General features: G+C 46.5%; 1 protein-coding gene and 1 pseudogene across 1 annotated transcript; one reads left to right on the forward strand and one right to left on the reverse strand.

Moving 5' to 3' along the window:
- Positions 1-12408: 12408 nt before the first annotated feature.
- LOC137349002 (oocyte zinc finger protein XlCOF7.1-like) lies at positions 12409-120330 on the reverse strand (annotated as a pseudogene).
- Positions 63132-106641, forward strand: LOC137348420 (zinc finger protein 271-like). Its single transcript, XM_068013731.1, has 6 exons — positions 63132-63275; positions 68121-69064; positions 92236-92437; positions 96995-97151; positions 97341-97485; positions 98876-106641. Exons 1-6 carry the CDS (start codon positions 63132-63134, stop codon positions 99591-99593), a joined length of 2310 nt encoding a protein of 769 aa, XP_067869832.1. The 3' UTR covers positions 99594-106641.
- Positions 120331-137381: the final 17051 nt, after the last annotated feature.

The following is a 137381-nucleotide window of genomic DNA, read 5'->3' on the forward strand; positions in this document are numbered from 1 at the left end:
TACACAGGAACTAGCACTGCGGGGCAGGTATACACAGGAACTAGCACTGCGGGGCAGGGATATACAGGAACTAGCACTGCGAGGCAGGTAAACACAGGAACTAGCACTGCGAGGCAGGTAAACACAGGAACTAGCACTGCGGGGCAGGTAAACACAGGAACTAGCACTGCGGGGCAGGTATATACAGGAACTAGCACTGCGGGGCAGGTATACACAGGAACTAGCACTGCGGGGCAGGTATACACAGGAACTAGCACTGCGGGGCAGGTATACACAGGAACTAGCACTGCGGGGCAGGTATACACAGGAACTAGCACTGCGGGGCAGGTATACACAGGAACTAGCACTGCGGGGCAGGTATACACAGGAACTAGCACTGCGGGGCAGGTATACACAGGAACTAGCACTGCGGGGCAGGTATACACAGGAACTAGCACTGCGGGGCAGGTATACACAGGAACTAGCACTGCGGGGCAGGGATACACAGGAACTAGCACTGCGGGGCAGGTATACACAGGAACTAGCACTGCAGGGCAGGGATACCCAGGAACTAGCACTGCGGGGCAGGTATACACAGGAACTAGCACTGCGGGGCAGGTGAACACAGGAACTAGCACTGCGGGGCAGGTATATACAGGAACTAGCACTGCGGGGCAGGGATATACAGGAACTAGCACTGCGAGGCAGGTAAACACAGGAACTAGCACTGCGAGGCAGGTAAACACAGGAACTAGCACTGCGGGGCAGGTAAACACAGGAACTAGCACTGCGGGGCAGGTATATACAGGAACTAGCACTGCGGGGCAGGGATATACAGGAACTAGTACTGCGGGGCAGGTGAACACAGGAACTAGCACTGCGGGGCAGGTATATACAGGAACTAGCACTGCGGGGCAGGGATATACAGGAACTAGCACTGCGGGGCAGGGATATACAGGAACTAGCACTGCGGGGCAGGGATATACAGGAACTAGCACTGCGGGGCAGGGATATACAGGAACTAGCACTGCGAGGCAGGTAAACACAGGAACTAGCACTGCGGGGCAGGTATATACAGGAACTAGCACTGCGGGGCAGGGATATACAGGAACTAGCACTGCGGGGCAGGGATATACAGGAACTAGCACTGCGGGGCAGGGATATACAGGAACTAGCACTGCGGGGCAGGGATATACAGGAACTAGCACTGCAGGGCAGGTATACCCAGGAACTAGCTCTGTGGGGCAGATTTTACACGGGAACTAGCACTGCAGGGCAGGAGAGAGGGAGAGGGGGTGACAAAACACTGATTCAGCAGATGCTGAAATCTGATCTTTGGAATGACATCTCAATGTGGAATTTTTCTTTCCAATCTATAAATATCTCATTATGTGTTTGATGCTGATTCAGCAGATGTAAACCTGAAGTTGAGTGAATAAATTTCACCTTGAATCCCTGATGAAGCAGGGACAAAGCTTCCCAAATTCTATCAGGTCATCTCTCAGCCTTCTCTTTCTCGAGAAAAGAACCTCAGCCTGCTCAGGCTTTCCTGGTTATTATAACCTCTCCGTTCTAGAAAAGTGATGAGTGAACTTTTACTTTCCTGTTCATTGCGAGAACTCTGACAGCAGTAGAAAAAATTCCTAATATCTGAGGGAATTCAGTTTGGTCTATTTTCATCTATTAATTCATTCTCTGGATGTGACCATTGTCCTAACCACTGGATCACAACTACTCAGTCTCAGTCTATTTCAATGTTGCTCAGTGACAATTTCAATCATCATCCGCTTTGCAGCATACGGGCACTGAGTCACTAAATAGTCTCCACTGAAGAAAATACAGAAAGGTGCCATCTCCTCTTGTATCTTTTTGTCCTGATATTCTCATCCATAATATTTGAATATGAAACTACAAATAGTAGGAATGCAGGCTGAGATGGTCAAAATGTGATCACCCCCTCAGGGGACTGAAAGACACAGAGACACATACAGCAAAACACAAAGACACATAAACCGAGAGCAATGGAGGGCTAAAGAGAGACAGACTGACAGAAAGAAAGAGTCACCCACTTGGCTCATTTCTGTTTCATTTGTGGCCGCAAGTTTCATGAATGCTTGCAGCTAAATGGAAATGAGAAACCCCTGTAGTGGTTGGAAGGTGAAGAATTTCTTCCACACAACTGACGACTTGCTCGGCAAAGACCCGATTAAATTTAGAAATAATCAGGTCTGTAATCAGTAGGACTCGAGTGTCAGGATTGCTTTCACAAAGTTTGTTATAATTCCTTAATAATATTTGTTTTAGGCAGTGAGCTGAATTTAAATGCAATGTGCAGCAACCATTTTAACTCACTTTACTGGGTTTCTGATTGTGGATTTTTCTCTATCTTTCTCTCTGAATGAGAGAAACGGGAGAAAGAAAGAAAGGAAAGAATGAGGGAAACAGTGGGAGAGACAACAATACAGAGGGACAGGGGCATGAAGAAACACAGGATCTGGGGGTCTCCAGTGTGTTATCACTGCCCAGCTCCCAGCTTCTGGAGTAAATCGCCTCAGTCACATCCTTTCAGGAAGTCCAAATCCTGGGATGGTGATTTTAAAAGGTCTCCTGAATGAGAGGGTACAGAGGAAAAATGCAGCTATGAGGAAAGATCGGATAGGCTGGGGTTGTTCTCCTTGGAAAAGAGAAGGCTGAGGGGAGATCTGATTGAAATGTACAAAATTTTGAGGGGCCTGGATAGAGAGGAGGTGAAGGGTCTATTCACCTTAGCAGAGAGGTCAGTGACGAGGAGGCATAGATTTAAAGTGATTGGTAGAAAAATCAGAGAGGAAAAACCTTTTCACCCAGAGGGTGGTGGGGGTCTGGAACTCACTGCCTGAAAGGATAGTTGAGGCAGAGACCCTCAACTCATTCAAAAGGATATTCACCTTAACTGCCGCAATCTACAGGGCTACGTGCCAAATGGGATGAGAAAGGGTGGATCGTTTTTCGGCCAGCACACACACGATAGCCCAAGTGGCTTCTTTCTGTGCCTTAAACCTCCTATGATTTCGATGAATCAGCAGCTTCTTCCCACTGTAACACTGAATGTACAAAACACCAATCCTGGGCTGAGTGGGTACAGGGGCAGTGAACAGGAGAGCGATGGGTAACCACCAGTGTTTGTGTTTTTACATGAGGCATAAACAGATGGTGAGACACAGAGAAACAAAGGGAGAGAAACAGATTGAAATGACAGGTTAAACACAAAGGGAGAGAGACAGGCTCTTGGGAGTCTCCAGTGTTTAGTGACTGCCCAGTTCCCAGCCTGTGTAGGGAAGCCTCCACTTCTCACACCCTTCCCAAAGGTCCAATTTGTAATGATAAATCCTGGGACAATGACAAGGAATTAGCATCTTAATGGCAGTTTTAAAGAGAGTTTAGCAGCTTCTGAACTGACTGGGGCCTGGTCATGTCACTGTCCTCCTGTTGATTAGCTGAAAGATGCAGCAAATGTTCTCAACAATGACCTTGTAGAGATAAGATCACAGATCAAAAAGCAGCTCCCTGGATTGTCTCTGGTCAAAGCAGCCATGGTACCTGGATTAACATGACAATGGAAAAGATCTCAGCACCGAATAACCCCTTTCGCAATTCAAATCTGTTCCCTCTTTATAGCAGGGGAAGTGTAAATGGTGTTGCTGAGATTGTCCATGTCAGTGAATGACAGAGAAAAGGACTCCTGGGATCTTCCTATGTCTTTTATTTCAAAGTCTTTGTTTTGTTTTGATCAATGTTTCATTTCTCTCTGCAGGAGATTTTTTAGAAGCTGCAGAGAGAGTGGGCGTTTGTTTTGGCAACAGGAATCCTGGGATAAGAGCTTCCTCCAGAGGGGAATAATAAGATATCTGTCTCTCTGTGTCACTCATTCTTAACTACAGAATTTTGTTTAGGGATTTTGAGATAATTTTACACACGGTGGAGGGGGAAGGGGTCCCTCAGAAAGACAAAGGTTGAGAACCGTTGCTCCAGAGCACCCAATGTAACCTGTATATTTCACCCTCTCCATCTCTTCCTACAACTTTATCTCTGCACCTGCCTGGCTGTTCTTATCTCAGCATCTCTCTGTCTTTCTTTATATCTCTGTATCTCTATCTCTTGACATCCTTTATATCTTTGCCTATCTATATTTATACATGTTCTTAATCTTTCATAGATTTAAAGTGATTGGTAGAAAAATTAGAGGGGAGATGATGAAAAGCTTTTTCACCCAGAGGGTGATGATGGTCCGGAACTCACTACCTGAAAGGGTAGTTGAGGCAGAGACCCTCAACTCATTCAAATAGAGTCGATATACACTTCAACTATCTTAATCTGCAGGGCTACGGACCAAACGCTGGAAAATAGGATTAGAACAGGTAGATCATTTCTCAGCTGGCCCACGGGCCATTCCTCATCCTCACCATCACTGGAGAAAGGAAATTTCCCGTTCTCTTCTTCTTACAGAGCGGCCTTTTGAAAAAGATCCCACTGTCAGTTTCACAGTCGACAGCTGCTGCCATCAGGAATAGCAGTTTCCCAACAGACTCGGCGTTTTCCAGCGGGTTGTGACTTTGTTTTTAAAGCCCGCCAGAAGTGGGAGAGACACAGAGAAGGAGGAACACTGAGCAGGGAGTGGGGAACACTGGAGACATGGGGTGGAAAGAGAGGGTGGGTGGAACAGGAGACAGGGAGACAGAGAGAGGGGGAGAGAGAGAGATGTCACACACACAACACACACAGAGCGGGGAGAGAGATCAAGGTCTCTCCTGACAGATGGAAATCTATCCAAAATACTCTGCAACGCTACATCAAGTTTGCGGACAGAGATTGACTACTTATGCAAGCAAAAACAATGCCAGGTATGTCACTAAATCAGTTTTCAATATGGTGACGAGAAAGGAAGTCAATAAATTAGTCTTCTTATTTAAAACTTCTTCACAAAAATACACATTTTGTTGTTTTTATTAGTAAGATAAATTTTTAGTGCCTTTATTAGAATTATCTTTTGAAATTTGCTGATTGGTCCACCCAGGCCGATCAAAAATCGTAATGCGGCCCTCCACCAAAAAAGGTTGGATGACCCTGTTTTACAACAATACACAATGAGAGAGATTCGAGAGTCCTTTCAGTCCTCAGATAATTTAACTGTCAGCTGTGACTTGGAGTTGATGAAGTTTCTAAGGCTGCGGAAAATTGTGATATATCCTGAGATTTTCAGAAGGAAAACGACAGGAATATTAATCTGAGTCAACTTCAGGAAACATTGTTCTGATCACAGTTCCAACTCAAGATCAGTGACCACAGCAGTCATGTGACCAATGTTTTTTTTTTATTTCCAAAATATACTTTATTCGTAAAAATCTGTAAAAATTACATTGCCAGTTTCCAAACAGCACAAAAAAATACAAACATTGCAAAAGAGATCAGTTTCTTTCAATAATGTCATGAGTTTCTTCCCAACCCTTCCGTTTCACAATTGTCATGTCAATTACAGTTTTACATTTACAGCAATTGAGAATATTAACGATACAGTTCGAGGGGTTTCCCATGGTTCCAGCCCCTCAGTCCAGCTTGGTGGGGGAACCTTACACTGTGGTCTTTCCCCAATGAGCCTTTGCTGCGGCTGCCCCAAGCTTTAGTGCGTCCCTCAGCACGTAGTCCTGGACCTTGGAATGTGCCAGTCTGCAACATTCGGTGGTGGACAACTCTTTGCGCTGGAAGACCAGCAAGTTTCGGGCAGACCAAAGGGCGTCTTTCACCGAATTGATAGTCCTCCAGCAGCAGTTGATGTTTGTCTCGGTGTGCGTCCCTGGGAACAGCCCGCAGAGCACAGACTCCTGTGTTACAGAGCTGCTTGGGATGAACCTTGACAAAAACCACTGCATCTCTTTCCACACCTGCTTTGCAAAGGCACATTCCAGGAGGAGGTGGGCGACCGTCTCTTCCCCACCACAGCCAACGCGGGGGCACTGTGCGGAGGGGGCGAGACTTCGGGTGTGCATGAAGGATCTGACGGGGAGGGCCCTTCTCACCACCAGCCAAGCTACGTCTTGGTGCTTGTTTGAAAGTTCTGGTGATGAGGCATTCCGCCAAATGACTTTGACGGTCTGCTCGGGGAACCATCCGACAGGATCCACCGTTTCCTTTTCCCGTAGGGCCTTGAGGACATTCCGTGCAGACCACTGCCTGATGGACCGGTGGTCAAAGGTGTTTTTCCGCAGAAACTGCTCCACGAAGGATAGGTGGTACGGCGCCGCCCAACTGCATGGTGCGTTCCGCGGCAATGTGACCAGGCCCATCCTTCGCAACACCGGGGACAGATAGAACCTCAGCACGTAGTGACACTTGGAGTTTGCGTACTGGGGATCTACACATAGCTTGATGCAGCCGCACACGAAGGTGGTCATCAGGATGAGGGCCACGTTGGGTACATTTTTCCCGCCCATGTCCAGAGATTTGAACATCGTGTCCCTCCGGACCCGGTCCATTTTAGATCCCCAGACGAAGCGGAAAATGGCTCGGGTGACTGCCACGGCGCAGGAGTGGGGTATGGGCCAGACCTGCGCCACGTAGAGCAACAACGTGAGCGCCTCGCACCTGATGACCAGGTTCTTACCCACAATGGAGAGAGATCGCTGCCCCCACATGCCCAACTTTTGTCGTACCTTGGCTACTCGCTCCTCCCATGTTTTGGTGCACGCCCCGGCACTTCCGAACCATATCCCCAGCACCTTCAGGTAATCTGACCTGACGGTGAAGGGGACAAAGGATCGGTCAGCCCAGTTCCCAAAGAACATGGCCTCGCTCTTGCCGTGGTTAACTTTGGCTCCCGAGGCCAGTTCGAACTGGTCGCAGATGCTCATCAGTCTGCGCACGGACAGCGGATCCGAGCAGAAGACGGCGACGTCATCCATGTACAGGGAGGTTTTGACCTGAGTGCCTCCGCTGCCTGGGATTGTCACCCCTCTTATGCTCGCATCCTTCCTAATAGACTCAGCAAAGGGTTCAATACAGCAAACAAACAAGACCGGGGACAGAGGACAGCCCTGTCTGACTCCAGATTTGATCGGGAAACTTTCAGATTCCCACCCGTTGATTGACACTGCGCTACTGATGTTTGTGTAGAGCAGTTGGATCCAATTGCAGATTCCCTCCCCAAACCCCATTTTGGAAAGCACGTCCATCATGTCTCCAATGTTGCCTTTTCTTCACCCTCTATCCCCAGTTCAAGTTGGATCTTTCCCCCTCCCTCCAATTTCACACTGACACTCCTTCCACCTCACTTCAATCTCACACTGACACTCCTTCCCCCTCCCTCCAATTTCATACTGACACTCCTTCCCCCTCCCTCCAATTTCATACTGACACTCCTTCCCCCTCCCTCCAATTTCATACTGACACTCCTTCCTCCTGCAGATGTTGGACATGGAGACCTGAGTGGGCTGGGAAGCTTCATAAACACCCGGGGTAGGCCTGAGGCCCCAGGTTTACCCCGCGGTGACAGACCCGGGGGAGCGGGGTCACTGGCCGCCATCCTGTACAAGTCTTGGTGAGGGACAATGATGGATTCAGTAAACAGAGATTACAGCGATTGGGAAAGATTGAACAGGGTGGAGCTTTTATATTCCGAAAACAGAAGACTTGTGACATGATAGAGCTCTTTAAAATTAGCAATGGGTTGGACAGAGTAGATGTGGAGAGAATGTTTCCACTTGAGTGACTCCAAATCCAGGGGCCATGAATACAGTTACTGATAAATCCAATAAGGAAACAAGGAGAGATTTCTTTACTCAGAGTGGGTAGAATGTGGGAGTGGTTGAGGCAAATAAGTTGGGATGCTTTCAAAAGGAAACTAGATGAAAACATGAGAGTAAAGGAAATAGAAAGGTCTGCTAAAAGTCTGTGGTGGGGAGAGAGTGATGTAGTGGTAATGTCAATGGACCAGCAATTCTGAAACCCACGTTAATACTCTGTGGACATGGGTTCAAATCCCAGCATGGTAGCTGGTGAAATTTAAATTCAGTTAGTTAATAAATTCAATGAATTAATTTTTTAAAAATTTGGAATTCTGTTAATGAAAATTATTGTTGTTAAAAACCCATCTGGTGTCCTTTAGGGACGGAAATATGCCATCCTTACCTGGTCTGGTTCACATGTGATACCAGACCCACAACACGATTTTCTCTTAACTGCCCTCTGAATTCAGATATCAAGGGATGGGCAACAAATTAAATCCTTGCCAGCAACGCCAACATCCGATGAAAAAACGAATAAATATATAAAGAAAGGCTGAAATGAGGTAAATGGAATGGGAGCAGGCAAAAGAAGTGTATTAGCACTAGCAAAGACTAGTTGGACTGAATGGACTGATTGTGTAGTGTGTATTCTATGACATTCTATGTCATCTCCTTTTACAGGGTATTAGAAGGGGAGGATTTGCAGATAAACTCAAATAAAGCATCTCGTCAAGATCTGACAGAGTCACTTGATTCATCAGGACCTGAACATCATCGGCATTTGAATGTGGAAGGAGGTATGTTTGTTCTATCTGTAAGAAAAGATTTCAAACAAGAGCACTGAAAAGCACCGAGACACACACACATCCGAGTGACAGTGTTCCCATGCACTGACTGTGGAAAGAGCTTTAACCATTTACACAGCCTGAAAAACATCGCACCATTCACAGCAGGCAGAACCGTACACGTGTTGTGTGTGTGGCTGAGGCTTCAACTGATTCACACTGATAAGAGACCTTTTAAATACTCTGACTGTGATAGATGGTTTGAGGTTCACTAATGTCCTTTAGGGAAGAAAATCTGCTGTCCTTACCTGGTCTGGCCTACATGTGACTCCACACCCACAGCAATGTGGTTGACTCTTACATGCCCTCTGAAATGGCCAAACAAGCCACTGCGTTGTATCTAACCGCTACAAAGTCAATAAAAAATGAAACCGGACGGACCACCCGGCATCAACCTGGGCACCGGAATCGACAACGGCAAACCCAGCCCTGTCGACCCTGCAAAGTCCTCCTTACTAACATCTGGGGGCTTGTGCCAAAGTTGGGAGAGCTGTCTCACAGACTAGTCAAACAACAGCCTGACAGTCATACTTATGGAATCATACCTGACAATATCCCAGACACTGCAATCACCATCCCCGGGTATGACCTGTCCCACCAGCAGGACAGACCCAGCAGAGTTGGTGGCACAGTGGTATACAGTAGGGAGGGAGTTGCCCTGGGAGTCCTCAACATCAATTCTGGACCCCATGAAGTCTCATGCCATCAGGTCAAAGATGCACAAGGAAACCTCCTGCTGATTACCACCTACTGCCCTCCCTCAGCTGATGAGTCAGTACTCCTCCATGTTGAACAGCACTTGGAGGAAGCACTGAGGGTGGCAAGGGCACTGAATGTACTCTGGGTGGGGGACTTCAACGTCCATCACCAAGAGTGGCTCGGTAGCACCACTACTGACCGAGCTGGCTGAGTCCTAAAGGACTTGGCTGCTAGACTGGGTATACGGCAGGTGGTGAGGGAACCAACAAGAGAGAAAAACATACTTGACCTTGTCCTCACCAATCTGCCTTCCGCAGATGCATCTGTCCATGACAGTATTGGTCGGAGTGACCACCGCACAGTTCTTGTGGAGACGAAGTCCCGCCTTCACATTGAGGATACCCTCCATCGTGTTGTGTGGCACTACCACTGTGCTAAATGGGATAGATTTCAAACAGATCTAGCAATGCAAAACTGGGCATCCATGAGGCGCTGTGGGCCATCAGCAGCAGCAGAATTGTACTCACCCACAATCTGTAACCTCATAGCCTGGCATATCTACCACTCACCATTACCATCAAGCCAGGAGACCAACCCTGGTTCAATGAAGAGTGCAGGAGGGCATGCCAGGAGCAGCACCAGGCATACCTCAAAATGAGGTGTAAACCTGGTGAAGTTAAACACAGGGCTATCTGCGTGCCAAACTGCATAAGCAGCATGTGATAGACAGAGCTAAGCAATCCCATAGCCAACGGATCAGAACTAAGCTCTGCAGTCCTGCCACATCCAGCCGTGAATGGTGGTGGACAATTAAACAACTAACTGGAGGAGGTGGCTCCACAAATATCCTCATCCTCAATGATGGGGGAGCCCAGCACATCAGTGCGAAAGATAAGGCTGAAGAATTTGCAACAATCGTCAGCCAGATGTGCCAAGTTGATGATCCATCTCTGCCTCCTCCTGAAGTCCTCAGCATCACAGATGCTAGACTTCAGCCAATTCAATTCACTCTGCGTGATATCAAGAAACGACTGAAGGCACTGGATACTGCAAAGGCTATGGGCCCTAACAATATTCCGGAAATACTACTGAAGACCTGTGATCCAGAACTTGCCGTGCCCCGAGCCAAGCTGTTCCAGTACAGCTATAACACTGGCATCTACCCTGCAATGTGGAAAATTGCCCAGGTATGTCCTGTACACAAAAACCTGGCCAATTACCACCCTCTCAACCTGCTCTCAATCATCAATAAAGTTATGGAAGGTGTCATCAACAGTGCCATCAAGTGGCACTTGCTTAGCAATAACCTGCTCAGTGACACTCAGTTTGGGTTCGGCCAGGGTCACTCAGCTCCTGACCTTATTAAAGCCTTGGGTCAAACATGGACAAAAGAGCTGAACTGGTGTCTGCTTGAAGCATTCTCCAGTCAGATACAGCATGGGCTAAATACAGAGTAAAGCTCCCTCTACACTGTTGCATCAAACACTCCCACAGCAAATACACCATGATTAGATACAAACGTAGGACTGGAAGGTTCTTATTCTGGGTTTGATAACGTTCCCAGTTTTATATTGGGGTCTGGGACTACACTCAGTGTATGTGAAGCCTGCATTGCCCCAGGGTTTATTAACCCACTCCCTCCAGCCTCCTCTATCCTGTTCCACTCCATTTCTCACACTTTTACTCTCACCCCCTTCCCCATCTCCCAGAAGCACTATAGGGTTCCCCTTGTTCTCACCTTCCACCCTACCAGCATCCACATTCAACACATCATCCTCCATCGTTTCCATCACCTCCAGTGTGATGCCACCACCAGACACATCCCTTCTATTTCAGCATTCTGGTGGGACCAGTCCCTCCACAATACCCTGGTCCAAACCTCTATCACATCCAGCACAAAGGATAGAGAGACAAGGGAAGAGAGAAAGATATTAATATGGGAAAAGATAAACAGACTGAGATAGCAAGGGACAGCGAGTACAAATCTAACAGTGAAGCAGCTGATAAGGCTAGAGGTTACAAAAATAAAGGACAAAACAAAAGGCTTGGAATCGGAATGCAAATAGAATTTGAAACAAATCAGATGAACTGCAAATGGAAAAAATAAGCATGACCTGTTAGTCATTAGAGAAATGGCTGCAGGAAATACGCTGCAGGTTCTTCTTTACCTGGAGACCAAATGTCTGTTGTATAATTGTACCAGCAATTAACAAGCTCCTGTGAACTCCTCCACCTGTTTTTAAATGCAGACTTTGACCGAGTTATTTTATATGGGTTGATTTTAAATTAGTTAATGCCTGCTTTAAAACAGTAGACTCAGGACAGTCACACAAACATGTTAAATCTTCATAGAATAATTACTGTCATTTTCAGACTGGAAACTTAAACCTGCTGTTTCACTTTCAGTCAGGAACAGATCACAGTTTTACACCTATCTCTGATTTGACAGCACGTTTCCAGCATTCACTTTTGTTCTTCCTAACTCTAAACACAGTTGTAAAGGAGCCTTCTGTTCCCTGCCTGAGAGCTCTGAAGAGAGCGGCCAGGACACATTTATTACACTCCTCAGGATTAACCCACACGGGGACTTGGCTGTCAGTGAAAAGAGACGAGAAAGACCAAAGTGCCATTTGTCCCTTTCAGCGTACCCCTGAAGGACTGTGCCCAGGCTGAAGTTCTGTTCCTGCCATACAATCATAGAGTCATAGAGAGATACAGCACTGAAACAGGCCCTTCAGCCCACCGAGTCTGTACCGACTATCAACCACCCATTTATATTAATCCTCCATTAATCCCATACCACAACCCCACCTTCCCTCAATTCTCCGACCACCTACCTATACTAGGGGCAATTTACAATGGCCAATTTACCCACCAACCTGCAAGTCTTTGGCTGTGGGAGGAAACCGGAGCATCCGGCGGAAACCCACGCAGTCACAGGGAGAACTTGCAAACTCCGCACAGGCAGTACCCGGAACCGAACCCGGGTTGCTGGAGCTGTCAGGCTGCGGTGCTAACTACTGCACCACTGTGCCGCCCTTTATAACATCCTCCCCCAGACTGTCCTTTCTGAGCTCCAGCCGGGTGATACTAAACACTCAGGTGGGAAAGACAAAAATTTACAATAATGTGTTCAAAACAAAGCTGATTTATTTCAAATCTATCCAGAATATTAAATTTCAGCCCAGGTAGAGGTATCAGGAGAAACAAACCCCAACTGTCAGAACAGAAACATAGAAAACCAGTGGCATAGGAGGCCATTTGGCCCATCGTTTCTGTGCTGGCCAAAAAAAGAACTATCCAGACTATTTCCACTTTCCAGCTCTTGCTCCATAGCCCTGTAGGTTTTATTTGTTCGTGGGCTGTGGACATCACTGGCTAGTCCAGCATTTATTGCCCATCCCTTATTCCCTTTAGAAGGTGGTTGTGAGCCACCTTCTTGAACCGCTGCAGTCCTTGGGGTGTAGGTAAACCCACAGTGCTGTTAGGAAGGGAGTTCCAGGATTTTGACCCAGAGACACTGAAGGAACGGCAATATAGTACCAACTCAGGATGGTGTGTGGCTTGGAGGAAACTTGCAGGTGATCTGCTGCCCTTGTTCTTCTAGGTGATGGAGGTCACGAGTTTTGAAGATGTTGTTGAAGGAGCCTTGGTGAGTTGCTGCAATGCATCTTGTATATGGTACACATTGCTGCTACTGAGAGTCAGTGGTGGAGGGAGTGAATGTTGAAGGTGGTGGTTAGGGTATGAATCAAGTGGCCTGCTTGGTCCTTGGGGGGGGGGGGGGGGGGGGTGCAGTGGGGGGCAGTGGCGTAGTAATGAAGTAATTACTAGCACTGGACTAGTAATATAGAGATCCAGGCCAGTGCTCTGGGGACTGGGTTTGTACCCCACCACAGCAGATGGTGAAATTTGAATTCAATTCATAAATCTGCAATTAAAAAGCTAGTCTTATGGTGACCATGAAATAATTGTCAATTGTTGTAAAAACCCACCTGGCTCACTAATGTCCTTTAGAGAAGGAAATCTGCCATCCTTACCTGGTTTGGCCTACAGTGAATTTGTTGACTCTGAAATGGCCTAGCAAGCCAGTCAGTTCAAGGGCAATTAGGGATAATAAAAAAAAGAATGGTGTTGAGCTTAAGTGTTGTTGGAGCTGCACTAAAGGCCAGCTACCCGACCTGAATCCAATGGGACCTGAAGACGTGTCGGGTTCGGTCGGGTTGCACTTCCGGGTCTGGCATTCAGGTTTGGGCCGGGCCAGGTCAGACACGCTCTATCACAGGGTAAGTGGCTCCAACGTTAATTTAATTTTTGGACGAGAAAGGTGGTTTTGTTACAGTTATTTTAAGCAGATCAGCAACAAAGTGAAAAACGGGTTGGGTCGGGCGTGGGAAAAATGAAAGGACTGGCCAGGTCGGATGTGGTTCTGTCTGGCTCAGGTCCGGTTTTTTCTTTTTGCAGACCCGAGCAGGTCTTTAAGCTGCACCCAACCGGGCAAGTAGAGAGTATTCCATCACAGTCCTGACCTGTGCCTTGTAGATGGTGAACAGGCTTTGGGGAGTCAGGACATACCTGGGCAATTTTCCACATTGCCAGTCGATGCCAGTGTTGTAGCTGTACTGGAACAGCTTGGCTAGGGGTGCAGCTAGTTCTGGAGCACAGGTTTGCTTTATCAACCATATGACCCATTGCCGTTATCACCTGCAAACTTCTTAATCATGGCCCCTAGATTTAAGTCTAAATCAGATTATATAACCATAAAAGTAAGTGGCCTAGTGCTGAGCCCTGTGGAAACCCAACCGGAAAAAGGCTTCCAGTCAGGATTCAATTCTAGCTGTAATTAATAGCAGCAACAGCAGAATCCAAACCCTGCAGTCACTTGTGAACTCGCTGGTGTCTCAGCAGATTGGATGATCGATTAAATCCCTCTCCACAAATAGAGCAGGTGAACGGCCTCTCCCCAGTGTGAATGCGCTGGTGAATCAGCAGGAGGGATGAATTAGTGAATCCCTTCTCACACACAGAGCAGGTAAATGGCCTCTCCCCAGTGTGAACCCGCTGGTGTGTCAGCAGGTGAGATGACTGAGTGAATTCCTTCCCACAAACAGAGCAGGCGAATGGCTTCTCCCGTGTGAATGCGCTGGTGTCTCAAAAGGTTGGATGCTTCAGTGAATCCCTTCTCACACACGGTGCAGGTGAACGGCCTCTCTCCAGAGTGAACTCGCTGGTGTGTCAGCAGGTGGGAGGACCGAATGAATCCCTTCCCACACTTGGAGCAAGTGAATGGCCTCTCCCCAGTGTGAATGCACTGGTGTTTCAGCAGGAGGGATGAATTAATGAATACCTTCTCACACACAGAGCAAGTGAACAGGCTCTCCCCCGTGTGAACCCGCTGGTGTGTCAGAAGGTGAGATGACTGAGTGAATTCCTTCCCACAAATGGAGCAGGTGAATGGCTTCTCCCCAGTGTGAACTCGCTGGTGTCTCAAAAGGTTGGATGCTACAGTGAATCCCTTCTCACACTCGGAGCAGGTGAACGGCCTCTCCCCAGTGTGAACTCGCTGGTGTGTCAGCAGGTGGGAGGACCGAATGAATCCCTTCCCACACACAGAGCAGGTGAACAGCCTCTCCCCAGTGTGAACTCGCTGGTGTGTCAGCAGATTGGATACTTGCTTAAATCCCTTTCCACAGCCAGAGCAGGTGAACGGCCTCTCCCCAGTGTGACTACGGCGATGGGTTTCCAGCTGGGATGGGCAACTGAATCCCTTCCCACAGTCCCCACATTTCCATGGTTTCTCCGTGGTGCGAGTGTCCTTGTGTCTCTCCAGGTTGGATAATCAGCTGAAGCCACAGTGACACATGTACGGTTTCTCACTGCTGTGAATGGTGCGAATTTTTTTCAGGCTGTGGAAATAGTTAAAAGTCTTTCCACAGTAGTGCACTGGAACACTCTCACTCGGATGGCCCTCGATGCTTTTCCAGTCACACTAATGTTTGAAATCTTCTCCCACAGACAGAACAGAGAAACATTTCCCCTTCCTAATTCAAAGGCCGATGATATTCAGATCCTGACGTGATCTTTGGTTTGAGTTTGTTTTTGCAAATCCTCCCCTTCTAATACCCTGTAAAAGGAGTTTACAAAAGCCATCACTGTCAGTACAGGACAGAAATTCACAATAGACAATTCTGGTTTCTGTGGAACATTTTTTCTTCTCCTGTTCCCCGAGAACTGTAAATCCCCGTCCCACACACTCTCCCTCCTCCGAAATCCAAATCCATCACACCATACCGGGGAGGTGGTGGTGTCGTGGTTTTGTCACTGGACTAGCAACCCAGAGACCCAGGGTATTGCTCTGGGGACATGGGTTCGAATCGCGCCACAGCAGAAGATGGAATTTGAATTCAATTTATAAATCTGGAATTAAAAAGCTAGTCTAATGATGGCCATGAAACAATTGTCGTAAAAACCCATCTGGTTCATTAAGTCCCTTTAGGGAAGGAAAATTGCCGTCCCAACCTGGTCTGGCCTACATGACTCCAGACTCAGATACCTTCAAATAGAAACAGAGGAGCAAGAGTAGGCCATTCAGCCCATTGAAAGGCGGGGCAGGCTCAATACGATCATGGCTGATCATCCACTTCAATGTCTTTTTCCCCAACACTATCCTCATATCCCCTTTTATAATTTTTATTAGAAATCTGTCAATCTCTGCTTTAAACATAATGACTGAGGTTCCACAGCCCTCCGGGGTAGAGAATTCCAAAGATTCACAATCCTCTGAATAAAGAAATTCCTCCTCATCTCTGTCCTAAGTGGCTTTCCCCTAATTTTGAAATTGTGCCCTCTGGTTCTAGAGTCCCCAACCAGGGGAAACATCTCTGCTGCATCTACCCTGTCTACCCCTTTAAGTATTTTGTAGGTTTCAATGAGATCACCTCTCATTCTTCAAAACTCCAGAGAATACAGGCCCAGTTTCCCCCAATCTCCCTTCATAGGACAGTCCTGCCATCCTGGGAACAAGTCTGGTGAACCTTTGTTGCACTCACTTCAAGGCAATAATATCCTTCCCAAGGCAAGGGGACCAAAACTGCACACAGTACTCCAAGTGCGGTCTAACCAATGTTCTACACAAAATGGCCTAGCCAGCCCACTTAGTTGCATCAAGCTGCTACAAAGTCAATAAGGAATGAAACCTGATGGACCACCCAGCATAGACTTCGGCACCAGAAATGACAACGGCAAACCCAGCCCTGTCGACTCTGCAATGTCCTCTTTCCGAATACCTGGGGGCTTGTGCAAAAGTTGGGACAGCCATCTCACAGACTAGTCAAGCAGCAGCCTGACAGTCATACTCACCAAAACATACCCTACAGACAATGTTCCAGTGACAACCATCACCATCCCTGATGTGGCGGCACAGTGGTATACAGTCGGGAGTTGCCCTTGAGAAGGTGGTGGTGAGCTGCCTTCTTGAACCGCTGCAGTGCGTGTCAGGTAGGTGCACCCACAGTGCTGTTAGGAAGAGTGTTCCAGGATTTTGACCCAGTGACAGTGGAAGAACGGCGATATACTTCCAAGTCAGGATGGTGTGTGGCTTGGACGGGAACTTGCAGATGGTGGTGTTCCCATGCAAATGCTGCCCTTGTCCTTCTAGTTGGTAAAGGTCGTGGGTTTGGAAGGTGCTGTCTAAGGAGCCTTGGTGAGCTGCTGCAGTGCATGTAGATGGTAGACACGGCTGCCACGTGTACCCCGATGGTGGAGGGAGTGGATGTTTGTGGATGGGGTGCCAATTAAGTGGGCTGCATTGTCCTGGATGGTGCCGAGCTTCTCAAGTGTTGTTGGAAATGTACCGATCCAGGCAAGTGGAGAGTATTCCATCACACTCCTAACTTGTGCCTTGTAGATGGTGGCAGGCTTTGGGGAGTCAGGAGGCGAGTTGCTTACCGCAGTATTCCTAACCTCTGACGTGCTCTTGTAGCTACGCTATTTATTTGGCTATTCCAGTTCAGTTTTTGGTCAATGGTAAGCCCCAGGATGTTGATAGTGAGGGATTCAACATCGTAATGCCATTAAGTGTCATGGGGAGATGGTTAGATTCTCTCTTGTTGGAGATGGTCATTGCCTGGCACTTGAGTGGCGCGCATGTTACTTGCCACTCAGAAGCCCAAGCCTGGATATTGTCCAGGTCTTGCTGCATTTCTACACGGGTGGCTTCAATATCTGGGGAGTTGCGAATGGTGCTGAGCATTGTATAATCATCAGCGAACATCCCCACTTCTGACCTTATGATTGAAGGAAGGTCATTGAAGCAGCTGAAGGAGGTTGGGCCGAGGACACTACCTGAGGAACTCCTGCAGTGATGTCCTGGAGCTCAGATGATTGACCTCCAACAACCATAACCATCTTCCTTTGTGCTAACTATGACTCCAACCAGTAGAGAATTTTCCACGATTCCCACTGACTTCAATTTTGTTTGGGCCCCTTGATGCCATACTTGGTCCAAAGGGGCTTTGACGTCAAGGGCAGTCACTTGCACCTCACCTCGAGCTCAACTCTTTTTTTTTTAAAGAGATACAGCACTGAAACAGGCCCTTCGGCCCACCGAGTCTGTGCCGACCATCAACCATCCATTTATACTAATCCTACACTAATGCCATATTCCTACCACATCCCCACCTGTCCCTATATTTCCCTACCACCTACCTATACTAGGGGCAATTGCTAATGGCCAATTTACCTATCAACCTGCAAGTCTTTGGCTTGTGGGAGGAAACCCATGCAGACAAAGGGAGAACTTGCAAACCCCACACAGGCAGTACCCAGAATTGAACCCGGGTCGCTGGAGCTGAGAGGCTGCGGTGCTAACCACTGCGCCACTGTGCCGCCCACTGTGCCATCTTTTGTGTATGTTCGAACCAAGACTGGAATGAGGTCAGGAGCTGAGTGGCCCTGACTGAACCCAAACTGAGCGTCACTAAGCAGGTTATTACTAAGCATGAGCCGCTTGATAGCCCTGTCGACGACACCTTTCATCACTTTACCAATGATTGAAAGTAGACTGATGGTGTGGTAATTAGCCGGGTTCGACTTGTCCTGCCTTTTGTGTACAGGACATAATTGGGCAATTTTCCACATTGCTGGGTAGATGCCAGTGCTGGAGCTGTACTGGAACAGCTTGGTTAGGGGCGCGGCAAGTTCTGCAGCACAGGTCTTCAGTACTATGGCTGGAATGATGTCAGGGTCCATAGTCTTTGCAGTATCCAGTGGCTTCAGTCGTTTCTTGATATCACGCAGAGTGAATAGAATTGGCTGAAGACTGGTATCTGTGATGCATGGGATTTCAGGAGGAGGCCGAGATGGATCATCCACTCAGCACTCCTGGCTGAAGATTGTTGCAAAAGCTTCAGCCTTATCTTTTGCACTGATGTTTCAAAGGTTTCTAAAACCACACCATTGAGGAAAATCCCGTTGAGTGGGTCACCAAACAACTGTCACAATGTGAAGATGTTACCTCGCACACACAGACCATCTGCACCTGCGCAAAACAGTCCCGGCAACAGTGAACTGGCTCTGGGAAAATTGCTTATGGGCAAACAGTGTCCCATCAATGATTTTCTCTCCTGGTCACTGGGACCTTAAAGCCCTGCCCACTCTGCTCGTCGCTCTACCAAGGGACGGCTGTTTACCAGGGCCTGCTCCTGGAAAAGAGCCCCGGGTGTTTCTGCAGCCTTATTTTTCCTCTGCGCCCGCTGACTCACCCATTGGAGAAGTGTCTCCAGCACTTGCACAGCTCTGATCAAAGTGGCACTGCAGATGCTCCAGATACACACCAGCACCGCGCCTGCGCACTGGGCTCCTGCAGTGTGAATAAGCTCCAACAGTAAATGCACATCTAATAGTTCCACCTTATCCACCCTGCTTGCTACATCCTCAAAGAATTTCAATAAATTTGTCAAACATGGTTTCCCTTTCATAAAACCATGTTGACTCTGCCTGATTGCATTATGATTTTCTAAATGCCCTGCTACTACTTCCTTAATGATGGATTCTAGCAGTTTCCCAATGGCAGATGTTACGTGAACTGGCCTATAGTTTCTTGCTTTCTGTCACCCCCTTTCTTGAATTGAGGTGTTATATTTGCTGTTTTCCAATCTGCTGGGACCTTTCCGGAATCTAGGGAATTTTGGAAGATTAAAACCAATGCATCCACGATCTCTGCAGCCACTTCTTTTACGACCCAAGGACGCAGGCCATCAGGTCCAGGGGACATCTCAGCCTTTCGTCCCATTCCTGATACTTATTACACTAGTGATTGTTTTAAGTTTCTCCCTCGCTTTTGCCTCTTGATTTTCTGCTATTCTTGGGATGCTTTGTGTCTTCTAGTGTGAAGACAGGTACAAAATACTTGTTCAAAGTCTCTGCCATTTTGTTTCCTATTAATTCCCCAGTCTCATCCTTTAAGGGACCAACATTACTTTAGCCACTCTCTTCCTTTCATATTTCTAAAAGCTTTAATGTCTGTGTTTATATTTCTTGCCAGTTTACTCTCATTCTAATTTCACCCTTTTTTTGTAGTCATCTTTTGCTGGTTTCTAAAACTTTCCCAATCTTCTGGCCTAACACAAATCTTTGCAGTATTGTACGCCTTTTCTTTCAATTGATACCATCCTTAACTTCCTTAGTTAGCCACAGATGGTGCATCCTTCACATCGAATCTTTCTTTCTCAATGGAATATATCTTGTTGAGAGTTATAAACTATCTCCTTAAATGTCTGCCACAGCTTCTCTACTCTCTCAGCTTTTAACTTATTTTCCCAATCCACTTTAGCCAACTCTGTCTTCATACTCTTGTAATTGCCTTTATTTAAGATTAAGGCACTACTTTCAGACGCAAACTTCTCACTCTCAAACTGAATGTGAAATTCTATCATGTTAAGTTCATTCTTGCCTACAGGATCTTTTATTATGAGATCATTTATTGATCCTGTCTCATTACACATTACCAGGTCTAAAACAGCCTGCTCCCAGGTTGGTTCCAGAACATATTGTCCCAAGAAACTGCACCCAATACACTCTATGATCTCATCCTCCAGGCTACCTTTGCCAATTGGATTAGTCCAATTGATATGATTAAAATCGTTGACAATTACTGCAGTACCTTCCCTACAAGCCTCATTATTCCTTGATTAATATTTTGACCGACAGTGTAGCTACTGTTATGGGGCCTATAAGCATAACTATGCAGCAAGACCTGGACAACATCTCGGCTTGGGCGAAGTGGCAAGTAACATTCGTGCCACACAAGCACTAGGCAATTACCATCTCAAACGAGAGAGAATCTAATCACCTCCCCTTGATGTTCAATGGCATTACCATCACTGAATCCCCCACTATCAACATCCTGGGGGTCACCATGACCAGAAACTGAACTGGACCAGCAACATAAATGCTGTGGCTACAAGAACAGGTCAGAAGCTGGGAATTCTGTGGTGAGTATCTCACCTCCTGTCTACCATCTACAAGGCACAAGTCAGGTGCGTGATGGAATACTCTCCACTTGCCTGGATGGGTGCAGCTCCAACACTACTCAAGAAAATCAACACCATCCAGAACAATACAGCCCACTTGACTGACATTCCAACCATCACCTTCAATATTCACTCTCTCCATCACCAACACACAGCGGCAGCTGAGAGTGCACTGCAGCAACTCACCAACATGCCTTCAACAGCTCCTTTGAAATCCGCGACCTCTGCCAGCTAGAAGGACCAGAGCAGCAGATGCATGGGAACACCACCACCTGCAAGTTGCTCCAAGCCACACACCATCCTGACATTCCAACCATCACCTTCAATCTTCACTCTCTCCATCACCAACATTGGAATTACATCACCATTGCTTCATTGTTGCTGGGTCAAAGCCTTGGAACTCTGTTCCAAACAGCACTGTGGGTGTACCTGCACCCCAAGGACTGCAGCAGTTCAAAGCGGCGGCTCACCACCACCTTTTCAGTGGCAATTAGGGAGGGGGATGTCAAGGAATATAGAGGATTGGATAAGGAAAAAAAAAGGCTTATGGCAGATTCAGAACACTGAAAACAGCAGAGGCCCTCGAGGAGTATAGAAAATGTATGGGGGGTACTTAAAAAAGTAATGAGAGCGAAGAGTGGGGTTTGAGAAAACACTGGCAGGCAAGATAAAGGAAAATCCCAAGGTGTTTTATAAGTATATTAAGAGCAACAGGAAAACCAGGGAAAGAGTAGGGCCCATTAGGGATCAAAGTGGCAATCCGAATGTGGAGCCGGAGGACATAAGTGAGGTTTCAAATGATTAGTTTTCATCAGTGTTCACTATGGAGAAGGACGATGTAGGTGTAGAGATCAGGGAGGGGACACAAATTTTCAAATCCTCTCTGGCCACAGAAGTACCAGAGGACTGGAGGACAGCAAATGTGGTACCATTATTTAAGAAGGGTAGCAGGGATAAACCAGGTCATTACAGGCCAGTGAATCTAACATCAGTGGTAGGGAAACTATTGGAAAAAATACTGAGGGACAGGATTAATCTCCACTTGGAGAGGCAGGGATAGTCAGCATGGCTTTGTTAGGGGGAGATCATGTCTAACAAACTTGATTGAATTTTTCGAGCTGACGAGATGTGTAGATGAGGGAAAAGCAGTTGATGTCATCTACATGGACTTCAGTAATGCTTTTGATAAGGTCCCATATGGGAGATTGGTTAAGAAGGTAAGATCCTGTGGGATCCAGGGCTATTTGGCAAATAGGATCCAAAATTGGCTTAGTGGCAGGAGGCAGAGTGTGATGGCCAAGGGTTGTTTTTGTGAGTGGAAGCCCGTGACCAGTGGTGTACTGCAGAGATCAGTGCTGGGACCCTTGCGGTTTGTAGCATGCTTTAATGATTAAGACGTGAAGATAGGAAATATGACCAGTAAAAGTTTGCCGATAACATGAAAATTGGTGGTATCGTAAATAGTGAGGAGGAAAGGCTCGGAGTACAGGGGGATATAGAGGGGCTGCTAAGATGGGCGAACAGTGGCAAATGGAGAAGTTTGAGGTGATGCATTTTGGGAGGACTAACAACGCAAGGGAATATAAAATGGATGGTAGGACCCTAGGAAGTACAGAGGAACCTTGGTGTACTTGTCCATAGATCACTGAAGGCAGCAGCACAGGTAGATAAGGTGGTTAGGAAGGCATATGGGATACTTGCCTTTATTGGCCGAGGAATAGAATATGAGAGCAGGGAGGTTATGATGGAGCTGTATAAAATGCTAGTTAGGCCACAGCTGGAGTACTGTGTACAGTTCTGGGCACCACACTATAGGAAGGGTGTAATTGCACTGGAGAGGGTGCAGAGGAGATTCACCAGGATGTTGCCTGGGCTGGAGCATTTCAGCTATGAAGAAACACTGGATAGGCTAGGATTGTTTTCCTTACAGCAGAGAAGGCGGAGGGGGGACCTGATTGAGGTATACCAAATTATGAGGGGCATTGATCGGATAGATAGGAAGAAACATTTTCCCTCAGTGGAGGGGTCAATAACTAGGGGGCATAGATTTAAGGTAAGGGGCAGGAGGTTTGAGGGGATTTGAGGAAAAAAAATTTCACCCAGAGGGTGGTTGGAATCTGGAACACACTGCCTGAAGGGGTGGTAGAGACAGAAACCCTCAACATTTAAGGAGAATTCAGATGAGCACTTGAAACGCCATAGCATACAAGGCTACGGGCCAAGTGTTGGAAAATGGGATTAGGATAGCTGCTTGATGGCTGGCACAGACACGATGGGCCGAAGTGCCTGTTTCTGTGCTGCATCACTATGACTCTAAATGCTGGCTTAGCCAGTAACGCTCACATCCCACGAATGAATAAAAATAAACTATTCCTGTGACTTATTTCCTTTGCTACTTCTTATCTCCACCCAAACTCATTCTACATCTTAATGAAAGCAAAGTACTGTAGATGCTGGAAATCTGAAATAAAAATAAAAAGTGCTGGATATACTCAGCAGATCTGGCAGCATCTGTGAAAGGTCAGCCCGCATCTGCCTCAGGTCTGATGATAGGACACTGACCTGAAACGTTAACTGCTTCTCTCTCTACAGATGCTGCCAGATTTTGAGTATTTCCAGCACTTTTTGTTTTGAGTCCACATCTTGGTCTTCCGCACCAAGATCATTCTCACAGAATCACAGAATAGTACAGCGCAGAAGAGGCCCTTCAGCCCATCGAGTCTGCACCGATGCATTAAGGATATCTGAAGCGTCGACTGTGCCAAGTGCTCATCCAGGTACTTTTTAAAGGATGTGAGGCAACCTGCCTCTACTACCCTCCCAGGCAGTGCATTCCAGACCGTCACCACCCTCTGGGTAAAAAAGTTCCTCCTCAAATCCCCCTTAAACTCCTGCCCCTCACCTTAAACTTGTGTCCCCTCGTAACTGACCCTTCAACTAAGGGGAACAGCTGCTCCCTATCCACCCTGTCCATGCCCCTCAATCTGGTACACCTCGATCAGGTCACCCCTCAGTCTTCTCTGCTCCAGCGAAAACAACCCAAGCCTATCCAACCTCTCTTCATAGCTTAAATGTTCCATCCCAGGCACCATCCTGGTGAATCGCCTCTGCACCCCTCCAGTGCAATCACATCCTTCCTATAATGTGGCGACCAGAATTGCACACAGTACTCCAGCTGTGGCCTTACCAAAGTTCTATACAACTCCAACATGACCTCCCTGCTTTTGTAATCTATGCCTCGATTGATAAAGGCAAGTGTCCCTTTGTTCCTCAGAACTTCCCAGTGTCAGGCCATTCATTGAATACTTTCGTGTCACATTACTCCTTCCAAAGTGTATCACCTCACACTTTTCAGGGTTAAATTCCATCTGCCACTTTTCTGCCCATTTGACCATCCCATCTATATCTTCCTGTAACCCAAGACACTCAACCTCACTGTTAACCACTTGGCCAATCTTTGTGTCATCCGCGAACTTACTGATCCTACCCCCCACATAGTCATCTATGTCGTTTATATAAATGACAAACAATAGGGGACCCATCACAGATCCCTGTGGTATGCCACTGGACACTGGCTTCCAGTCACTAAAACAACCATCTGTCATCACTCGCTGTCTCCTACAGCTCAGCCAATTTTAAATCCACCTCATCAAGTTACCCTGTATCCCATGTGCATTTGCTTTCTTGATAAGTCTCCCATGTGGGACCTTGTCAAAGGCTTTGCTGAAATCCATGTAAACTACATCAACTGCACTACCCTCATCTACACACCTGGTCACATGCTCAAAAATTTCAATCAAATTTGTTAGACATGACCTCCCTCTGACAAAGGCATGCTGACTATTCCTAATCAAATTTTGCATCTCCAAGTGGAGATAGATTCTCTCCTTCAGAATTTTCTCCAATAGTTTCCCTACCACTGACGTGAGACTCTCTGGTCGATAGTTCCCTGTCTTATCTCTCCAACCTTTCTTAAATAGTGGGACCACATTAGCTGTTCTCCAGTCCTCTGGCACCTCCCCCGTGGCCAGAGAGGAATTAAAAATTAAGGTCAGAGCCCCTGCAATCTCCACCCTCGCCTCCCACAGCATCCTGGGACACAAATCGCCCAGACCTGGAGATTTGTCCACTTTTAAGCCTGCCAAAACCTCCAATACCTTGTCACTCCCTATGACAACTTGCTCAAGAACCTCTCAGTTTCTCTCTCTCTCTCAGTTCCATATCTACATCCTCATTCTCTTGGGTGAAGACAGATGTGAAGTATTCATTCAACACCCTACCAATGTCCTCTGGCTCCACCCACAGATTTCCCCCTTGGTCCCTAATGGGTCCTACTCTTTCCCTGGTTATCCTCTTCCCTTTGATATACTTATAGAATATCTTGGGATTTTCCCTACTTTTACCAGCCAGAGCTTTCTCATATCCCCTCTTTGCTCTCCTAATTGCTTTCTTAAGCTCCATCCTACGCTTTCTGTACTCCACTAATGCTTCCGTTGATTTGCTCTCCGTGTATTTGCTAAAAGCCTCTCTTTTCCTTCTCATCGTACCCTGAATGTTTCTGGTCATCCATGGTTCTCTGGGCTTGTTGCTCCTACCTGTTACCCTAGAAGGAACATGTTGGGCCTGGACCCTTCCCATTTCCTTTTTGAATGCCCCCTACTGCTCTTTTGTAGATTTTCCGACAAGTAATTCTTTCCAGTCTACCTTGGCCAGATCCTGCCTTATTTTACTAAAATTCGCTCTCCCCCAATCCAAAACTTTTTTTTGCAACTTGTCTATTTCTTTCTCCATAACAAGCTTAAATTGTACCATGCTCCCCCACCAACACATCAACCATCTGTCTGGCTTCATTCCCCAGAATTAGGTCCAGCACTGCACCCTCCCTTGTTGGATCCTCTACATATTGAGCTAAAAATTTCTCCTGTATACATTTTAAGAACTCCACTCCATCTAAATCCTTAACACGATGACTATCCCAATTAATGTTGGGAAAGTTGAAATCACCTAATATAATTACCCTATTATTTTTACACACCTCTGCGAATTGCGCACATATTTGTTCCTCAATTTCCCACTGACTATCTGGGGGTCTATAATAAACACCTAGCAATGTGGCTGTCCCTTTTTTATTCCAAAACTCTACCCATAAAGCTGCATTTGATGCCCCCTCCAAGTTTTAATCTCTCCTTACTGCAGTAACTGACTCCTTAACTAATATTGCAATGCCCCTTCCTCTTTTACCCCCTCCTCTGTCCCGCCCGAAGATTCTATATCCCGGCATATTGACCTGCCAATCCTGCCCCTCCCTCAACCATGTCTCCGTGATGGCTACTATATCACAATTCCACGTGTCAATCCTTGCCCTTAACTCATTCATTTTACCTGTAATACTCCTGGCATTAAAGTAGAGGCCATCCATCCTGGTCTTACTCCCTTGAAACTTACTTCCATTGTATTCCCTCTGACTTGTTTGCTTTCCTGTGTTTAGCTGTGTCCCTATTCTGCCAGGAGTCTGCGTCCCCTCCCCCTGCCAAATTAGTTTAAACTCCTCCTAACAGCACTAGCAAACCCGCCAGCAAGGATGTTAGTCCCCCTCTGGTTCAGATGTAGACCGTCCCGCTTGTACAGGTCCCACCTTCCCCAGAAACAGTCTCAGTGGTCCAGGAATCTAAAACCCTCCCTCCTACACCAACTCTTAAGCCATGCATTCATCTGTGCTATTCTCCTATTTCTATACTCACTAGCACGTGGCACTGGGAGTAATCCAGAGATTACAACCGGAGAGGTCCTGTTTTTTCGTCTGCTGCCGAACTCCCTGAATTCTTGATGCAAGACCTCATTCCTCTTTCTACCTATGTCATTGGTACCAACATGTACCATGAACTCTGCCTGATCACCCTCCCCCTTCAGCATGTCCTGCAACCGTTCAGTGACATCCCGGACCCTGGCACCAGCGAGGCAACACACCATCCTGGAGTCACACTGCCGGCCACAGTAGTGCCTATCTGTTCCCCTGACTATAGAATACCCTATTATATTGCTCTTCTTCTCTTTCCCCCTTCCTGTGCAGACAGGAAGCTTGTGGTGCCAGAAGCTTGGCTCTGTCCGTACTCCCTGGAGGAACCAGCCTCATCAGCCTCCAAAATGGAATACTGATTTGCAAGCGGGACTCCAGGGGACTCCTGAACTACCTGCCTGATTCTCTTGGACTGCCTGGTGGTCACCCATTCCCTTCCTTCTTCAAGTCCCTTCAGCTATGGCGTGACCACCTCTCTCCGTGCTATCCACGATGCTCTCAGACTCGCGGATGCTCCACAGTGATTCCAGCTGCCGTTCCAGCTCTGAAACCCGAGCTACCAGGAGCCACAGCTGGACACACTTCCTGCACATATGTTGGTCCCGGGGACCGGAAATGTTCCTGGATTCCCACATGCAGCAAGAGGAGCAAACCACGGCTTTAAGCTCTCCTGCCATGACTAAACCCTTTAAATTTGAAACTTTAGAAGACTATTATAACTTTTTAAAAATCAACTAAGTCTTGCTAAAACAATGACTTACAATTCAATCCAGCTTGAAAAATACCCACCAGGACTTACTCACTAGTCAGCTGTGCTCTGTGGAAACTCTCGGCTCCCCTCCTGCTCTTTGAGGACAGGTAGGAAATGAAAGGAGCTCCTCACTCCCTCCTCACCGAACTCCTTCAGTCACAAAACTCCCACTTTAGCACTCTAACGCAACCCAAAAGGGCACTGTACTGATCTCATCCTTCATTAACAGAGCTACCCCACCTCCTTTTCCTTTCTTCCTATCCATTGGAAGTGTCAAATACCCTTGAATATTTAGTTCTTAGCCTTGGTCACCTTGTAACCACGTCTCTGAAATGGCTATCATAGCACAAATAGAAATAAATGGGTATGATATCAATTCATCCATCTTGTTATGAATGCTGCGTGCCTTCATATAAAGTGCCTTTTATTTTGTCTTTTTACCATTTTTTCCTAGTCTGACTGTATTTGCTGGTGCACCCTTACTCTCTATCCCTGTCACACTCTGGTTCTCTTTGCCTGTACTGCTACCCTGCAATATTGTCTTGTCCTTTCTCGTTAACGTTCCAGATTTCCACTCACCTGAACCATTCTCCCCAGTATTTAGTTTAAAGCCCACTCTACAGCCCGAGCAATACGATTCACAGGACACTGATCCCAGCACAGTTCAGGTGAAGCCTGGCCCAATGTAATAGTCCCTCTTTCCTCAGTACTGGTGCCAGTGCCCCATGAATTGAAACCCATTTCTCCCACACCAATCTTTGAGCCAAGCATTCAACTCTGATCTTATTTACCCTAAGCCAATTTGCTCATGGCTCAGGTAATCGAGATTATCTTTGTGGTTTAGCTTTTTAATTTAGCCCCTAGCTGTTCATACCCCCTCAGCAGAACCTCTTTCTTAGTCTTACCTATGTCGTTGGTACCCAAGAGCAACTGGACCCTTCCCCTCCCACTCCGAGTTCCTCTCCAGCCCCGAATGCTGGCCTTAACCCTGCCACCGGGCAGTCATAGAAACATAGAAAATAGGAGCAGGAGTAGGCCATTCGGCCCTTCAAGCCTGCTCCGCCATTCAAGAAATATCACGGCTGATCATCCAACTCAGTAACCTGTTCCCACTTTCCCCCCATATCCTTTGATCCCTTTCGCCCCAAGAGCTATATCTGATTCCTTCTTGAAAACATACAATGTTTTGGCCTCAGCTGCTTTCTGTGGTAGCGAATTCCACAGGTTCACCACTCTCTGGGTGAAGTAATTTCTCCTCATCTCAGTCCTGAAAGGTTTACCCTGTATCCTTAGACTGTGACCCCTGGTTCTGGATTCCCCCACCATCGGGAACATCCTTCCTACATCTACATTCCTGTCAATACAGCCTTTGGGGCTCATACTCTCAGCTGCAGAGAACAGTATCCATTTCCCTAACTATGCTGTTTCTACTACAACTACATTCCCTTTTGCTTCCCCCATTTGAATGGTCCCCTGCAGCACGGTGCTGTGGTCAGTTTGCTTTCCCTGCTCTCGGCCACACAAGCTGCAAGAACCTTGAACCAGCTGGACAAGTGCAAGGGCTGAGGCTCTTCAATTTCTACTTTCTGGGTCCCCATACCTGCCTCACTCACAGTCACACCCTCTTGTCCCTGACCAAATCAGAAGTACCAGGACTGCCTCCTGGAACAAAGTGTCCAAGTGACCGTCCACCTACCTGAGGCATCACAGTGTCTCAATCTCGGATTCTAGCTCATCAACTCAGCCGAAGTTCCTCGAGCTGCAGACATTTACTGCAGATGTGGTTGCAGTGGATCACACTGGTATCCACCAGCTCCCACATGCTACAGCTGCAACATATCACCTGCCCTGCCATCTTTACTGTGTTTTATTGAACTGATATATTTATTTTAACTCGTTAACATACATATTTAATAAAAATACTTTTATCTCCCCAGTATCAGTTCAAACTGTTAACCCAGTTTAGAAATGGAAAAAAACCTTAAAATTCACCAACCAATCACCTACCTGGTCTCTAATTAATGCCTCTGGCTTCAGCACTCCGGTCTCACCGTCTCCCTCTCTTGGATCACTGCTTGTTCCGTAAAAGACCAGAACAGCACCTCCTCCTTCACTGCACCAAATTCCCACACTTAAATTTCTGAATTCAACTCTCTGTCGTGCAGACCTGCGTGCTGCTTACTTTGTGTGTCAGCAAAACCTCCTGTATTTATACTAACTAAAATTCCAGAGACCAGAGTCTGGTCCTGCTGACCAGGGAACCAGTTCTAACTAGCTACCCAAGTAACCAACTGTGCTGCTGACACCAGTAGGCAGCTTGTTTACCATTGAGTAAGACTGAAAGGAACTACAATTTAATGCTAAAGTCAAGTTGAATGCTAAATGGAAACTTGACTGAATTTTAGAAAAAGGTCAACCCCTAAAATTCCCACACTTACCAAATTCCCGAATTAAACACTCTGTCACTGAGCACTCAGTCGTGGTTCTGTTACATTGATCCAGAAGCCGTGAGTTTGAATCCTGCCATGGCAGTTTGAGAATTGAAAGTCAAAATCTGGAATTAAAAATCTGGTTGTCAGTAGAAGTGACCATGAAGCTGCTGGATTGTCCAAGAACATTCATTTACATAGCACCTTTCCCGACCGCAGAATTCCAAAGTGCTTTTCAGCCAATTATACACCTTGAAAATGTGTATTCACTCTTGTAATGTAGGATAATGTGGGCAGCCCAAGCTGCACACAGCAAGATCCCACAAACAGCAAAGAGAGCCCGCTTTTTCACAATTAGTGTAATATTGTTTCATTAATATCACTCGAGAGATGGAAACCTGCTGTCCTTACCCGGTCTGGGCCTGTACATCTGTCTGAAGTCTTACATTAACATGGTTGACTATTAACTGCCCCTGAAGTGGCCGAACGAGCCACTCAGTAGTATGAAACTGGTTCAAGGAGGCAGCCACCCACCACCAGCAACTTCTCAAGGGGTGACGAGGGACAGGGTAATAAATACCAGCTTTACCAGCGATGCCCACATCCCAAGAATGAATTAGTAAAAACTTGCAGCCAGTCCTTTCCTCAAAGGGACTGGTGGAAAATCTGAAGCCCACCCACTGGAGACACCAAAACCCATCCAAGCTCAGTAATTATCAACCAGGTTTTCTCGCACCCATTGCCTCCGCCTCAAACGCTGTGACATTAAAATCCCCGTGTTTCAGTGTTTTTGGTGGCCCCAGTCAGAGTGGTGTCCTCCCCAGGAGAGAAGCCAGCCCTGGCCCTGCCGGCTGCCACCTCCCACTCGAGCCCCAGGCTCTCTCCGCGGCCTTGCTCCTGACCGCTCACCTGCTGCTGCTCAGCTCGAGCTCGATGGTCCACCTGTGCTGGCACGCTCCGTTACCAAGCCCCGCCCCCGCAGCCATGGCAACGCCGGAGATCGTGAACCGTTTCCCGTTCAAACGTCTGGAAGCAGAAAAAAATCCTCCGCGCGACTCCAACAGTCCCCCGTTCGCGCACCGGCTGCGCTCGGGGCTTGAACGTCAGACGTCCGCGGTGATTTGCAAATCCCTCCCCATCGTCGCCGTCTTTGTTCGGGGCAAGTCTGCTCCACAGAAAGAAATACGCTACGTCCTTAAAGACGTATTTTGTGAGAAAAAGTCTTTATCCTTTCCCAGTTGAAGTGAACGTCATTTGTCGTTCTTCGTGGACAAATATTATGCGGGTATATTTTATTTTACTGTTGGCTTACTTGTACCCTTTTGTCACCCCTAACAAAGATGGCCGAAATCTCTGAACCTTCCCCTGAGGAAAGGAATCTGCCCTGTTCACAGAGGAACCCGGTGCGCAGGCGCGGTGCTGGACTGCATCTGGAGCATGCGCAGTGTCAGTTTGGGTGAGTGGGCGGGAAGCCTTCTGAAATGCCTGGTGTATTTATTTATTTATTTAGAGATACAGCACTGAAACAGGCCCTTCGGCCTACCGAGTCTGTGCCGACCATTAACCACCCATTTATACTAATCCTACATTCCTACCTCATCCGTCCCTATATTCCCCTACCTATACTAGGGGCAATTTATAATGGCCAATTTACCTATCAACCTGCAAGTCTTTTGGCTGTGGGAGGAAACCGGAGCACCCGGAGGAAACCCACACAGACACAGGGAGAACTTGCAAACTCCACACAGGCAGTACCCAGAATTGAACCCGGGTCCCTGGAGCTGTGAGGCTGCGCTGCTAACCACTGCGCCACTGTGTAGGCCACAAGCCCCGAATAAGAACCTCCAGTCCCACGTTTCCAGTTTCGGGCTTTTACCGGGAACAGGTCCCTCTTAAAAACCATCTTTTTGAGCGGGTGGCAGAGCGCATGTGCGGCCATCTTGGTGATGACACAGACTGGGCAGGGCTTCAGGGTCCCAGTGACCAGGAGAGAAAATCATTGATTTGATTCTCTAAGTCTTTGCTCGAGTCGCTCTAAACAGGCTCCAGAAGCTGGCCGAGCGCGTCTACCCTGAGGCACAGTGTGGCTTTCGTGCAGAGAGATCGACATGCTGTTCTCCCTTCGTCAGATACAGGAGAAATGCCGTGAACAACAGATGCCCCTCTACATTGCTTTCATTGATCTCACCAAAGCCTTTGACCTCGTCAGCAGACGCGGTCTCTTCAGACTACTAGAAAAGATTGGATGCCCACCAAAGCTACTAAGTATCATCACCTCATTCCATGACAATATGAAAGGCACAATTCAACATGGTGGCTCCTCATCAGAGCCCTTTCCTATCCTGAGTGGCGTGAAACAGGGCTGTGTTCTCGCACCCACACATTTTGGGATTTTCTTCTCCCTGCTGCTTTCACATGCGTTCAAGTCCTCTGAAGAAGGAATTTTCCTCCACACAAGATCAGGGGGCAGGTTGTTCAACCTTGCCTGTCTAAGAGCAAAGTCCAAAGTACGGAAAGTCCTCATCAGGGAACTCCTCTTTGCTGACGATGCTGCTTTAACATCTCACACTGAAGAGTGCCTGCAGAGTCTCATCGATAGGTTTGCGGCTGCCTGCAATGAATTTGGCCTAACCATCAGCCTCAAGAAAACGAACATCATGGGGCAGGACGTCAGAAATGCTACATCCATTGGCGACCACACTCTGGAAGTGGTTCAAGAGTTCACCTACCTAGGCTCAACTATCACCAGTAACCTGTCTCTAGATGCAGAAATCAACAAGCGCATGGGAAAGGCTTCCACTGCTATGTCCAGACTGGCCAAGAGAGTGTGGGAAAATGGCGCACTGACACGGAACACAAATGTCCGAGTGTATCAAGCCTGTGTCCTCAGTACCTTGCTCTATGGCAGGGAGGCCTGGACAACGTATGTCAGCCAAGAGCGGCGTCTCAATTCATTCCATCTTCGCTGCCTCCGGAGAATACTTGGCATCAGGTAGCAGGACCGTATCTCCAATACAGAAGTCCTCGAGGCGGCCAACATCCCCAGCTTATACACACTACTGAGTCAACGGCGCTTGAGATGGCAGGATCCCCAAAGACACATTGTACAGCGAGCTCACCACTGGTATCAGACCCACCGACCGTCCATGTCTCCGCTTTAAAGACGTCTGCAAACGTGACATGAAATCCTGTGACGTTGATCACAAGTGGTGGGAGTCAGTTGCCAGCCTTCGCCAGAGCTGGCGGGCAGCCATAAAGGCGGGGCTAAAGTGTGGCGAGTCGAAGAGACTTAGTAGTTGGCAGGAAAAAAGACAGAGGCACAAGGGGAGAGCCAACTGTGCAACAGCCCCGACAAACAAATTTTTCTGCAGCACCTGTGGAAGAGCCTGTCACTCTAGAATTGGCCTTTATAGCCACTCCAGGCGCTGCTCCACACACCTCTGACCACCTCCAGGCGCTTACCCATTGTCTCTCGAGATAAGGAGGCCAAAGATTGATTTGATTCTCACTCGACACACAGGGGCTGGAGAACTGAACCCAGTCAGAATAGAGGGAGGGAGAAAACTGACAGTGGAGGAAATAAATGGTGCAGATGGGTTTGGATTTCAGCCCAGGGAGGAGGGAGAGTGTGTGGGACGGGGATTTACAGTTTTGGGGGAACAAGAGAGGAAAAAATGTTCCATAGAGACTGGAATTGTCTGTTCAGAATTTCTATCCTGTACCAACAGTGACAACTCTTGCAAACTCTTTTATAGGGTACTAGAAGGGAATAGCTGCAATTAAGAAACTCAAAACAAATATCACGTCAGGGTAACTTGATAAGGTGGATTCAAAATTGGCTTAGCTGTAGGAGACAGAGTGATGATGGACGGTTGTTTTAGTGACTGGAAGCCAGTGTCCAGTGGCGTACCACAGGAATCTGTCCTGGGTCCCCTATTGTTTGTCATTTATATAAACGACATAGATGACTATGTGAGGGGTAGGATCAGTAAGTTCGCGGATGACACAAAGTTTGGCCGAGTGGTTGACAGTGAGGTGGAGTTTCTTAGGTTACAGGAAGATATAGACGGGATGGTTAAATGGGCAGAAAAGTGGCAGATGGAATTTAACGCTGAAAAGTGTAAGGTGATGCACTTTGGAAGGAGTAATGTGACACGGATGTATTCAGTGAATGGCCTGACACTGGGAAGTTCCAAGGAACAAAGTGACCTTGGCGTGTTTTCCATAAATCTCTGAAGGCAGAAGGACAGGTTAATAGGGTGGTGAAAAAGGCATATGGGACACTTGCCTTTATCAATCGAGGCATAGATTACAAAAGCAGGGAGGTCATGTTGGAGTTGTATAGAACTTTGGTAAGGCCACAGCTGGAGTACTGTGTGCAATTCTGGTCGCCACATTATAGGAAGGATGTGATTGCATTGGAGGGGGTGCAGAGGCGATTCACCGGGATGGTGCCTGGGATGGAACATTTAAGCTATGAAGAGAGGATGGATAGGCTTGCGTTGTTTTCGCTGGAGCAGAGAAGACTGAGGGGTGACCTGATCGAGGTGTACAAGATTATGAGGGGCATGGACAGGGTGGATAGGGATCAGCTGTTCCTCTTAGTTGAAGGGTCAGTTACGAGGGGTCACAAGTTTAAGGTGAGTGGCGGGAGGTTTAAGGGGGATTTGAGGAAGAATTTTTTTACCCAGAGGGTGGTGACAGTCTGGAATGCCCTACCTGGGAGGGTGGTAGAGGCAGGTTGCCTCACATCCTTTAAAAAGTACCTGGATGAGCACTTGGCACGTCATAACATTCAAGGCTATGGGCCAAGTGCTGGCAAATGGGATTTGGTAGACAGGTCAGGTGTCTTTAATGCATCGGTGCAGACTCGATGGGCTGAAGGGCCTCTTCTGCACTGTATTATTCTGTGATTCTGTGATCTGACAGAGTCACTCAATTCATTATGAGAAAGGGAGGATTTGAGATAATGATTTTATTCCCACTCTGCACACAGGGGGTTTCTCACCAGCTACCCTGAACGTGCTGTGAAGTGCTGGGGTTACTGTTTACATCCCACAGAATTGTAACAGAAATGATCTGAAAGTGTTGAACTCCATGTTGAGTCCGGAAGACTGAAGTGCCAAATTGAAAGGTGAGCTGCTATTCTTCGAGCTTCTATTGAGCTTCATTAGAATAGTGTAGGAGGCCAAAGACAGAGAGGTTAGAGTGGGAGTGGAGCAGAGAACTAAGATGACAGGTGACTTGAAGCTCAGAGTCATGCTTGTGAACTGAATGGAGGTATTCCATAAAGCGGTCACCTAATCTGCATTTGGTCTCCCCAGTGTATAGGAGACCACATCGTGGGCAGTGAATACAGTATATTACATTGAAAATAGTGCAAGTAAATTGCTGTTACACCTTGAGGGAGTATTTGGAGCCTTGGACAGTGAGAAGGCAGGAGTTAAAAGGCAAGTGTTAAATCTCCTGTGCTTGCTTGGGAAGGGAACAACAGACCTGAGGATTGGGAGCAGTTTAGAATTCAGCAAAGTCGGACCAAGGGATTGATTAAGAAGGGGAAAATAGAGTACGAGAGCAAGCTTGCAGGGAACATAAAAACTGACTGTAAAAGTTTCTATAGGTATGTGAAGAGAAAACGATTAGTGAAGATAAATGTAGGTCCCTTACAGTCAGAAACAGGAGAATTTATTATGGGGAACAAAGAAATGGCTGACCAACTAAATGCATAATTTGGTTCTGTCTTCACAAATATCATACCAGAAATGTTAGGGAACAAAGGGTTTAGTGAAAGAGAAGAACTGAAGGAAATCAGTATTAGTAGAGAAATGGTGTTGGGGAAATTGATCGGATTGAAGGCCGATAAATCCCCAGGGCCTGATAATCTACACCCCAGAGTACTTAAGGAAGTGGCCCTAGAAATAGTGGATTCATTAGTAGTCATCTTCTAAGATTCTATAGACTCTGGAACAGTTCCTACAGATTGGAGGGTAGCTAATGTAACCCCACTATTTAAAAAGGGAGGCAGAGAGAAATCAGGGAATTATAGACCAGTCAGGCCTGACGTCGGGAGTGGGGAAAATTCTAGAGTCCATTATCAAAGATTTTATATTAGAGCACTTGGAGAACAGTGGTAGAATCGGACAGTCAGCATGGATTTACGAAAGGGAAATCATGCTTGACAAATCTACTGGAATTTTTCGAGGGTTTAACGAGTAGAGTTGATGAGGGGGAGCCAGTGGATGTGGTTTATTTGAACTTTCAGAAGGCTTTCAACAAAGTCCCACGTAAGAGATTAGCATGTAAAATTGATGCGCGGGGGATTGGGGGGTAGTGTATTGCGATGGATAGAAAATTGTTTGGCAGATAGGAAACAAAGAGTCGGGATAAATGGGTCTTCTTCCGAATGGTGGCAGTGACGAGTGGTGTACCGCAGGGATCAGTGCTAGGACCCCAGCTATTCACAATATATATTAATGATTTAGATGATGGAACTAAATGTAATATCTCCAAATTTGTAGATGACACAAAACTGGGTGGGAGGGTGAGTTGTGAGAAGGATGCAGAGAGACTTCAGGGTGATTTGGACAAGTTGAGTGAGTGGGCAAATGCATGGCAGATGCAGCATAATGTGGATAAATGTGAGGTTATCCACTTTGGTAGCAAAAACAGGAAGGCAGATTATTATCTGAACGGCTATAAACTGAGAGAGGGGAATATGCAACGAGACCTGGGTGTTCTGGTACACCAGTCGCTGAAGGTAAGCATGCAGGTGCAACAGGCGGTAAAAAAGGCAAATGGTATATTGACCTTCGTAGTGAGAAGATTTGAGTACAGGAGCAGGGATGTCTTGCTGCAATTATACAGGTCCTTGGTGAGGCCACACCTGGAATACTGTGTGCAGTTTTGGTCTCCTTATCTGAGGAAGGATGTTCTTGCTATAGAGGGAATGCAGCGATGGTTTCCCATGACTGATTCCTGGGATGGTGGGACTGACGTATGAGGAGAGATTGCGTCGGTTAGGATTATATTCGCTGGAGTTCAGAAGAATGGGGTGGGGGATCTTATAGAAACCTATAAAATTCTAACAGGCCTTGACAGGGTAGATGCAGGAAGGATGTTCCCGATGGTGGGGGAGTCCAGAACCAGGGGTCATAGTCTAAGGATACGGGGTAAACCTTTCAGGACTGAGATGATGAGAAATTTCTTCATCCAGAGAGTGGTGAAGCTGTGGAATTCGCTACCACAGAAAGAAGTTGAGGCCAAAACATTGTATATTTTCAAGGAGTTAGATATAGCTCTTGGGGCGAAAGGGATCAAAGGATATGGGGCGAAAGTGGGAACAGGTTACTGAGTTGGATGAGCAGCCATGATCATAATGAATGGCGGAGCAGGCTCGAAAGGCCGAATGGCCTACTCCTGCTCCTATTTTCTATGTTTCTGTGAAGTGGGTGTTGGATGTGATGGAGGTTTGGACCGGGGTGTCGTGGAGGGAACAGTCCGGCCAGAACGCTGAAAGGGGAGGGGAAGATGTGTTTGGTGGTGGCATCACACTGGAGGTGGGGGAAATGATGAAGGATGATGTGTTGACTGTGGAGGCTGGTGGGATAAGAGGTGAGCATAAGGGCAATCCTATAGTGGGTCTGGGACACGGAGAAGGGGTGAGAACAAAAGTGCGGGAAATTGAACACAAAGGAGGAAGCTGGGGTAGTGGGTTAATAAACCCTGGAGCATCGTGGGCTTCACACACAGAGTGTAGCCCTAGCCCCAGTATAGAACAGGGAACATTATCCGATTTACAAACACCTGGTGTAGGCCTCAAGTCCAGAATAAGAAGCTACCAGTCCCGCGTTTACACCAAGTGGTGTGACAGCTGTAGGATTTCTCCCTGTGACAGGTCAGGGTTAACAGCCGCCATCTTTTTGGAGGCAATGTGCAGCAGGGCGCCTGTCAGGCCATCCTGGGACAGGAAGCAGCAGGAGAGAATGTTGTGACTTTCTATCCTGGACTGACAGTGATAGCTTTTATAAGCTCCTTTTACAGGGGATTAGAAGGGGAGGATTTAAAGTCGGGAAATACAAACCAAGCAGCAAATCAAGATCTGACAGTCACACAATTCGTCAGGATCTGAATATCAGATGTTTGTTCTTTCTGTGGAAAGAGATTTCAAACATCAGCGTGACTGGAAAAGCACCGAGACACACACACCCGAGTGAGAGTGTTCCAGTGCGCTGACTGTGGAAAGAACTTTAACCAGTTACACAGCCTGATAAGAACATCACATCACATCATTCACAACAGGGAGAAGCTGTAAACCTGTTCTGTGTGTGGACAACACTTCAAGTGAGCATCCAACCTGGAGAGACACAAGGACACCCGCACCGCGGAGAAACCGTGCAAATGTGGGAACTGTGGGAAAGGATTCAATTCCCCATCCCAGCTGGAAATTCATTGGCACAGTCACATTGGGGAGAAGCTGGTCGCCTCCTCCGTGTGTGGGAAGGGATTCACTCGGTCTTCCGATCTTCCGAGACACCAACTTGTTCACTCCAAACCGAGACCTTTTAAATGTTCTGACTGTGAGAAGAAATTTAAAAGTAAAAAGGATCTACTGACACACCAGCGAGTTCACACTGGGGAGAGACCGTTTACCTGCTGTGTGTGTGAGAAGGGATTCACTCGGTCATCCTCTCTGCTGAAATACCAGCGAGTTCACACTGGGGAGAGACCGTTTACCTGCTGTGTGTGTGAGAAGCGATTCACTCGGTCATCCTCTCTGCTGAAATACCAGCGAGTTCACACTGGGGAGAGACCGTTTACCTGCTCCCTGTCTGGGAAAGGATTCACTCAGTCATCTGATCTGCTGACACACCAGCGGGTTCACACTGATGAGAGACCTTTTAAATGTTCTGACTGTGAGAAGAGCTTTAAAAGCAGAAATGAGCTGCTGAGACACCAACGCATTCACACTGGGGAGAGGCTGTTCACCTTTTCTAACTCTGAGAAGAGACTAACCAGATCATCCACCCTGCTGAGACACCAGCGGGTTCTCACTGGGGAGAGACCATTTACCTGCTCCATGTGTGGGAAGGAGATTCACTCTGTCATCAAACCTGGTGACTCACCAGCGAGTTCACAAGTGACTGCGGGGGTTGGATTCTGCTGTTATTGCTGCTGTTAATCACATCCAGGGCTGAACTATGTTCATTTTGACCGTTGGTGTTTGTTTTTGCTGATGTTAATAATCCCTAAAAACTGTGCTGGAGTTTAATATTCTCGATAAATGTCAAATAAATCAGCTTTATTTCCAACACACAGTGTGTGGAGTATTTGTTTCCAGGAAAAGAGGAGACTAATTGAAATGCTGTTGACTGTTCTATTTTTGGGCCTTTTCTCCTCTGTTAAAGAAAGACTTGTATTTTTGTAGCTGCTTTCATGACATTAGGACGTCTCAAAACACTTTACAGCCAATGAAGTTTAGAAGGAGCTTTACCCCAAATGGCCAAGTCCAGCTCCTATTTCTTATGTTCTCTGTATCTGACCCGTGCTGCACCTGCCTGGGGAGTGTTTGATGGGGACATTGTAGAGGGAGCTTTACTCTGTATCTAACCCTTTTGTGGGGGGAAGCTTTATGCTGTATCTAACCTGTTTTTTTCAAGGAGGCCTTTATTCCTCAGGCCCCCTCTATGCATTTGAAATCAGTAACTCTATTAAAAACATAAATAAAACTGAGCTCAAAATAGCATTGTCTGCATTTAATGATGCACTCCAGCCCCTGTGGTGCCCACTGGTCAAGCGAATTGGCAGAGACTGTTACGAACAGGTTTTGAAAACAGATTTCTCTACATTTTCAACAACCTGCCCATCAGATTGTGATTTAAATTTTTCCCTTTTTAAAAAAAATGAATCCCAATGGTGTATTTCTCCACTCCCTCAGTTTGTGAACCCTGATTTTTAAAGGACTGCAACAACACTGTTAAAGTTTAAAAAAGTAGGTTTTATTAACACACACTCTTAAACTCAGGAGTGAGTTAACATCGGAAAGCACACTCACAAACATACAACGAAAGGTAAAGGCATCAAAAGGGCAAGGATGTTTACCAAGTAGAAAAATAGCTTAATTACGAAGTGATGCGGTACCAGTTGAAACCAGAGTCCGTTTTTTTTTCAACCAAAGCTGGAATTAACTGACTGTAAATGCCGAGTGGAGTCGGAGTCGTAGGAAATCTCTTCTCTTTAACTTTCTTATGAACGTTTGGGGATCAGCTGAGGCAGCTTAGTTTCTGATTTCACCCATTCCGATGAGGGAGAAACTGGCAGAGAGCTGGGACAGATTTCTTGCTGCTTTTTAGACTGTGGCGTTTTCTTTTTCTTGCAGGCCCCGGAGCTAGCGAGGTGCACGGCTTCAAGGTAGCTGTTTCTTGTACAAGCTGTTCTCTTTAAACAGAAACTGTTTCAAAGTTAGACAGGCTAAAAAGGGTGGCTTCCAGGTCATGTGACCGACCTCTTCAAGTAGCTGTCCCATCTCCTGTTGGCCTTACTTCATGTTAGAGTTGGTGAAGTGATCTCACCCTCCATTGTAAACAAGTTGAACGCAGAAGTAAATCAACTTAACATGCTGTGTATAATAACAGCTGACAATAATACCCAAGTGTACAAAAATACTGTAATTTACAGTTGGTTTTCATCCATTTGTGACAAGACACCATGCTCCCTTTCCAGGGACACCCAGGCAAGAACATAACCTTGGAAGAACAGTAGGCAATCAGGGTGGATGGACCTCCGACAGCCCGCTGCCTGGACCTCTGAGTCGCTACTTTGTCCAGGCCCAGGAGCAGACCAACAAGGAGATCCTCCTCCTGGTCCGCCCTTCTCCACACTGGGTGCCTGGAGATCAGGAGCATGGGGCTCAAGTGCAACCAAAACTTGAGGAGCAGGCCTTTAAATACTCAAAGGGGGATGCAGCCTTGCAAACTCCACGTAAACATGGAAAACGGAATCGTTCAGGCCACAGAAATTACAGGCGGCCCGGGAGTTCATGAAACTACTTAAAAGCCCATTGCACAGGACTGCCCTATTCAGCACTCTCTACCCCAGGCCCACGATGTAAAGGGGGAGGACTCCTGCATAGAACAGAGAGAGATAGGACAGATTGGGGGTGTGTGTGTGTGTGCAAGAGGGACTCAAAGAGACAGAGAGATAAAGAGAGGGAGGACAGACCGGTGGTGGGGGGGGGGGGGGTGGAGAGACAGAGAGAGAAAGGGGACAGAAAGAGAAAGGGGGATCAGAGAGAGGGAGGACACTGAAAGTGAGGACGACAGAGACAGAAATGTAACAACAGAGAGTAGTGAATAACATGGGGAGGAGGGAACAGAGAGAGGGAGAAAAGGAGGGAGAGAGAGCGTGATCAAAATCAATCCTGTCAGATGATACTCCGCATCACTACATCAAGTGTTGAGGCAAACATCGACTACTTGTGCAAGCAAAAACAATGCCAGGTATTTCACTAAATCACTGTCGAACATAGTGATGAGAAAGTAAGTCAATAAATTAATCTTCTCATTTAAAGGTTCTTCACAAAAATGCACATTTTTGGTTGTTTTGATTAATAGTAAGAATTTTTTAATGCCTTTATCTTTCCACAAGTGTCTCACCAACCTCTATGTAATTAATATTCAAGTTTTAAACCTATGAGAACACCTGTCACAGTCTGTTTATTTGACAAATAAAGCATCAAGGTGTTAAAAATTGAAGAACAAAAATGCTTGCTGTGGTCAGGTGGGAGTTAAACAGTGGGAACCACTCACACCCCTCACCACGTGGCCATAACACAGTGTAGACATGCCCAGTGATGCCAGTTCCTGGGTATCCCTGTCCTGTAGCTCCAGGTCCCGAGTATCCCTGTCCAGCAGTGCAAATTCCTGTGTATACCTGCCCTGGAGTGCTACTCCCTATGTATATCCACTCCAGAGTGCTAGTCTCTGTATATACTTGCCTCGCAGTGCTAGTTCCTGGGTATACCTGCCCTGCAGTGCTAGTCCCTGGGTATACCCGCCCTGCAGTGCTAGTCCCTGGGTATACCCGCCCTGCAGTGCTAGTCCCTGGGTATACCTGTCCAGCTTTGTCAGAGCTGAAATATGTTGAATTTGTCCGTGAATCTCTCATCCTGGAAATGTGATTTTGGGAATGTGCGGTTGAGACGATGAGAAACCCAGTTTCCAAACAAAACTCTCCCCATTCACAGGATTAGAATGGCATTTCCCAGAGGTGGAGGGCGGCCGGTTTCCATCCAAATGGATCCTAACGAGAGGGATGTGATTCCGAAGATTCGGGGAAGGAAATTCGGAATCTCCTTCAGGAGATAAGTGACTTTGTAATGGATGATTTTCCTTGGAACAGTGAAATGTTTGTTTGTGAGTGAGTGCAGAGGATTCAGTATTTCACCTTCTTCCTCAACACTTTCCCTGACCTGAGGGCAAGTGATTAGATGTTTATGTAGTGTAGCTGATATCAGCTTCACCTGACACTTGGGAGACATTTCTCTCAGTGTGTAACAGCATGTTGTTGGTTTATTAACAGTGATGAAAACAACTACCCTTTATCTGATGAATAAACTGCTTTGTAAAATACACTTCCTTGACCAGGAATTGGACCCAGGCCACAGTAGTAAGAGCACCAAATCCTAACCGCGAGACCACCAAGGAACAGTGATCGTGGATTTTTCCAGCCATGGTAGATATAATTGAAGGTATCAGTTTTAATTTAGAAACATCGAAACATAGTGAAATAGGAGCAGGAGTAGGCTATCTGGCCCTTTGAGCCTGCACTGCCATTCAATACGATCATGGCTGATCATCCAAACTTAGTACCCTGTTCCCACTTTCTCCCCATATCCCTTTAGCCCTAAGAACTATATCTAACTCTTGAATATATTTAATGATTTGGCCTCAGCTGCTTTCTGTGGTAGAGAATTTCACAGGTTCACCACTCTTTGGGTGAAGAAATCCCTCCTCATCTCAGTCCTAAAAGGCTTATCCCTTATCCTTTGACTGTGACCACCTGGTCCTAAGAAAGAACAAAGAAGATTACAGCACAGGAACAGGCCCTTCGGCCCTCCAAGCCTGCGCCGATCCAGATCCTCTATCTAAACATGTCGCCTATTTTCTAAGGGTCTGTATCTCTTTGCTTCCTGCCCATTCATGTATCTGTCTAGATACATCTTAAAAGACGCTATCGTGCCCGCGTCTACCACCTCCGCTGGCAACGCGTTCCAGGCACCCACCACCCTCTGCGTAAAGAACTTTCCACGCATATCCCCCCCTAAACTTTTCCCCTTTCACTTTGAACTTGTGACCCCTAGTAATTGAATTCCCCATTCTGGGAAAAAGCTTCTTGCTATCCACCCTGTCTATACCTCTCATGATTTTGTACACCTCAATCAGGTCCCCCCTCAACCTCCGTCTTTCTAATGAAAATAATCCTAATCTACTCAACCTCTCTTCATAGCTAGCGCCCTCCATACCAGGAAACATCCTGGTGAACCTCCTCTGCACCCTCTCCAAAGCATCTACATCCTTTTGGTAATGTGGCGACCAGAACTGCACGCAGTATTCCAAATGTGGCCGAACCAAAGTCTTATACAACTGTAACCCTTGTACTCAATACCCCGTCCGATGAAGGAAAGCATGCCGTATGCCTTCTTGACCACTCTATTGACCTGCGTTGCCACCTTCAGGGAACAATGGACCTGAACACCCAAATCTCTCTGTACATCAATTTCCCCAGGACTTTTCCATTTACTGTATAGTTCACTCTTGAATTGGATCTTCCAAAATGCATCACCTCGCATTTGCCCTGATTGAACTCCATCTGCCATTTCTCTGCCCAACTCTCCAATCTATCTATATTCTGCTGTATTCTCTGACAGTCCCCTTCACTATCTGCTACTTCACCAATCTTAGTGTCGTCTGCAAACTTGCTAATCAGACCACCTATACTTTCCTCCAAATCATTTATGTATATCACAAACAACAGTGGTCCCAGCACGGATCCCTGTGGAGCACGTCTCCATTTTGAGAAACTCCCTTCCACTGCTACTCTCTGTCTCCTGTTGCCCAGCCAGTTCTTTATCCATCTAGCTAGTACACCCTGGACCCCATGCGACTTCACTTTCTCCATCAGCCTACCATGGGGAACCTTATCAAACGCCTTACTGAAGTCCATGTATATGACATCTACAGCCCTTCCCTCATCAATCAACTTTGTCACTTCCTCAAAGAATTCTATTAAGTTGATAAGACATGACCTTCCCTGCACAAAACCATGTTGCCTATCACTGATAAGCCCATTTTCTTCCAAATGGGAATAGATCCTATCCCTCAGTATCTTCTCCAGCAGCTTCCCTACCACTGACGTCAGGCTCACCGGTCTATAATTACCTGGATTATCCCTGCTACCCTTCTTAAACAAGGGGACAACATTAGCAATTCTCCAGTCCTCCGGGACCTCACCCGTGTTTAAGGATGCTGCAAAGATATCTGTTAAGGCCCCAGCTATTTCCTCTCTCGCTTCCCTCAGTAACCTGGGATAGATCCCATCCGGACCTGGGGACTTGTCCACCTTAATGCCCTTTAGAATACCCAACACTTCCTCCCTCCTTATGCCGACTTGACCGAGAGTAATCAAACATCTGTCCCTAACCTCAACATCCGTCATGTCCCTCTCCTCGGTGAATACCGATGCAAAGTACTCGTTTAGAATCTCACCCATTTTCTCTGACTCCACGCATAACTTTTCTCCTTTGTCCTTGAGTGGGCCAATCCTTTCTCTAGTTACCCTCTTGCTCCTTATATATGAATAAAAAGCTTTGGGATTTTCTTTAACCCTGTTTGCTAAAGATATGTCATGACCCCTTTTAGCCCTCTTAATTCCTCGTTTCAGATTGGTCCTACATTCCCGATATTCTTTCAAAGCTTCGTCTTTCTTCAGCCTCCTAGACCTTACGTATGCTTCCTTTTTCCTCTTAGCTAGTCTCACAATTTCACCTGTCATCCATGGTTCCCTAATCTTGCCATTTCTATCCCTCATTTGCACAGGAACATGTCTGTCCTGCACGCTAATCAACCTCTCTTTAAAAGCCTCCCACATATCAAATGTGGATTTACCTTCAAACAGCTGCTCACAATCTACATTCCCCAGCTCCTGCCGAATTTTGGTATAGTTGGCCTTCCCCCAATTTAGCACTCTTCCTTTAGGACCACTCTCATCTTTGTCCATGAGTATTCTAAAACTTACGGAATTGTGATCACTATTCCCAAAGTAGTCCCCTACTGAAACTTCAACCACCTGGCCGGGCTTATTGCCCAACACCAGATCCAGTATGGCCCCTTCCCGAGTTGGACTATTTACATACTGCTCTAGAAAACCCTCCTGGATGCTCCTTACAAATTCTGCTCCATCTCGACCTCTAACACTAAGTGAATCCCAGTCAATGTTGGGAAAATTAAAATCTCCTATCACCACCACCCTGTTGCTCCTACATCTTTCCATAACCTGTTTACATATTTGTACCTCTATCTCACGCTCGCTGTTGGAAGGCCTGTAGTACAGCCCCAACATTGTTACCGCACCCTTCCTATTTCTGAGTTCTGCCCATATTGCCTCACTGCTCGAGTCCTCCATAGTGCCCTCCTTCAGCACAGCTGTGATATCCTCTTTGACCAGTAATGCAACTCCTCCACCCCTTTTACCTCCCTCTCTATCCCGCCTGAAGCATCGATATCCTGGGATATTTAGTTGCCAATCATGCCCTTCCCTCAACCAAGTCTCAGTAATAGCAATAACATCATACTCCCAGGTACTAATCCAAGCCCTAAGTTCATCTGCCTTACATACTACACTTCTTGCATTAAAACAAATGCACCTCAGACCACCAGTCCCTTTGCGTTCATCATCTGCTCCCTGTCTATTCTTTCCCTTAGTCACACTGACTTCATTATCTAGTTCCTTACAGGCTTTAGTTACTACCTCCTTACTGTCCACTGACCTCCTCATTTGGTTCCCATCCCCCTGCCACATTAGTTTAAACCCTCCCCAACAGCGTTAGCAAAAGCACCCCCCTGGACTCCCCCGCCATCGGGAACATCCTTCCTGCATCTAGTCTGTTAGAATTTTGTAAGTTTCTATGAGATCCCCTCTCATTCTTCTAAACTCTGGCGAATACAAGCCTAATCGACCCAATCTCTCTTCATACGTCAGTCCTGCCATCCCAGGAATCAGATTTGATTTTGAATTCTTGCACTGGATATAAATATGTTTCATAACTCTGCTGCTTACAAACCTATTTACATGTGTCTGCGCTTTTCGTTCATTTCTCGGTTGAATCTGTCTTCATTCAGAAAATATTTTCTGCCCATTTATTCCTGTTTTACTTTTATGCAACACATGCACACAAATGCTTTCAGAAATAACACACACATAAATCACATTTATTCAGAACCAGCACACTCATACACCCACAATACATTTACAAGTGTCACAGGATCAATCATCAATGTTTATAAATTTAGATAAATAAAAGCAAAATACTGCAGATGCTGGACATCTGAAATAAAAACAAATGAGTTAACATTTCAGGTCAGTGACCTTTCATCAGAACTGCTCTGCTGAAAGGTCACAGACCGGAAACGTTAACTCTGCTTCTTTCTCCACAGATGCTGCCAGACCTGCTGAGTATTTCCAGCATTTTGTTTTTATTTTATATATTTAGAACCTGATGTATATAATAAAAATAAAAGGAAATTTACAACTGACACACATACAAAGCATCACATTCATAACATAAACACTTACAGTTTATATAGAAACATGACAGCCACATACACATACTCACAGTTTATATTTTCACACAGTCCTGCTTGAAGTTCTGGGAAAAGTCGACACACCAAAAGTTTAATAATTTTTCACGAGCTGCCCGTCCTGTTGTGTATTTGGAGCAGTTCCCTACTTTCATAGCGGTGATTCTGAGTGATGATTCTGGGACTCGGGTGTGTGGAATTGGATTTGAAAGCTAAAGGAAATTCACTGCTCAGTGTTCAGCTCTCAGTGACAATTCCACAGGCACTTTCATCACCTTTTAGCACCCAGACTGGAACAAATACAGCCAGGGACTCATCAACAGAGATGAAGTTATTTGATGTAGGTAAAACATCATTAAAATGGTCCACCGTGTTCAGAATTACTTTTTCCTAATACCAGCTGCACATTAACCTCGTATTGTGCATTTATAGAATCCATTTCCTTTCGTTCTCTTGAAGCCAATAACTTAATATATTTCTAATGGTTTAGATGTAGGTACATTTATTTGTTGTTTTTCCTCACTTTATTTGAAACTAATATTCATGAAACTATTTCAGTGCGAACTGATTGGATAGCAGCAGAGAGAGCACTATTTCAGGAATAGTTCCTCGCAGCAAAGCACACACTGAAAACCCAGAACTGTGTGGCAATGAAGGCTGAAGGTGGGGGGGGGGGGGGAATCAGTGAAGGACATCCCTGGATGGGTTTGAATCACCAACCTTCCGATTAACAGCCAAATGCGCTAGTCAATTGTGCCATAGAGACTGACATGAGCGAGTGCTGCAAGACACTCCAAAGCAGTGTATCTGTGAATTAAAGTTTGAGGTACTGTGCAACCTGTATAGTCCTGGCAGAGATCAATTTTTCCAGACAGACTCTGCGGGATGGATCCTGGGATTTTACTGCCATCTGGTGGAATACATCAGAATTTCTCCCCAGCAATTTTTCCTTCAATCGGAGAACGATTGTTTACGAGATTCTTCTGTCAGACATTCAGAAGGGGATAACACCAAAACGATTGTGGCAATTAAATAACTGTATTTAGAACAAAACAAAGCACATTTAACTGTCAAATTGCTAAAAAAAAATCTTTGCAGCTAAGGCAACAGATACAATATAAGTGACATGACCAGTTCCCACTGGGAACAGAGTTGATAAAAGAGAGAATCCAACAGGACGGAGATTGTTCCAGGTTTATGTGTGTGTGAGAGAGACAGAGAGAGGACACAGTGCGATACAGAGAGAATCCAACAGGAGGGAGATTATTAAAGGTGTGTGTGTGTAATGACAGAGTGTGATACAGGGATCCTCACTCAGCCTCTGCACTGAACAACTTCTGCTCGGTAATTTCAACCTCCATTTTAACTCTTGTGTCTCTCAACTGTGTTGTGGGACTGTGTAAGTTTGTGTGTCTGTCTCTGAACTCTGTTGTGGGACTGTGTGAGTTTCTGTGTTTCTGAACTGTGTTGTGGGACTGTGTGAGTTTGTGTGTGTCTGTCTCTGAACCGCGTTTGGGACTGTGTAAGTTTGTGTGTGTCTCTGAACTCTGTTGTGGGATTGTGTGAGTTTGTGTGTGTCTGAAACTGTGTTGTGGGACTGTGTGAGTTTGTGTGTGTCTCTGAACCATGTTGTGGAACTGTGTGAGTTTGTGTGTCTCTGAACCGTGTTGTGGGACTGTGTGAACTTGTGTGTGTTTCTGAACTGTGTTATGGGACTGTGTAAGTTTGTGTGTGTCTGAACTGTGTTGTGGGACTGTGTGAGTTTGTGTGTGTCTCTGAACCATGTTGTGGGACTGTGTGAGTTTGTGTGTGTCTGTTGTGTGTGGCTGAGCTGTGTTGTGGGACTGTGTGAGTTTGTGGGTCTGTCTCTGAACCGTGTTGTGGGACTGTGTGAGTTTGTGTGTGTCTGAACTGTGTTGTGGGACTGTGTGAGTTTGTGTGTCTGTCTCTGAACCGTGTTGTGGGACTGTGTGAGTTTGTGTGTGTCTGTTGTGTGTGGCTGAGCTGTGTTGTGGGACTGTGTGAGTTTGTGGGTCTGTCTCTGGACCGTGTTGTGGGACTGTGTGAGTTTGTGTGTGTCTGAACTGTGTTGTGGGACTGTGTGAGTTTGTGTGTCTGTCTCTGAACCATGTTGTGGGACTGTGTGAGTTTGTTTGTGTGTCTCTGAACCATGTTGTGGGACTGTGTAAGTTTGTGTGTATCTGTGAACAGTATTATTCCCCCTTCCCTGGAGCTGGGCTTTTATGGATTTCCCTCGCAATCTCCCCCACCATTGGTCACAGGCTTCCACTCGCAAAAACAACCCTCGACCATTACCCTCTGCCTCCTGCCACAAAGCCAATTTTGGATCCAATTTGCCAAATTTCCCTAGATCCCATGGGCTCTTACCTTCTTAACCAATCTCCCATGGGACCTTATCAAAAGCCTTGCTGCAGACTACATCAACTGTTTTACCCTCATCTGCACACCTAGTCACCGCCTCGAAAAATTCAATCAAGTTAGTTAGACATGATTTCCCCCTGACAAAGCCATGCTGACTATCCTTGATTAATCCCTGCCTCACCAAGTGGAGTTTAATCCTGTCCCTCAGAATTTTTTCCAATAGTTTCCCAACTACTGATGTTAGACTCACCGGCCTGTAATTACCTGGTTTATCCCTGCTACCCTTCTTGAATAATGGTACCACATTCACTAACCTCCAGTCCTCTGGTACCTCTCCTGTGGCCAGAGAGGATTTGAAAATTTGTGTCAGAGCCCCTGCAATCTCCTCCCTTGCCTCACATAGCAGCCTGGGATACATCTATCATATATTCATTTACGACACAGAATGAGGCCATTCGGCCCATTGGGTCCATGCTGGCTCACCACAGAGCTATGCAGTTGGTCCCACTCCCCGACTGGATCTCCGTAGGAACAGAGGCTTAGGAGGATAGAATTAGATGAGGAAAGACAGGAAGCGGCTCACAGGGGAGCGCATAAACCCCATGTTGCTGTAATTACTGCATCAAAGGCGCTACACAAATGCAACTCTCATTTGGGCCTGGCGATTTATCCACTTTTAAGCCCGCTAAAACAGCTAATACTTCCTCCCTTTCAATGCTAATATGTTCAAGTATATCACAGTCCCCCTCCCTGATCTCTACACCTACATCGTCTTTCTCCATAGTGAACACAGATGAAAAGTAATTATTTAAAACCTCAGCTATGTCCTCCGGCTCCACACACACATTGCCACTTTGGTCCCTAATGAGCCCTACTCTTTCCCTGGTTAACCTCTTGCCCTTAATATACTTATAAAACGCCTTAGGAGTTTCCTTTATCTTGTCCGCCAGTGTTTTTTCATGTCCCCTCTTCGCCCTCCTAATTACATTTTTAGGTGCCACCCTACATTTTCTATACTCCTCTAGTGCCTCCACTGATTTCAGCCCTCTGAATCTGCCATAAGTCTCCTTTTTTTTCCTGATCCAATCCTCTATATCCCTTGACATAGAGGGTTCCCTAGACTTGTTGGTCCTACCCTTCACCTTAATGGGTACATGTTGGTCCTGAACTCTCACTATTTCCACTTTGAATGATTCCCACTGATCTGATGCAGACTTTCCTACAAGTAGCTGCTCCCAGTCCACTTTGGCCAGATCCTGTTTTATCATCTTAAAATTGGCCTTTGCCCAATTCAGTACCTTTATTTCTGGTCCATCTTTGTCCTTTTCCATAACTACCTTAAATCTTACAGAGTTATGGTCACTATCCCCGAAATGTTCCCCCACTGACACTTCTACCACTTGTCCATCTTCATTCCTCAGGATTAGGTCCAGTACTGCCCCTTCTCTTGCAGGACTATCTACATACTGGCTCAAAAAGCTGTCCTGTATGCATTTTAAGAATTCCACCCCCTTTAAGCCTTTTGCACGAAGACTGTCCCAGTTGATATTGGGGAAGTTGAAATGCCCTACTATTATCACCCTATTATTTTTACACCTCTCCTTGAGATTTGCCTACATATCTGCTCCTCTATCTCTCCCTGACTGTTTGGAGGCCTGTAGTACACTTCCAGCCAAGTGATTTCCCCCTTTTTGTTTTTAAGTTCTACCCCTATGGCCTCATTCTACCCCTTCTGAGATGTCATCCCCCCTTACTGCAGTAATTGACTCCTTGATCAACAGTGCAATGCCTCTTCCTCTTTTACCCCCTCCCCTGTCATGCCTGAAGATTCTATATCCTGGAATATTGATTTGCCAGTCCTGCCCCTTCCTCAACCATGTCTCTATGATAGCAATAATATCATACTCCCATGTGCTAATCAATGCCCTCAATTCATCTGCCTTACTGGTAAGACTCCTTGCATTAAAATAGATGCAATCCAGCCTTGCATTTTTCACTTGAGCCTTAACAGGTCTATATTTGCTCTGCCTTCCAGACTAACTCAGTTTCTCTTCTATATTTGGCTGTGCATCACCCCCTACTGTAACTCCACTCTTCATCCCATCCCCCTACCAAATTAGTTTAAACCCTCCCAACAGCACTAGCAAACCTCCCAGCAAGGATGTTGGTCCCATTCCGGTTCAGGTGCAACCCCTCCAATTTGTACAGGTACCACCTTTGCCAGAAACAGACCCATTGATCCAGGAAACTAAAGCCCTCCCTCCTGTACCACCTCCTCAGCCACGCATTCATCTGCTCTATCCTCCTATTCCTATATTCACTAGCACGTGGCACCGGGAGTAATCCAGAGATTACAACTTTGAGGTCCTGCTTATTAATCTGCTACCAAGCTCCCTAAATTCTTGTTGCAGGACCTCATCCCTCTTTCTACCTATGACTGTTCACCTTCTCCCTTCAGAATGTCCTGCAGCCACTCCGAGACATCCTTGACCCTAGCACCAGGGAGGCAACATACCATTCTGGAGTCTCATTTGCGGCCACAGAAACGCCTGTCTGTTCCCCTTACAATTGAATCTCCTGTCAGTATGGCTCTCCCACTCTTTTTCATCCCCTCCTGTGCAGCAGAGCCATCCGTGGTACCACGAACTTGGCTGTTGCTGCTTTTCCCTGGGAGGCCATCCCCCCCACAACAGTATCCAAAGCGGTATATCTGTTTGAGAGAGGGATGGCCACAGGGGACCACTGCACTACCTGCCTGTGCCTACTACTCCTCCTGGTGGTCACCCATCCCTGTTCCGCCTCTGCAGCCATTACCTGCGGTGTGACCACCTCACTAAACGTGCTATCCACGATGTCCTCAGCATCGCGAATGCTCCACAGTGAATCCATCCGCAGCTCCAGCTGTGCAATGCGGTCAGCCAGTAGCTCCATCTGGACATACTTCCTGCAGACATGATCACCAGGGACACTGGAAGCGTCCCTGCTTTCCCACATAGCACAGGAGGAGCATGCCACAGGGCTCTCCTGCCAATGACTTAGCCTTAGATTAAGCAACTTAGTTACTCCCTTTAATTTAGAGTCCTAATTACGATAGGCACCTATTCTACTCCAAACACTACCTACTACAATCTAAATTCCCTACCTTTACTTTAGCTATTGAAAGTAGTAAAAAAGGGTAGAAATACTCACCTGTTCACACTTACCAATCAACTGCCTCCCCTTGCAACGCGTCACTTTCTGAACAGTGACGTCAGTCGTGGAACTGTCCCTATGAGAGTGTGTGAGAGTATAATACTGGTCTGGCTCTTTCCCTGCTCTCTCGCAGCCTCTTTTAATCTGCTGGAACTCCCGCTCGCCGGTGCCTGTCTCCTCACAGGTCCGTCTTGGTCTCCATGATGGTCCTGACAGTGATCACACTGTCCAATGAATTCGGCCACAAACTAAGTCCTCGTGTGTGAAAGTTGTGGGCGGGTGCGTGCCATTGGTGACGAGTTCAAGCTCCGATTCCCAACTCCATCTGCACGATTCTGCAGGAATTGCCTGCTGCCGGAAAGGAGCACGGAGGCTCCAAGGTACAGCACAACCTCTTTGATATTAGCTTCATTCCGGTATTCGGGTTGGGACGGGCGCGGGAAAAAACCAAAAGGACTCAGGCCCGAGTCGGGTTCGGGTTGGATGTAGTCAGGTCGGGCCTGGGTGGGGTTTCAATTGCAGAGCCAAGCAGGCTTCTACCCACTGTTACTTCATCCGCTTACCCAGCTTCATTACCAAGGACTAAATCTAGAACTGCGCCCCCTCTCATTGGGTTTGTCAGGTGCTGGATAAAACAGTTCTCTTAAATGCAGTAAAAGAATTTTGTGTCCTCTCTGCCCTTCACACTGTTTGTATCCCAGTTGATATTAAGTTCAATCCTGGATGTGATCAACAGCAGCAATAACAGCAGAATCCAACTCCTGCTGTCGCATGTGAACTCGCCGGTGTTTCAGCAGATTGTTTGACCGAGTGAATCCCTTCCCACACACAGAGCAAGTGAACGGCCTCTCCCCAGTGTGACTGTGCTGGTGTGCCAGCAGATTCCATTTGCTTTTAAATCTCTTCACACAGTCAGAACATTTAAAAGGTCTCTGATCAATATGAACAGGTTGATGTGTTGTGAGATTGGATGATTGACTGAATCCCTTCCCACACATGGAACAGGTGAACGGCCTCTCCCCAGTGTGACTGCGTCGATGAGTTCCAGCTGGTATGGGTAATTGTATCCTTTCCCACAATCTCCACATTTCCACGGTTTCTCCACGATGAGGGTGTCCTTGTGTTTCTCAGATTGGATGATCAGTTGAAGCCTCGTCCACGCACAGAACACATGTACGGTTTCTCCCCACTGTGAATGGTGCGATGTTTTTTCAGGCTGTGAAACCGGTTAAAGCTCTTTCCACAGTCAGTGCACTGGAACACTCCTATTCGGGTGTCTGTGTCTCAGTGGTTTTCCAGTTACACTGATGTTTGAAATCTTTTCCTGCAGCTGGAACAGACAATCATTTCTGCTTCCACATTCAAAGACTGAAAATATTCAGATCCCAATGAATCAGTGACTGTCAGATCTTGATGTAATGTTTGCTTTGAGCTTCCCGTCTGGAACTTGTCCACTACTAACACCCTGTAAAAAGGAGTTTGCAAAAGTCATCACTAAGTACAAGGTAGAAATTCAAAACAGACAATTCTAGTTTCTATGGAACATTTTTTCCTCTCTTGTTCCCCCAAAGCTGTAAATCCCCATCCCACACACTCTCCTCCCTGTCCTGAAATCCAAACTGATCGCACCATTTCTTCCTCCACTGCCAGTTTTCTCCCTCCCTCTACTCTGACTGGGTTCAGTTCTCCAGCCCCTGTGTGCAGAATGAGAATCAAATCAATGAGTCAATGATTTTCTCTCCTGGTCACTGGGACCCTGAAACCCCGCCCACTCTGTGTCATCACCAGGATAGCTGCGCATGCGCTCTGCTCCCCGCTCAGCCGTTGACCTGGGCTTGTTTGCGGGAAAAAGCCCTGGAGCTGCAAACGCGGGACCTGGAGGTTCTTAAATAAAAGCAAAATACTGCGGATGCTGGAAATCTGAAATAAAAACAAGAAATGCTGGAATCACTCAGCAGGTCTGGCAGCATCTGTGGAAAGAGAAGCAGAGTTAACGTTTCGGGTCAGTGACCCTTCATCGGAACTCATACCTGGAGGTTCTTATTCGGGGCTTGCGGTCTACACCAGGTGTTTCTGAAGACTCCCCTTCCACCCGCCGGCTCCATTCTCCCCCTGCGCCCCTCCGACTCTCACCCGCTGCAAAAGCGTCTCCAGTACTCACACAGCTCTGATCAAAGTGGCACTGCGCCTGCGCGCTGGGCTCCTGTAGTGTGAATAAGGCACATTCTCTTCCACGGGGAATGATCAGACACATCCGCAGGATGGAAGACAGTCGCATACCCAAGGACCTTCTGTATGGTGAGGTGACTGGGACCAGTGGACTATTGCATCTGGGAGTCACTAGCTGATGAAAGAGGGAAATGGTGACACATCCTGTGGACTGGTTTGCACGACCACGATGACCAGTTGCTGCAGCAGCTTCACAACAGAGGTCAATGTCAAAAACAACAACTCACACAGTCACTCGGCAGCTTCACCTGCAGCACTTGTGGCAGAATCTGCCTCTTAAGGCTTCACAGCCATCAGCAAAGGTGAACCAAGAGAAGACACCCCACTTAAATGGATTGTTTGCTGCGAGTCCATCATCTTTCTGTAGATGGAAGAATGTCAACCAACCCGCCATTGAAAACCCCAAAGGCAGGTTCAGAGATTTCAGACATCTTTGTAAAGAGAGACGAATGGGTACAAGTAAATCAACATTAAAATTAAAATATACCTGCATAATATTTCACCCGAGAAGAACTGAAAATAAGGTTCACCCCAGCTTGCAAAAGATAAATACTTTTTATTCGAGAGTGACGTCCATCTTTCTATGGGGCTGCGATGCTTCATTTCTCCTGGTTTAATCGCGTTCGTGTAGATTTGCCCCCAACAAAAATGGCGACGATGGGGGCGGGGTTTGACATTTCTCCCCAAACGGAGCAGCTGCGCGTGCGCGAGTGGCGGTTGTCGGAGGCTCGCGGAGGACTTTATTTCACATCGAAAACTTTGAACGGGAAACGGTTAACGGTTGCCATGGCTGCGGGGGCGGGGCTTGGTAACGGCGCGCGCTGGCACAGGTGGGCCATCGAGCTGAGCGGCCAGGAGCAAGGCCGCGGAGAGAGCCTGGGGCTCAGTGGGAGGCGGCAGCCGGCAGGCTGGCCTCTCCTGGGGAGGACACCACTCTGACTGGGGCCACCCAAAAACACTGAAACACGGGGATTTTAATGTCACAGCCTTTGAGGGGGAGGCAATGGGTGCGAGAAAACCTGGTTGATAATTACTGAGCTTGGATGGGTTTTGGTGTCTCCAGTGGGTGGGCTTCAGATTTTCCACCAGTCCCTTTGAGGAAAGAACTGGCTGCAAGTTTTTACTAATTCATTCTTGGGATGTGGGCATCGCTGGTAAAGCTGGTATTTATTACCCTGTCCCTAGTCTCCCCGTGAGAAGGTGCTGGTGGTGGGCGGCCGCCTCCTTGAACCGGTTTCTTACAACTGAGTGGCTCGTTCGGCCACTTCAGGGGCAGTTAATAGTCAACCATGTTGGTGTAAGACTTCAGTCACATAAACAGGCCCAAACTGGGTAAGGACAACAGGTTTTCATCTCTTGAGGGGCATTAATGAACCAATGCCAGTTGCGAAAAAGTGGACTGTTTGGTCCTTTATCTGTTTGCTGTTTGTGGGATCTTGCTGTGTGCCACTTGGGCTGCCCACTTTATCCTAACTATAAGAGTGAGTATACATTTTAAAGATGCTTAATTGGCTGTAAAGCACTTTGGAACACCCTGAGGTCGGGAAAGGTGCTGTATAAATGAACGTTCTTAGACAATCCAGCAGCTTCACGGTCATTTCTACTGACAACCAGCTTTTTTATTTCCAGATTTTGACTTCCAACTCTCAAACTACCATGGCAGGATTTGAACTCACGGCCTCTGGATTAATGTTACAGAATCATGATTGACTGCTCTCTGGCAGAGTGTTTAATTTGGTGAGTCATAGAGAGATACAGCACCGAAATAGGCGCTACGGCCCACCGAGTCTGCGCCGACCATCAACCACCCATTCATACTAATCGTACATTAATCCCATTTTCCCTCTCCCATCCCCACTTTCCCTCAATTCTCCTACCACCTACCTACACTAGGGACAATTTTTACAACGGCCAATTTACCTATCAACCTGCAAGTCCTTGGCATGTGGAAGGAAACTTCAGCACCCGGAGGAAACCCACGCGGTCACAGGGAGAACTTGCAAACTCCGCACAGGCAGTGCCCAGAATTTGTGTGATATGTCATAAGTGTCATAGTTGAATAGCTGGTCGTGTGTGCAAGCTATGAGATTTAGGTGTGAGGTTTACAGCAGTGCAAAGTGAGTGAGGGTGAGGTGAAGCTATGAATGTGAGGTCTGAGTTGTGCTTGATGGATAGGTGAGTGAAGGGGGTGTGGTGAACGGAACAGTGTGTGAGGCTAGTGGTTCATTTTAAAGGATATGGCATGTGAAGATGCATTCACTGACCCTGACCACTCGCACAAAGTCATTAAACTTCTTCCTGCATTGCATCCAGGTCCTTGGGGCTAGACTGCTGGCAATGACTATGATGGCTGGCTGCTCCCAATGCCTTCTTAGTGCCTGTCTGGAGGCTCTCTTGGCCCCCTGAGGGAAGTGGACCTCTCTCCTCCTGTCCACCTCCTGTACCAAGCCATCCGGTGCTGCATAAGGGAGCCTTGGAGAATGCTTTCTAGCCTGTTGCTCAATTTTCACTCTTATTTCTGCTCAGTGTCTTCTGTAACCAGTTCCAGCACCTGCTGAAGCCAAAATGCACCTCCTTTAAGAACTGGTTGGTTAGCATCCTTTCATCTGAGAGATGATGGACATGCAGCAAACAATACAATTAGATGGAGTGTTTTCATTTGCTGCATCTTTGCCGATGGCTGTGGAGGCCAATCCTTGAGAGGCAGGTTCTGCTACAAGTGCAACACATGAAGCTGCCAAGTAGTGTAGGAATTTAAAGGTTGATCTCTTAAAATCTAGTCAAGTTTGCATTGAGCATTTAGCTTAACTTTAACATTAAATTGTAGCTTCTTTCAGTCTTAGTCAATGGTAAACAAGCTGCCTGTGAGTGTCAGCTGCACAATTAGTTACTTGGGTAGATAGTAGGAACTGGTTCCCTGGTCAGCAGGGCCTGACTCAGGTCTCTGGAATTCCAGTTAGGATAAATATAGGAGGTTTTGCCAACACACAAAGTAAGCAGCAGAAAGATCTGCTCGACTGCAAGGCAGAGAGCTGAACTCAGGAAAATGCTAAGTGGTGCAGCGAGGGAGGAGGTGCTGTTCCGGTATTTTACAGAACAAGTAGTGATCCAAGAGAGGGAGCCAGAGAGCTGAAGCCCAGAGGCATTAATTAGAGAACAGGTAGGTGATTGGTGAGTTTTAAGATTTTTCCTCTTTCTAAACTGGGTTAGTAGTTTAGACTAGTACTGGTGAGATAAAAGTATTTCATTAAATAGTGTATGTTAACTAGTTCAACTACTGCATATAACTATCAGTTAAATAAAACACAGTAGAGATGGCAGGCCAGGTGATGTGTTGCAGCTGTAACATGTAGAAGCTGGTGAATACCAATGTGTTCCACTGCAACCACATCTGCAGTAAGTGTCTGCAGCTCGAGGAATTTCACTCCGAGATGATGAGCAAGAATCCAAGTCCTGAGATGCATCAGGAAGGGGGAAACTCACCTGGACACTTTATTCCAGGAGGCAGTCACACCCCTTCGGCTAGGTACTTCAGATTTGGTCCATGGTCAGTGACAGGAGGGTGTGACTGTAAGTGAGGCAGGTATGGGGACCCAGAAAGTAGCAATGGAGGAGCGTCAGCCCTTGCACTTGTCCAACAGGTTCAAAGTTCTTGAAGCTTGTGTGGACGAGAGCAGGGACTGCAGGGAGGATGAGCAAACTGACCACAGCACCGTGTGCAGGGCACCATTCGAGTGGCGGGAGTAAAAAGGAATGTAGTAGGAACAGTAAAGTTCAGAGATAGATACTGTTCTTTACAGTTGAAAGCTTGAGTTGCAAAGGCTGTGTTGCCTGCCTGGTACCAGGGTTAAGGACTGTTCCTCGGGGCTGGAGAGGAACTTGTAGTGGAGGGGAAGGATCCAGTTGTCGTGGTCTTTGTGGGCACCAACAATAGAGGTAGGACTCAGAAAAAGGTTTGGCTGAGGGAATGTAAATAGCTAAAGCTGAATTTAAAAAGCAGAACCACAAAGATAATCTCTGGATTACTATCTAAACCACAAGCAAATTGGCTTTGGGTAAATAAGATCAGCGAGTTGAATGTGTGGCTCAAAGATTGGTGTGGGAGAACTGGGTTTCGATTCATGGGGCACTGAGGAAAGAGAGAGCTGTACCATTGGGATGGCCTTCACCTGAACACCACTGGGACCAGTGTCCTGGCAAATCATAATACTAAGACTATAGAGAGGGCTTTAAACAAAATAGTGGGGGGGAAGAGTTCAGGTGAGGGGACACATAGAAAGTTAACAAAAAAGGGCAAGACAATATTACAAGGTAGCAATACGGGCAATGATAACCAGAGTATGACAGGAAGGGATAGAGAGTAAGAGTGCACCAGCAAATAAGGTCAGAGTATGGAAAAAATGGTAAAATGACAAAATTAAAGGCACTTTATCTGAATGCCTGCTGCATTCATAACAATGTGGATGAATTGATATCATACCCATTTATTTCTATTTGTGCTATGATAGCCATTTCAGGGATGTGGTTGCAAGGTGACCAAGGCTGGGAACTAAATATTCAAGAGTATGTGACATTTCATATGGATAGGAAGAAAGGAAAAGGAGGTAGGGTAGCTCTGTTAATGAAGGATGAGATCAGTACAGTGGGGAGAATGATCTTGGCTCAGAAGACTAAGATGTAGCATCAGTTTGGGTAGAGATAAGAAATAGCAAAAGAAAGAAGTCACTGGTGGGAGTAGTTTTTTTTATTTGTTTGTGAGATGTGGGCATTTATGCCCGTCCCTTATTGTCCCCAAGAAAGTGGCGGTGAGTTGCCTTCTTGAACAGCTGCAGTCCTTGGGGTGTAGCTACACCCACAGTGCTGTTAGGAAAGGAGTTCCAGGATTTTGACCCAGTGACAATGAAGGCATGGTGACATAGTTCCAAGTCAGGATGGTGTGTGGCTTGGAGGAAACTTGCAGGTGGTGGTGTTTCCATACATCTGCTGCTCTTGTCCTTCTAGGTTGTGGAGGTTGTGGGTTTGGAAGGTGCTGTCTAAGGAGAGTTAGTGAGTTGCTGCAGTGCATCTTGTATATGGTACACATTGCTGCCACTGTGCGTCAGTGGTAGAGGGAGTGAATATTGAAAGTGGTGGTTGGAGTGCCAATCAAGTGGGCTGCTTTGTCCTGGATGATGTTGAGCTTCTTGAGTGTTGTTGGAGCTGCACCATTCCAGGCAAGTGGAGAGTATTCCATCACACTCCTGACTTGTGCCTTCTAGATGGTGGACAAGCACTGGGGAGACAGGAGGTGAGTTACTCACCACAGAATTCCCAGCCTCTGACCTGCTCTTGTAGCCACAGCATTTATGTGGCTGGTCCTGTTCAGTTTCTGGTCATGGTGACCCCCAGGATGGTGATTCAGCAATGGTAATGCCATTGACCGTCAAGGGGAGATGGTTAGATTTTCTCTCGTTTGAGATGGTAATTGCCTGGCACTTGTGTGGCACGAATGTTGCTTGCCACTTAGCCCAAGCCTGGATCTTGTCCAGCTGCATAGTTATGTTTATAGGCTCAATAACAGTAGCTGCACTGTAGGACAGAATGTTAATCAAGAAATAATGGGGGCTTGTGGGAAAGCTACTTCAATAATTATCAACAATTTTAATCTTCATATGGATTGGACTAATCGAATTGGCAAAAGTAGCCCGGAGGATGAGTTCATAGTGTATTGGAGGCAGTTTCTTGGAACAGTACCTTCTGGAACCAACCTAGGAGCAGGCTGTTTTAGACCTGGTAATGTGTAATGAGACAGGATTAATAAATGATCTCATAATAAAAGATCCTATAGGCAAGAATGATCATAACATGATAAATGTCACATTCAGTTTGAGGTTGAGAAGTTTGGGTCTGAAACTAGTGTCTTGAACTTAAATAAAGGTAATGAAGACAGAGTTGGCTAAAGTGGGCTGGGAAAATAAGTTAAATGCTGAGAGAGTAGAGAAGCTGTGGCAGACATTTAAGGAGATAGTTTCTAACTCTCAACAAGATATATTCCATTGAGAAAGAAAGATTCGATGTGAAGGATGCACCATCTGTGGCTAACTAAGGAAGTTAAGGATGGTATCAATTGAAAGAAAAGGCGTACAATACTGCAAAGATTTGTGTTAGGCCAGAAGATTGGGAAAGTTTTAGAAACCAGCAAAAGATGACTACAAAAAAAGGGTGAAATTAGAATGAGAGTAAACTGGCAAGAAATATAAACACAGACATTAAAGCTTTTAGAAATATGAAAGGAAGAGAGTGGCTAAAGTAATGTTGGTCCCTTAGAGGGTGAGACTGGGGAATTAATAGGAAACAAGAAAATGGCAGAGACATTGAACAGGTATTTTGTACCTGTCTTCACAGTAGAAGACACAAAAAGCATCCCAAGAATAGCAGAAAATTAAGAGGCAAAAGTGAGGGAGGAACTTAAAACAATCACTATTGCTCGAGGAAAAAGTACTAGGAAAAATAATGGGACTAAAAACTGAGATGTACCCTTGATGATGGCCTGCATCCTCGGGTCTTAAAAGAAGTGGCTGCAGAGATGGTGAATGCATTGGTTTTAATCTTCCAAAATTCCCTAGATTCTGGAAAGGTCCCAGCGGTTTAGGAAACAGCAAATGTAACACCTCTATTCAAGAAAGGGAGAAATAGAAAGTAGGAAACTATAGGTCTATTCACCTAACATCTGCCATTGGGAAAATGCTAGAATCCATCGTTAAGGAAATAGTAGCAGGACATGTAGAAAACCATATTGCAATCAGGCAGATTTTATGAAAGGAAAACCATGTTTGACAAATTTATTAGAGTTCTTGGAACATGTAACAAGCAGGGTGAATAAAGTGGAACTAGTAGATGTGTATTTACTGTTTGAGCTTATTCACACAGCAGAAGCCCAGTGCGCAGGCATGGTGCTGGACTGTATCTGGAACATCTGCAGTGCCAATTTGATCAGATCTGTGTGAGTGTTGGAGACGCTTTTGCAGTGGGTGAGAGTCAGTGGGTGCGGGGGATGAATTGGGGAGGCTGCAGAAAGACCTGGGGCTTTTTCCCGGGAGTAGGCCCAGGTAAACTGCCGCCCCTTGGTTGAGCCGGGAGCAGAGGGCGTGCGTGGCCTCCTTGGTGATGACACAGGGAGTGGGCGGGGCTTCAAGGTCCCAGTGACCAGGAGAGAACATTATTGACAGGACACTGTTCTCACACGAGCAATTTTCACAGAGCCGGTTCACTGCTGCAGGACTGTTTTGCGCAGGTGCAGATGGTCTGTGTGCGCATGGTGACATCTTCACACTGTGGCAATTATTTGGTGACATCATTCCACTCCCGGGTATTTCGTCAGTCAAGTGATTTTTGAAACCTTTGAGACATTAGTGCGAAAGATAAGGCTGAAGCATTTGCAGCAGTCTTCAGCCAGAAGTGCTGAGTGGATGATCCATCTCGGCCTCCTCCTGAAGACCCCAGCATCACAGATGCCAGTCTTCAGCCAATTCGCTTCACTCCGCGTGATATCAAGAAATGACTGAAGGCACTGGATACTGCAAAGGCTACGAGCCTTGACAACATTCCGGCAGTAGTACTGAAGACTTGTGCTCCAAAACTTGCCGCACCCCTAGCCAAGTTGTTACAGTACAGCTACAGCACTGGCATCTACCCAGCAATGTGGAAAATTGCCCAGGTATGTCTTCTGCATAAAAAGTAGGACAAGTCCAAACCGGCCAATTGCCGCCTCTTCAGTCTGCTGTCAATCATCAGTAAAGTGATGGAAGATGTCATCGACAGTGCTATCAAGCAGCACTTGCTTAGCAGTAACCTGCTCACTGAAGCTCAATTTGGGTTCTGCCAGGGCTACTTAACTCCTGACCTCATTGAAGTTTTGGTTCAAACATGGACAAAATAACTGAACTCGAGGTGAGGTGAGAGTGTTTGCCCGTGACATCAAGGCAGCATTTGACTGAGTATGGCATCAAGGAGCCCTAGCAAAACTAGAGTCAAAGGTAATCAGGGAGAAAACTCTCCGTTGGTTGGAGTCATACCTAGCGCAAAGGAAGATGGTTGTAGGTATTGGAGGTCAATCATCTCAGCTCCAGGACATCACTGCAGGTTTTCGTCAGGATCGTCCGAGGCCCAACCATCTTCAGCTGCTTCATCTTGCTGCTTCACCTTTCATCCATCATAAGGTCAGAAGTGGGGATGTTTTCTGATTGCACAATCTTGCCTCTCTGCCATTGTCTAACTTCCTCTTTTTTTATTCGTTTATGGGATGTGGGCGTCACTGTCTAAGGGCAATTATGAGGGCATGAAAGCAGAGCTAGCTAAAGTGAACTGGCAAATCAGGCCAAGGGATCGCTCAATAGAGATGCAGTGGCAGAATACACAGAATAGATAAATTTTAACGAGTGGTTAACTAAAACAGTTAAACATAGTATCAAACTTAAAGGAAAAGCGTATAATTGTGCAAAGCTGGGAGGCAGGTCAGAAGATTGGACAGATATAAAAAACAGCAAAGAATGACTAAAAGATTGATAAGGAAGGTAAAATTAGAGTACGAGAGAAAGCTAGCTAGAAATATAAAGACAGATAGTAAGAGTTTCTACAGATATTTCAAAAAGAAAAGAGTTAACAAAGTGAGAATTGGTCCTATAGAAAGTGAATTTGGGGAATTAATAATGGATATTAAGGCAATGGCAGATGAGTTGAACAGATATTTTGCATCGGTCTTCACTACTGACTATACAAGTAACATCCCAGTGTTAGCTGTAAGTCAGGAAATTGAAGGGCAGGAGGAACTCGAGCAAATCACCAGGGAAGTGGTACTGAACAAATTGTTGGAGCTGTGGGCTGATAAGTCCCCGGATCCTGATGGACTTCATTTTAGGGTGTCAAAAGAAGTGGCTAGTGAGATAGTTGATGCGTTAGTTTTAATTTTCCAAAATTCCCGAGGTTCGGGGAAGGTTCTGTTAAATTGGAAAATAGAGAATGTAACTCCTTCATTCAAAAAGGGAGACAGAAAGCAGGAAACTACAGGCCAGTTAGCTCAACATCTGTCTGAGGGAAAATGTTGGAAGCTATTATTAAAGATGTTATAGCGGGGCATTTAGAAAAATTCAAGGTAATCAGGCAGAGTAAACATGGCTTTGTGAAAGGGAAATCATGTTTAACCAATTTTTTTGGAGTTTTTGAGGGAGTTATATGTGCTCTGGATAAAGGGGAACTGGTGGATGTATTGTACTTAGATTTCCAGAAGGCATTTGATAAAAGTGCCACATCAAAGGTTATTGCAGAAAATAAAAGCTCATGGTGTAGGAGGTAACATACTGGCATGGATAGAAGATTGGTTAGGTAACAGGAAACAGAGAGTAGGCATTAATAGGTCATTTTCTGGTTGGTAAGATGTAACGAGTGGTGTGCCACAGGGATCTGTGTTGAGGCCTCAACTTTTTACAATTTATATAAATTACTTCGATGAAGGGACCGAAGATGAGGTTGCTAAATTTGCTGATGACACAAAGATAGGTCGGAAAGTAACTTGTGAAGAGGACATAAGGAGGCTACAAAGGGATATAGATAGGTTAAGTGAGTGGGCAAAGACCTGGCAAATGGAGTATAATGTGGGAAAGTGGGAAATTGTCCACTTTGGCAGGAAGAATAAATAAGCATATTATCTAAATGGTGAGAGATTGCAGAGCTCTGAGATGCAGAGGGATCTGGGTGTCCTTGTGCATGAATCGCAAAAGGTTAGTATGCAGGTACAGCATGTAATTAGGAAAGCTAATCAAACGTTACCGTTTATCGCGAGGGGAATTGAATACAAAAGTAGGGAGGTTATGCTTCAGCTATACAGGGCATTGGTGAGACCACATCTGGACTACTTTGTACAGTACTGGTCGTCTTATTTAAGGAAGGATGTAAATGCGTTGGAGCCAGTACAGAGAAGGTTTACCAGACTAATACCTGGAATGGGCAGGTTGTCTTATGAGGAAAGATTGGACAGGCTTGGCTTGCATCCGCTGGAATTTAGAAGAGTAAGAGGTGACTTGATTGAAACATATAAAATCCTGAGGAGTCTGGACAGGGTAGATGTGGAAAGGATGTTTCCCCTTGTGGGAGAATCTAGAACTTGGGGTCACTGTTTAAAAATAAGGGGTCGCCCATTTAAGACAGAGATGAGAAATTTTTTCTCTGAGGGTCGTGAGTCTTTGGAATTGTCTTCCTCAAAAGGCGGTGGAAGCAGAGTCTTTGAATATTTTTAAGGCAGAGGTAGATAGATTCTTGATAAGCAAGGGGGTGGAAGGTTATCGGGGCAAGGTGGAAATGTGGAGTAATCAGTTCAGCCATGAAGTTATTGAATGGCAGAGCAGGCTCGAAGGGCCGAGTGGCCTAATCCTCCTAATTCGTAAGTTCTAGGACAGCATTAATTGCCCCTCCCTAATTGCCCTTGAGAAGGTGGTGGTGAGCTGCCTTCTTGAACCGCTACAGTCCATGGGGGGGTAGGTACACCCACAGTGCTGTTAGGAAGGGAGTTCCAGGATTTTGACCCAGCGACAGTGAAGGAATGGCAGTATTGTTCCAAGTCATATAGTGTGTGGCTTGGAGGGGAACTTGCAGGTGGTGGTGTTGCCATGCAAGTGCTGCCCTTGTCCTACTTGGTGGTTGAGGTCGTGGGTTTGGAAGGTGCTGTCGAAGGAGCTTTGGTGTGTTGCTGCAGTGCATCTTTTGAATGGTTCACATTGCTGCCACTGTGCGTTGGTGGTGGAAGGAGTGAATGGCAACCCATTCACAAACAATCAAGTGGGCTGCTTTGTCCTGGATGGTGTCGAGCTTCTTGAGTGTTGTTGGAGCTGCACCCATCCAGGCAAGTAGAGTTTTCCATCGCATTCTTGACTTGTGTCTTGTAGATGATGGACAGGCTTTGGGGAGTCAGGAGGTGAGTTACTCGCCGCAGTATTCCTTGTCTCTTGTAGCCACACTATTTATATGGCTACTCCAGTACAGTTTCTGGTCAATGTTAAGCCCCAGGATGTTGATCTTGTGGGGATTCAGCGATTGTAATGCCATTGAATGTCAAGGGGAGATGGTTAGATTTTCTCCTGAGATTGTAATTGCCCGCCACGTGTATGGTGTGAATGTTACTTGTCACTTATCAGCCCAAGCCTGGATATTGTCCAGGTCTTGCTGCATTTGTACACGGACTGCTTCAGTATCTAAGGAGTTGCAAATGGTGCTGAACATTGTGCAATCATCAGCGAACATCCCCACTTCTGACCTTGTGATGAAGGGAAGGTCATTGATGAAGCAGCTGAAGATGGTTGGGCCCAGGACACTACCCCGAGGAGCTTGTACAGTTATGTCCTGGAGCTGAGATGATTGACCTCCAACAACCACAACCATCTTCCTTTACGCTAGGTGCGATTCTAACCAGCGGAGAGTTTTCCACCCGATTCCCATCGACTCCATTTTGCTCGGGCCGCTTGATGCCATACTCGGTCAAATGCTGCCTTGATGTCAAGGGCAGTCAGTCTCACCTCACCACTTGAGTTCAGCTCTTTTGCCCATGTTTAAACCAAGTCTGGAACAAGGTCAGGAGTTCAGTGGCCCTGGCGGAACCCAAGCTGAGTGTCAGTGAGCAGGTTATTGCAAAGCAAGTGCTGCTTAATAGCACAGTCGACAACACCTTCCATCACTTTTTCTGGTGATTGAGAGTAGACTGGGGCGGTAATTGGCCGGGTTGGATTTGTCTTGCTTTTTGCAGACAGGACATAACTGGGCAATTTTCCACATTGCTGGGTAGATGCCAGTGTACTGGTTCAGCTTGGCTAGGGGTACGGCGAGTTCTGGAGCACAGGTCTTCAGTACTGTTGCCCGAATGTTGTCATGGCCCAAAGCCTTTGCAGTATCCAGTGCCTTCAATCCTTTCTTGATATCACACGGAGTGAAGAGAATTGGCTGAAGACTGGCATCTGTGTTGCTGGGGATTTTAGGAGGAGGCTGAGATGGGTCATCCATTTGGCACTTCTGGCTGAAGATTGTTGCAAATGCTTCTGCCTTATCTTTCTCACTGATGTGCTGGGCTCCCCCATCATTCAGAATGGGGATATTTGCGGAGCCACCTCCTCCAGTTAGTTGTTTAATTGTCCACCACCCCACGGCTGGATGTGGCAGGACTGCAGAGCTTAGAGCTGATCCGTTGGTAATGGGATCGCTCAGCTCTGTCTGTTGCCTGCTGCATCTGCTGTTTGGCACACAAGTAGTCTTGTGTTGTAGCTTCACCAAGTTGACACCTCATTTTGAGGTATTCCTGGTGCTGCTTCTGGTATCCCCTCCTGCACTCTTCATTGAACCAGGGTTGGTCCTCCTGCTTGATTGTAGTGATGGTGTGGGGTATATGCCGGGTCATGAGGTTACAGATTGTGGTTGAGTACAATTCTGCTGATGGCCCACAGCGCCTCATGGATGCCCAGTTTTGCGTTGCTAGATCTGTTGGAAATCTATCCCATTTAGCACAGTGGTAGTGCCACACAACACGATGGAGGGTATCCTCAATGTGAAGGCGGGACTTGGTCTCCAGAAGGACTGTGTGGTTATTCCTGCCAATACTGTCATGGGGCCAGGTAGATTGGTGAGGACGAGTTCAAGTACGTTTTTCCTTCCTGTTGGTTCCATCACCACCAGCCGCAGACCCAGTCTAGCAGCTATGTCCTTTAGGACTCGGCCAACTCAGTCAGTAGTGGTGCTACTGAGCCACTCTTGGTGATGGACATTGAAGTCTCCCGCCCAGAGTACATTCTGTGCCCTTACCACCTCAGTGCTTCCTCCAAGTGCTATTCAACATAGAGGAGGACTGATTCATAATGGTAGGTGGTAATCAGCAAGAGGTTTCCTTGTCCATGTTTGGCCTGATGCTATGAGACTTCATGGGGTCTGGAGTCGATGTTGAGGACTCCCAGGGTTCTCCTGACTGTGCCACTGTGCTGTCACCTCTTCTCGGTCTGTCCTGCCAGTGGAACATGACGTGCCCAGAGATGGTGATATTCAGGACATTGTAAGGTATGATTCTGAGTGTATAACTTCACTGAAGGTAAATAATGAACCAGATGGGTTTTTATGACAATGGTTTCATGGCCATCATTAGACTAGCTTTTTAATTTAGACTTATTTATTGAATTCAAGTCCCTCCTTCTGCTGTGGTGGGATTTGAACCCATGGGTCCCTGGGTTACTAGTCTAGTGACAATACCACTATCCCACTGCCTCCCTAATATAGTGCGATGGGTTTGGATTTTAGTACAGGGAGGAGGGAGAGCATGTGGGAAGGGGATTTACAGCTTTGGGGGAACAAGAGGAAAGAATGTTCCACAGAAACTAGAATTATCTGTTCTGAATTTCTATCCTGTACTGACAGTGATGACTTTTGTAAACTCCTTTTACAGGGGATTCGAAGGGGAGGATTTGCAAACACAAACTCAAACCAAACATCACGTCAGGATCTGAATATCATCAGCCTTTGAATGTGGAAGTGGAAATGTTTGTCTGTTCTGTCTGTGAGAAAAGATTTCAAATGTCAATGTGACTGGAAAAGCACCGAGACACACACATCTGAGTGACTGTCACAGTGCACTGACTGTGGAAAGAGTTTTAACTATTTACACAGCCTGAAAAAACATCACACCATTCACAGTGGGGAGAAACTGTATATGTGCTGTGTGTGTGGATGAGACTTCAGCTGATCATTCCAACCTGGAGAGACACAAGGACACTTGCACCACGGAGAAACCGTGGAAATGTGGAGACTGTGGGAAGGGATTCAGTTGCCCATCATTGCTGGAAACTCATCGACGCAGTCACACTGGGGAGAGGCCGTTCACCTGCTCCATTTGTGGAAAGGGATTTAATCAAGTGTCCAACCTGCTGACACACCAGCGAGTTCATACCGGGGAGAGACTGTTCACCTGCTCCGAATGTGGGAAGAGATTCACTCGGTCATCGCACCTGCTGACACACCAGCAAGTTCACACTGGGGAGAGGCCATTCACCTGCTCCAATTGTGGGAATGGATTCACTCGGTTATCCCACCTGCTGACACACCAGCGTGTTCACTCTGGAGAGAGGCCATTCACTTGCTCCGTGTGTGAGAAGGGATTTATTAGTTCATCTCTCCTGCTGAGACATCAGCGCATTCACACTGGGGAGAAGCCATTCACCTGCTCCGTGTGTGAGAAGGGATTCATTAGTTCATCTCACCTTCTGAGGCACCAGCGAATTCACACTGGAGAGAGGCCATTCACCTGCTCCGTTTGTGGGAAGGAATTCACTCAGTCGTCTCATCTTCTGAAGCACCAGCAAATTCACACTAGGGAGAGGCCATTCACCTGCTCCGTGTGTGAGAAGGCATTCAGTAATTCATCCCTCCTGCTGAGGCACCAGTGCATTCACACCGGGGCGAGGCCATTCACCTGCTCCGTGTGTGAGAAGGGATTTAATCATTCATCCCTCCTGCTGAGGCACCAGTGTACTCACACTGGGGTGAGGCCATTCACCTGCTCCATTTGTGGAAAGGGATTTAATCAATCATCCAATCTGCTGAGACACCAGCGAGTTCACAAGTGACTGCAGGGTTTGGATACTGCTGTTATTGCTACTGTTAATCACAGTTAGAATTGAATCCTGACTGGAAGCCTTTTTCCAGTTGGGTTTCCACAGGGCTCAGCACCAGGCCACTTACTTTTTGGTTATATGTCAATGATTTAGGCTTAAATGTAGGGGCTGTGGTTAAGATGCCTGCAGGTGATAACTACAATGAGTCGTATTGTTGATAAAGAAAACTTGTGCTTTAGAACTTGCCGCACTCCTAGCCAAGCTGTTCCAGTACAGCTACAACACTGGCATCTACCTGGCAATGTGGAAAATTGCCCAGGTATGTCCTGACTCCCCAAAGCCTGTCCACATCTACCAGTCAGGAGTGTGCTGGAATACTCTCCACTTGCCTGGATGGGTGCAGCTCCAACAACACTCGAAGCTCAACACCATCCTTTTTTTATTATTAATTCTTGGGTTGTGGGCGTCGCTGGCTCGTCCAGCATTTATTGCCCATCCCTAATTGCCCTTGAGGAGGTTATGGTGAGCTGCTTTCTTGAACCACTGCAGTCCTTGGGGTGTAGGTACACCCCCAGTGCTTTTAGGAAGGGAGTTCCAGGTATTTGATCCAGCGACAGTGAAGGAACGGCAATATAGATGGTGTGTGGCTTGGAGGGGATCTTGCAGGTGGTGGTGTTCCCATGAATCTGCTGCCCTTGTCCTTCTGGGTGGTAGAGGTTGAGGGTTTCAAAGGTGTTGAAGGAGCCTTGGTGAGTTGCTGCAGTGCATCTTGTATATGGTCCATACTGCTGCCACTGTGCATCAGGGTTGGAGGGAGTGAACATTGAAGGTGGTGGTTAGGGTGCGAATCAAGCGGGCTGCTTTGTCCTGGGGGGAGTCAGTGGTGTAGTGGTAATGACACTGGACTGGTAGTATAGAGTCCCAGGCTAGTGGTCTGGGGACTGGGTTTGCATTGTACCATGGCAGATGGTGAAATTTGAATTCAAATCATAAATCTGCAATTAAAAAGCTAGTCTAATAGTGACCATGAAATCATTGTTGATTGTTGTTAAAAACCCATTTGGTTCACTCATATCCTTTAGGGAAGGAAATCTGCTATCTTTAGCTGGTCTGGCCAACATGTGACTCCAGACTCTCAGCAATGTGGTTGGCTCTGAAATGGCCTAGCAAGCTACTCCATTCAAGGGCAATTGGGGATGGGCAATAAATGCTGGCCTGGCCAGCGACGCCCACGTCCCATGAACGAATAATAAAAAAAGTATGGTGTTGAGCTTCGAGTGTTGTTGGAACAGCACCCGTCCAGGCAAGTGGAGAGTATTCCATCACACTCCTGACCGGACAGGGCTATGGAACAAGAGCTGGAAAGTGGAAATAGGTTGGATAGTTCTTTTTTGGCCAGCACAGAAATGATGGAATGAATAGTCTCCTTATGTGCCGCTAGTTTTCTATGTTTCAGTTCTGACAGTTGGGGTTTGTTTCTGCTGATAACCCCTACCTGGGCTGGACTTTAATATACTGGATAGATTTGAAATAAATCAGCTTTGTATTAAACACAGTGTTGTAGATTTTTGTCTTTCCCACCTGAGTGTTTTGCATCATTCGGCTGGAGTTCTGAAAGGACAATCTGGAAGGGGAGGATCATACGGCAGGAACAGAACTTCTCCTCATTCACAGATCCAGAGGGTCAGTCAGTGGCGGGACGTTTTTGTACAGTCTGCTCGATATTTCATCACTGTGTCTCCATCTTTTGGTGATGATTTGGATTTGAGGTGTTGACTCACCTACTAGTGGAAATAGGTTTTCCTCATTGACCTGAAGAAGTTTTGGTCCCCTCCCTCAGATCTCCAATGACTTTGTTCTAATGAAAAGAGCCCCAGTTTCTCTAATCTCTCCTGATAACTAAAGCCTCTCTTCCCTGGTATCATCTCAGTGAATCTCTTCTGCACCCTCTCCAGTGGCCTTGACATCCTTCCTGCTGTAAGATCCCCAAAACCTGACCCAATACTCTAACTGCAGCCTAACCAATGATTTGTACAGGTTTACATGACCTCTGTCCTTTTGTACTCTACACCCTTAATTATTGGAAACTCTAATCAGATCAGGAGAAAGTTCTGGGTTTGTCTGTTATTAACCACAATATAAACTTAAACCAGAGTGAGGAATATATAATGTGTGATGTTTATACCTACAATTGTGAAACTGTAAGAAATAACAGAATTAACAGTCAGCAGGGTAGTTTAGGGATAATGAGAAAATTACTGAAGAAAAGAAACTGCTGGGAACCAGGGAATGTGTCCTTGTAAATCACAGATTAGAGAAATTCCAGCTGTCTTTTTGTCACTTCCTGCCAAAGCCCAGCAGGGAAGACTAAGAGGTGTCAGAATCCTGAGCTGAATCACTACAGGATATAAAAGTGAGGAGCTCCTGCTGTAAGGGACTGGAGACACCAGAGATCAAGCTCAGGGCACCCGAGGTTCCATCCAGCGGCTGACATCGTGTAAGTGACTGTGGACACGCGGGACTTGCATGTTTACTCTGATTGATGGATCAATATAAGATACAGTAGAGGACAGAGAATCTGCTCAGCTTATATTTCTTATACTGTATTAATGATGCTAACACTGGACTCTCAAATTTGCTAATTAAATAAGACAAGGTTTTAGCTAGAAGCTTCTAGCTCTTTACTGGTCTGCTCCTCTACAACTTTTAAACCTTTACCATTTAGTGCACATTTCATCTTTAATAACTTACAAAATGTATCACTTCATATTTCTGTTAAATTTAATCTAGTATCTACCTACCCCATTTATTAATCTGTGTATTCACACTGAGTCACTTGCATTCCTCTTTACAGTTCCCCACACTCCCTATTTTAAAGTTATCTGGATAGTTTGATCATATGCCCCATGTGCACAAGCCCAGATCATTTCTCTATATTGGTTCTAACACTGACCCTGGGGACAGTCTGAAGAACATCCATTAACCACTACTGTCTCTTTTCTGCCCTTTACCTACCCACGCTGTCCCACTCCCCTTTAATACCATGAGCTTTAATTTTATCAACAAGCTGCCTGTCTGGCACCTTCTCAAACACCTTTTGACAATCCATCTACACAACATCCACTGCATTTCCTTTCTCACGAAACTGTGTTGTTCACTTAAATAATCCTTGCTGTCTGTCTTGAATGAATCCATTTGACTAACAAATGTTGAACTGTTTGCTCCACACCCACACAGGGTTTCATCTGTTTGAAGCCACAACAGAAAAGGCATGTTTGCTCCTGGAGTTTGAGATAAATTAGGTTTCAAAATGATGCAGAGTTTCAGCAAATGAGGGACATCTGGGCTCAGCCCTACCCATTACAAACGCTGATTGGTTGGAGGACCACATACCAGCTCAGTCCTCCAGACCCGCCCTCCTCTTTCTGTTGGTGTGGAGCTCATATCAATCACATAGGCATTGTGAGCTGGTGGGTAAGAAGTGTGGAGGGAGCAGGTTAATAAACCCCGGGGCGAGTGTCTTCCAGGTTAACCCCGGCCGGAAAGCACAGTGTAAGCGACAAACTTTAGGAGTAACAGTAAATGCTGCAAAATCTCAAAGTGTCTGTAAATGAAAGGGAAATTCAAAAATCTTGCATTTCTATAGCACTTTTCACGAACACAGGATATCTGAAAGTGCTTTACAGCCAATGAAGTAGTTTTCAAGTGTAGTTTCTGTTGAAATGTCAGAAATATGGCAGCAATTTCAAGCTCCCACAAACAGAAATGTGATCATTTTGTTTTTATTCATTCATGGGTGTGAGCGGCGCAGGCTAGACCAGCATTTATTGCCCATCCCTAATTTCCTTTGAGAAGGTGGTGGTGAACCACTGCAGTCCATGTGGGGTAGGTACACCCACTGTGCTATTAGGAAGGGAGTTCCAGGATTTTGACCTGGCGACAGTGAAGGAACGGCGATATAGTTCCAAGTCAGGATGGTGTGTGGCTTGGAGGGGAACTTGCAGGTGGTGGTGGTCCCATGTATTTGCTCCACTTGTCCTTCTAGGTGGTACAGATCGCAAGTTTGGAAGGTGCTGTCTATGGAGCCTCGGTGCATTGCTGCAGTGTATCTTGTAGATGGTACACACTGCTGCCATTGTGCGTTGGTGGTGGAGGGAGTGAATGTTTGTGGATGGGGTGCCAATCAATTGGGCTGCTTTGTCCTGGATGGTGTCGAGCTTCTTGGGTGTTGTTGGAGCTGCACCCACCCAGGCAAGTGGAGAGTATTCCATCACACTCCTGACTTGTGCCTTGTAGATGGTGGACAGACTTTGGGGAGTCAGGAGCTGAGTTATTCGCCGTAGGATTCCTAGCCTCTGACCTGCTGTTGTAGCCATGGTATTTATGGCTACTCCAGTTCAGTTTCTGTTCAATGGTAGCCCCTAGAATATTGATATTGGAGGATTTCGCGATCATATTGCCATTGAATGTCATGGGGAGATGGTTAGATTTTATTTATTATTTATTTATTGATACAGCACTGAAACAGGCCCTTCGGCCCACCGAGTCTGTGCCGACGAACAACCACCCATTTATACTAACCTTACAATAATCCCATATTCCCTACCTACACTAGGGGCAATTATTTATAATGGCCAATTTACCTATCAACCTGCAAGTCTTTGGCTGTGGGAGGAAACCGGAGCACCCAGCGAAAACCCACGCGGTCACAGGGAGAACTTGCAAACTTCGCACAGGCAGTACCCAGAATCGAACCCGGGTCCCTGGAGCTGTGAGGCTGCGGTGCTGTGCTGCCCCAAGAGATTCTCTCTTTTTGGAGATGGTCATTGGCCGCCACTTGTGTGGCGCAATTGTTACTTGCCACTTCTCAGCCCAAGCCTGGATATTGCCCAGGTCTTGCTGCATTTCTACATGAACTGCTTCAGTATCTGAGGAGTCGCGAATGGTGCTGAACATTGTTCATTCATCAGCGAACATCCCCACTTCTGACCTTATAATTGAAGGAAGGTCATTGATGAAGCAGCTGAAGATGGTTGGGCCTCGGACACTACCCTGTGGAACTCCTGCAGTGATGTCCTGGAGCTGAGATGATTGACCTCCAACAACCACAACCATCTTCCCTTGCACTAGGTATGACTCCAACCAGCAGAATATTTTCCCCTGATTCCCATCGACTTCAGCTTTGCTAGGGCTCCTTGATGCCATACCTGGTCTAATGCTGCCTTGATGTGAAGAGCAGTCACTCTCTCTTCACCTCTTGAGTTCAGCTCTTTTGCCCATGTTTGAATAAGGGCCCTAATGAGGTCAGGAGCTTTGTGGGTTGGTGAACTGAAGGCCAGATAGCCATGTGGAAGTATGAGGTTGTGTTATAACGGAGACCTGGCTCAATGGAGGGCGGTCTGGGTACTAAATATTCCTGGATTTAAGATGTTCAGGAAAGGAGTAGGGGTGACGGTTTTGATTAAGAAGAACATTGCAGTGCTGGAGAGAGAGGATGTCCCAGAGAGGACAGAATCTATTTGGCTCGAGCTGAGGAACAAAAAAGGTGCAATTGCATTGCCCGTAGTAGTCTATAGGCCACCAACTAGCGGGAACAATGTAGAGGGACAAATTTGCAAGGAAATTACGGAAAAGTGCAGGAATTATAGAATAATTATAATGGACTTTAATTATCCAAATATACACTGGGATAGCAGCAGTGTAAAGGGCAGAGAAGGGCTAGAGTTCCTAGAGTGTGTTCAGGAGAATTTTCTACAGCTTTGTGTCTAGTCCAATGAGAAAGGAGGCACTGCTAACCTGGTTCTTGGGAATGAGTTTGGCTAAGTGGATCAAGTGTCAGTAGGGGGACAGTGACCATTGTATCATGATGTTTAGGTTGGCTATGGAAATGGACAAAGCACAATCCAGAGTAAGAATAATTAACTGTGGGTAAGCCAACTTTAATGGATCTGACCCAGATAAATTGGAATCAAAGGTTGGCAGGCAAAACAGTAGCTAAACAAAGGGTTACCTTTAAGAAGAGAGAGTTCACTGAAAGGGAAAGGTAGGGAAAAGAAATTCAGAGCTCCCAGATGATGATAGCGATAGAGATGAAGAAAAAGTGTGCTTTTGATAGATGTCAGCTGGATAATACAACCAAGAGCCAGGCTGAATATAGAAGGTCCAGAGGGGAAGTGAAAAGCAAATAGAAGCAAAGAGAGAGTATGAAAAGAGACTGGCAGCTAATATAAAAGGGAATAAATAGGAAAAGGGTGGTAAAAGGAGGAGTGGGGCCAATTAGAGACCAAAAAGACCATTTACGATTGGAGGCATAGCTGAGGTATAAAATGAATACTTTGCATCTGTCTTTACCATAAAAGCCCCGGGAGGTGGAGAAAAAATGAAAGGGAAAAAAACAAAAGTGCAGGTGCGGGGCTGGACTGTATCTGGAGCATGCACAGTGTCGCTTTGATCAGAGCTGTGCGAGTGCTGGAGACACTTTTGTCGTGGGTGAGAGTGGGCGGGGCGTAGGGGACGAATGGAGCCGATGGGTGGGCGGGGAGGCTTCAGAAACACGTGATGTAGGCCGCAAGCCCCGAATAAGAACTTCCAGGTCCCATGTTTGCAGCTCCGAGGCTTTTTCACGGGAACAGGCCCCAGGTTAATGGCTGAGTGGGGAGCAGAGCGCATGCAAGGGCATCTGGGTGACGACAGAGAGTGGGCGAGGCTTCAGGCTCCCAGTGACCAGGAGTGAAAATCATTGACTCATTGATTTGATTCTCACTCTGCAAACGGGCTGGAGAACTGAACCCAGCCAGAGTACAGGGAGGGAGAAAACTGGCAGTGGAGGAAAGAAATGGTGCCATGGGTTTGTATTTCAGCACAGGGAGGAGGGAGAGTGTGTGGGACAGGGATTTGCAGCTTTGGGGGAACAAGAGGAGAAAAAATGTTCCATAGAATGTTGCGTCGTCTTCTTGTATCCTGGTTCCCAGATGTTGAAAATAATCACACTTTAAAACTTGGAAGGGCTGGAGTCTTTGTGTTTATTCCAGCTCAGCATGCTGTCTGCTTTAGAACTGGTGGTGTTGATGGTCTTTTCTGTTGTTCCAGCTCAGGTGTAGGTCGAATATGGATTCTGTTCCTTCTTATTTGGTTACCGGTTTTGGTCTCGATGATATATGACCTTGGGGGTCTCAGCTTCACTAACAACTTTTTCTGGGCTCTTGGTTTTCATGATTGGATCCTGTATATATACAGTTTGTCCTTTCAACAGCTCGGGTCGGGATTTAGCATACTTGTTGAAGTGTTGCTCTCCTCTTACCTGTCCTTCAGTGAGTTGTTGTCTCACTTCTTTCTGGTCACTTGAAGGGATGTATTTTGCTTGGCAGTGTTGTCTTATATTTTCTTTCATTTAACAGCTCTGCAGGTGATTTCATGTCAGCCTTGAGAGGTGTGGATGGGAGTGACAACAAGGCCAGGTTTGGGTCTTCCTTCGTCTCTTGGCATTTCACAAGTGTTCTTTTGACCGTCTGGACGTGTCTTTCTATAAATCCATGGGTAGTGTGGTAATGAGGTGATGGTGTTGAACCAATACTGGTTAGCGAATTCCTTAAATTGTCTGGATGTAAATTGGGTGCCATTGTCACGTATTAACCTTTACGGAATCCCTTGCTCAGCGAATGGAGCTTGTACTGCTGAGATGATTGTTGTGGCTCTCAAGTCTTTCACCTTCCGGATAAAATGGAACTTTGAGTAGTAGTCTGCGACAATGAGATACCATTCTTGATTGTGTGAATAAATCGACTCCAACAGTATGCCACGGACTGTGTGGTACTTCAGTAACTATCATCTCCTCTTTTTGCTGTGTGTTTCTGTACTTCTGGCATACATTGCATGTAGACACCATATTTTCAATATCTTTGTATATGCCTATCCAGTACACAGATCTGGCTCTGAGCTTACACTTCTCCATTCCCATGTGGGCTTCATGTATCTTTTGGAGTTCTTCCTGCATTGTTTTGGGTATGATTATTCTGGATCTGGCCAGCAGAACACTATCTTCTGGTGAGATGTCATCTCTGATAGACCAGTACTGCCATATTGCTGGCTGTGTGTGTTATATCCTATCAGGCCATCCCTGGATCACTTGCTGCGACAGCATCTGTAACTCCTTGTCTTTACTAGTTTCTTCTCTAATTTGACTCAGTTTCTGTGGTGTTGCATTCACTAGGTGATGAATTTTTATGCCTAGTTCTTCCATCTCATGTTTCTCTTGTGGAGACAACCGAGATAGGATGTCTGCCAGCATCATTTCTTTTCCTGGCTTATATTTCAGAGTGAAATCATAACTCTGAAGCCTCAGGAGTAACCTCTGCAGTCTTGCTGGTGCTTTACATAGATTTTTCTTGTAGATCTGCTCCAGTGGGCGATGATCACTCTTCACTATGACCTTTACCCCATAGAGATATGTGTGGAACATACACGACTGCCAAAAGCTGTCTTTCTATGTTGGCATATCTTGTCTCAGCTGATAGAGCTTTGGATGCAAATGCTTTTGGCTTTCCCTCTTCTACCAGGGCTGCTCCCAGTTCTTTTGTGGAAGCATCTACTTGCAGAGTGACAGGTTTCTTTCTGTCGTAGTACGACAGACTTGTCTCCTTGCATACTTTTTGAGTTTGTTGAAACTCCTGTCATGCGACTCTGAGCACTGGTACTCTACATCTTCTTTCATGAGCTCCCGCAGTTTTATTGTGTGTTTCGACATGTGCGGAGTGAAGGAGCTCATGTATTGTATGAAACCAAGGAAACTTCTCAACTCTCTCTTATCTCTAGGCGCTTCCATCCCCGAGATGGCTGAGATTCTTTCAGGACTCTGCTTACTCCATCAGCTGTGCATACCATTCCGAAGAACTGGCATTCTGTCACTTTCACAATGCATTTGTCTGTGTTTAGCTTAATCCCAGCTTTCCTGGTTCTCTCCATGGCTTCATGCAGATGGTTGTCATGATCTTTTCCATCGATACCATATATCTAGATGATTTCAGCTACGCCGACCACTCCTTTGCATCCCCTGTATGTCTCATCTACTTTCTGTTGGAACACATCCTGGCTCACTTTGAGGCCAAAAGGTAGACGCAGGAATTTGTACCATCCAAAGGGTGTGTTGAATGTTGTCAACAGTGAAGATTCTGCGTCTAGCTTCACATTCCAGTAGCCATTTCTGGCATCAAGCTTGCTGAAAACTTTTGGCCCTGCCAGTGCTGGTGTGATTTCTTCCAGTGTTGGAATAGGGTAGTGATCCCTCTTTATTGTTAGTTAAGATCTTTGGGATCTAGGCAAATTCTTAGCCATCCATTTGGCTTCTCTCTCACCATGATGGAATTTACCCAATCTGCAGGCTCTGTGACTCTTCCAATTCTTGGAACTCTCAAGCTTTCCTTTTAGTTCTACTGGTACTTTACGTGGGGGATGAATCACTGGTTTCATCTCTGGGTCAATAGTGATGTGATACTCAAAATCTTCAAAGCATCCAACCGGCTCATCAAAACATTTAGGGTACGTTTGTACTAGATCTTCTTTGCTTCTGATCGGAGGGCGCTTTTCAATGGGTGTACTGTCTTCAACCCTTAGTGTTGCCTCCTTCACCTCATGGTTTACTGAGATAATCTGCATCTCTTTGCAATTGCTCAACCCCAGGATAGCAGGACCATCTGTTCCAGTGACGTAGAACATACAGTTAACGTCTTTTCCTTTGTGTATCCCTCTGATTTGGGTTGTTCCTAGCTGTCGAATCTTAGTTGCCCCCGTATGTTGTCAGCATGATGTTGTTTGGTTTCAGAGCACCTTTCCTTGGATAACCATTTTTCTCCAAATTTTCAGGAAAGATCTTTTGGTACAGTCTGAGCGGGATGATGTTACTCTGCACTCCAGTATCAATCTTCACCTTCTCATCCTGATCTGAATGGTTGTGTGAATTTATTTTCTCTGGGAACTGTCACATTTCGTGCAATTGTATGGTTCCTATGTCTATCATGTTCTCAAACCCATCGCCATCTTCCAAGGGATGGATGTTTTGGTTTCTTTCACTAATCCGTCGCCCTGTTACTCTGTCTCTGATGACTCTGATGGCTTGTTCTGCACATCTTTTCCCAGTGACTGGTCTTTTCGCAAGCTCTGCAGATTGATCCATATGCGGGACATTTCCTTCTGCCTGTCAGTTCATGTGGTCGTCCACAGCTCCTGCACGTCTTACTCTCTGTCTGGTGGTTGTTTTACTGCATCGACCCTGCTGCCTGTCTCTTGGCTTAACTGAAGGCTAACCATTTGGGTAGTCAGAGTCTTCATCTGTCTGCTTGTGGCTTCATGTGTTCTGACAGAGTCTACAGCTTGTGATATTGTAAGCTTGTCCTTTCCGATTAGAGCTTTCTGCACTTCAGGATGCGCAGAACCCCAAATGAGCTGATCTATCAGCCTTTCATCTGTGTCCTTAAATTTACATTTTCTGGCTGCATTTTTCAATCTTGCGACAAAATTGTCAATAGGCTCACCTGGTTCCTGTCTGAGGCCTTGAAATCCATATCGGTATATCCGATTTGATTTGGCTGGAGATGGGTGCTCAATCTTTCAAAAGTTTTGGCTGGGTTTCTGCTGTCCTCTTCACTTAAGTCCCAGCTGTTAAATACATTTAATCCTTTATCTCCAGCCCACAGAAGGATGTAGCTGACCCTCTCCCTTTCACCAGAGCCTTTTACGAAACTACTGAGTATCAATTTGCACTTTTGTGTAAACTTCTCAAATGCCTCTATGGCCTCATCAGCTTCCCAATTCATTACGGGTTGTAGCTGTGCAATCATTCCTGTCCCGGCTGACATTTTGTTTTTTGTTTTCGCACGAGTCACTCAGTTTTTCTTTCTCTCTCTCTCTCTTTCTGGGTCAGTTTTCCCAATCTAATTCTTTTTAAATGTTCTAGGTTTACTCACAGGCACTCGCTGCCACCATATTATGTCGTCTTGTTTCCTGGTTCCCAGATGTTGGAAATAATCACACTTTAAAACTTGGAAGGGCTGGAGTCTTGTGTTTATTCCAGCTCAGCATGCTGCCTGCTTTAGAACTGATCAAACTGCTTTTGTGTTACATATAACATAACTCCCTCGTGCGGTCATGAATGTTGTCCCATTGGAACACTTACACATAACAACTAGTTCCTAGCACTTTACAGATAGTATAACAAGAAACTAGAGTTGTCTGTTCTGAGTTTCTATCCTGTACTGACAGTGATAACTTTTATAAACTCCTTTTACAGGGGATTAGAAGGAAATAGTTTGCAGTCAAGAAACTCAAACCAAACATCATGTGAAGATCTGACAGAGTCACTTGATTCATCAGCCTTTGAATATGGAAGAAGAAATGTTTGTCTGTTCTGTCTGTGGGAAAAGATTTCAAACATCAGTGTGACTGGAAAAGCACCGAGACACACACACCTGAGTGAGAGGGTTCCAGTGCACTGACTGTGGAAAGAGCTTTGACTAGTTACACAGCCTGTAAAAAAAATAAAAACACTGCACCATTCACAGTGGGGGAAAAACCGTAAACGTGTTCTGTGTGTCAACAAGTTTTCAACTGATCATCCAACCTGGAGACTTACAAGGACACCCATACCACGGAAAAACAGTGGAAATGTGGGGACTGTGGAAAGTGATTCAGTTGCCCATCCCAGCTGGAGACTCATTGGCGCAGTCACACTGGGGACAGGCCGTTCACCTTTTCCCTTTGTGTGAGAAGGGATTCATTAATTCATCCATCCTGCTGAGACACCAGCGAATTTACGCTGGGGAGAGGCCATTCACCTGCTCCGTGTGTGGAAAGGGATTCACTTTGTCGTCTTACCTGCTGAGACATCAGCGAGTTCACAAGTGACTGCAGGGATTGGATTCTGCTGTTATTGCTGCTGTTAATTACATCCAAAACTGAAACTATTCATTCTGATAATGTTGTTTCTACTTTTTTGAAAGTGACTCTGTTCTGTTAAAAGTAATTTTTTAAAAACGGAATTTATAGTCAAGCTAAATAAAAATTTTTTTTAAACAAGGGGACGCTGAGAGCCAGATTGTCAACAGTGTTGCTGTTTGTCTAGGGCTAGGCTTGGAGCAGAAGCCCTGGCAACAGGGGCACAAAAGTGACACGCACTCCTTTGATTGGACAAGCACAGTAGTAACAGAGAACATCTGGGTGGGCAGAAAACTGTCAAGCTGTTTGGTTGTCAGTCAGTGTGTGTGTTTTACCTTCTGGAGGAAGAGACCAGATTCTTGCTGAGTACTTTTAAAAAATCAAGTGCTACTGAGGTGTCGAAAAAGGAGAGAATTCCAAGCAAGAACAGAAGATCACAACCCACCTTGTTTTCTTGCTGTTCCCTAGAAGACTCTGTGAAGTTCAGTGTGTCAATTTGTTTTATTTCCTGTATTTCAAGAAGGCCTACTAAATTACTTTTCAACACTGCCAAAGAGAGCTAATTCTGGAAGATTCTAATCCTGTCTACGTGTGCTCGGAGGTTGGACTGTGTACCAGTTTGGTGCAGCGTGCCTTATCTGCTATTTTTTCAGGGTGGGCAAGTGATCTGTCAGGTCTGTTTTTGTATCGATAATAGAACTCTGATCTAAAAATCCTTTATAAAAAAAAAAAAAAATTATTTTGGTTAACTGGAATATATGTGTGTGTATGTGAGTGTGAAGGGACTAAGGTCAAGGGGACTTCTTAAAATTTAATGATGGCTTTAAAAAAAAATGATTAATGTAATATTGTTTTACTTCATTACTAGTTAAGCCTTTTTCTATAATAAACTTAGTTTTGTTCAGTAAAGAAACCTGGTTAGTGTGTTCTGTTCTGGGGAAAATAGTGTATCCAATTGACCTGTGGAGAAGTGGGACAGAAATAGGTAGTAACCTAGGGGCTAAAAAGAGTGAGGAAATTAAGGATATTGATATCAGCTGAGAAAAAGTATTAGAGAAACTTGAGGGAAGAAAATCTGACAAGTCCCTGGGACCAGATGGCCTACATGCTAGGGTTCTAAAAGAGATAGCTTCAGAGATGGAGGATGCACTGGCTGTGATTTTCCAGAATTTTTTAGATTCAGGAATAGTCCCATCAGATTGGAAGTTGGTAAATGTTATGCCGTTTTTCAAGAAAGGAGGTAGAGAGAAAATGGGGAACTATAGGCCAGTTAGCCTGACATCAGTCATTGGAAAGATGCTGGAAACTATTATTAAAGAAGTCTTAACATTGCACTTGGAAAAGCATAGTATGATTAGAACAAGTCAGCATGGTTTTACTAAAGGGAGATCCTGTTTGACAAATTTATTAGAGTTTTTTGAGAATGTAACCAGTCGGGTAGATAAAGGGGAACCAGTAGATGTAGTATACCTGGATTTTCAAAAAGTATTCGATAAGATGCCACATAAAGGATTAATAGGCAAGATAAGGGTTCATGGTGTTGGGGCTAATTTATTAGTGGATAGAGGATTGGTTAACAGACAGGAAGTAGAGAGTGGGCATAAATGGGGCATTTTCAAGTTGGCAGGCTGTGAATAGTGGAGTGCTGCAAGGATCAGTGCTGGGGCCTCAGCTATTTCTTCTTTTGGGCCTCCTTATCTCGAGAGACAATGGATACGCGCCTGGAGGTGGTCAGTGGTTTGTGAAGCAGCGCCTGGAGTGGCTATAAAGGCCAATTCTGGAGTAACAGGCTCTTCCACAGGTGCTGCAGAGAAATTTGTTTGTTGGGGCTGTTGGACAGTTGGCTCTCCCCTTGCGCCTCTGTCTTTTTTCCTGCCAACTACTAAGTCTCTTCGACTCGCCACAATTTAGCCCTGTCTTTATGGCTGCCCGCCAGCTCTGGCGAATGCTGGCAACTGACTCCCACGACTTGTGATCAATGTCACACGATTTCATGTTGCGTTTGCAGACGTCTTTATAACGGAGACATGGACGGCCGATGGGTCTGATACCAGTGGCGAGCTCGCTGTACAATGTGTCTTTGGGGATCCTGCCATCTTCCATGCGGCTCACATGGCCAAGCCATCTCAAGCGCCGCTGACTCAGTAGTGTGTATAAGCTGGGGATGTTGGCCGCTTCAAGGACTTCTGTGTTGGAGATATAGTCCTGCCACCTGATGCCAAGTATTCTCCGAAGGCAGCGAAGATGGAATGAATTGAGACGTCGCTCTTGGCTGGCATACGTTGTCCAGGCCTCGCTGCCGTAGAGCAAGGTACTGAGGACACAGGCCTGATACACTCGGACTTTTGTGTTCCGTGTCAGTGCGCCATTTTCCCACACTCTCTTGGCCAGTCTGAACATAGCAGTGGAAGCCTTACCCATGCGCTTGTTGATTTCTGCATCTAGAGACAGGTTACTGGTGATAGTTGAGCCTAGGTAGGTGAACTCTTGAACCACTTCCAGAGCGTGGTCGCCAATATTGATGGATGGAGCATTTCTGACATCCTGCCCCATGATGTTCGTTTTCTTGAGGCTGATGGTTAGGCCAAATTCATTGCAGGCAGACGCAAACCTGTCGATGAGACTCTGCAGGCATTCTTCAGTGTGAGATGTTAAAGCAGCATCGTCAGCAAAGAGGAGTTCTCTGATGAGGACTTTCCGTACTTTGGACTTCGCTCTTAGACGGGCAAGGTTGAACAACCTGCCCCCTGATCTTGTGTGGAGGAAAATTCCTTCTTCAGCTATTTACACTCTATATTAATGTCTTGGATGAAGAGACAGAGTAATGTATCTAAGTTTGATGATACAAAGCTCAGTGGAAAGCTAAGCTGTGGGGAGGATGTAGAGAGGCTGCAAAGATATAGACAGGTTATATGAGTGGGCAACAAGATGGCAAATGCAGTAAAAAGTAGGGAAGTGTGAAGTTGTTCACTTTAGTTGTAAAAGTAGAATATTTTTTAAAAGGTGTGGAACTGGTAAGTGTTGTTCAGAGGGACTTGGGGGTACTCGTACAAGTGAACATGTAACGTTAACATGCAGGTGCAGCAGGCTATTAGGAAGGTAAATGGCATGTTGGCCTTTATTGCAAGGGGATTGGAGAATAGGAATAAAGAAGTCTTACTAAATTTGTACAGGGCTTTGGTGAGACCGCACCTAGAATACTGTGTGCAGTTTTGGTTTCCACATTTAAGAAAGGATATACTTGCACTGGAGGCAGTGCAGTGGAGATTTACTAAATTGGTCCCTGGGATGAGGGGGTTGTCCTATGATGAGAGGCTGAGTAAATTGGGCCTATATTCTCTGGAGTTTAGAAGAATGAGAGGCGATCTAATTGAGACGTACAAGATTCTGAAAGGGCTTGATAGGGTTGAAGCTGAGAGATTGTTCCCACTAGTCAGGGAATCTAGAACACAGGGACACAGTCTCAGGGTAAGGGGCCAATCATTTAGGACTGAGATGAGAAATTACTTCACTCAAAGGGTTCTGAATCTTTGGAATTCTCTACCCCAGAGGGTTGAGGATGCTCCATCATTGAATACATTTAAGACTGAGGTAGATAGATTTTAGGTCTCACAGGGAATCCAGGGATATGGGTATCAGGCAGGAAAGTGGAATTGAAGCCCAAGATCAGCCATGATCGTGTTGAATGGTGGAGCAGGCTCGATGGGCTGAATGGCCCACTCCAGTTCCAATGTACTTTCTTCCCAGACTTCCAACACTCTAACTCTGCTCATGAACTGGTTTCCTGTTGCACTGCCTTCTCACCAGTTCTCCCATGACTATCCATTCATCAGCTGTGTTTGAGTCCAAGTTTATTTGGGACAGAGGAACAGGAGTCGGCCATTTTGTCCCTCGAGCCTGTTCTGCCATTCAGTGAGATCATGGCTGATCTGCAACCTAACTCCGTGTACCCAGATATTATTTTAATACCAGCTTCCCCAGTCTGTTGTATTGTGATTTTAAAAACAACTGGCATCGACATTGAACCTTTAAGGTAGGAAAGTGTCCCAAGGTGCATCTCAGAAGCTTAAACTGACAAATCAGGCAAAAATTGACACTGAGCTAAAGAAGGGGATATTAGGAGGGCTGACCAAAAGCTTGGTCAAAAATGTTGGTTTTTAGGAGGGTCTTAAAGGAGGAGAGATGTGGACTGGCAGAGAGAAAAAGGGAGGGAATTCCAGAGGTTAGGGTCGATGACTGAAGGCGCAGCCAATCGGACAGAGAGTGTGAGGGATGTGTAAAAGGCCAGAGCTGGAGGAATGCAGAGTTCTTTGAGAGTTGTAGGGCTGGAGGAGGTTACAGATATCGGGAGGGGTGAGGCCTTGAACGGATTTGAACCCGAGATGAGACTTTTAAAATGGAGACATTGGTGGACCTGGAGCCATTGTAGGTCAGTGAGCACAGTAGTGATGGATGAGTGGGACTTTGTGATGGCTGAGGTAAAAGGCAGCAGAGATTGGATAAGCTCAAGTTTAAGCAGGGTGGAGGTCAGTCAGAAGAGCATTAGAATAGACAAGCAGGCTGACAACACTGAATCACTGGAGGGGTCAAAAGAGGTGGTGGTGGTGAGGTAGAGATGGGTGTTATCAGTGTACATGTGGAACCTGATGTCATGTCTTCGGATGATGGCACCAAGGAACAGCAGATAGATGAGGAATGGAAGGGGCCATCGATAAATCCTTGGAAACTCCAAAGGTAACGGGGTGAGAGAAGCCATTGATGAGATTCTTTGGTTTATTTTATTTTTTTTATTTTTTTATTTAAAGATACAGCACTGAAACAGGCCCTTCGACCCACCGAGTCTGTGCCGACCATTAACCACCCATTTATACTAATCCTACACTAATCCCATATTCCTAGCACATCCTCACCTGTCCCTATATTCCCCTACCACCTACCTATACTAGAGGCAATTTATAATGGCCAATTTACCTATCAACCTGCAAGTCCTTTTGGCTGTGGGAGGAAACCGGAGCACCCGGAGGAAACCCACACAGACACAGGGAGAACTTGCAAACTCCACACAGGCAGTACCCAGAATTGAACCTGGGTTGCTGGAGCTGTGAGGCTGCGGTGCTAACCACTGTGCCGCCCTTGTGGTTGGATAGATCTGAGTGGACCCAAGTGAGGTCAGTCCCACTCAGCTGGACAGTGGAGAGAGGCGTTGGAGGATGGTGTGGTTGACTGGGAGGTCAGGAAGTATGAGGAAGGATAGTGTCCCACAGTCGCAGAGCATGTCTTTTGTGGCATGGATTCGAGCTGTTTCAGTGCTGTGGTAGGGATGGAGACCTGATTGGAAAGATTCAAACATGGAGTTACGGGAAAGGTGGGAACTGCTTTGGGGGGAATAAAGACATTCAGTGACTTTGGAGAGGAATGAGAGGATGAAGATGTGATGGTAGTTTACAAGGACAGAGGGGTTGAGGGTGGGGGTTTTGAGGAGGTGGGTGATAGTTTTAAAAGGGAGCAGGAAATACCTGAGGAAAGGGAACTGTTTACAATGTCAGTTAACACGAGGACCAGGAAGGGAAGTTGGTTGATCAGTTTAGTGGGAATGGGGGTGAGAGAGAAGGAAGTGGGTCTCATGGAAAAGATGAGCTTGGAGAGGACATAATGGGCGAGAAACTAGATAAAGACACAGGTTCAGGGCGAGGGAAGAGGGAACCTCAGGGAATGTTTGACTTGGTGGAGAAGAGGAGGATGCAGCTGAATGGATGGTCTCAGTGTTAGTGACAAAGAAATCCATGATCTTACACTTGTTTGATCAGGTGAGAGAGGTTTAAGGAGACGGTAGTGGAGAAATGAAGCTGGGGTTATCTTTGCTTTCAGGAATGATCCTGAAATAGTGAGCAGTTTTGGCAGACGAGAACAGGGCCAGATAGAGCTTGATGTGTGGTGCAGCTGGCTCTGGTAATGAATGGCTAAACCAATTGTGGGCCAGATATGTTCAAATCTGAGTTCCTTAGACTTGAGGAAGTGAAGATGGGGGAGTGACAAGGGTGGGAGAGAGTCAGGGTTTTACTGAGGGTAAGGGATCAGAGGTTGAGGGAGTGATTGAGCAGATTGTCAGTTGCAGAAATATTGTGACAAATGGACGGCCAATGGGGAGACAGTTGAGAGTTTGAAAGAGCAGTTGTAAGTGACTTGGGGAGAGTTTTTTTCCAGGATGGACACAGAAGGAAGGAGATTGTGAGTGGTGACGGATACAAGGAAGTGAACAGCGATGGCCTTGCTTGTGATTAACAGAAAGACCAGGTTGAGGTGATACTTGGGGTTTTCTGCTTTTCACCAAGTATCCTGTGATTTTTTTCAAAGAAAATAAAAACTGATGTATTTGAATAAACTCAAAAATGGTCAAAATAAACACTGAAAATCATCAAAATTTAACACTGAAATTTTACTGATACTCAACTGAGCCTGCAGTCATTTTATTTATTTTTTCTCAATGTTGGTTTCAGCATTCTGGATATCATTAGGTGTATAACAGTGTGACCTTCCATGAGGACTGGAGGATAGTAACTGGAACTTGACAGAAATAATTGGACACAGATCAATGGTCTCAGTTGTACAGAATGTGGTTGCTTTAAAGGCAATAATATTGTAGTTGTATCCAGCAGTAGTTGAACTGCCCTGTACACCACATCCAGACCCGGAGGTTCCTCGGCATTTTCAAACAGAGAGACGTGCAGTCTGGGCACAAACAATTTACAAAACTTAAAACATTGTGTAGACTTGAGTGGAAGTGAGATTGTGCTGATGAGAGGAAACTCCAGGCCCGAGTCTCAGACTGCACTCTGGAAATAAGCTGGAGGGAGGGGGAAGGAGTGTCACTATTTCAGGTGGTGTGGGGAGATTCCTGAGTATAATGCAATATCTCCAACTTTTTTTTTTTATTCATTCATGGGATGTCGGCATCCCTGGCTCGGACAGCATTTATTGCCCAGCCCTAATTGCCCTTGAGAAGGTGGTGGTGAGCTGCCTTCTTGAACCACTGCAGTCCATGTGGAGTAGGTACACCCACAGTGCTGTTAGGAAGGGAGTTCCAGGATTTTGACCCAGTGACAGTGAAGGAACAGTGATATCGTTCCAAGTCAGGATGATGTGTGGTTTGGAGGGAAATTTGTAGGTGTTGGTGTTCCCATGCATCTGCTGCCCTTGTCCTTCTAGGTGGTACCCAGGTCATGCGTTTGGAAGGTGCTGTCTAAGGATCCTTGGTGCTTTGCTGCGGTGCATCTTGTAGATGGTACACACTGCTGCCACTCTGGTGGAGGGAGCAAATGTTTGTAGATGGGGTGCCAATCAAGTGGGTTGCTTTGTCCTGGATGGTGTCGAGCTGCTTGAGTGTTGTTGGAGCTGCACCCAGCCAGGCAAGTGGAGAGTATTCCATCACACTCCTGACTTGTGCCTTGTTGATGGTGGACAGGATGTGGGGAGTCGGTAGGGGAGTTACTCTCCGCAGGATTCCCAGTTTCTGACCTGCTCTTGTAGCCATGGTATTTATATGGCTACTCCAGTTCAGTTTCTGGTCAATGGTAACCCCAGGATGATAGTGGGGATTCAGTGATCGTAATGCCATTGAATGTGAAGGGGAGATGGCTAGATTCTTTAGAACCATAGAAAAATTCCAGCACAGAAGGAGGCGATGCAGCCCGTCGTGTCCTTGCCGGCTGACAAAAAAAAAATAGCCATCCAATCTAATCCCACCTTCCAGCACCTGGTCCAAAGCACTTCAGGTGCATGTCCAGGTACCTTTTAAAAGAATTCAAGGCTTCTGCCTCCACCACCATTCCAGGCAGTGAATTCCAGACACCCACCACCCTCTGAGTGAAAAGGTTTTTCCTCATGTCCCCTCTAATCCTTCTACCAATCACCTTAGATCTGTGCCCTTTGGTAATTGACCTCTCTGCTCGGCGGAACAGGTCCTTCCTGTCTACTCTATCTAGGCCCCTCATAATTTTGTACACTTGTATTAAGTGACCCCTCAGCCGCCTCTGTTCTAAGGAAAACAACCCTAGCCTATCCAATCTTTCCTCACAGCTGCAACCTTTGTGCCCTGGCAACATTCTTGTTAATCTCCTCTGTACTCTCCAGAGCAATTATGTCCTTTCTGTAATGTGGTGACCAGAACTGTACACAATACTCCAACTGTGGCCTAACCAGCGTTTTATACAGTTCCAGCATTACATCCCTGCTTTTGAATTCTTTACCTTGGCCAATAAAGGAAAGTATTCCATATGCCTTCTTCACCACTCTATCTACCTATCCTGCCACCTTCAGGGACCTGTGCAAATGCACTCCAACGTCTCTCACTTCTTCTACCCCTCTCAATATCCTCCTGTTTATTGTGTATTCCTTCACTTTATTTGCCCTCCCCAAATGCATTACCTCACACTTTTCTGGATTGAACTCTATTTGCCACTTTTCCACCCACTCAACCAAACCATGGATACCTTTCTGGAGTCTATGACTATCCTCTTCATCTATCAACTACACGGCCAATTTTTGCGTCATCGGCAAATTTCCCAAACATGACTTCCATATTTAAGTCCAAAACTGGTGTCTTGTTGGAGATTGTAATTTCCTGGCACTTGTGTGGCGCGAATATTACTTGCCACTTAGCAGCCGAAGCCTGGATATTGTCCAGGTCTTGCTGCATTTCTACACTGACTGCTTCAGTATATGAGGAGTCGAGAATGGTGCTGTACATTGTGCAATCATCAGCGAACATCCCCACTTCTGACCTTATGATTTAAGGAAGGTCATCGATGAAGTAATTGAAGATGACTGGGCCTAGGACACCACCCTGAGGAACTGTTGCAGTGATGTCCTGGAGCTGAGATGATTGACCTCCAACAACCACAACCATCTTCCTTTGCGCTAGGTATGACTCCAACCAGCGGAGAGTTTTCCCCGATTCCCATTGACTCCAGTTTTGGTCAGGCTCCTTGATGCCATACTCAGTCTAATGCTGCCTTGAAGTCAAGGGTAGTCACACTCACCTCTTCTCAAGGGATTGAATGGGACAGTGTGGGAGGCACACATCAATAAAACAAGGAATTCTTGGAAACACACTGCAGCTCCTTCATTATTTGGAGAGCAAATATCTGTTGTATTATGCTAACAGCTGTTCACAGGCACCTGTGAACTCCTCCACCTGTTATTTTAATACAGACTTTAAACAATTTAAACTGGGTTACTTTAAATCGGTTAAAGCCTGCCTTAAAAAGGTAGGCTCAGGACTGTCACACAAACACATTAAATGTTTGTAGAATACTTATCAGTCATTTTTAGACTTGAAACTTAAACCTGCCGTTTCACTTTGTCAGGAACAGATCATAGTTTTACACCAATCTCTGATTTGACAGCATGTTTCCAACATTCACCGTTGTTCTTCCTGATTCTGAACACAGTTGTAAAGGAGCCTTCTGTTCTGTGCCTTGGATCTCTGAACCATGGAAGAGAGTGGCTGAGACTCTTTTTTTTTCTATTCTAGAGATACAGCACTGAAACAGACCCTTCAGCCCACCGAGGCTGTGCCGACTATCAACCACCTATTTATACTAATCCTACACTAATTCCATATTCCTACCACATCCCCACCTGTCCCTATATTTCCCTACCACCTACCTATACTAGGGGCAATTGCTAATGGCCAATTTACCTATCAACCTGCAAGTCTTTGGCATGTGGGAGGAAACCCACGCAGACACAGGGAGAACTTGCAAACTCCATACAGGCAGTACCCAGAATTGAACCCGGGTCGCTGGAGCTGTGAGGCTGTGGTGCTAACCACTGTGCCACCCCATCTTCTTATACATCTCAGGCTTAACCCACAAGGGGACTTTGCTGTCAGTTTTGAAAGTATCTCGGCTTTTTGCCACAAGCACTTGCTGCTGTCGTGAGTTTCACATTCTAACCACTCGGAGTAAACACATTTCTCTGTATTTCCATGTTGAATTTATTAGTAACTATCTTGTATTTATGGCCCTGGTTTTGGATTGCCCCACAATTGGAAACATTCTCTGCAAGATCTCACATGGCAGACTGGTCAGAAAAGTAAAAGCCCATGGGATCCAAGAGCAAGTGGCCATTTGGATACAGGAGGCAAAGAATAATGGTCGACAGTTTTTTTTTTGTGACTGGAAGGCTGCTTCCAGTGGGGTTTCACAGGGTTCAGTACTCGGTCCCATGTTTTTTTCCTGGGATATACTATTGGTTTACACTTGAATGTATGATGCATGATTAAGAAGCTTGCAGATAATATAAAAATTGGCTGTGTGGTTGATAATGAAGAAATCTGTAGACTGCAGGAAGATATCAATGGACTAGTCAGGTGGGCAAAAAAGTGGCAAATGGAATTTAACCTGGAGAAGTGTGAGGTAATGCATTTGGGGAGGGCAAACAAGGCAAGGAAATACATAATAAATGGAAGGATCCTGAAAAGTGTAGAGGAACAGATGGACCTTGGAGTGCATGTCCACAGATACCAGAAGGTAGCAGGACAGGTAAATAATGTGGTGAAGAATGCATATGCATATGGGATACTTTCCTCTATTAGTCAAGGCACAAGAGCAGGGAGGTCATGCTAGATCTTTGTAAAGCACTAGGTAGACTGCAGGTGGAGAACTGTGTACACGTTACGGGAAGAATGTGATCGCACAAGAGAGGAGATTTACGAAGATGTACCAGAAATAGAAAATTGAGGAAAGATTGGATAGGCTGGGGTTGTTTTCTTTAGAACGGGGAGGCTGAGGTGTATAATTATTTGAGGTGTAAAGAGTTACGAGGGGCCGGGATAGAGGGGATAGGATGTATGTATTTTTCCCTTGGCAGAGAGGTCAGTAGTCATCAATTTAAAATAATTAGCAGAAGAATTAGAGAGGAACTGGGAGAATTCTTTTTCTTCCAGAGGGTGACGGGAGCCTGGAACTCAATACTTGAAGGGGTGGTAGAGGTCAAAACCCTAATTGTATTTAAAAAATGTCTGGATATGCACCTGAAGTGCTGTAACCTACAGGGTTATGAACCAAGAGCCGGAAAGTGGGACCAGGAGGTACAGCTGTTTGTCGACTAGCACGGACTTTATAGGCTGAATGGCCGCCTTCTAGGCCATAAGTCTCTTATGCTTCTATCTACCGTGTCCAACTAATTCATAACTTTAAAGACCTCTATCAGGTCACTGTCATGTGTTCTCCAAAGTGCTCAATCCTGATAGCTGTAATTTCTCAGGTTACAAAAGCCATCACTGTCAGTCCAGGATAGAAAGTCACAACATTCTCTCCTGCTTCCTGACCCAGGATGGCCACAAATGCATCCTGCTGCACATTGCTTCCTATAAAGATGGCGGCTGTTTACACGGGCCTGTCACTGGGAGAAGCCCTGCCGCTGCTGTCCCACTCTGTGCAAACACAGCACCAGTAGGTTCTTATTTGGGGTTAAGAACATGAGAAATAGGAGCCATATGGCCCTTCAAGCCTGCTTCACCATACAGTATGATCATGGCTGATCCTGGGCTTCAACTCCACCTTCTGCCTGCTCCCCATATCCCTTGATTCCCTGAGAGACTAAAAATCTGTCTATCTCAATCTTAAATATATTCAATGATGGGGCATCCACAACCATCTGTGATAGAAAATTCCAGAGGTTCACAACCCTATGAATGAAGAAATTTCTCCTCATCTCAGTCCTAAAAGATCGACCCTTATCCTGAAACTGTGGCCCCTTTGCTCTAGGTTTCCCAGCCAGGGAAAACAATGTGTCAGTATCTACCCTGTCATGCCCCTTCATACCCTTGAATGTTTTAATGAGATCACCTCTCATTCTTCTAAACTCCAGGGTGTATAGACCCAATTTACTCAACCTCTCATCAAAGGACAACCCTGTAATCCCAGGGACCAATCTAGTGAACCTTTGTTGTACCTCCTCCAATGCAATTATATCCTTCCTTAAATATGGAGACCAAACTTGCACAGTATTCCAGGTGTGGTCTCACCTGTACAATTGTAGCAAGACATCTTTTATTCCCGTACTCCAATCCCCTTGCAATAAAGGCCAACATGCCATTTGCTTTCTGAATTGGTTGCTGTTCCTGCATGCTAACTTTTTGTGTTTCTTGTAGGAGTATACCCAAGTCTCTGAACATCAACATTTACAAGTTACATGCCTTTTAAAAAATATTCTGCTTTTCTATTCTTACAACCAAAGTGAATAACCTCACACTTCCCATGTTATACTCCATCTACTACTTTGTTGCCAATTCACTTAACCTGTCGATAGCTATTTGCAGCCTCTGGGTCATCCTCACAGCTTACTTTCCCATCTAGCTTTGTATCATCAGCATACTCTCTGTCTTCATCGAAGTCATTAATATAGATTGTAAATAGCTGAGGTTCAGGTGAAGGCTGTCCCAACATTACAGCTCTCTTTCCCCAGTACTAGTGCCAGTGACCCATGAATCGAAACCCATTTCTCCCACACCAATCTTTGAACCACGCATTCAACGCTTGATCTTATTTCCCTATGCCAATTTGCTCATGGTGCAGGTAGTAATCCAGAGATTTTTTTTTGATTTATTCATTCACAGAATGTGGGCGTCGCTGGCTAGGCCAGCACTTATTGCCCATCCCTAATTGCCTTTGAGAAGGTGGTGGTGAGCTGGCTTCTTAAACTGCTGCAGTCCTTGTGGCATTGGTACACTATCAGTGCTGTTAGGAAGGGGGTTCCAAGATTTTGACCCAGCGACAGTGAAGGAATGGTGATGCATTTCCAAGTAAGGATGGTGTGTGGCTTGGAGGAGAACTTGCAGGTTGTGGTGTTCCCATGCATCTGCTGCCCTTGTCCTGCTAGGTGGTAGAGGTTGCTGGTTTGGAAGGTGCTGTCAGAGGAGCCGTGGTGTGTTGCTGTAGTGCATCTTGTATATGGTACACACTGCTGCTACTGTGCATCGGTGGTGAAGGGAGTGAATGTTGAAGGTGGTGGATGGGCTGCCAATCAAGTGGGCTTCTTTGTCCTGAATGGTGTTGAGCTTCTTGGGTGTTGTTGGAGCTGCACCCAACCAGGCAAGTGCAGAGTATTCCATCACACTCCTGAGTTGTGCCTTGTAGATGGTGGAAGGCTTTGGGGAGACAGGAGGTGAGTTACTCGCTGCAGAGCTCCCAGCCTCTGACCTGCTCTTGCAGCCACAGCTTTTATGTGGCTGGTCAAGTTCAGTTTCTGGTCAATGGTAACACCCAGGATGTTGATAGTGGAGGATTCAGCGATGGCAATGCCATTGATCATCAAGGGGAGATGGTTAGATTCTCTCTTGTTTGAGATGGTCATTGCCTGACACTTGTGTGGCACGAATGTTACTTACCACTCATCAGCCCAAGCCTGGATGCTGTCCAGCTCTTGCTACATCTTTACATGGACTGCTTCAGTATCTGAGGAGTTGCGAATGCTGATGAACATTGTGCAATCATCAGCAAACACCTCCACTTCTGATCTTATTAGATTATTACCTTATAAAAAGCAGAACCACATTTAGCCCCGAGCTGCTCATACTCCCACAGCCGAATCTCTTTGTTCATCTTACCTATGTTATTGGTACCTACATGCACCATTGGATCCTTTCCCTCCCACTCCAAGTTCCTCTCCAGCGCCAAGAAGATGTCTTTAACCCTGGCACTCGGCAGGCAACACAGCCACTGGGACCCGCGCTTTCGGCTGCAGAGAACAATATCTGTCCCCTAACTGTACTGACTCCTACTACATTCCCTTTTACTCCCGACTTGAATGGCTCCCTGCACCACAGTGCCATGGTCAGTTTTCTCATCCTCCCTACAGTCCCTGCTCTTGTCCACACAAGCTGCAAGAATCTCGAACCAGTTGGACAATTGCAGGGACTGAGGCTCCTCCATTGCTACCTTCTGGGTCCCCATACCTGCCTCACTCATAGTCACATTCTCCTGTCTCTGACCATGAACCAAATCTGAAGTTTGCTTTTAATTTTTTAAATTCTTTACGGGATGTGGTTGTCGCAGGCAAGGCCAGCATTTATTGCCCATCCCTAATTGCCCTTGAGAAGGTGGTGGTGAACTGCCTTCTTGAACTGCTGCAGTCCATGTGGTGTAGGCACACCAACAGTGCTGGTAGGGAGGGAGTTCCAGGATTTTGATCCAGCGACAGTGAAGGAATGGTGATATTGTTTCAAGTCAGGATGGTGTGTGACCTGGAGGTGAACTTGCAGGTGGTGGTGTCCAATGCATCAGCTGCCCTTGTCCTCTATGGAGTCTTGGTGAGTTGTTGCAGTGCATCTTGTAGAAGGTACACACTGCTGCCACTGTGCTTTGGTGGTAGAGGGAGTGAATGTTTGTGGACGGGGTGCCAATCAAGCGGGCTGCTTTGTCCTGGATGGTGTCGAGATTCTTGCATGTTGTTGGAGCTGCATCCATCCAGGCAAGTGGAGAGTATTCCATCACACTCCTGACTTGTGTCCTGTAGATGGTGGACAGGCTTTGGGGAGTCAGGAGGTGAGTGACTCGCCACAGGATTCCCAGACCCTGACCTGCTTTTGTAGCCAGAGTATTTATATAGATACTCCAGTTCAGTTTCTGGTCAATGGTAACCCCCAGGATGTTGATAGTGGGGGATTCAGCAATAGTAATGCCACTGAATGTCAAGGGGACATAGTTAGATTCTCTCTTGTTAGAGAAGGCCATTGCCTGGCACTTGTGCAGCAGGACTATAACTTGCCACTTACCAAGTACCTAGCCTAAGGAACAAAGTGTCCAGGTGACGTCCCCCTCCCTGATGAATCTCAGTGTCTGAATCTCAGACTCTCGCTCATCAACTCTGCGCCAAAGTTGCTTGAGCTGCAGACATTTACTGCAGATGTGGTTGCAGTGGATCACACTGGTATCCATCAGCTCCCACGAGCTACAGCTGCAACACATCACCTGCCCGTCCATCTCTTCAGTGTTTTGTTTAACTAGTTAAGTTTCAAAGTTTGGAAATATTGCTGATAAACTACTTAATATAACTACAAATTAACAAGTGAACCTACAAAAGTAATACAACACCCAGTACCAGTTTAAACTGCTGCCACAGTTTGGAAAGGAAAAAAACCTTAAAATTCACCAACCAGTTATCTGGCTGCTCCCTAATTGATGCCTCTGGCTTCAGCTCTCAGGTCTCATTGTCTCCAGCTCCCTCTCTTGGATCACTGCTTGTTCTGTGAAAGACCAGAACAGCAGCTACTTCCTCACTGCACCAAATTCCCAGACTTAGCAAATTCCCGAAGTAAACATTCTGGCACGCAGCACTCAGTCGTGATTCGGTTACATTAATACAGAGGCCGTAAGTTCAAATCCTGCTATGGCAGTTTGCGAATTGGAAGTCAAAATCTGGAAATAAAAAAGCTGGTTGTCAGTAGAAGTGACCATTAAGCTGCTGGATTGCCTAAGAATGTTAATTTACACAACACCTTTCCCGACCTCAGGGTATTCCAATATAATAAAAGCAAAATACTGCGGATGCTGGAAATCTGAAACAAAAACAAGAAATGCTGGATTCACTCAGCAGGTCTGGCAGCATCTGTGGAAAGAGAAGTCGAGTTAACGTTTCGGGTCAGTGACCCTTCTTCGGAACTCAAAGTGCTTTACAGCCAATTAAACACCTTTAAAATGTGTATTCACTCTTGTAATGACGAATGACATGGGCATCCCAAGCTGCGCACAGCAAAATCCCACAAATAGCAAAGGGATAAAGGACTGGCCGGTCGGCATTTTCACAATTAGTGTAAAATTTGATCGTTAATGCCCCTCGAGGGATGGAAACCTGCTGTCCTTACCCAGTCTGGGCCTGTATATGTGACTGAAGTCTTACACTAACATGGGTGACTATTAACTGCCCCTGAAGTGGCCGAACGAGTTTGCGCATGCGCACCAGCTGCGTTCGTGACTGAAACGTGACGTCAACGTCGTCATCTTTTATAGGGGCAAAATTCCTCCGACGTCATTCAGCCAAGCGAAATGAAGCGCGACTGTCGCATCGGAGGATGGACGCCAATGCCGATAAGAACATTTCACTTGCTTGTTTTGCAAGCTAGGATAGACCTTATTTTCCGTTCTTCTCCGGCAAAATATTATGCAGGCATATTTTAATTTTAATGACAAGAAGTGCTGGAAATACTCAGCAGGTCTGTCAGCATCTGTGGAGAGCGAAGCAGAGTTAACGTTTCAGGTCTGCTGAAGGGTCACTGATCTGAAACATTAACTCTGCTTCTCCACACATGCTGACAGACCTGCTGAGTATTTCCAGCATTTCTTGTTTTTATTTCAGATTTCCAGCATCGGCAGTATTTTGCTTTTATTTTAATTTTAATGTTTGTTCACTTGGGCCCATTTGTCGCCCATGACAAAGATGGCCGGTATCCTGCCATTCAGGCTTTCAATGGCGGTGCCATTACCCACCATTCCGCGCGGAGGTGAATCTCCCCATTCACAATACAGGAGCCAAAGGCGCAGGCGCAATATTTGTCTGTCATCCCGAGCATGCGCAGTGTCATTTTGATCGGAGTGCTGGAGATGCTGTTGCAGTGGGTGAGAGTCGGACTGAGGCGGAATAGGCGGCTCGGGAGGCGGGAGGAGGAATTGGAGCCGTGGGTGGAAAACTGGGAAGCTTCATAAACACCCGGGGTAGACTTGAGGTCCTGAATGAGAGGCCACAGGCCCCGGGTTTACCCCGCGGCGACAGGCCCGGGAGAACGGGGTCACTGGCCGCCATCCTGTACAAGTCTTGGTGAGGGACAGTGATGGATTCAGTAAACTGAGAGATTACAGCGATTGGGAAAGATTGAACAGGCTGGAGCTTTTATATTCCGAAAACAGAAGACTTGTGACATGATAGAGCTCTTTAAAATTATCAATGGGTTGGACAGAGTAGATGTGGAGAGAATGTTTCCACTTGTGAGTGAATCCAAATCCAGGGGCCATGAATACAGTTACTGATAAATCCAATAGGGAAATAAGGAGAGATTTCTTTACTCAGAGTGGGTAGAATGTGGAAGTGGTTGAGGCAAATAGTTGAGATGCTTTCAAAAGGAAACTAGATGAAAACATAAGAGCAAAAGGAATAAAAAATGTCTGCTGAAACGCTGAAATGAGGTAGATGGAATGAGAGCAGACACATGAGGTGATTGGCATATAAAAGCGATATTTTGCTACAGTTGCACAGGGTATTGGTGAGGCCCACATCTAGAGTATTGTGTACAGTTTTGGTTGCATTGGTTCCAATTGCATTGGAAGCAGTTCGGTCACTCAGCTGATTCCTGGGCTGAGCGGGTTATTTTATGAGGAAAGGTTGGACAGGTTGGGTCTGTGTTCATTGGAGTTTTGAAGGATGAGAAGTGATCTTATTGAAACATGTAAAATTCTGATGGGACTTGACAGGGTGGATGTTGAAAGGATGTTTCTCCTTGTGGGAAAGACTAAAACTAGGGGCACAATTTAAAAATAAGGGGTCTCCCATTTAAGGCAGAGACGAAGTGAATTTTTTTCTCTGAGGGTCTTTCCCCTGGAGAGTGATGGAGGCAGAGGTAGACAGATTCTTGACAAACAAGGGAGTCAAAGGGTATCAGGGGTAAGCAGGAAAGTGAGACGAGTCCATGCACACATCAGCCATGATCTTCCAGCATGGCGGAGCAAGCTCGAGGGGCCAAATAACCTACTGCTGCTCCGAGTTCAGATGTTTGTAATAAGCACCTGTACAGACTAGTTGAACTGAATGGCCTGTTTGTGTACTGTGTATTTTATGTCACTCTATGTAATCTCCCTTTACAGGGTATTCAAAAGGGAGGATTTGCACTTGGGAAACTGAAATCAAATGTCACACCTGGAGAGACACAAGGACACCCACACCACGGAGAAACCATTGAAATGTGGGGACTGTGGGAAAGGATTCAATTACCCATCCCAGCTGGAAATTCATCGACGCAGTCACACTGGGGAGAGGCCGTTCACCTGCTGTGTGTGTGGGAAGCGATTCACGAAGCCAACCCACCTCCTGTCACATCAACTTGTTCACACTGATAAGAGACCCTTTAAATGTTCTGACTGTGAGAAGGGATTTAAAAGTAAAAAGGACCTGTTGCAACACCAAAGTACTCACACTGGGGAGAGGCCTTTCACCTGTTCCATTTGTACAAAGGGATTCATTAAACCATTCAACCTGCTGACACACCAGCGAGTTCACACTGGGGAGAAGCCGTTCACCTTCTCCGTGTGTGGAAAAGGATTCGCTCAGCCTTCCAACCTCCTAAGACACCAACTTGTTCACACAGATAAGAGGCCTTTTGAATGTTCTGATTGTGAGAAGAGATTTAAAAGTAAAAATGAGCTGCTGCAACACCAACGTACTCACGCTGGGGAGAGGCCGTTCACCTGCTCTGAGTGTGGGAAGGGATTCAGTCGATTATCCAACCTTGTGGCACACCAGCGCGTTCACACCGGGGAGAGGCCGTTCACCTGCTCGGAGTGTGGGAAGGGATTTGCTAATTCAAATAATCTGCTGAGACACCAGCAAATTCACAAGTGACTGCAGGGACTGGATTCTGCTGTTATTTCTGCTGTTAATCACATCCAGGGCTGAATCATAACTGAAGCCTTTTTACAGTTGGGTTTCCACAGGGCTTCGTACTCGGCTGCTTGCTTTTCATGGCACATATCAATGGTTTAGACTAAAGTGTCGGGGGCCGTGATTAAGAAGTTTGCAGATAATACAAAAATTGGTCGTGTGGTTGTGAGTGAGGAAGAAAACTGTAGACTGCAGCAAGTAAACTGGTCAGGTGGACAGAAAATTAGCAAATGGAATTCAACCTAGAGAAGTGTGAGGTTATGCATTTGAGGAGGACAAACAAGGCAAGAGAATGCACAGTGAATGGTGGAATCCTGAAAGGTGTGGAGGAACAGAAGGACCTTGGAGTGCACATCCACAGATACCCGAAGGTGGCAGGACAGGTAGATAAGGTGTTCAAGAAGGCATACAGGATATTTGCCTTTCTTGGTGGAGATGGTGGCACAGTGGTACTGTTGCTGGACTAGTAATCCAGAGGCCCAGACTAATGCTCATGGGACATGGGTTCGAATCCCACCATGGCAGATGGTAAAATTTGAATTCAATTAGGAAATCTGGAATTAAAAAGCGAGTCTAATGGTGACCATGAAACCATTGTCGAGTGTTGTAACAACCCATCTGGTTCACTAATGTCCTTCAGGGAAGGAAATCTGCTGGCCTTACCTGGTCTGGCCTACATGTGACTCCGGATCCACAGCAGTGTGGTTGACTTTTATTTGCCCTCTGAAATGGCCCAGCAAGGGCAGTTGGGGATGGGCAATAAATGCTGCCCTAACCAGTAACACCCACATCCATGAATGAATTTTAAACAAGTATAAGAGCAGAGGGATTATGCTAGAACTGTACAAAACACTAGTTAGACCCCCCCACAGCTAGAGAACTGTGTACAGATCTGGTCTCCACATTAATCAACTGTAGAGTAAGACTAGATCAATTAATTAGCATAAAACTAAAACCAATTTGTTAATTTGTCATATAATTACAGTCAGTGTTCAATCAATCAGATCTAGGGGATAAAGTTAAATAACAAGGGATAGTGATAATAAAGCGTTCAGCATTTTTCAGCAAATTTATATGAGATATATGGATAATTTAAAGTTAAGTAAAACATTTAACTCCTTGTAAAATAAAGTGACATCAGCACAAAGGAAGCAGCTGACCGGTGAGTAGCTGATGAGTCTTTATTTAAATCTTCAGTTTATTCCAGTTAATTCACTAATAAATAGTCTAATAAATAAAGGCAGGGCATCTCAGTCCAGTGGAGTGTACATCCTGTTCCATGTGGGAATTTAAGGACACTTCTTCTAGGAACAGAGGAGCAGGAGTAGGCCATTCAGCCCATCGAGTCTGCTCCCCCATTCAGTTGGATCATGGCTGATCATCTACCTCAATGCCACTTTCCCACGCTATCCCCATATCCCTTGATGTCATTAGTATCCAGATATCTATCGATTTCAATCTTAAACATGCTCAATTATTGAGCTTCCCCAGCCCTCTGGGGTAGAGAATTCCAAAAATTCACCACCCTCAGAGAAGAAATTTCTCATCTCGGTCTTAAATGGCCTACCCTTTATTCTGAGACTGTATCCGCTGGTTCTAGACTCATAAGCCAGGGGGAACATCCTATTCACATCTACCCTGTTGCACCCTGTAAGAATTTTGTATGTTTCAATGAGATCGCCTCTCATTCTTCAAAACTCTAGAGAATACAGGCCCAGTTTCTACAATCTCTCCTCATAAGACAATCCTGCCATCCCAGGAATTAGTCTAGTGAACCTCCACTGCACTCCCTCTATGGCAATTCTTTCCTTCCTTAGATAAAGAGACCAAAACAGTACACAATACTCCAGGTGCGATCTCACCAAGGCGCTATCCAATTGCAGCAAGACATCTTTACTCTTGTACTCGTAACCTCTTGCAATGAAGGCCAACATACCATTTGCCTTCCTAATTGCTCGCTGCATCTGCATACGAGCTTTTAGTGACTCATGAACAAGGACATCAACACTTCCCAACCTCTCACCATTTAAGAAATACTCTGTCCTTCTGTTTTTTTCTACCAAAGTGGATCACCTCACACTTATTCGCATTCTATTCCCTCTGCCATGTTCTTGCCCATTCACTTCGCCTGTCTAAATCCCCTTGAAGCCTCCTGCATCTTCCTCACAACTTACATTCCCACCTAGTTTTGTGTCAGCAGCAGATTTGGAAATATGACATTTGGTGTCCACATCGAAATCATTTATGTAGATTGTGAACAGCTGTGGTCCCAGCACTGATCCTTGCAATACCCCACTAATAACAGCCTGGCATCCTGAGAATGACCTGTTTATTCCTACTCTCTGTTTTCTGTCTGTTAACCAATTTTCAATCCATAGCAGTATATTACCCCCAATCCCATGTGATCTAATTTTGTTTACTAACCTCCTGTGTAGGACCTTATCAAAAGCCTTCTGAAAATCCAAATACACCACATCCACTGGTTCTCCTTTGTCTATGCCACAAGTAACATCCACAAAAAACTCCAACAGGTTTGTCAAACATGATTTCAGTCATAAATCCATGTTGCCTCTGCCCAATCCTATCATTATTTTCAAAGTTTCTAGTTATCTCATCCTTTATAATAGGTTCTAACATTTTCCCTACTACTGACGTCAGACTAACTGGTCTGCAGTTCCCTGTTTTCTCGCTCCCACCCCCCCCCACACACACAAATAGTGGGATTACATTTGCAACTTTCCAGTCTGTAGGAACTTTACCAGAATCTATGGAATTTTGGAAGAATACCATCAATGCAACCACTATCTCTATAGCCACCACCTTCAACACTCTGGGATGTAGCTCATCTGGTCCAGGGGGTTTATCAACTTTCAATCCAGTTAATTTTTCCAGTACTACCTCTTTATTAATACTAATTTCTTTCAGTTGCTCATTTTCACAAGTCACTTGGTTCCCTAGTATTTCTGGGCGATTTTCTGTATCTTCCTCTATGAAGACAGACACAGTAATTGTTTAATTTCTCCACCATTTCCCTATTCTCCATTATAAATTCTCCTGTCTCCGCCTGTAATGGATCTACATTTGTCCTTGCTAATCTTTTCCTTTTCACATATCTTAAAAAGCTTTTCAGTTCACCTTTATGTTTCTCACTAGCTTATATTCAAATTCTCTTTTCCCTATCAATTTCTTGGTCATCCTTTGTTGGATTTTAAGTTGCTCCCAATCCACAGCCTTACCACTTTTTCTGGTAATCTTATAAGCCATTTCCTTTGATCTAAAACTCATGACATCCATATCTCGAGAATGAGGTAAAAAAATCTGCATATGTAAAAAGTCTCTGCAAAAATATTTGTTCCTAAAATAATTATCTTTACACTGTACAGACAATGTCTGTTTAGCACCGAATCTCCCTAGAATCTACCTTCCTTGACAGACCCACATCGACAATTGTTGGGCGTGACAGGGCTCAAAAGTACTTGGGGTTAAACCCAGCAGTTTCTCCTCCATCTTAAACCAATGCTACAAACAGATCTACATGAACATATGAATTAGGAGTAGGAGTAGGCCACTCGGCCCTTCGAGCCTGCTCTGCCATTCAATAAGTTCATGGCTGAACTGATTACTCCACATTTCCACCTATCCCCAATAACCTTCCATCCCCTTGCTTATCAAGAATCTATCTACCTCTGCCTTAAAAATATTCAAAGACTCTGCTTCCACTGCCTTTTGAGGAAGAGAATTCCAAAGACTCACGACCCTCTGTGAAAAAATTTCTCCTCATCTCTGTCTTAAATGGGCGATCCCTTATTTTTAAACAGTGACCCCTAGTTCTAGATTCTCCCACAAGGGGAAACATCCTTTCCACATCCACCCTGTCAGGACTCCTCAGGATCTTATATGCTTCAATCCAAGTCGCCTCTTACTCTTCTAAATTCCAGTGGACACAAACCTAGCCTGAACAATCTTTCCTCATAAGACAGCCCGCCCATTCCAGGTATTAATCTAGTTAACCTTCTCTGTACTGCCTCCAATGCCGTTACATCCTTCCTTGAATAAGGAGACCAGTACTGTACACAGTACTCCAGATGTGGTCTCACCATTGCCCTGTATAGCTGAAGCATAACCTCCCTACTTTTGTATTCAGTTCCCCTCGTGATAAACAATAACATTCTATTAGCTTTCCTAATTACGTGCTGTACCTGCATACTAACCTTTTGCGACTCATGCACTAGGACACCCAGATCCCTCTGCATCTCAGAGCTCTGCAATCTCTTACCATTTAGGTAATAGGCTTCTTTTTTATTCTTCCTGCCAAAGTGGACAATTTCACACATTCCCATTGCCAGGTCTTTGACCACTCCATTTGCCAGGTCTTTGACCACTCACTTAACCTATCTATATCACTTTGTAGCCCCCTTATGTCCACTTCACAGTTACTTTCCTACCTATCTTTGTGTCATCTGCAAATTTAGCAACCATATCTTCGGTCCCTTCATCTAAGTCATTAAATAAATTGTATAAAGTTGAGGCCCTAGCACAGATCCCTGTGGCACACCACTCGTTACATCTTGCCTACTCTCTGTTTCATGTTAGCTCGCCAATCTTCTATCCATGCCAATATGTTACCCCCTAGATGAAGCATCGCAATCCCATAGAAAGATAGATGCCACTGCCGAAAACAACAATTCACAAAATTGCTTGTTTTGGAAAAAAGGCATTTATCTTTTGCAAGCTGGAGTGGATCTTATTTTCAGTTTATGCAGGTATATTTTAATTTTAATGTTAATTTACTTGTATCCATTCAGTTCTCCTTACAAAGATGTCTGAAATCTCTGAACCTGCCTTTGGGGTTTTCAATGGCGGGTTGGTTGACATCCTTCCATCCACTGAAAGATGGTGGACTCGCAGCAAACTATCCATTTAAGTGGGGTGTCTTCTCTTGTTTCACCTTTGTTGATGCTGTGAAGGCCAATCTTTAAGAGGCAGATTCTGCCACAAGTGCTGCAGGTGAAGCTGCCGAGTGACTGTGTGAGTTGTTGTTTTTGACATTGACGTCTGTTGTGAAGCTGCTGCAGCAAATGGTCATCGTGGTTGTGCAAACCAGCCCACAGGATGTGTCACCATTTCCCTCTTTCATCAGCTAGTGACTCCGAGCTGCAATAGTCGACATTTGGGGCCTTCATGTCAGATATGCAAGCAACCTTGAAGCAGAGCTTCAGGCGCCCACTGGTCATCTGGCCCCGGCCACCTCCCCATACTGAAGGTCCTTGGTCATGTGACTGTCATCCATCCTGCTGATGTGTCTGATCATTCCCCGCGGAAGTGAATGTGCCTTATTCACGCTACAGGAACCCAGCGCGCAGGCCCGGTTCTGGACTGTATCTGTAGCTTGTGCAGTGCCACTTTGATCAGAGCTGTGTGAGTGCTGGAGATGCTTTCAAAGCAGCTGAGAGCAGGGATAGACACCGACATGTTGCACCATGGAGCCTAAACAAAATTATTGACTCAGCCATGCGGTGTCTAAAGTCTATCGCCAAACTAATGCCATCAAAACACAGTCCTGTATAAAACTCATTTCTCCCTATAAATTAAGCAGCTAAGCATACGAACATCAATGGAGAGCAGCACAACTGTATTAGCTTGCTAGCAAGCAAAATAGTATGCAATGCCAATACAAATTACTTTTGTTGATAGAATAGAGCTGGGGTGGTAGATGAACCTTATCAGATGATTTACACTGTGTCAGGAGTGCAGATTCATCCAATAAACCGTGATACTCGAGGAGAGGATTGTTATTGTGGTCATTGAGGTGAGGCAGTAGAAAAATCAGCAATAGGAAGATGGAGCATTTCTCACATTGTTGCTGTCACAAGACAATTATGGTCTCTGTTTGTGCAACTTTTCCACTTGCTTGTAATATGTATCTGAAGACAAGGCAGCCAACAAAAGGGCAGTGATCTCCAAATCAGGAGAATTGTATAGAGTGAGGCAGATAGTACTTCAGAAGAGTCATGTAAAACAGAAAAGCAGAGTGGGACAGGAAGGGACTGAAAGATTAACGGTAGGTAGCCAAGACTAGTTTATTCAGCTGCTGAAACGAGGTCCTGGATTCTAAAATACAGGAACAACAAAATCTTACAATATGTTTCGTCACTATCTGTAAGAGTGTACTCCAGACTAACCAATTTATGTCCAAGCCAAATCTTTCATCTGTTAGCAAAGGTGCACATTTATTGTAATGCAGTTATATGATACAAACAACTTGCAAATGACATTGGCCACTCAGGTTATCTGCCCTCAAATTGTATAGTAAATGATGCACATTGCAGACACTGATCTTTGACATACTTGTAAAACTTGTCGCAGCAAAAAAACTAATCAATTAATGACTGTTTCTAACATGGTCATTGAAACATAATAAATTTTTACTATATCTTCCCTGACAGTTTTTAAACCTGAGTGCAGCATAGATTTTGTTAAGGAATCATCGCCAGTTCATCATGGGTTAACGTTTATTAAAGCTCTCCGTTACATTGTATTTACTAACTATTGTATATGGGTCGGCAGCATCCTGTTTATGCCAATATCACTCAGCCCCATTACACTGTATTCGTGTATTCATGAGGAACTTACAGTGCTGACTTCTGGAGATTCCTTGGATTTTCTTGCCTGTTTTCCCCTCAATACAAGTTCTGGAACAACACGATTCCAAATGGATAGCAGCAGAATTGCGACATTTATATAGAAGTAAAAGTCCAGCAATTTTCAACATGTCACTGAGCTTGTGTCCCAGGTGAAAGTAATGCATGCCAGGGTGCAGAAATTGAGACATTCCCTAAGTGGCTTTTGCCATTTTAAAATGAGTTTACATAACACAAGCCTTTAAACTTGTGTTTGAAATTAACCTAGCTGGTTAAAGGCTTGAAGCAGAGGTGTCCAACCTTTTCGTGTGGGAGCCACAATACAATTTTTGTCTTGCATAAGGAGCCTGAGAGATAATTTCAGAAAGATAAAGCTATTAAAAAATTATCTTACTATTGAACAAAACAACAAATGTGCATTTTTATCAGGAAGCTTTAAGTGAGTAGACTTATTGACTTACTCTGTCTTAACTATGTTGGACACTGATGTATCTGGCATTTCTTTTCCTTGCACAAGTAGTCAGTCTTTGCCCACACACGTGTTGTAGCGATGTGGAGTATTCCAGATAGATGTCCATCTGTCAGGAGTGATCTTGATCACTCTTTCTCCCTCCTCTCTCTCTCTCTCTCCACCTCCCTCTCTGTGTTGCCCTTCTGTGTCCCCACCCCACCCGGGTCTAATCTCCCCCTCTCGCTGCCCACCTGTCTTTCTGCTCTCTCTCTCTTCCCCCCTCTGTCTCTGTCCCCCCTTCTCTTTCCCTGTTCACCCTCTCCCTGCCCCCACTTCTCCCTATCCCCACTCTCTCACTCTCTCTGGTCCCCCCTTCTGCCTGTCTATCCCTGTCCCATTCTTTCTCTCCCTCCATGTATCTCTCTCTCTCTCTCTCTCTCTCCCTGTCCTCTCTCTCTCTTCCTGTCCCTCCCTCTCTCCCTGTCCCCCTCTCTCCATCTGTGACAGTTTCAGAGAGCAGGAACTCTCAGCTGAGTAGTTTTGTGGTTGGTCGATTGTTGAAAAAAATCACAGTTGTCAGTTTCACAGCTGACAGGTACTTTGAGCAGAGATTGCGCTTCCAAACCTCAGACAAGTTCGGGGTTTTTGGCAGGCTTTAAAAAAAAAAATTTGGAATCTGCCGGAAAACCATGAAGTTGTCCGAAGTTCGGAAATGCTGTCTCTGCTCTAAGCACTTGTCAGCTCGGAAACTGACACTTGCGATTTTTTTTTAAAAACTTGGTCTGGTTGGAAAGAAGAAGGCAATGGGAAATTTCTCATCCCGGAAATTACCAGTCACGGACCTCAAAGATTTTACCACGGACACGTTGCCGACCCCTGGCCACACCTCTCTGAGGGAGTTGCCTGTCTTTTGCCATAATCTATTCAGAGTCTGGAACATGGTCGCCTCCAGTCAGGGCGCTCCCTGCTGGCGGAAGTGAGGGCTCTGGCTGTCTGGGCAGCCAACTCTGGGAATGAACCAACAGGTGGAGGTGTAGTCAAAGCCTCTGGGATGCCCCTCACTGCGGGTGTTGAGGGGGCTCAGGAGTGTGGAGTGCTCCAGGCCGAGCTGACCCACTTGGTCAGAATTGCTCATCAGATCCAGGCCCTGAAACCCTCCTCGGGAGCTGGTCCCACACAATCTGAGCCACCTCACGGAAATGCCCTCCGTGCCATTCCATACTGTGTGGAGCGGTTTCCTGTGCAGGCTGTTCCTGCACAGTCTCCACCTCCTCGCTCTCGTCTGCCACCCGGACATGCCGTGGCGGTTCATGATGCCATCTGGCAGTGAGGGGAATCCCCGTGGAGGTCTCTCTGTGGGAGTCCTCCCCCTTTACATCAGGGACCAGGGTGGAGTGTGCCGCACAGGACAGTCCCGTGCAATAGACTTTTAAGTAGGTTCACAGACTCCCAAGTCACCTGTAATTTCTGCAGCCTGGACGAGTCCGTATACCATGTGTACGTGGAGAGTATGAGGTTGCAGCCCCTCTGATTATTTAAAAGGCCTTCTCCTCAAGTTTTAGATGCACTTCAGCTCCACACTCCTGATCATTGGCGCCCGCTGTGAAGGGGAATTGGCAGGGAGGAGGATCTCCTTGTCAGTCTGCTCCTGGGTCTCACCAGGGGGCAATTCACCGGTCCACGCAGTGGGCCATCGGTGGGGGGGGGGTCCATCTGCCCTGATTGCCTGCTCCACTTCCGAGGTTATATTCGTGGCCAGGTCTCCCTAGAAAGGGAGCATGAGGTGTCTGTTGTATCGCTCGAGGCCTTCCGTGACTGATGGCCACTGTAGGTGCAGGAGTGTATCATTGATGTGGAGAATTGTGTTTTAATTTGAGTTCAGTTTTATTTATCTGTTTTTAAATAAACTTATTGATTTAAAATGCGTATAAACGGGGCCAAGGGAATAAAGGCCCCTTTGACAAAATAAAAGGGATCTGGGATACAAAGGCCACCTTATAAAAAAGAAACGGGGTTAGATACAGAGGAAAGCTCCCTCTACACTGTCCCCATCAAACACTCCCACGTCGAGCATTGTGCACGGAGAAGAAAAAAAACCGGGATTCGCTGGGCAGTTTGTGGAGCACTTCCTGTGTGCAATCGGGGAGGAGCTGCACCTGTGCTGCTGCAACAGCAACTGCAGTGGAGAGAGGAGAGTGTGGAGACTGCACAGTGGAGAGAGACAGGACAAGTGAATCCTTCAAGAGCAGGCAGAAATGCTGCAATTCTTTTTGGAGTGGTGGGTGTCAGAGCACCTGAAAGACTCTTTATTTGGACTGTTTGGGGGAGGGAGAAGAGGCCGGAATGCTCAGGGGGTGGGGCTGCCAGCACCTGTAGGGAGCCCCTGTACTTGTCCTGGTGCTGATTTCCAACCTGCACACAGGGAGCTCCCTCCCCATCCCAAATGCCTGCTCGGGACAGCTGGAGTTGCCTGGGTGAAGACACACTTTGTGAAAAATCAGAAGAGGAGAGTACAGGGCGGCTCTAGCCATCCCGGGCGAAGAAGCCTTCCCCCAACTGGAAGACAACTGGAAGTTTTGGTCCGACGAGCAGTTGAAGCAAACATCTCTTGCAGCCTTTCTCTCCCTTCCTCCGCTCAGTCAACTATCCTCCCCTTTTCCTTTACCTTCTTACCCCTAGCTCCTCTACTCCCACACCATTTTGTTTAAAGTTTGTTTTTTGTTTAAACCTTGTGAAGTTGCTTTGTTCGTTAGGGGTGGGTGTGGCTCTTCGACCCCATGGCAAGCCCTTCTTCACCGGTGGCGGGGCCTTACTGCACATATGCTGCCATGTTTGCTGCAGCTGCTCCTGTCGCACCGTCACCTTTTGAACTAATAATATCTAAGCATGGGGCCAAGAACAACGTCCATCCGAATATGACGATAGAGGCATGCGTGAAAGCAATGGCTGAGGTTGTCGGCCCCTCGGCCATTGTTGCTGCCTCTAAAATGCATGGGAAGGCTATGTTTTTCCTAAAGACCAAGCGGGCGGTGTCCCTGGCCTTGAGCAAGGGGCTGACTGTGGGCAGGACCTTTCTGCCAGTGGACCCTCTGGAGGCCACTGTGCAGCGGGTCACCTTGTCAAATGTCCCGTCGTTCATTCCTGGTGAACCCCTCCCCCCCCCCACCTGCACCATTTGGGGGTGATAAAGACAGGGCTCACCCCAGTCACGCTCGGTCTTTGGGAGAACAGCCTCCGGCTCTTTATGTAACTGGCACAGGAGGAGGTTACAGCAGGCCAATTTAGTGTTGAGTTCCGGGGGGGGGGGCGGCCTACCGCGTCTTCTGGACCTCAGACCGGGCAGGGTGCCATGCCTGCAAGGGGGTGGGACATTTTCGGAAGAATGCCCCAACCTCCGGGCCGCCAGCTCCACCTCAGCGGCCCAGGGTGGTGCCACTGCATTCTTCCCCTACACCTGCAACAACAGGCAGTTCCGGAGGCGGTGGTTTTCATAGCCTCTGTTGGAGAGCAGGAGACCCATCTGGGTGGAAGGAAGGCGCGGTGCAAAGCAAAACACACAAAGGCGGCCCCCTGAATACGGAAGAAAGTCCTGATCCTGAGCTCAGCCCTACGGCTGATCCAGGGGAGCCCAACTGCCCCATGGCTGAGTTCGAGCCCAAGAAATGTGGGCAGGGGGGCGCGGAGGAGAAGCAGAGGCCTGTACTGAGATGGAGGTCTCTGACCCTCCATGCCCCGCCCACAATAAGAAAAGGAGACACCCCCATCTGCGGAGGGCCATGAGTTGCAGAACCCATCTCCTGGCGCGGGTCCTCGGACTCCCCCCGCCACCAGCTTCATGAGGGCTGAAAGCCCTGGGCGGAAACCCTCGGGATGGAGGGGAGAGAGATGCCCCTGTAGCTTTGGGAACTCCCAAGGAGTGGGGCCCGCCCATGGCGGTGGAGTCTGTGGACGCCACGGGAGATGTCTCTCCTTTGGCCGATGGGTAGGGTATCCTGGGTGGGGGCGAGACCTGTGAGGGTCCACCCTCCCAGCAGCCTGACACTGCCACCAAGGATGTACCCGACCCAGAGGCCAACTTGTGTAATTCCCCACCTGCCGGGCCTTTGGGCGCTGGCGGTGCGGGAGATGGCCTCCTCTTTCCGCCTCCGGTCCCGACTCCGGCTGGATTTCCGGAGTCGGGAATTATCGTCTTCCCGGGCCGCTCATTGTCCTGTGGTCGGAGGTGAAGGGGGCTCGCTGAGGTCCATAGGCTCCAGTTCCACAGAAGAACCCAGAGAGCACTCCTCTGCCATCGATCCTGGGTGTGGGATCATGACGGAGGCAGGATCAGCTGGCGCGGCTGGGACGTCTGCCCCACAGTGTGTGGTGGGTGTATCGGCCGCTGGCGGTGATGACCCGGAGGAGGATGGGGATTCAATGTGGGGCACGGCGGACGACCTTGAATCCATCGCCAGTGAGGTGGTAGACTCCCTCGTGCCTCCCACTGAATCTCCTCTCATCCCATGGCGGAACTCTGGGACTTCCTCGCGGCATGCAGGGGTTGCCGCAATAAAGTTCAGCTGGCCCTCAGTGGATGGTCGAATCTGGTGCTGATCATCCAGTCTGTCCGTGCCGCCCCAAGAAAGCACGGAAGAGAGCGGGCATGAAACTGGTTGAGAGGCGCCGATTTAAAGCATTCCTCAATGGGTTGCTGGGGGAATGGAAGGCCAGGTGCACTTCCACTCCCTCCTCACAGTGAGGTGTTGGTGATGGGTTTCTAAGTACTTTTGACATGAAGATAACCATAGCCAGCCTCAACATCAATGGCAGCAGGAGGTCTCACCTCAGATTTCATAATCTCTCAGTCCTCGGAAGGGAGATATGCAGTGAGCTTTCTGCAGGAAACCCACACCATTCTGGGAGACGCAGCCACCTGGCTCCTCGAGTGGCAGGGTGGGGTCTACATGAGTCACCTCAACCCTATTTCTAGTGGGGTGGCTATCTTGTTGGACGGAGATCTTGGGGGTCAAGGAGCTTGTGCTGGGCCGCTTGCTCCAGCTTGCCGTTCGCCTGGGTAGCGTGCCGCTCCACTTTGTGAACGTGTCCGCGCCCGGGCCTGGCAAGTTGCAAGCGCACTTCTTTAAAGAAGTATCCGCTCTCTTGAGCTCTATCGATAGCGGTGAGTGCATCATCCTCGGGAGGGATTTTAACTCTAACCTCAAGCTGGGAGATCACTCTGGTCCCCAGCGCGGCCAAGCGTCGGTGGAGAAGTTGAGGGCACTGAACAGCTCCCTCAACTTGGTGAATGTTTGGCAGAATCTCCATCCCGACTCCAGTGCCTTCACATGGAGGTCTGGAGGAGGATGGTCCTGAAATGACCACCTCTGCATTTCGCAGGCATACGTCTCCCGTGTCTCAGCGGTCTCCACCAACTCGGACCACCAACTGGTGTGGGTGGAGTTCACTCCGCTCAGTACACAGGCGGGGTCCACATACTGGCACTTTAACAACCAGCTGCTGGAGGACGAGCGATTCCGGGACTCGTTCCGTCGATTTTGGGCCGACTGGAGAAGGAAGCAGGGGAGCTTCCCTTCCTTGAGGCTCTGGTGGGATGCAGGCAAGACTCACATCTTCTGTCAGGAGTACGCGAAGGGGTTGACCAACAGGCGGGAAGCCGAGATTGGGCACCTAGAGAAGGAGGTGCTCGACTAGGAGTCCCACCTCGGTAATGCTGTCGTGGACCTGGCCCTATGGCAAGCATACAAAGAGAAGGGCATGCTGAGGGACCTGCAGCTCGTAGGGTCCCGAGGTTCGTACGTGAGGTCATGGATCCAGATCCTGGAAGATTTGGACTGCGCCTCACCCTTCTTCTACTCGCTGGAAAAATGGCGGAGGGTCCGTAAGCAGCTCATTGAGCTGATGGCCGACGACGGATCCTCCATCACGGATCCAGAGGGAATGGGCCTGCTGGTACGTACCTATTATAGTGCGTTGTTCTCTCCGGATCTGTCCAGTGAGGACGCGCACGGAGTTTTGTGGGAGGACATGCCGAAGGTCAGCCCGGAGGGCGCAGAAGAATTGGAGGCCCCTCGGATTCTCCCTCGCTGTCTCCCTCGCTGTCTCTCTCGCTCTCTCTCTCGCAGTCTCTCTCGCATTCTCTCTCGCTGTCTCCCTCGCAGTCTCTCTCCCAGTCTCTCTCGCTATCTCTCTTGCTGTCTCTCTCGCCGTCTCTCTCGCTGTCTCTCTCGCTGTCTCCCTCGCAGTCTCTCTCGCTGTCTCTCTCGCTGTCTCTCTCGCTGTCTCCCTCGCTGTCTCCCTCGCAGTTTGCCTCACAGTCTCACGCTGTCTCCCTCGCAGTCTCTCTCGCAGTCTCTCTCGCTGTCTCCCTCGCTGTCTCCCTCGCAGTCTCTTTCGCTGTCTCTGTCGCAGACTCTCTCGCTGTCTCTCTCGCAGTCTCTCTCGCCGTCTCTTTCAGTCTCTCTCGCTGTCTCTCTCGCAGTGTGTCTCGCGGAGCTGACTGGCACCCTCCACAAGCTCTTGAGGGGCAAATCCCTGGGGCTAGATAGGCTGACCGTGGAGTACCTCATGGCGTTCTATGACATCCTGGGATAAGATTATGCGCAGTTCCTGGGAAAAGCCTGGCGACTGGGGAGATGCCGCTCCCGTGGCGCAGGGAGGTCATTGTCCTGCTGCCTAAGAGAGGCGATCTCTGCTTGCTTAAGAACTGGCGTCCAGTCTCCCTCCTCAGCATGGATTATAAAATCTTTGTCCGGGCTATAGCTACCCACCTGGGCTCCGTACTTGCCCACATGATCCTCCCTGACCAGTCCTACACAGTCCCGGGCTGGTCCATCCAGGACAACATCCACCTGGTCCGGGACCTGATCCATCTTTCCCAGAGGACTGGTCTGTCGGTCGCCTTTCTCTTCCTCGATCAGGAGAAGGCGTTTCACAGGGTGGATCACGAATACCTTTTTGCGACTCTGCGCGCGTTCGGACACGGGCTGTATTTTCTGGCCCGGTTATGACTTTTATATGCCGCCGCAGAGTGTCTGGTTAAAGTTAACGGGTGCTTGAGGGCGCCCTGTCACTTTGGGAGAGGAGTGCATCAGGGATGCCCATGTCCGGCCAATTGTATACCACCTGTGTGGAGCCATTCCTGTGCCTGCTTCGCAGAAGGTTGACGGGATTGGCTCTGCGTGAGCCGGCCATGCAGGTCGTCCTCTCGGCTTACGCTGATGACATGCTCCTCATGGTCACAGATCCCGATGACTTGTGGAGGATGCGCGACTGCCAGAAGCCCTTTTCTGCCACGTCCTCCGCAAGGATCAATTGGGAGAAATGTTCTGGACTCCTGGTGAGTCAGTGGTGTGTGGACTCCCTACTGGAGGAGTTGACACCTTTTGCGTGGAGCACCATGCACCTCCTCTATCTGGGAGTCCACCTTAGCCCCGCTGAGGAAGCCTGGCCGGCAAACAGGCAGGAGTTGGAGGCGAAAGTCACCACTCGGCTGGGGCGCTGCACAGGACTGCTCTGAGTGCTTTCCTACAGGGGCCGAGCCCTGGTCATATACCAGCTGGTGGCCTCTATGCTGTGGTACCGGTTGGTCACTTTGGCCCCGCCCCCTGCATTTGCCACCAAGATCCAGAAGTAGCTCGTCAATTTCTTCTGGGGCAAGAGGAAACACTGGGTCTCTGACGCGGTCCTGAGTCTCCCGATTGAGGAGGGCGGCCAGTCGCTGGTGTGCATCCACACCCAGGCTGCAAATCTCCACATTCGGACCCTGCAGAGATACCTGTACATTGAGCGTCCTTACAGATGGTATGCACTGGCGACGTATTTTTTCCGCCAGTGTCACTGCCTTCAAAATGACATGCAGTTCCCAGAGGAGAAGGTTAACCCCGCCTCTCTGAGGGAGTTGCCTGTCCTTTACTGGGATCTATCCAGAGTCTGGAACATGGTCACCTCCAGTCAGGGTGCTCTCCCGCTGGCGGAGGAGAGTGCCTCAGCTGTCCGGGAAGCCAGCTCTGGGGTTGGCCAGATGGGCGGAGGAGTAGCCAAAGCCGTCGGGAGGCCCCTCACTCCGGGTGACGAGGGGGCTTGGGAGTGCGGAGTGTTCCTGGCAGAACTGATCCCTGCTCTGCCAGAACTGCTTATCGGATCCAGGCCCCGAAACCCTCCTCGGGAGCTGGTCCCACACAACCTGAGCTGCCTCTTGGAAATGCCCTCCGTGCCATTCCACATCGCACGGCTTTCCTGTACGGGCTGCTCCTGCACACTCTCCACTTCCTTGTCCTCGTCTGCTGCCCAGACACGCCATGGTGGTCTGTGTTGCCATCTGGAGCAAGGGGAAACCCCAGTGGAGGTCTCTCTAGGCAGAAGTAGTCCCCCTTTACAGCGGGGACCTGGGGTGGAGGGTGCTGCACAGGGCAGTCCTATACAATAGACTTTTAAGTAGGTTCACGGAATCCCAGGCCGCCTGTAATTTCTGCGGCTTGGACGAGTCCGTGTTCCACGTATATGTGGAGTGTGCGAGGTTGCAGCCCGTTTGCATATTTAAAGGGGCTGCTCCTCAAGTTTTGCCTGCACTTCAGCCCCACACTCCTAAGGCACCCGGAGTGGAGGGGCATTGGCTGGGATGAGGATCTCCTCGTTGATCTGCTCTTGGGTCTGGCCAGGGTGGCAATTCACAGGTCCAGGCTGCGGGCTGTTGGGGGGTCCATCCGCCCTGATTGCCTGCCCCTCTTCCGTGGTTGCGCTCGTGCCCGGGTGTCTCTGGAGAAGGAGCATGCGATGTCTCCCGGTACACTTGAGGCCTTCCGTGACCGCTGGGCACCACAGGGGCTGGAGTGCATCATCGATGCCGAGAATAGCATTTTAATTTGAGTTTTTGGTTTATTGATCTGTTTTTAATAAAGTTATTTTAAAATGTATATAAAGGGGGCCTGGGGAAGAAAGACCACCTTAATAAAAAAAAGAAAAAAAAACCTGGGGTTGGCTGCTGCCTAAAAAAACAGGTTAGATACGGAGTAAAGCTCCCTCTACAATCTCCCCATCAAACACTCCCCAGGCAGGTACAGCACGGGTTAGATACAGAGAACATAAGAAATAGGAGCTGGACTTGGCCATTTGGGGTAAAGCTCCCTCTAAACTTCATTGGCTGTAAAGTGTTTTGAGACGTCCTGATGTCATGAAAGGAGCGACAAAAATACAAGTCTTTCTTTAACAGAGGAGAAAAGGACCAAAATGGAACAGTCAACAGCAGCATTTCAATTAGTCTCCTCTTTTCCTGGAAACAAATACTCCACACACTGCGTTGGAAAAAAAGCTGATTTATTTGATATTTATCCAGAATATTAAACTCCAGCCCAGTTATAGGGATTATTAACATCAGCAGAAACAGATATCAACTGTCAGAATGAACATGGTTTAGTCTGGATGTGATTAATATCAGCAATTACAGCAGAATCCAATCCCTACAGTCACTTGTGAACTTGCCGGTGAGTCACCAGGTTTGATGACAGAGTGAATCCCTTCCCACACACGGAGCAGGTAAATGGTCTCTCCCCGGTGTGAACCCGCTGGTGTCTCAGCAGGGTGGATGACTCTGTCAATCTCTTCTCAGGGTTAGAACAGGTATATGGCTTCTCACTAGTGTGAGTGCTTCTCCCTCCTCCCTGTGCTGAAATCCAAACCGATTGCACCATCCGCACCATTTCTTTCCTCCACTGCCAGTTTTCTCCCTCCCTCTACTCTGACTGGGTTCAGTTCTCCAGCCCCTGTGTTGCAGAGTGAGAATCAAATCAATGAGTCAATGATTTTCTCTCCTGGTCCCTGGGACCCTGAAGCCCCGCCCACTCTCTGTGTCGTCACCAAGATGGCCGCGCATGCGCTCTGCTTCCTGTTCAGCCGAGATGGTGGCTGTTAATCTGGCCCTGTTCCCGGGAAAAAGTCCCGGAGCTGCAAACGTGGGTCACTGACCTGAAACGTTAACTCTGCTTCTCTCTCCACAGATGCTGCCAGGCCTGCTGAGTATTTCCAGCATTTCTTATTTATTTTTCAGATTTCCAGCATCTGCAGTGTTTTGCTTTTATTTATCTGGAGGTTCTTATTCGGGGCTTGCGGCCTACACCAGATGTTTCTGAAGCTTCCCCGCCCACCCGCCGGCTCCATTCCTCCCCTGCGCCCGTTGACTTTCACCCGTTGCAAAATCGTCTCCAGCACTCGCACAGCAACGATCAAAGTGACACTGCGCATGCTCCAGATACCGTCCAGCACCGCGCCTGTGCGCTGCGTTCCTCTTTTGTGAACGGGGCAGATTCCTTTCCTCAGGGAATTCCAGCGTCCGCAAGGGAAGGTTTAGAGACTTCGGCCATCTTTGTAAGGGGTGGCAAAAGGGTACAAGTTAAGGCCAGCTTGGGTCTGCAAAAAAAAAAAAGGCCCGAGCCCGACAGAACCACATCCGACCCGGCTCATGTCCTTCCATTTTTTCCCGCGCCCGACCCAACCCGTCCATCTGTTACTTCCATTTTTCACTTTGCCGCTGATCTACACAAGCTTAAACTCTAACAAAACCACCTTTCTAGTCAAAACATTACTTTAACAGTGGAGCCACTTACCTGAGGTTGTGATGCAGTGTGTCCGACCCGACCCGAGCCCAAATGCGGTCCCGGAAGTGCAACCCGACCTGACATATGCCGTCGGTTTCGGGATGGGCAGCAGGCCTTTGCAAAGCGTTTCAAAGGAGCATTATGAAACAAAATATGACACTGAGCCACATAAGGAATTATTAGGTCAGATGACCAAAAGCTTGAAGGTGCTGGGGATATGGTTTGGAGGGGTTGGGGTGTTCACCAAAAACTGGAAGGAGCGAGCAGCCATGGTGAAACAGAATCTGGTCACATGGGAGCAACGCTCCCTCTCTGTGCGCAAGAGCCTGGTCATTAGGTGTGACGTGCTGTCGGTGTTGCTGTACGTGGCGCAGGCCTGGTCCATACCCCACTCCTGCACCGTGGTTGTCACCCGAGCCATATTCCGCTTTATTTGGAGATCAATAGTGGACCGTGTCCGCAGGGACGCAATGTTCAAATCTCCAGATAAAGGCAGAAAAAAAATACCCAACATTCTGAACCTGAGCTCAGCCCTAAGCCTGATCCAGGGAAACCCACCTGCCCTGCGGCAGAGTTCAGGCCCAAAGGATCTGGGCGGTGGGGCGGGGGAAACAGAGGTAGAAGCGGGGACCTCTACTGAGATGGAGATTTCTGAGCCTCAGCGCCCACACCACCCCCTCCCCCCCCCAGGATTAAGAGGAGGAGGTGCCCCTCTTCTGAAGGGGGCCATGAGTTGTAGGGTCCATCTCCTGGCGCGGGAACATGGGATCCCCCCGCCACCAGCACCATCAGGGCTTCGAGCCTCTGCCCCTCAGTGCAGAGAAACCCCTGTTAATTTAGCAACTCCTGCTGATGGGGGAAAGGGTTCACCTGTGGTAGGGGGAGCCTGTGGACCCCACAGGAGAAATCTCTCCTTCAGCTGATGGGTCTGAAATCATGGGTGGGGGTAAGACCTGCGAGGGTCAACTCTCCCAGCAGCCTGATGCTGCCTCCCAGGATGTACCCTACCAGAGGTCAATTTGCAGAGCGCCCCGTCTGCTAAGACTCTGGGCGCTGGCGGAGCGGGATTTGGACTCCTCTCTCCGCCTGTGGTCCCGGCTCCGGCTGGATTTCCAGAGTCGGGAACAACTGTCTCCCCTGGGCCACTCACTAGCCCGGGGACGGAGGTGGAGGGGGTTCCTGAACCACTGGCGCCCATAGGCACCAGTTCCCGAGAAGAACCCAGAAAGGACTCCTCCGCCATCGATCCCGGGGGTGAGATTGTGACAGAGGTGGGACCAGCTGCCACGGCCGTGACGTCTGGGGAATACACACGAACATACGAATTAGGAGCAGGAGTAGCCCACTTGACCCTTCGAGCCTGCTCCATCATTCAATAGTTTCATGGCTGAACTGATTACTCCACATTTCCATCTACCCCCAATAACATTCCATCCCCTTGCTTATCAAGAATCTCTCTACCTTTGTCTTAAAAGTATTCAAAGACTGCTTCCACTGCCTTATGAGGATGAGAGTAAAGGCCCCCTTGACAAAATAAAACGGATCTGGGGAATAAAGGCGACCTTAAAAAAATAAAAAAGGGAAAAAAAGGTTAGATACAATGTAAAGCTCCCTCTACACTGTCCCATCAAACACTCCGAGGGCAGGTACAGCACAGGTTAGACACAGAGAACATAAGAAATAGGAGCAGGAGTTGGCCATGTTTTTCTTCAGCAGAGGGGAAAAGGCCCAAAAATGGAACAGTTCACAGTAGCATTTCAATTAGTCTCCTCTTTTCCTGGAAACAAATACTCCACACACTAGTGGAGTGTGCTCCACCGGGTGCTCCGGTTTCCTCCCACATGCCAAAGACTTGCAGGTTGATAGGTAAATTGGCCATTATAAATTGCCCCTGGTATAGGTAGGTGGTAGGGAAATATAGGGACAGGTGGGGATGTGGTAGGAATATGGAATTAGTGTAGGATTAGTATAAATGGGTGGTTGATGGTCAGCACAGACTCGGTGGGCTGTAGGGCCTGTTTCAGTGCTGTATCTCTAAATTAAAAAAAAATATGTATTTGAAATAAAGCTGATTTATTTGACATTTATCCAGAATATTAAACTCCAGTCCAATTATAGGGTCATTAACATCAGCAGAAATAAACTCCAATTGTCGGAATGAACATAATTCACTCCTGGATGTGATTAACAGCTGCAATACCAGCAGAATCCAATCCCTGCAGTCACTTGTGAACTCGCTGATGTCTCAGCAGGGTGGATGAATTATTAAATCTGTTTCCACACTCAGTGCAGGTGAACGGCCTCTCTCCGGTGTGAACTCGCTGGTGCTGCATCAAGTAGTTTCTGCTTTTGAAGCCCTTCTCGCAGTCAGAACATTTAAAAGGTCTCTGATCAGTGTGAACAAGTTGGTGTCTCAGCAGAGAGGATGAATGAGTGAATCCCTTCCCACACACTGAGCAGGTGAACGGCCTCTCCCCAGTGTGAACTCGCTGGTGTGTCAGCAGGTGGAACGAACTGTTGAATCTGTTTCCACACAGGGAGCAGGTGAACGGCCTGTCCCCAGTGTGAAATCGCTGGTGTTCCATCAAGCAGTTTCTGCTTTTAAAGCTCTCCTCACAGTCAGAACACTTAAAAGGTCTCTGATCAGTGTGAACAAGTTGGTGTCTCAGCAGAGAGGATGAATGAGTGAATCCCTTTCCACACAAGGAGCAGGTGAACGGCCTCTCCCCAGTGTGAACCCGTCGGTGTGTCAGCAGGTGGGATGACTGAGTGAATCCCTTCCCACATAAAGTGCAGGTGAACGGCCTCTCCCCAGTGTGAACTCGCTGGTGTGTCAGCAGGGTGAATGATCGATTAAATCTCTGCCCACAAATGGAGCAGGAGAACCGTCTCTCCCCTGTGTGACTGCGTCGATGAGTTTCCAGCTGGGATGGGTAATTGAATCCTTTCTGACAGTCCCCACATTTCCACGGTTTCTCCGTGGTGCGGGGGTCTTTGTGTCTCTCCAGGTTGGATGATCAGTGGAAGCCTCGTCCACACACACAACACGTGTACAGTCTCTCCGCACTGTGAATAGTAAATATTTTTTCAGTCTGTGTAGCTGGTTAAAGCTCTTTCCCTCACTCAGATGTGTGTATCTTGGTGCTTTTCCAGTCACACTGATATTTGAGATGTTTTCCACAGACAGAACAAACAAATATTTCTCCTTCCACATTCAAAGGCCGATGATATTCAGGTCCTGATGAATCGAGTGACGCTGTCAGATCGTAAGGTGATCTTTAGTTTGAGTTTTCCATCTGCAAATCCTCCCCTTCTAATCCCCTGCAAAAAGAGTTTACAAAAGTCATCACTGTCAGTACAGAATGGAAATTTAGACAGACAGAAGAGGAGATTTACTAGAATGGTTCCTGGACTGGGGAATTTTCGTTACAAGGTTAGGTTGGAATAGCTGGGTTTGTTCTCCTTGGAACAAAGGAGATTGAGTGGTGATTTAATAGAAGTGTATAAGGTTGTGACAGGCTTAGATTAGTTGGACAAGGAAAAACTGTTCCCATTAACAAATGGTACAAGGACTAGGGAACACAGATTGAAAGTTTTGGGCAAAAGATGCTGGGGGAATATGAGGAAGCACTTTTTTTTTTTTAAACACAGTGGGTGGTAATAACCTGGAACTCGCTGCCCACAAGGGTGGTGGAAGACTAACTGCATAACTCCCTAACAGCAGTTACCTTGCAGCTTTGCTGTGATGTCACACATTACTCCCACATCAATCTTTGAGCGATGCATTCAACTCCCTGATCTTATTTACCTGACACCAATTTCCTTGTGGTTCAGGTAGTAATCCACAGATTACTACCTTTGTGCTTCTGCCTTTTAATTTAGCCCCTTGCTGCTCATACTCCCTCAGTCGAACCTTTCTTAATCCTACCTTGTTTTAAAATTCATTCATGGGATATTAGCGTCACTGGCACGAGCTGTCTTCTTGAACCGCTGCAGTCCATGTGGGGTAGGTACACCCACAGTGCTGTTAGGAAGGGAGTTCCAGGATCTTGACCCAGCAACTGTGAAGGAATGGGAAACCATTGAAGGACTGGGGAACCAGTGCCTACTAGCTACCTAAGTAACTAACTGTGCAGCTGACACGAGCGGGCAGTTTGTTTACCATTGACTAAGACTGAAAGGAATTACAATTTAATGTTCAAGTCAAGTTAAATGCTAAATGGAAACTTGACGATTTTCGAAAGAGATCAACCCTTGAAATTCCCACACTTACCAAATTCCCCAATTAAACACTGTCGCACAGCACTCAGTCGTGGTTCTGTGACACTAATCCAGAGGATGTGAGTTCAAATCTTGCCATGCTGTTTGAGAATTGGAAGTCAAAATCTGGAAATAAAAAAGTAGGACGTCAGTAGAAGTGACCATGAAGCTGCTGGATTGCCCAAGAACGTTCATTTATATCGCACCTTTCCCGACTACAGGGCGCTCCAAAGCGTTTTTCAGCCAATTAACCATCTTTAAAATGTGTACTCACTCTTGTAATGTAGGAAAAGGTGGGCAGCACAAACTGCGCACAGCAAGATCCCACAAACAGCAAAAGGATAAAGGACCAGATAGTCTGATTTTTTGCAGTTGACATAAAATTGGTCCTTTGATGCCCCTCGAGGGATGGAAACCTGCTGTCCTTACCCGGTCTGGGTCTGTATATGTGACTGAAGTCTTACACTAACATGGGTGACTATAAACTGCCCTTGAAGTAGCCGAACGAGCCACTCAGTCGTATGAAACTGGTTCAAGGAGGCGGCCGCCCACCACCAGCACCTTCTCAAGGGGAGACTAGGGACAGGGTAATAAATACCAGCTTTACCAGCGATGCCCACATCCCAAGAATGAATTAGTAAAAACTTGCAGCCAGTCCTTTCCTCAAAGGGACTGGTGGAAAATCTGAAGCCCACCCACTGGAGACACCAAAACCCATCCAAACTCAGTAATTATCAACCAGGTTTTCTCGCACCCATTGCCTCCCCCTCAAAGGCTGTGACATTAAAATCCCCGTGTTTCAGTGTTTTGGGTGGCTCCAGTCAGAGTCATGTCCGCCCCAGGAGAGAGGCCAGCCCGGGGCCTGCCGGCTCCCACTCGAGCCCCAGGCTCTCTCCGCGGCCTTGCTCCTGGCCGCTCACCTGCTGCTGCTCAGCTCGAGCTCGATGGCCCACTTGTGCCGGCGCGCGCCGTTACCAAGCCCCGCCCCCGCAACCATGGCAACGCCGGCGACCGTTAACGGTTTCACGTTCAAACTTCTTGATGTGAAAAAACAATTCTCCGCGCGCCTGCAACAACGCGCACGCGCAACTGCTTTCACAGTGAAATGTGAAACCCCGCCCCCATCGTCGCCATCTTTGTTCGGGGTAAATCTGCACGAACGCGAATGAAATATCGCAGCCCCATAGAAAGATGGACGTCACTCCCGAAAAGGACATTTCACAATATTGCTTGTTTTGTAAAAAAAAGTATTTATCTTTTGCAAGTTGCGGTGAACCTTATTTGCAGTTGTTTTTGGGCGAAATATTATGCAGATATATTTTAATTTTAATGTTGATTTACTTGTACTCATTCGTCTCTCTTTACAAAGATGTCTGAAATCTCTGAACCTGCCTTTGGGGTTTTCAATGGCGGGTTTGTTGACATCCTTTCATCTACAGAAAGATGATGGACTCGCAGCAAACAATCCATTGAAGTGGGGTGTCTTCTCTTGGTTCACCTTCGCTGTTTCTGTGAAGGCCAGTCTTTAAGAGGCAGATTCTGCCACAAGTGCTGCAGGTGAAGCTGCCGAGTGACTCTGTGAGTTGTTGTTTTTGATATTGGCGCCTGTTGTGAAGCTGCTGCAGCAACTGGTCATCGTGGTCGTGCAAACCAGCCCACAGGATGTGTCACCATTTCCCTCTTTCATCAGCTAGTGACGCCGAGGTTTGATAGTTGACATTTGACCTTCATGTCACACTGGCAAGCATCCTGGAAGCAGAGCTTTAGACGCCCACTGCTCGTCTGGCCCCGGCCACCTCACCATACACAAGGTCCTTGGTCGTGTGACTGTTGTCCATCCTGCGGACGTGTCTGGTCATTTCCCACAGAAGTAAATGTGCCTTATTCACACTACAGGAGCCCAGCGCGCAGGCGCGGTGCTGGACTGTATCTGGAGCTTGCACAGTGTCATTTTGATCAGATTTGTGCAAGTGCTGAAGACACTTTCACAGCGGCTGAGAGCAGAGATAGGCACTGACATGTTGCACCACGGACATTTGACAAAATTATTGATTCAGCCATGGACATGGGGCAGTTAAGCTGTATATAAAGTCTATAGTCAATCTAATGCCATCAAAACACAGTCCGATTAAAGACTTATTTCTCTTTATAAAGTAACTAAGCATACAAACATCAATGGAGAGCAGTAGAACTGTATTAGCTAATTAGCAAGCAAAATATTATGTAATGCCAATGCAAATTACTTTTGGTGACAGAATAGAGCTAGCTGCATCATGTCACAGGATGGTAGATGGACCTTATCGGATGACCTCTGGATTCACACATTATCCGACGCACAAATGCATCCAATAAATCATGATATTCAAGGAGAGGGTTTTTATTGTGGTCGCTGAGGTGAGGCAGCAGAAAAATCAGCAATAGGAAGACAGACCATTTCTCACAAGACAATTTTACTCGTTATGGTCTCTGCTTGTGCAACTTCTCCACCTGCTTGTAATATGTATCTGAAGACAGCGCAGCCAAAAAAGGGCAGTGATCTCCAAATCGGGGGAATTTTATAGGATGAAGCATATAGTACTTCAGAAGAGTCATGTAAAACAGAAAAGCAGAGTGGGAAGTGAGGGACAGAGAGATTAACGGTAGGTAGCTAAGACTACACAGTGGCGCAGTGGTTAGCACCGCAGCCTCACAGCTCCAGCGACCCGGGTTCAATTCTGGGTACTGCCTGTGTGGAGTTTGCAAGTTCTCCCTGTGTCTGCGTGTGTTTCCTCCGGGTGCTCCGGTTTCCTCCCACATGCCAAAGACTTGCAGGTTGATAGGTTAATTGGCCATTATAAATTGCCCCTAGTATAGGTAGGTGGTAGGGAAATATAGGGACAGGTGGGGATGTGGTAGGAATATGGGATTAGTGTCGGATTAGTATAAAATGGGTGGTTGATGGTCGGCACAGACTCGGTGGGCCGAAGGGCCTGTTTCAGTGCTGTATCACTAAACTAAACTAAACTAGTTTATTCATCTTAACAGGCTGTGAAATCAGGTCCTGGATTCTAAAATACAGAAACAATAGAATCTCTCCTGGACAAAAAAGTCATTTGTTCACCAAAGCTCATGACAAAATCAGATAAACACAATTACAAATAAAATGGGCACTTCAGTTCCTGCAATAAAGTGATTCTCTTACAACTTTACAGGGCATTGGTGAGACTGCACCTAGAGTACTGCATACAGTTTTGGTCTCCTTACTTAAGGAGGGATGTACTTACATTGGAAGCAGTTCAAAGAGGTTTCACATGGCTGATTCCTGGGATGAAATGATTGTCTTATGCGGAAAGGTTGATCAGGTTGGGTCGATACTCAATGGAGTTTAGAAGAGTGAGAGGTGATCTTATAAAAACATATAACATTCTGAGGGGGTTTGAAAGGGTAGATGCTGAGAGGATGTTCCCCTCATGAGGGAATCAAGAACTAGGGGGCACAGTTTCAAAATAAGGCGTCTCCCATTTAAGACAGGGGTGAAGAGGAATTTCTTCTCTCAGAGGGTTGTTGGTGTTTGGTATTATTTCCCCCAGGGGGCAGTGGAAGCTGCGTCATTGAATATATTCAAAGCTGAGTTCGACAAATTTTTGATCTAAAAGACAAACAAGGGTTATGGGGGGGGGTGGTCGGGGGGGGGGGGGTGGGCAGGGGTTGGGGTAGGTAGGAAAGTGGAGTTAAGGCCACGCTCAGATCAGCCATAATCTTATTGAATGGCAGTGCAGGCTCAAGGGGCTCAATGACCTTCTCCTACTTCTGTTTCTTATGTTCTGATAGATCGATAGACAGACAGACAGATAAATGAATTGTGAGACAGACAAATAGATAGATAGAAAGTGAGAGTCATATTAGTTTAGAGATACAGCACTGAAACTGGCCCTTCAGCCCACCGAGTCTGTGCCGACCATCAACCACCCATTTATACTAATCCTACACTAATTCCATATTCCTACCACATCCCCACCTGTTACTATATTTCCCTACCACCTACTTATACTAGGGGCAATTTATAATGGCCAATTTACCTATCAACCTGCAAGTCTTTGACATGTGGGAGGAAATCAGAGCACCCGGAGGAAACCCACGCAGACACAGGGAGAACTTGCAAACTCCACACAAGCAGTACCCAGAATTGAACCCGGGTCGCTGGAGCTGTGAGGCTGCGGTGCTAACCACTGCGCCACTGTGCCGTCCCATATAGAAACATAGAAAATAGGAGCATGAGTCGGCCCTTCGACCTGCTCCGCCATTCAAATAAGATCATGGCTGATCATCTAATTCATAGAGTCATAGAGTAAAACAGCACAAAAACAGGCTCTTTGGCCCGTCATGCACCTATCTATTCTAATCCCATTTTCCAGCACTTGGCCCGTTGCCTTGTATGTTACGGTGTTTCAAATCTAAATACTCATCTAAATACTTCTTAAATGTTGTGAGGGTTCCTGCCTCTACCACCTCTTCAAGCAGTGTGTTCCAGATTTCAATCACCATCTGGGTGAAATTTTTTTTCCTCAAATACCCTCTAAACCTCCTGCCCCTTACCTTAAATCTATTCCCCCTGGTTATTGATCGCTCTGCTAAGGGAAGAAGTTTCTTCCTATCTACCCTATCAATGCCCCTCATAAATTTGTATACCTCAGTCAGGTCCCCCCTCACATCTTCTCTGCTCTAAGGAAAACAACCCTAAGCTATCCAGTCTCTCTTCATAGCTGAAATACTCCAGCCCAGGCAACATCCAGGTGAATCTCCTCTGCACCCTTTCCAGTGCAATCACATCCTTCCTATAGTGTGGTGACCAGAACTGTACACAGTACTCCAGCGGTGGCCTAACTAGCATTTGATACAGCTCTGTCATGACCTCCCTACTCTTATATTCTAAGCCTCAGCTAATAAAGGCAAATATCCCAAATGCCTTCCTAACTACCTTATCTACCTGTGCTGCTGCCTTCAGTGATCTATGGACAAGTACACCAAGGTCCCTCTGACCCTCTGTACTTCTTATGGTCCTACCATCCATTGTATATTCCCTCACCTTGTTAGTCCTCCCAAAATGCATCACCTCACACTGCTCAGGATTAAACTCCATTTGCCACTGCTCCGTCCGTCTTACCAGCCCATCTATTTCGTCCTGTAACCGAAGGCTTTCCTCCTCACTATTTACGACACCACAAATTTTTGTGTCATCTGTGAATTCAGTACCCTGTTCCCACTTTCTCCCCATATCCCTTGATCCCTTTGGCATTAAGAAACATATCTATCTCCTTCTTGAATATATTTAATGACTTGACCTCCACTGCCCTCTGCGTTAGAGAATTCCACAGGTTCACCACTCTCTGAGTGAAGAAATTTCTCCTCATCTTGGTTCTAAATGGCATACCCCGTATCCTGAGACTGCGACTCCTGGTTCTGAACTCCCCAGCCATCGGGAACATCCTCCCTGCATCTAGCCTGTCTCGTCCTGTTAGAATTTTATAGGTTTCTATGAGATCCCCTCTCATTCTTCTAAACTCTAGTGAATGTAGGTGTCGTCGACCAAATTTCTCCTCCTACGTGAATTCTGCCATCCCAGGAATCAGCCGAGTAAATCTTCTTTGCACTCCCTCCATGGAAAGAACATCCTTCCTCAGACAAGGAGACCATATCAATAGAAGTAAAGATAAACATTTATGTGTGAGGATTTAATTACTTTTGGTTGGAAGAGTACATTTCGTCTTGTGGATAGCTATCAGCAGCTGTATGCAATTTCTAATTGCTCTGGTACTTTGTGGGTAATATTTATTGAAAGGATGGGGTGAATCTTGAAACAATCTCCTAGAGATAAACTAGGCAAGGGGGACAGGACTGAAGGTGAGCAATAGTGCACTACACTTTACACTACTGAGTGACAAAATCTGTTTTGTTAAAGTTTATTAATTCATCATTGTGTTGTGCTGTGTCCATTGCTGATAGGTTTATTTTAATGTTAAGGATTTTTTGGGGCAGGATTTTCTATTTAACTTTCATCTGACCCACTGATTGTTTTGGACAGAGTCTGCAACCGTGTCCTCACAGCACCACCACTTGGGCTGCCGTGGGTCCTACTGTCCACCCGATTATATATCTTTCAACTGGTTAAGTGGTGCCACTGAAACCAGCTCACACAAAATGATGTGTGTGTGTGTGTGGGTGTGTTATTTTTATTCATTCATGGGATGTGGCCATCACTGGCTAGGCCAGCATTTATTGCCTATCCCTAATTGCCCTTGAGAAGGCGGTGGTGAGCTGCCTTCTTGAATCGCTGCAGTCCATGTAAGGTAGGTACATCCACAGTGCTGTTAGGAAGGGAGTTCCAGGATTTTGACTCAGCGACAGTGAAGGAATGGCGATATAGTTTCAAGTCAGGATGGTATGTGACTTGGAGGGGAACTTGCAGGTGGTGGTGTTCCCATGTATTTGATGCCTTGTCCTTCCAGTTGGTAGAGGTCGCGGGTTTGCAAGGTGCTGTCTAAGGAGCCTTGGTGCGTTGCTGCAGTGCATCTTGTACATGGTACACACTGCTGCCACTGTGCATCGGTGGTGGAGGGAGTGAATGTTTGTAGATGGGGTTCCAATCAAGCGGGCTGCTTTGTTCTGGATGGTGTCGAGCTTCTTGAGTGTTGTTGGAACTGCACCCATCCAGGCAAGTGGAGAGTATTCCATCACACTCCTGACTTGTGCCTTGTAGATGGTGGACAGGCTTTGGGGAGTCAGGAGGTGAGTGACTTGCCGCAGGATTCCTAGCCTCTGATCTGCTCTTGAAGCCATGATATTTATATGGCTACTCCAGTTCAGTTTCTGGTCAATGGTAGCCCCTAGAATATTGATAGTGGGGGATTCAGCGATTGCAATGCCATTGAATGTCAAAGGGAGATGATTAGATTCTCTCTTGTTGGAGATGGTCTTTGCCTGGCACTTGTGTGGCGTGATTGTTACTTGTCACTTTTCAGCCCAAGCCTGGATATTGTCCAAGTCTTGCTGCATTTCTACACGGACTGCTTCAGTATCTGAGGAGTCACGAATGGTGCTGAACTTTGTGCAATCATGAGCAAACATCCCCACTTCTGACCTTATGATTGAAGGAAGGTCATTGATGAAGCAGCTGAAGATGGGTGGACCTAGAACATTACCCTGAGGAACTCCTGCAGTGATGTCCTGGAGTTCAGATGATTGACCTCCAACAACCACAACCATCTTCCTTTGCATTAGGTATGACTCCAACCAGCGGAGAGTTTTCACCCTGATGCCCATTGACTCCAGTTTTGCTCGGGCTCCTTGATGCCATACTCAGTCAAATGCTGCCTTGATGTCAAGGGCAGTCACTCTCACCTCACCTCTAGAGTTTAGCTCTTTTGTACATGTTTGAACCAAGGCTGTAATGAAGTCAGGAGCTGAGTGGCCCTGGCGGAACCCAAACTGAGCGTCACTGAGCAGGTTATTGCTAAGCAAGTGCTTCTTGATAGCACTGTCGATGACATCTTCCATCACTTTACTGATGATTGAGAGTAGACTGATGGGGCGGTAATTGGCCGGGTTGGACTTGTCCTGCTTTTTGTGTACTGGACATACCTGGGCAATTTTCCACATTGCCGGGTAGATGCCAGTGTTGTAGCTGTACAGGAACAGCTTGGCTCGGGGCACGGCAAGTTCTGGATCACAGGTCTTCAGTAGTATTTCCGGAATATTGTCAGGACCCACAGCCTTTGCAGTATCCAGTGCCTTCAGTCATTTCTTGCTATCACGCGGACTGAATTGAATTGGCTGAAGTCTGGCATCTGTGATGCTGGGGACTTCAGGAGGAGGCCGAGATGGATCATCAACTCGGCACTTCTGGCTGAAGATTGTTGCAAATGCTTCAGCCTTATCTTTCGCACTGATCTGCTGGGCTCCCCCATCATTGAGGATGGGGATATTTGTGGAGCCACCTCCTCCAGTTAGTTGTTTAATTGTCCACCACCATTCACGGCTGGATGTGGCAGGACTGCAGTGTTTAGATGTGATCCGTTGGCTATGGGATCGCTAAGCTCTGTCTATTGCATGCTGCTTATGCAGTTTGGCATGCAAGTAGTCCTGTGTTGTAGCTTCACCAGGTTGACACCTCATTTTGAGCTATGCCTGGTGCTGCTCCTGGTATGCCCTCCTGCACTTTTCATTGAACCAGGGTTGGTCTCCTGGCTTAATGGTGATGGCAGAGTAGGGAATATGCCAGGCCATGAGGTTACAGATTGTGGTTGAGTATAATTCTGCTGCTGCTGATGGCCCACAGCGCCTTATGGATGCCCAGTTTTGCATTGCTAGATCTGTTTGAAATCTAAACCATTTAGCACGGTGATAGTGCCACACAACACGATGGAAGATATCCTCAATGTGAAGGCGGGACTTCGTCTCCACAAGGAAAGTGCGGTGGTCACTCCTACCAATACTGTCATGGACAGATGCATCTGTGGCAGGCAGATTGGTGAAGACGAGGTCAAGTATGTCTTTCCCTCTTGTTGGTTCCCTCACCACCTGCTGCATACCCAGTCTAAGACATGGCCAGTGCGGTCAAGAGTGCGAGCCAGTCTTGGTGATGGACATTGAAGTCCCCCACCCAGAGTACATTCTGCATCCTTGCCACCCTCAGTGCTTCCTCCAAGTGGTGTTCAACATAGAGGAGTACTGACTCATCAGCTGAGGGAGGGCGGTAGGTGGTAATCAGCAGGTGATTTCCTTGCCCATGTTTGACCTGATGCCATGAGACTTCATGGGGTCCAGAGTCGATGTTGAGGACTCCCAGGCGACACCCTGCTGACTGTATGCCACTGTGCTGCCACCTCTGCTGGGTCTGTGGGACGGGACATACCCATGGATGGTGATGGCAGTGTCTGGGACATTGTGTGTGGATGTGGATGTGTGGGTGGCTTTGTTTTGGGGATTTATTTGTGTTTGTGTGTGTGTGTTTGCTGTGTGGGTGGCTCTGTGTGTAGGGTAGATGTGTGTGTGTACATAATGTGTATATGTGGTGTATGTGTGCTTGTGTATGGGTGCGATGTCATTCTTAATTCTTGCAATGTATTGCACCAAAATTAGTGATTATATCAATCAAGTGTTTTTCAGCATTTTATTCAATTTTGATTTATTCATAATGTCATAAAAGTGCAAATCATTTAATAAAAATAACAATTATTTATCTGTTGTATGCTTTTGTTTAGAAAGCGATCTCACACTGACCATTCCATTACCAAGGCGAGCACGTATGTCACCGAACTCACTGCATCTCTCTCCTCTCTCAGGCACCACCAAACTAACTGAACCTCTCTCCTCTCTATCTCTCTCTCTCTCCGCTCTCTCTGTCTCTCACAGACAGAGCCTAACTCACTTAAAATCTCCTATTTTCTAAAAATTCTCTTTGCGGAAAATTCATTTTGTTAATTTCCCCTCATTTCTGCCAGTGATTATCCTCAACCCATCTCCCCCCTTCAGTGAATACATTAAAACCCAAATAAACTCATGTGTTTTATTCTTTAAATAAGAATGGAGGTGAATGTAATGTTGAGACCAGAAGCAATCTGTGTGCTGGTTCTTGGTGCTGTCAGAGTGAATCCACCCTCACAGGCAGGAAGACTGTTCATGATGATAACATGAAACTGACACCTGCTATTTCATTCTCAGGCAAAACAACTTCCTGTTTCTCTGCTGCCGGTTCCAAACCGCGCATCTCACTTCTGAGCAGAAAATAAATCCAGGGGCCACAATCTGATGGAAACATCTGCCAAGGCGGCCTATATCTGTCCACAGAGTCGGTGCAGAGTCACACAGATCACATTGTGGTGACATTTACAAATGAACCTGTTGTTTCTGATTTGAGTCTCTATTTCTGGACATAACTGGCAGTGTCTTGTGGATCAGTGACTGAGCTCGCTCTGCTCTCTGAAACCGGGAGCTGGCAGTTTGCTCCCTTTCATTTTATATCATTCTCTCTGTGTGTTCCTTGTTTCCTCTATTACTCAGCTTTTATCTCTCACCACCTCGTGTTTCTGCCTTTTTTAGAGTCTCTCTCGGTCTTTCTCTTTCTCGTTCTTTCGCATCTCTCTCCATCTGTGTGTTCCTATTTAATAGAGATTTTCAAAATAATGAGGGGGTTTTAATAGATTATTTAAGGAGAAACAGGGGTTGTCCTCCTTTGAGCAGAGAAGATTAAGTGGAGATTTCATAGCAGTGTGCAAAATCAGGAAGGATTTTTGATAGGATAGGAAGAAACTGGTTCCAATAGCAGGACGGTTTGTAACTAGAGGGCACAGAGGGGGAGATGAGATTTTTTAAACACAGCAATTTGTTGTGATCTGGAATGCAGAGCCTGAAAGGGTGCTTGAAGCAGACTGAATACTGAATAACTTTCAAAAGAAATTGGATAAATACCTGAAGGGGAAAAAATTGGCAGCTTAATGGAGAATGGGACTAATTGGACATTGAATATTCCTCTGGGAAAGTTCAGTCTTTTCAGTCGTAACGTGCCTCAAATAGAAGATTTAAAACATTGGTTTCTACGAACTCTCAGATCGGGGCCCCAGGTTTCTGTGTAACACGGGGGTACTGCAAAATAGAAAAAAGAGTGCAGTTCTATCATGATTTTCACACCACCGGACGTCTCAAAACGCTTTATAGCTAATGAAGTAATTTTGATGTGGAGTCACTGTTGTAACGTCGGAAACATGGCAGCCAATATATGCACAGCAAGCTCCCACAAGCATCAACGTGATAATGACAAGATAATCTTTTATTGTGATGTTCATTAAGGGATAAACATTGGCCAGAACACCAGGGATAGCTTCTTCCAAACAGTAGTCTGGGATCTTTGACATCCACCTGAGCAAGCAGACGGGGCCTCGGTTTAACACCTCATCTGAGAGAGGGCACCTCCAGCAATGCAGCGCTCCCTCACTGCTACACTACAATGTCAGTCTTGATTTTTGTGCTCAAGCTCTGGAGTGGGTCTTGAACTCAGACGCTTGTGACTCTGAGGCACAGCTGCAGAAGGATGAGACGAACCAGATACTTTTCAGTTCCTCTGAGAGAGGCACCATTGTCACCTCAGATAGCAGAAATCTCTGGAGTCTGTCATGGTTACCCCCTTTGATGTATCAGCTCTTAGTCAGGTGGAATCAGTCACACAAGAACACAAGAACACACAATAACACAAGAAGTAGGGGCAGGAGTAGGCCATTCAGCCCCTCGATCCTGCCCTGCCATTCAATAAGATCCGTCCCAGGCCTCAACTCCTCTTTCAGGCCTGCTCCACATAACCCTCAACTCCCTGAGAATTCATTATGTTTCCACTCCAATTATTTTTTCCCATTAAAAGTTGATCTTGCTCCTGTTAGTGTTGCACTATGACAACATAGAGGGGAAAAGTTTAGGGGGGATATGCGTGGAAAGTTCTTTACGCAGAGGGTTGTGGGTGCCTGGAACGCGTTGCCAGTGGAGGTGGTAGACGCGGGCACGATAGCGTCTTTTAAGATGTATCTAGACAGATACATGAATGGGCAGGAAGCAAAGAGATACAGACCCTTAGAAAATAGGCGACAGGTTTAGATAGAGGATCTGGATCGGCACAGGCTTGGAGGGCCGAAGGGCCTGTTCCTGTGCTGTAATTTTCTTTGTTCTTTGTTCTTTGTTCTATATCACACAAATCGCTGCGTCGCTCACCATAACACAGAAGCCTGCACTAGGCCCAAAACATCATTGCTTCCCTGCAGCTTGTCTTCCTGTTGCAATCAGATGTTTATTAGACCCCCTGCCTTCCTCAGTGTAAGACTACCTGCAGCAAGAGCAGCCTCTGTTACTGATACACTGGAGCTGGCTGCTCTAATTATTATTATACCGGATCCCAGTCTGCCTCGGGCTCTGCAGTCCCTTCACAAATCCAAGGGGGAAGAAATTGTTTTTCAGGAGTGGGTGGGCACGTCATACCTTCAATGATGTCCCAGGAAGCCCTGCCTCTCTGGATGGAGAAAGTGGCCAGAGTCCTCTCTCTTCCATTCCCCTCCGTCTAAGAAAATAGTAGGTAAAAGAACAGAAAGACTAACATTTATACCAGTATGATGAGCATCAGGCTAGATAATGTGGTCGAGTCTCTGGACTGGGTTTTAAACCCACAACCTTCTGACTCAGGGTTAGCAGTGTCACCGATTAGACCATGCTGACATAATCTGCTCCCAGTTCAAATTACACTGGACCGTACCTGTGTTATTACACTAACCCCATCCCATTCCGATTGCAGTGGTCCTTGACTCTATTATAAGGCATGAGGCAAAGCATTTGCTGTTATATCAATCGGCCCTGACTCACACACACTATTATATGATATACAAACTTTGCTTTCAGTGCAATAATACTGCCTGTGTTATCATCACACTGGATCCAGTGATGTGTTCAGCAATACACTGCAACCTGCCTCTGTTATTATTGGAGCAAACACTATCTTTTTCAGACTCAAAGTAAGCCAAGTCTTTGTTATTATTACTCTAGGCCAGTCTCCACTCTTATCGTATAAGACCCTGTCTGTGTAATTGTTAAACTTAAGACAGTTTCTAGAAAATAACCTGTTTATTATTCCAATTCAAGGGCATGCCTCTATTATTATTGGAAACCTGTCCCTGTAAGTTTTTAATAGGAACGTGTTTCTGCTACCATTAAAGTTGATCTTGCTCCTGTTAGTGTTGCACGATGACAACTTAGAGTTATTATTGCACAAAATATTGTTTCAATTCTTTTTTTTTCTTTTTCTTTTGGGCCTCCTTATCTCGAGAGACAATGGATATGCGCCTGGAGGTGGTCAGTGGTTTGTGAAGCAGCGCCTGGAGTGGCTATAAAGGCCAATTCGAGAGTGACAGGCTCTTCCACAGGTGCTGCAGTGAAATTTGTTTGTCGGGGCTGTTGCACAGTTGGCTCTCCCCTTGCACCTCTGTCTTTTTTCCTGCCAACTGCTAAGTCTCTGCGACTCGCCACAATTTAGCCCTGTCTTTATGGCTGCCCGCCATATTAAATATTATTTATTATTAAATAAAGACATGCTTCTTCTAGTTCCACCTTAGGACCTGTCTCTGTTATTGCTGCAATTGCCCATATCTCTGTTTATATTACACCAGGTCCTGCTCCATTTATACTTCAGGAGTCCAAATCTCAGATTCTATTGCACCAGATCCTATCTCTGTTATTACTGAAGTAGTCCACATCTCTGATTCTATTACACCAGGTCCCGTCTCTATTATTACTGAAGTAGTCCACATCTCTGATTCTATTAAACCAGGTCCTGTCTCTCTTATTACTGAAGTAGTCCACATCTCTGATTCAATTACACCAGGTCCTGTCTCTGTTATTACAGAAGTAGTCCACATCTCTGATTCTATTACACCAGATCCTATCTCTGTTATTACTGAAGTAGTCCACATCTCTGATTCTATTACACCAGGTCCTGTCTCTGTTATTACTGAAGTGATCCACATCTCTGATTCTATTACACCAGGTCTTATCTCTGTTATTACTGAAGTGATCCACATCTCTGATTCTATTACACCAGGTCCTGTCTCTGTTATTACTGAAGTGATCCACATCTCTGATTCTATTACACCAGGTCCTGTCTCTGTTATTACTGAAGTGATCCACATCTCTGATTCTATTACACCAGGTCCTGTCTCTGTTATTACTGAAGTAGTCCACATCTCTGATTCTATTACACCAGGTCCTGTCTCTGTTATTACTGAAGTAGTCCACATCTCTGATTCTATTACACCAGGTCCTATCTCTGTTATTACTGAAGTAGTCCAAATCTCTGATTCTATTACACCAGGTCCCGTCTCTATTATTACTGAAGTAGTCCACATCTCTGATTCTATTAAACCAGGTCCTGTCTCTCTTATTACTGAAGTAGTCCACATCTCTGATTCTATTACACCAGGTCCTGTCTCTGTTATTACTGAAGTAGTCCACATCTCTGATTCTATTACACCAGGTCCCGTCTCTATTATTACTGAAGTAGTCCACATCTCTGATTCTATTAAACCAGGTCCTGTCTCTCTTATTACTGAAGTAGTCCACATCTCTGATTCTATTACACCAGGTCCTGTCTCTGTTATTACTGAAGTAGTCCACATCTCTGATTCTATTACACCAGGTCCTATCTCTGTTATTACTGAAGTGATCCACATCTCTGATTCTATTACACCAGGTCCTGTCTCTATTATTACTGAAGTAGTCCACATCTCTGATTCTATTACACCAGGTCCTGTCTCTGTTATTCCTGAAGTAGTCCACATATCTGATTCTATTACACCAGATCCTATCTCTGTTATTACTGAAGTAGTCCAAATCTCTGATTCTATTACACCAGGTCCCGTCTCTATTATTACTGAAGTAGTCCACATCTCTGATTCTATTAAACCAGGTCCTGTCTCTCTTATTACTGAAGTAGTCCACATCTCTGATTCAATTACACCAGGTCCTGTCTCTGTTATTACAGAAGTAGTCCACATCTCTGATTCTATTACACCAGATCCTATCTCTGTTATTACTGAAGTAGTCCACATCTCTGATTCTATTACACCAGGTCCTGTCTCTGTTATTACTGAAGTAGTCCACATCTCTGATTCTATTACACCAGGTCCTGTCTCTGTTATTACTGAAGTGATCCACATCTCTGATTCTATTACACCAGGTCTTATCTCTGTTATTACTGAAGTGATCCACATCTCTGATTCTATTACACCAGGTCCTGTCTCTGTTATTACTGAAGTGATCCACATCTCTGATTCTATTACACCAGGTCCCGTCTCTGTTATTACTGAAGTAGTCCACATCTCTGATTCTATTACACCAGGTCCTGTCTCTGTTATTACTGAAGTAGTCCACATCTCTGATTCTATTACACCAGGTCCTGTCTCTGTTATTACTGAAGTGATCCACATCTCTGATTCTATTACACCAGGTCTTATCTCTGTTATTACTGAAGTGATCCACATCTCTGATTCTATTACACCAGGTCCTGTCTCTGTTATTACTGAAGTGATCCACATCTCTGATTCTATTACACCAGGTCCTGTCTCTGTTATTACTGAAGTAGTCCACATCTCTGATTCTATTACACCAGATCCTATCTCTGTTATTACTGAAGTAGTCCACATCTCTGATTCTATTACACCAGGTCCTGTCTCTGTTATTACTGAAGTGATCCACATCTCTGATTCTATTACACCAGGTCCTGTCTCTGTTATTACTGAAGTAGTCCACATCTCTGATTCTATTACACCAGGTCCTGTCTCTGTTATTCCTGAAGTAGTCCACATATCTGATTCTATTACACCGGATCCTATCTCTGTTATTACTGAAGTAGTCCACATATCGGATTCTATTACACCAGATCCTGTCTCTGTTATTACTGAAGTGATCCACATCTCTGATTCTATTACACCAGATCCTATCTCTGTTATTACTGAAGTAGTCCACATCTCTGATTCTATTACACCAGGTCCCGTCTCTGTTATTACTGAAGTGATCCACATCTCTGATTCTATTACACCAGGTCCTGTCTCTGTTATTACTGAAGTGATCCACATCTCTGATTCTATTACACCAGGTCCTGTCTCTGTTATTACTGAAGTAGTCCACATCTCTGATTCTATTACACCAGGTCCTGTCTCTGTTATTACTGAAGTAGTCCACATCTCTGATTCTATTACACCAGGTCCTGTCTCTGTTATTACTGAAGTGATCCACATCTCTGATT

This window comes from Heterodontus francisci, chromosome 34 (assembly GCF_036365525.1).
Source record: "Heterodontus francisci isolate sHetFra1 chromosome 34, sHetFra1.hap1, whole genome shotgun sequence".
Lineage (NCBI taxonomy): Eukaryota > Metazoa > Chordata > Chondrichthyes > Heterodontiformes > Heterodontidae > Heterodontus > Heterodontus francisci.

Bases quoted from the DNA above. Each gene is read 5' to 3' on its own strand.
- LOC137348420 (XM_068013731.1), top strand. From the start codon at position 63,132: ATGGATATTAAGGCAATGGCAGATGAGTTGAACAGATATTTTGCATCG. The intron at 63,276-68,120 runs GTACTGAACAAA...ACAGCCTGAAAA, and splicing joins AGCAAATCACCAGGGAAGTG to AACATCACACCATTCACAGT. The intron at 69,065-92,235 runs GTGACTGCAGGG...CAATCCTGATAG, and splicing joins AGACACCAGCGAGTTCACAA to CTGTAATTTCTCAGGTTACA.